Source organism: Puma concolor, chromosome D4 (genome assembly GCF_028749965.1).
Source record: "Puma concolor isolate L17-30 chromosome D4, mPumCon1.1.hap2, whole genome shotgun sequence".
In the NCBI taxonomy this organism is placed as follows: domain Eukaryota; kingdom Metazoa; phylum Chordata; class Mammalia; order Carnivora; family Felidae; genus Puma; species Puma concolor.
Genome location: NC_141679.1, coordinates 80,847,937 through 80,951,161, shown reverse-complemented (window position 1 = coordinate 80,951,161; position 103,225 = coordinate 80,847,937). Strand labels below are relative to the sequence as shown.

Below are 103,225 nucleotides of genomic sequence, written 5' to 3'. Positions count from 1 at the left end.
TATTCTAGTGTACAAGTTTAGTGTTGCTAGGTAATGGCAGGGATTCTTAGCTGGGTCATTTTGACTTGGAATGCCTTAGCTGGGTCATTTTGACTTGGGTTCTCTCAAGGACCTAAATACAAGATCATCCATCCTTGGATTTGGATCGCCGTGTTCCCTAGGGTGTGGCTTACCTGGGTGTTCTCTGGCTGTGCCTACCTCTAGCCTTGTCAGGTCATCTCCCCAGTCTACCATCTGCCTGGTTGTCTGATCAGCTAGTCTTACCTCAGCACCCCGTGAGGAAGAGAGAACCGGACAGAAGTCAGATTAGTCCTTCACTTAATGTCATACCTATTCCCATGTAGTACCTTTGAGCCTTTGTCTAGAATTTACAATGGTGTGTAAATAAAAATCAGAATGTGTGGATCAGGCTGTATAAAGTATTACAGAGTTTATAAAATGGAGAATCAATTACAAATAGCTGGAGGAGGGGTCAAAGAGAAGCTAAGACTGCAGCCTGGTTTGGTATGTCTCTCTTCTTTTTCCTACTGACCCTACCACAATCAAATCCCCATCTCTGCTAGTTATTAGATGTGTTCCCTGAGGCAAACCACTATATTTTTCTGAGCCTCAGTTTCTTCATTGGTGACCTGAAGGTTATAGCACCCTTCAGAGTGGTTGTGCAGATCAGAGACCATTTGTGTAACTTCATTATTGCAATAATGGATACACATTAGGAGCTAGTAATCGGTGGCTATTACGTTGTCATTACTTGGATAAGCTCTTTAAAAGTTGAGAACATGTCCTCTATGTCTGGCTCTCACAAAGCACCTATTAAAATTCACTGAAGTTCAATAGGTCTTGTTGAGATGGTGAATTAACATTTATGCCCTTCCTTCCTTTTAAAAAAAAATATTTACTTATTTTGAGAGAGAGAGAGAGAGAGAGTGTGCACGCTCACAGGTGAGGGAAGGGCAGAGAGTGAGGGAGAGAGAGACATGGAGCTCGATCTCATGAACCTGTTAGATCATGACCTGAGCCAACGAAATCAAGAGTTGGACACTTAACCAACTGAGCCACCCAAGTGCCCCTATGGCTTTCCTTCTTAATTACTAAACCTCCTCCTGCAAAATAAGAAAAATGCTTCAAACAGTATCTTTCATAAGGGTCAGAGTGAGGAGGACCTTTTTGAGCAACGACTTCTTATGGTTTATAAGGAAAGTAGTAGGGTACACATAATCTGCTAATGGAAATCAATGTCATAAACAAAAGAAAATTTTCTTTAAATGCCTTCTAAAAAGGTTCTGGTCCATGGAAACCTTTTTGTGCTCCTTTGCTAAGTTAGGCTATCAGACTCTCAGGATGTAGCAATTAGATAGATTCTTAAGATGTTAGTCATCTAATCCCAGACCTTTAATTGACAGTTGACAAATAAAAGAAGTGGGAAGCAAAATCTGCTGGGTTCGATGATAAAGATAACCTTTCATCCTGAGAGTCATGCTACCATTGGTGTTGTGGTCTGCCCGGCAGCGGCCAGGAAAATAAAACTGTATCAAATACAGATTGCCATGATGCTGTGCACATATTTCAAAAAAAAGATAGAAGGTCATAAATCTGTCCTAGCCAATAAGAAGAACAGTGACCATTCTCAGATTCACGCTATGTGTCAAGAACTACATACATGTTTCATATCATTCTCCCATCGGCTCTATGAAGAATTATCATTTGATTTTATAGACAATGAAAGTGGATCTTAATTTGGCCAAGATCCCATCCCTAGATAGGCAGTCAGGATTTGAGGTCGAGCCTGCCTCACTTCAAACCATCCTTTCTTTTTTTTTCAATGAAATATTTCAAACTTTTAGAAAAGTACAGTGAGTGATGTATCAAACACCAGTATAACTACTGCGAAACTCCCCTGAATTATTTGTAAAATATTGCCATACTGACTTCAGATCTTCCTTTAAAACAAAACATAAGGGATACAGTCTGTGTACCCCTTTCCTACCCCTTCCCCCATTCTCCTTCCCTTCCCAGACATTACCTTTTATCCTGATGCAGTATTTATCTCTCACAATCATGTTTATGTTATTACTACTGATGTAAATGTCTATAGGCCATAACATTGCTTTGCATTTTTTTTTAACTTATGTTCGTGTTATTATGGTCTTTGTGTCATTTTGCAGGTTGGTTTTATCAGCCAACATTGCTTTCCATTGCATGAAAATACAGTAATGTATTTACCGTTTTTCTATTGTTCTAGGTTGCTGCCAAATTTTGCTATGACAAATAATGCTACAAAGAGCATTCCCGTGCTAGTCTCTTTAGGCAAATGTGTGCACATTTTCTGGGGTATATACCTAGAGTTTCGACCTTTCCATTATCCTCTACCAGGCCTCTTGGAGCTTGTGGTGAATTGCTGAGCAATGTTGGGGTACTGGGGTCTTGGCTGTAGGATACAAGCACAGGATTGTGAAGGAACAAGGGACTTATAGAGGACTTGGTGTTGACAGCCCAAGTCACTTGGGAGAGGAATTTTAATTTGCAGCTAAAGCAGTGGCTCTTGGGCACGAGATGAAAAAGAGATTAGTTTCTCCTTTGGCCTGATCAACTGAAAAACTAATTTCAAGCTGGACTTGGAGATGTTAGTAGAAGTAACGGGAAAGGACCAAGTGAAGCAAGAACGCTTGGAAGAGGTTGTTGGTACTTTAAGTCAACAATTTTTAAACCATGTGCCCAGGGACCCCAGAGTTCCCATTAAGCCTCCTCAAGGGCCACCTGGGGGTGCACCTGGGGGAGACAGGCAGACAGCCTGCACCCCACTGTGCTTCTCTCAAAGCACCTCTACTCCAACTATTTTACACATTGGAATTTTTGTCAAGACTTTGTTTCAGTAAACTATTGTAGCTAAGTGTTATTTTTAATCCATTTAAATAGGAGCACCCAGGGGCGCCTGGGTGGCGCAGTCGGTTAAGCGTCCGACTTCAGCCAGGTCACGATCTCGCGGCCCGTGAGTTCGAGCCCCGCGTCAGGCTCTGGGCTGATGGCTTGGAGCCTGGAGCCTGTTTCCGATTCTGTGTCTCCCTCTCTCTCTGCCCCTCCCCCGTTCATGCTCTGTCTCTCTCTGTCCCCCAAAAAATAAATAAACGTTGAAAAAAAAAATTTTTTTTTAAAAATAAATAAATAAATAGGAGCACCTGGATGGCTCAGTCAGTTAAGTGCCCAGCTCTTGGTTTCAGCTCAGGTCACGATCTCAGGGCTTGTGAGTTCGAGCCCCACATCTGCTTGGAATTCTCCCTCTCTTCCTCTCTGCCCCTTCCCCACTCATGCTCACTCTCTCTCTTTCTCAAAATAAATAAATAAACTTTTAAAAATCCATTTAAATATATAGGAAGACAAGTAACTAAGGAGAGATATTTATATATGAGGTTCCCAATTAGTTGTAGTTTGTACCCCAATATTCCCTCTCACGTGGCTGTTATAAATAGACTGAGTGGGCTGCATTCTTCAGTGCTGGTAGCACTAACCCATATATATCCCATATTTCTGATGACACACCAACTTGAGGATATAAATAAGGTAAGAATAATAGTGATAGTATTGGGCTGACTATTTAGGTGGTAGGAACACCTTCATATCATGGTGACTTCCGAGAATAATAATAAGGAATTACGCTATTTGACTGGAGTGAAGAAGGGCAACATTGAGGCTGAAGAATCAAGTAGAATCCAGATCAGGAGGGGCGTTGTGAACTAAGTGAAGTCATGTGGGCTCTGTCCTGAGGGTAGAATCAACATGGCATTAGCAGGAAGGCCAGATGACCAGCAAAGTTTCTGCCAGACTTGGATTCTCCTCTTTTAGAGTTGCATATTTGTATAAAAGCTAAAAACTACCCCCGAAAGTCAACATTGTGAAGAAGAATCCACCTCTGAGCCATGTTTAAAAGGCAGTTAAAAAGTTTCAAACACACTTGAAAATCTGTGAATTGAATTTTGGTTTTAGTGGGGACCTCTGAGATCCATTATTTTAAAAAGTGTTTTCGGGGTGCCTGGGTGGCTCAGTCGGTTAAGCGTCTGACTTCGGCTCAGGTCATGATCTCGCGGTCCGTGGGTTCGAGCCCCACGTCGGGCTCTGTGCTGACAGCTCGGAGCCTGGAGCCTGCTTCGGATTCTGTGTCTCCCTCTCTCTGACCCTCCCCCGTTCATGCTCTGTCTCTCTCTGTCTCAAAAATAAATAAAGGTTAAAAAAAAATTTTTTTTTTAATTAAAAAAAAATAAAAAGTGTTTTCTTTCACAGAAATATGCCAATATGTTTGGAAATGCTTGCAAATGTTTGCAAATATCATTTATCACTATTGATTCTATAATACAAGCAAACTTCCTTGGGCTTAAAACACAGATATCTACGATGATTTGAGTATTCTTGCTTTCTCCTAAGTATCTTTTCCCGAAAATGATGGCAAAAGGACTTTGTTTGTTTTAACTTGACCCATCTTTCGTAACCCAGTTTAATCATTTCACAGATTCCCTTTTGAAATAAATGTACTAGATTGTCAGACAATCATGGAAGATTTTTTTTATCACCTCAATAACATGCAAGAAATATCTTTAGTGAAATTTGTATATCAAATTCTCTTTTGTGTGACATTTTTCTAATGAGTTTAGTACTAAAGTGTTGGTAAGGTTAAAACCTTATTTATTCAAAGCAAGGAATGCCAATGTGACCCTAAAACATCTGAATAATTGAAAAATGTCTAGAGAAATTGGTTCTGTTACTTTAGAATAAAGTACCTATTAGGTAATAAGGTAGATGAGTACAAATATAAGGAAGATTGTACATAAATTTTTTTCTAGCAAACATAAAACATACAAATCTCAAGGATAAAATTTTATTTCATTCTAAGTTAATAGACTTGTTTGTTATAGGAAGCTTTTTTTTTCTTCAGCTCTTCTAGTAAAAGTATTAAAATCTTCATTGAAAGGTATAAACATGAGTTTATTTTTAAAAAAAGATATTCTGCATCTGAATGAATGCAAATTTGGAATTTGTGTCATATGAATTAATAGATATTGGAGGATATCCATTCCCTGCTAAATAGAAAAGTATTTGATGGGTTATTTCCTAGAAAACAATGCCAGTGTCCTCAGCATGGCATTTTCATTGCCTATCACAATCTTTCCTCTACCTAATGTTCAGCATCTTCTGTAGACGGGGACAGACCAAGGAACAATTCCATAGAGCTTCTCTGAAGATCTGTCTTATCCTTAGGCCATTTCCAGCGCCAATGACACAACCACTCAGGATTTCTCTAGAAAGATTACTTCATGAGCCTTGTCTAAACCAGACCTATCCTAAAATCATCTCATTTTGAAACTGAATCCTGGTAGGTCTCTGTCAGTATCAGAGCATATAGATTTATCAGAGGCATGCTCACAGACTGATACAACTTCAGAGCAGGTGTCCTGGTCAAAAGGGATAAGGCCAAAGGCAAAGAGATCTACTGGCTTCTAGCTTTGAGCCATTCATTCTACTGTCAAATTCCCATGTTAGAATCTCCTTATTTGTATTAATCAAAATAGATCTCTAGGTGTAAATCCCTTTCTAAAAGATCTCCTACCTCTGCATCTGGGCATTAAAGGGTGTTTTTCAGTTCTGATTTTAGTTTTCCGACTTAAAAGTCCCTCTTTCTGACATTAATAATTAACCAGTAAACTAATGTACCCAAATTCTTCAATCTCAGTTTATTTAAAAGGAGAGTAGCTTCAAAAAGGTTATATCCATGGTTTACTGATACCTCCAGCCATGGGCCTTTGGGGCATACTTGTTTTTTTAATCTTCCTGGGTAAAAGTTGGGGACAGGAACAAACGTAAGTAAAAGAACCCATCTTCATTTATCAATGCATCTTAGTTGTGATGAGTGAAAAATAAATTCAGTAGATGGTGCTAATTTGAAAATAACTTTCTACTTCCTAGAGTACCTGGTGAATAGTCTCACCTCTGAATGAGAAAGTCATGGAAGCATTTTGATTTGAGGAGTGGCTTACAACACAGCAGCTTTATGGGATTGTTATTTATAAAAATCTACATAAGTGATTGTTTGAATTCCTCTTCAGAAGAGCAGAAAATAAACTCAAGATAACAAACTTTCTTGCCATTGATTGCTTATTTCTATTTGGTTCATAATTTTCTTTGTATATTCCATGTACTTATTGTACATAGTAAAGCACATGTTACTTTGAGGTCAATTCTAATACTGTGATTTGAAAACCTATTGTAACTGTTTATGTAACTAAATTTATGAATTAATTCTTCACAAATTTTGGTGTTATAGAAATATTGTGCATTTTAAAGTATTTCTTAAAAAATACTGGTTTGGGGGCGCCTGGGGGACTCATTCAGTAAAGCATCTGACTTCGGCTCAGGTCACGATCTCGAGGTTCATGCGTTCAAGCCCCATGTCGGGCTCTGTGCTGACAGCTCAGAGCCTGGAGCCTGCCTCAGATTCTGTGTCCCCCTCTCTTTTTTCCCCTCCCCTGCTCATGCTCTGTCTCACTCTGCCACTCAAAAATAAATAAATGTTAAAAAAATACTGATTTGGGGGGCACCTGGGTGGCTCAGTGAAGCGTCCAACTCTTGATTTCAACTCAGGTTATGGGTCAGGCTCTGCACTGACAGTGTGGAACCTGCTTGGGATTCTGTCTCCCTCTCTGTCCCTCTCCCGCTCGTGCTCACTCTCACTCCCTCTAAATAAATAAATAAATGAATAAATAAATAAATGATTTTGTATCTAGAAATAGCATTTTAGTACTGAAAAGGAACTGGAAAGTATCTAATTGAACCTACTTATTTCACATATAAGGATAAACCCAGACAGAGGGGAAAGTGACTTGCCAAAGATCATGCTGCTGGAGGGAGACAAAAGCAGGGCTTGTATTAAGGATTCTTTTTTTTTCCACTTTGGTTTGCTTTTTCTTTTTTTCATTTTGTCATAAATGTATACATAAATATTGAAAATATAAATATAAATGTATACTCAGGATGTCATAAATTTACAACACTCTCCCACCCCTATCTGAGTTTCTTACATGGCCACAATCTTACCCCCTTCCCTCGGTAGTTTTTATATAGTCGCTTTTGAGAGGCAAGTGGCAAAAGTTCAGGGAGATTGAGATTAAGTGACTTCAAATTAGTAGTAGAATTAGGACTAGAACCCGCGTCTCATGATTCTGAATTCTTTCTACTACACCGTACTGGCCCTTAATAAGCACCTCCTCTCTTTCTCTGAAAAAATGACAGTGTGCTGCTTACAGCATAGCGAACAATATAATTAATTTGACTGATTGATTCAACAAAATTTATTGAGCACCTACCATGTGATAGGCACTGGGGATGTAATAGGTGGTATAAAGCTTGCATTCTAGTGGGAGAAGCAAATGATGGGTGGATGAATGAACCAATGAATGAATGAATAATATTAGGTGGCTATCAGTACAAGGAAGAAAAAAATAGAGTCAGAGGATAAAGAAATGACGGGGCCTTACCCCAAAGTTGTAGAAAGTGAGAGGAAGCAAATTATGCAAATATCTGGGGAAAGAGTATTCCAGGTAGAGGCCAAAGTCATATTTTTGCCTCTCTGCAAGCTCAGTGGCCTGATCTTCTTTTCTTTTTAAAATATTTTTAATTAATTTATTTATTTTGAGAGAGACAGAGAGAGCGAGTGGGGTAGCGGCAGGGGAAGAGAGAATCCCAAGCAGGCTCTCCACTGTCAGTGGAGAGTCCAATGTGGTGCTCAAACTCACAAACCATGAGATCATGACCTGGGCCAAAACCAAGAGCCAGACACTTAACCAATTGAGCCACCCAGGCGTCCCTGGCCTGACCCCCTTAAACTGTTGAAAGAAAATAAGAAAAGTAGGATATATTTTTTTAAGAATGGTTTTTTTATGTAAATAGATTGTGGTACTGATAAGCCAATAAAGACCAGAATCTGTATGAAGGGTGATTCCAAAGCCATCTTTTAGGGACTTCTAAATACTGAATACTTTATGTTTTATCACCACCACCACCACCACATGGACAATTCAAAATTAAAACAATATTAAACTGAAAAAGATAAAACGAGAATGCTGAAATTAAAATAGCGTATTTTTCTAGATTTTTCAGATTGCGTAACTCTTGCTATCTAGTTTAGTATAGCAATTGAAATTGTTAACCCAGGAAACGGGCTGCTTGGGTTCAATTCCTAATTCTGTAACTTAACTGTGTGACCTTCGGCAAGTAAATTATCAGTTTCTTCATCTGTAAAATGGGAGTAATAATAAGATCTTCCTCACAGAGTGGTTGTAGCACAAAGTGAGTATATCTATCTACCTATCTATCTATCTAGTTGTTAAAACAGTACCTAGCACAGATTTCAGGAAATGTACCTTATTATCAGCAAAACTTAACTTTTCTCATTTCCTCCTCTTCCTGGGTAAGCATTTGAAGAATTCAGATGATGGTTGGAAATCTGGAGATCTTTTCCCTCTTTTACAATTTGTTTGCTGCCAGATGCTTTAAAAGGACTTAATTGCTTCCAAATTAATTTCATTTGTTACCAAAGACTTCCTGACTTTTTAAACGTCATATTGTTGACAGGGGCCCGCAATAATTCTGCCAGGTGCCATGGCAGGTGGCCTCCAGGCCTGTTCGGCCACTTGAATTAGTCCGTCACTGTGACCTTTTGGGTTGGAGCACACTTTTCTTTTCCTGTGTAATCACACATATGGCTCTCACTATCCAAATTAGCCACTTTCATGAAATATAACTAAGAGTTTATATTTGTAAGTGTTCTTTTAACAAACCAATGAAAATACACACATTTAAAAAATTTATTTCAAAAACCTATATAGACTCATTTGCATTCTTGTATAAACCATGTGAAAAACAATATTGGGAATAGCTTTTAACTCATTTTAGTCAAATTAAGGAAACTTAACATTTATCGAGTACTAAGCACGCTAGGTGTTTTCATATACATATTCTCATTTAGTCCTTACTGCAAGCTGGTAAAGAAGGTGATATTTTCACAGGTAAATTATTTTGGTCTTAGAAAGGGTTAGTGACTTTACCATGGTCACTCAACCAGTAGATGACAGACTGGAATTCAATCCCTGGTGCCTTTGTCGCCTTCTTCATTCAGTAAATATATTGACCTTAGGTACATATTCCAGTCAACAGCATTCAGAGTCTCTCTTTGCTGCCGCGGCTCAGGGAAAGTGTTATTAGTAACTTTCTAAATGCTAACTAAATCTCCAGCTCTGTTTCTCAAGTCTTAATTCCAAGCTTCTTCTTCTTGGAAGCCATGCCGAAATTATCATAGATCACTAATAAACTTTGATTTAAAAATACCACTTTTGAGAAAATGTGCCTATTTGAATTTCTCAAGTGAGATGAAAAAATAAGAAACACGACGAAATGCAATCACCTAAAGATAACGGCCCTTTTTTTGTCCTGTTTCAACAGGTATGTCATTTCAGCGCCAAAAATATTCCGTGTTGGAGCATCTGAAAATATTGTAATTCAAGTTTATGGATACACCGAAGCATTTGATGCAACAATCTCTCTTAAAAGTTATCCTGATAAAAAATTTAGTTACTCTTCAGGCTATGTTACTTTATCCATGGAGAATAAATTCCAAAACTCTGCAGTCTTAACAGTATGTATTTATTCTTCATTTTCTTTATACATACAGAATATTCTCAACAAAATGTGTACCAACTTTGAATGTTGTAGAGATTTGGCCATTTAAGGGGCGCCTGGGTGGCGCAGTCGGTTAAGCGTCCGACTTCAGCCAGGTCACGATCTCGCGGTCCGGGAGTTCGAGCCCCGCGTCAGGCTCTGGGCTGATGGCTCAGAGCCTGGAGCCTGTTTCCGATTCTGTGTCTCCCTCTCTCTGTGCCCCTCCCCTGTTCATGCTCTGTCTCTCTCTGTCCCAAAAATAAAATAAAAAAACGTCGAAAAAATAAAATAAAATAAAATTCTAACTAAAAATTACTTCCTGCTCAAAATGCTGTTTTAAATTCTGATATAGATTCAAAAGTAAACAACCAGAAAATCAAAGACAACTAGACATGGAAGGGGCTCTGAAGCTCATTTAGACCAGTGTTTCTTTAAAATGAGCTCCTTAAAAAATAATCTATATTTGAAATTTTAAAAGAGCTTAAGATTAGAGGGGTGCCTGGCTGGCTCGGTCAGTAGATTGTGCACTTGTGATCTTGGGGTTATGAGTTCAAGCCCCACGCTGGATGTGGAGATTACTTAAAAATAATAAAATTAAAAAAAAATAAAAATAAAAAACAAAAGAGCTTAAGATGAGAATTATATTGATATTCAGTATTTTGAATTTATTTCATAAATCTGTTTTGGTTTTATAATTATATAAAACTCATAAGCATAAGAAGATTACACTGGTCTGAGGTTTTACATATTTAAGTAACATTGTAATAAAAATAAATTTTTATTATATTATAAACAATAAAAAGTCAGCACTGAGAGTCCTCCAGAACATTTTATCCGTTATAAAATTTTTTAAGTTTATTTATTTATTTTTGAGAGACAGAGAGACAGAGAGAGTGAGAGGGGGAGGGACAGAGAGAGAGGGAAAGAGAGAATCTCAAGCAGGCTCCGCACTGTCAGCACGGAACCTGATGTGGGGCTTGAACTCACAAACCATGAGATAATGACCTGACCCAAAACAGAGTTGGATGCTTAACTGACTGAGCCACCCAGGCACCCCACATTTTATCCTTTAAATGGAGTCTGTAGGGGCGCCTGGGTGGCGCAGTCGGTTAAGCCTCCGACTTCAGCCAGGTCACGATCTCGCGGTCCGTGAGTTCGAGCCCCACGTCAGGCTCTGGGCTGATGGCTCGGAGCCTGGAGCCTGTTTCCGATTCTGTATCTCCCTCTCTCTCTGCCCCTCCCCCGTTCATGCTCTGTCTCTCTCTGTCCCAAAAATAAATAAAAAACGTTGAAAAAAAAATTTAAAAAAAAAATAAATAAATAAATAAATAAATGGAGTCTGTATATTATTCAAGTTTGAGAAACACTGATCTAAATAAATTGTAACCAAATGTAGGAAGTTTTTCATTAATGTTCTTGATTGCAAATCCCCTAATCTCTTAAATACTTCCAGTTACTAGGTTTATTAAGAATTAAAATTAATTTCCCAATTAATTTCAGTAGACACTCTTATATCTGATGTCACTGGCCACACATGTGTGGCTGTTACCTTTAAATTTAAATCAATCAAATTTAACTGCAATAAAAAATTCAATTCATCAGTCACAATAACCACATTCCAAGTGCTCAAATAGCCACATGTGACTGGCGGCTACCATATCGGACAATGTAGATATTGAACATTTCCATCATCACAGAAAGTGCTCATGACTTGAGCAGACTTAGATAGTTAATTGAAAGAGTAGATTAAGTAGGGAATCATAAAACTTGATGCATATCTTCGGCATTTAATTTTACATTGTAATGTATCTTTGTTTGCCAATTGTTTGATGTTGTGCCAAGGTCTTTTCTTTAAGCATGGGCACCCTGGTTGGAGTGTCAAATCTTATTTATTATGCATTGCACCTTTAACAAATCATCTTTGTTTACAGTTTCTGTTTCTTTAAAACGGAGAAAGAATGTAAAGACACTTGTAAAGCAATCTGAGTGCAGAGTCTTTATAGGTTTCTATTGTCTTCCAAACTTTGACAGTGATCTTACAGATTTAATTCCACGGCTGTTGGTTTTAGGGATTAACTTTTACCCCATGTTTCCAAAGCCTGAGTTTTCATAGAAACACTTTTCTTTCTTTTATTACTCTTTATGTATTATATTTGCATATCATGCAAACGTATGTAAAGTAATTACAATTACATACACCAAATGAGAAAGCAGGCAGGTCAACCTGTGGGGGCAGAAGGATAGAGAGAGTACAAAGTGTCCTGAACATCAGGCAGGATGTGGCACTGAGGGAGTGGAGAGCATGGGCTAATCCAGTGAGCTGATGAAATGAACGTTTGTTAAGAAGCTTCTATAGCAGCAGCTTTATTAAGGGTATATAAAATTTAGGAAACATGGAAACCAAAAGACTTTTAATTGCTTAAAGCTAAATCCTGACTATGATATTTGACAGTGACACACTTTGGGTAAAATTTATTCAGTATTCTGGCTCCTCTACGACTTTTAAATGGTTAAATACTCATACCCATTTTTTTGTTCTATTGAAATGACAGTAGGACTCAGAAAATCAACAGTTTTTATAACCTAAAAACTATAGTCCATCAACATTTTCTTTAACAGGTACAACCCAAACAGTTGTCTGGAGGACAGAACCCAGTTTCACATGTGTATTTGGAAGTTGTATCGAAGCATTTTTCAAGATCAAAAAAAGTGCCAATAACCTACGACAATGGATTTCTCTTCATTCATACAGACAAGCCTGTTTACACTCCACAACAGTCAGGTAGGGTATAAGATGCCTCTTCCTCTGTGGTGGAGAGGGGGGGATTAACATTATACTGTAGAGTTTTTTTTTTACACTTGAAATTAAATGGACACAAGTTTCCCACTTGATCAAAAGAGTCTCAATTCCCAATGACTTCTATATTTATAAATAGCATTTTAATCTAAAATTTATATAGAAATTACTAAATACACCATTTAAGTATAAATTTTAAATTCGTATGGAAAGTACAAAATGAACCATTATATAATCTGCCCCATTAGTTGTTTCCATGGAGAAAAAAGCTTTTTTAAAAATTGTGAAATATTGTGTTATATTTTATTTATTAAACAAGTAGAAGATGTAATTGCAAATATAATTTTGGAAATGAGAAAATAATTTATTATGGAGCCATGTTCATTTTTTAAAAAGTTCCTTTGACTTTGGAGCTATTCCTCAAATTCAGAAAACAAATCCAACCCTAGGGAATCAGATGATTCAGCAAAGAATAAATTAGATAACAGATATATGGATATTAATTTTCTGAGGGACTCTACTTAAGAAAGTTTCTTTTTTTTTTTTTTTTAACGTTTATTTATTTTTTTGGGACAGAGAGAGACAGAGCATGAACGGGGGAGGGGCAGAGAGAGAGGGAGACACAGAATCAGAAACAGGCTCCAGGCTCTGAGCCATCAGCCCAGAGCCCGACGCGGGGCTCGAACTCACGGACTGCGAGATCGTGACCTGGCTGAAGTCGGACGCTTAACCGACTGCGCCACCCAGGCGCCCCTACTTAAGAAAGTTTCTAATAGAATATTGCTTCATATTCGTGGTTCCTCTGTTAGTGGGAGAAAGGGCAGGATAGCAGGCAACATTCTATGACTGATGGATGACTGGATTTATTCCCAGTGAACCAAAAGTAAAACTCAAAAAAGTGTAGGGGTGCCTGAGTGGCTCAGTTGGTTGGGTGTCTGACTTTGGCTCAGGTCATGATCTCACAGCTCGTGAGTTCAAGCCCCGTGTCAGGCTCTGTGCTGACAGCTCGGAGCCTGGAGCCTGCTTCAGATTCTGTGTCTCCCTCTCTCTGCCCCACCCCTGCTTGCGCTCTGTCTCTCAAAACTGAATAAAGGTCACATGTCTGCAGTCAGTTGACTCCTCTGTATCTTCTTCTCACCATCATTAACTTTTGAGTACATCAAAGATAGCATTATAAGAGAGCTACATGTGGGAGGGGAGTTTATGGACTTTCAATAATGTTATTGTTGGTGAAGGACAGGGGGAAGGGTAGAGGGACCAGCCAGCTTTGTGGAAACGCTTTTCACACAGTGCATACTTGCTAAATGTTGGTTGATGTTGGTGATGACAGTAGTAGGAAGGAACAGGCCTAACCATGGCCACTGCAGCAGGAGTTCCTGTTCAGACAAGCTCAGAAAGGAAAGGCCTAGAAAGGGTGGGATATTGCTGTCAGCTTGGACAGATTGTCATTGGCAGAGTAATAGCATCTCATGACTCCAGGAAGAGGACTTAGTATGTACATAGAGCCCATAAAGCTTGGGCCCTTTAAAACATAATAATTACCTTGGGGTGCCTGGGTGGCTCAGTCGGTTAAGCGACCGACTTCAGCTCAGGTCATGATCTTGAAGTCCGTGAGATCGAGCCCCACATCTGGCTAGAAGCTCGGAGCCTGGAGCCTGCTTCGAATTCTGTGTCTCCCTCTCTCTCTGCCCCTCACCCGCTCACACTCTGTCTCTCTCTCTCTCTCTCAAAAACAAACTTTAAAACATAATCATACCTAGAAACAGACATATCTTTGCCCTTGTCCTCCTCTTATATCAAAGGCTAATTTAGGAGATTAGACACTCTGGAGCCAGATTGTCTGGGTTCAAACCCCAGCTTGGGCTGTTGTGAGCTCTATGACCCTGCACGTGTTACTCAACCTCTCTGAGCCCCACTTTCCTCATCTGTAGAATAGAGATAATACTAGAACTTACCTCACAGAATCGTTGTAAGAGATAAGTGAATTCATATGGATAAAGCACTTAAGACAATGTCTAGCTCAGAGTAAGCACTAGGGAAGTGTTTTCCATTACCATTTGATCTGTGGAATAGCACAAAGCCTCATTTACACAGAAGAAAAAAATTACTTAAAAGTCATTCTCTTAGAACTGATTAAATCTTGTTATTTCTAGCTCTCATGTCTTGATCCACACATTTAATCTGAAGATCCTTGAGGGATTTAGTGGAACCATCTTTAAGGCTAAAGGCTTAAGTCTTCAAGGCTTTGTAGGTTAAGGACTTCAGAATATTAGCCAAAATCCTTCAATTCCATACAACCTGTGTCCTGCCTTCCCCTCCAGCTTTATCACCCACCATGCTCCCCCTCATCTGTGGAAACCAGTCAAACTGACCTCTTTCTAGCTGCTTTCTCACACTACGTTCCTGCCCATATTAAAGCCTGTATATCTCTGCCTGGTACATGCATGCCCCCCGCCCCCCGCCCCCGCCTGACTTATTAACACCCACTCGATTCCCACATGTCATCCATAGAGCACAGCCTTCTCTGACCTCTATGACTGCTTCAGATCTCCCTCTTCTATGCTCTGAGAAAGCTAGGCAGTGTCTTTGTATGCTTCTTACCCTGGATTGCACATGCACTTGTGATATCACGGGTTCGCTCTCTCCTCCACTCCGTGTCTGATTTGCTTACCGCCCTATCTCCAAGTCTAGCACAGTGTCGACACATAGAAGGCATTCAATACGCTTTTTTCAAAACCTAAGAAGCCATTATCTTTGGTACTAAAGAATTATATTGATCTTGCCTCCAAATACACTGTTGCCGTGAAGACAAGATTAATTTTCTAATCTAGACTCCAACTGGGTAAAAAGTAGATATGTAGCAGTTGTAGAAATAACAATACTAAAATAAAAGTAATAAGCACTCGTTGAGTAGTTATGATGCGCCAGGCTGTGTAACAGCTTTGTCTCATTTGGCCCTCACAATACTACAGAATGGATACCAGCAGTTCTGTTTTACAGATGAGGGAACTAAGATTTAGAGGGATTAAGTCTCTCACTCCGGGACATGCTAGGAAGCGACCTTCCCAGGAATGAAACCAAAGTTTTGACCTCCAGAGTCTCCAGGGCCTGAGCTCTTAACTTTTTGTGACATACAGCATCTGGCAGCATCCCAGTGACACTCAGTCTGAACTGGGTATGTCCCTAATGCAGAAGGGAGGACGCGAGGCGGAAGGGGATGAGGGCAAGGGGGACAGCAGAGTGTGCATGGCGCGGGGTGGGGGGGCGGGGGGGGGCAGATTTACTGAACATTTTGCTTTGACCTTATTGAAACCAATTTTAGAGAGCTTAATGTGGCTTCTTTATGTAGAGCTTTGCATAATACTAACCCTTTAAAAGGATTATGGCTCCACTTCAATTTTATTTTGTGGCTAAAGTTTTGGCCATGAAATGATTTGAGCATCAGTAAATGAACATCGGGGAAATTACAATATGTCGTATGGGAAGGAACTAGATTAGCAGGTCTCAAGCAGTTAAGAGTTCAATTCTAAGCAGATGCATTTGCTTAAAAGGCAGGGAGGGATCTATTAGCTGGCGGAAACAAATAAAGAGAACTAATTGTTCCTGAGCCCTTGCCATTACACATTCAACAATGACAGAACAATGGTAGGATCTGGCTCAATGAATCTAATAATACCACACAATTCAAAGCTGCCATTAGCAACAATAAGGGATACTTTGGGGGCCTTGCTGGTTTTTATAAGTGCAAAAGTGTATAATGTTGAAATCAAACTACCTAATTTTCCACTGAAATCTTCAACTCTTATACGAGACATTATATTCCCATATAACCATATGGTAGAGATCACTATGAAATTCTTTTTTTATTTACCATGAAATTTTTGATAAACAGTGGCCTGATGTGTGTTCCCCAAAAAGTTGTAGGGATATACATTTTAACAAAATGACCTGTACTTTACTTTCACTAGGAAAAGTAGCTCTTTAAAGACATCCAAGAGAATTCTCTTTAAAAGAAAATAATCTTCAGTAATGTATATGTCTGTAAACTAACTTTTTCTTTCTTCTAAATATGGATTTTTTCTGTGTAGATTTTTGTGATTGAGTTTTTTTTTAATTATACTCATCTCTTTTAAGGATGATTATTGTAAAAAAATCAAAATACTCTTGTGTTTAATGGAGGTTTTGATAATATCAATTATTCTTACAGTAAAGGTTAGAGTTTATTCACTGAATGATGACCTGAAACCAGCCAAAAGAGAAACTGTCTTAACTTACATCGTAAGTATGTTATTTATTTAAATAATAATTTAGCTCATCTTCAGGATTAGGTATGTGGTTCCAAAACTCTGTCCTAACCCCACACTAACTCATTCAATGTTTGGTAAACGGTTATTGAACATCTTCTGTAAGTATAACATTGTAAGTCTATACCTCGACAATAGATATATGTAAAAAAAACTCATGAAAATTAACTTTCAGCAGTTATGACTTTGAGCTAAATGCTTTAAATATATCCTTCATGATTCCTTTCTTAAAAAGCATCAATCAACCACCAAGAGTTGGTTGACTATTAATTGAATATTACATCTGAGATTTTTTTATTTGTACCATTCAAGATAAAGAATTATAATCTGGGCCACTTACACTTAAGAAACTTAGAGTTTAGGGGCGCGTGGGTGGCTCAGTCAGTTCAGCATTCAACTCTGGATTTCAGCTCAGGTCATGATCTCTCGTGGTTCGTGAGATCGAGCCCCGCATCAGGCTCTGCGCTGGTAGTGGGGAGACTGCTTGGGATCCTCCCTCTCACTCTCTCTTTGCCTCTCCACAACTTGCTCTCTCTCTCTCAAAATAGGTAAACATTAAAAAAAAAAAAAAAAACACCTTAGAGTTTAGTAACATACTAACACGTGCAAAAAATAGTGTTAAAACACGAGATAAGTAAGGATCAGTAGTTATCAACCCTTTATCAGCCATAACATGCATAATAGAAGACATGCCTCCTGTGGTCTTACCAGTTTGTGTCACAGCCCTATAAAACTTTTGTGAGGAAGTAACACTCACCCATTAACAGCAGGTATATTAGTCATGGTCTTTCACAATAGGCTGCAGCCCCTTTTCTCCTACTAAAAAACCCTGTAAGATGAAAACCTTACCAGAACACAAGAAGGAGTGAACTACAGGGATAACTTGGAATGCTGTATAGCTCACAAAAATCATAAACCTTTAACAAACTTTAACCTCTGACTATGTTATAATGATTTACTTGTGAAACATCAGAGTGTGCCAAGAATGTGGCTGATAACTATTGATATAGACTGTAAACTCCAGCAGTCCAGAAAAGAGTTTAGGATGGCCAAGGGATGGGTCAAGGAAGAAGTGAGATTTGGACTAGGCCTGTCACAATTGAGCCAAATTGAGAGTGGTGGAGAAGACATGGGCAGGTTGCTAGAAAGGAACAACCGAGAACAGAATCAGAGGTGAAAGGAATTGGATAGGAAGAAAGCAATCTGATTCCAGAGCAGAGGCATCCCTGGGAAGAGAGGGGTCAATAAGATCTGAAAGTTAGAACAGGGCACCAGAGGCTTGAATAACCAGACCTGGAAGTTGAGAGTTGATGTAGCAGGTTGTAGGGAGGAACCCCTGCGGATTTACTGAAGAGACCAGGGAAAAGAATGGAGGGCAAATGTGTAGTCATGAGCACCACTATAGCAGAAGTGAAGGGATGTGCAGTAAGGGAATCCCATGCTGGGCTGCTGCAGAAACCTAGGTGCAGGGAGAGGTGTGGTAGCAGCAGCAGAAGAAATGCAGAGAGAGGCCCCTCAGACTGCCTGAATGAGGGTGAGGAGAGGAAGCCAATGAGAGTGGCATTGACAGCCACTAGGAAGCCGATGCGAATTTACCAGTTTATAATGGGTCTGTGTGGGCTGCCTTGTCCTAAAACTATGAGCCTTTTCCTCTGAAACCAAGACTTGAGTTGAGGAATAGCTATACATACTGCAGTAGATACTACAGGACAAAACCACACTGGAGTATAAACCAAACAAATTCTACAGTAGGGCCAATGGCACATGAGATCAGAGGGAAGGCTAAATGGAGGTGAGAGGGAGGGCTGAAGCGATCCTTTTCTGGAATAGAACAGGTTTCAATTAAAAGAGTAGACACAGATTTGTAAAAGTAGTGGAGAACTTCCTATGTAGGGAACAGGATGAATTTTCCAATGGCAGCAGGAGGGAGTAAGAAAGGAGATCGCAAATAAACTGGCCAAGTGGTATTGGGAGTCTGGGAGGGGACAGAGTGAGGAGAGGCAGTGTCAGCTCAAATGCCCTTTTTCTGTCAGAAAACAGAACAGGATGTGGACAGGTGCTTTTTATTTTATTTCTCCCAGTCGAGCTTCAGTGCTGAAAAATCCTGGCACAAGGGAAACTGGATGCCAGTCATCCCATGTGTGAGCTGCCCCAAGAAGAGAGGATTGAGGAATCTGATTCCAGAGCCACAGAGAATCTGTATACAGGAAGTGTCCCGAAAATAGTGCTCAAGAGAGATCACATGGAAGCACTGGGTGGGACGAACTCCAGGGATAAAGAACAGCACAGAAGATATTTAGCTGCCATCCTGATTCTTGTTCAGAATAGGCCTTTGTACCTCGAGGGAAAAACACCTTAAAATCCTGGCCGTGAATTTCACAGTCATGGCACATGGTGGTAAATTTCTGGATTAAGGTCAAAATGGACCTCTACATGTAGTCCAAAGAAAATTAAAAAAAAAAAAAACCTCCTTTCAATAATTTTCAAACCCCCACATAGAAGGAAATTTATGGGGGAAGCTTTACGAAAACTTTCAAGTTTGATTAACCATTTTGGGTGTTTAATCAAGTTCAAAATGTCCATAGGGCACAATTCTAAAATGTCTTGCTAATAAAAGCATTTTATAGCATGTTTGCTTTGGAAAACTTCACATGAACAGATATGGAATTTGGGTTGTGGTACCTATAAAACCTGTAAGTTCACATTTGGTTAGTTATAACATCAGTTATTGTTACACTTTTTTTAGTTATACAACAGAAAGTTGAGTCTCTTCCAGATAATTGAGACTAGGATATGCCGAACACCAATATAAACCTCTCTCTCTCTCTCTCACTCTCACCCTCTCTCTCCCTCCCTCTCCCTGTGGCAGGGCATGGAGGAGAGGTTAAAAAGAGGGAGCTTAAATGAACCATATTTGCCTTTCACAACATGTAAGTGATCTTCCTCCTTCGTATTTAATTTGGAGACATAGATATTCGTTAGTAAATATTTCCATAAGTCAAAGATAATATAAATAGATTGACTTGTTTTTGTGGCTTATGTGATTTGAGTTTGTTTTTTATTCAAAGGATCCTGAAGGATCAGAAGTGGACATTATGGAAGAAAATGATTATACCGGAATCATCTCTTTTCCTGACTTCAAGATTCCATCCAATCCTAAGTACTTTAAAGTATTTGTTAATATAAGTTTTCTCTAAAAAGCACATCTGGAACTTTTGGTTGTGAGGCAGATAACCAATCAAATGGAGCCACCTAGTGCTAACAAATGGTGTAAGCGTGAAAGAAAGGAGGCTGTGAAAAACAGTGCCCTTGTGATGAGCACCGGGTGATGCATGGAAGTGTTGAATCACTATATTATACACTGAAACTACTATAACGCTGCGTGTTAACTAACTGGAATTAAAATAAAATAAATAATGAAAAAGTAGAAAGACCCTAAAAAATGTTCTTCAACAAAAAGGGCACAACGTAAGTTTGAAACAAAATGTAAGTCTAATGAGAAGTGAGGCTCAGTTTCTGGCAAACAAAAACCTCCCACTTCTCATCAATCCTCTTTATATATAGAAATAAAAATTTGGGAGAGACAAAAATAGTCCCCAGGATTTTTTTTTTTTTTCATTAAAACCATCAACCCTCTACCCTTCAAGGAACCTAAGAGACTATCAGTCTAAAAGGCTGGTATGGTCCCATGCCTTGCTCTGAGAGTTATAAAAATATTGGTCCTCCGTAGTCTTTGTCTGTGTAGACTACCAGAAGACAGATTTCAAGAGGGAGAGTGTTCTCAGAGCCATTTCTTTTCTTTTTTCTTTTCTTTCTTTATTTATTTAGGCCTCATGTGAAAAGGATTTAAGGTGGCACCTAGGTGGCTCGGGCGGTTAAGCATCTAACTCTTGATTTCAGCTCAGGTCATGATCTCATGTTCATGGGTTCAAACCCCATGTGCAGAGCCTACTTGGAATTCTCTGTTTCTCCTTCTCTCTCTCTGCTTCTCCTCCCATGCTCCCTCTCTCTCTTTCTCTCTCTCAAAATAAATAAGTAAACATTTTAAAAATGGATGTAAGAACAGTTTAAACTGCTCAATGTAATAAAATGAATTCAATGTAATAAATATTTAGTGAGCATCTTCCTGATATGTGCAAAGCACATAAGGAATGAATACACAAAATGGAAATGAATAATCCACAGTCCGTGTCTTCATGGAAATTATAATAGAGTAAGACAAATAAGTGTACTTATATCTACCCTATGACCCAGCAATAGCGCTGCTAGGAATTTACCCAAGGAATACAGGAGTGCTGATGCATAGGGGCACTTGTACCCCAATGTTTATAGCAGCCCTTTCAACAGTAGCCGAATTATGGAAAGAGCCTAAATGTCCATCAACTGATGAATGGATAAATAAGTTGTGGTTTATATATACAATGGAATACTACTTGGCAATGAGAAAGAATGAAATATGTCCTTTTGTAGCAACGTGGATGGAACTGGAGAGTGTTATGCTAAGTGAAATAAGTCATACAGAGAAAGACAGATACCCTATGTTTTCACTCTTATGTGGATCCTGAGAAACTTGACAGAAGACCATGGGGGAGGGGAAGGGGGGGAAAAAAAGTTAGAGAGGGAGGGAGTCAAACCATAAGAGACTCTTAAAAACTGAGAATAAACTGAAGGTTGATGGGGGGGAGGGAGGGAGGGGAGGGTGAGTGATGGGCATTGAGGAGGGCACATGTTGGGAGGAGCACTGGGTGTTGTATGGAAACCAATTTGACAATAAATTTCATATTAAAAAAAATAAAATCAATTTGAAAGTTAAAAAAAATAAATGGCTAAATATAACTTTAAAACAAAATCTCCTTATAGTCATTTTTCTGACCTCTGGAAGGGAGTTTGCAGTTAATTTGCTGTTTGCAATTAATTCACTGAAGATGCTCTAGAAATGTGAGTGAAGTTGGGGATTTAATTTTTATAATGCATACTTCCTTGAAAATATTACATGCTCTATCACACAGAACTGATCTTATTATTTTATAACTATTATCATTTCTCCAACTTCATCTTGTGCCATTTGCTCCCTAACAGATTTTATTTATATCAGACATGGTAGCCCCTCACGATCACTACTTTTCTACCCCAGTACCTTTGCACATGGTGTTCCCTCTGCTTAGAATGTGCTTCACCTTCCTCTTCACAAGGCTGGCTTCCTCTCATTCTTTGGTACACAAAGTAAATGCTCCCTTTTCAAAGAGGCTATTCCTGGATGCACCATCTAATGTAGTCCCTCTCTCTTTCCCTTTTTTTTTTACTCTCTTATTTATTTACTTCATGGTACTTACCTCAATGTTACATTTATTTATTTGCCTCTTTATTGTCTGTTTTTGCCCACTGTTGCATCGTTAACACTTCAACATAACAGGCACTTGGCAAATATTCATTGAATCGATGATGATGATGATGATGATAGTCACAATATTAAGTATATTGATTGCATAACCAACATGCAAGATAAATAGCATTTTTCTCATTTCACAAATGAGGTTAAGCAACTTGCCCAAATCCAATTTGCCAGCAAATGGAAAAGTGGGAATTACAAATCTCTTGGACTGTAGCTCTATGAAGACAAATTCTTCCATTTTGTTCATTTTTATCTCCAGTTGTTTCTCCAGTGCTCAGTAAATATTTTTAAATACAGGTTGTTAATTAAACCCAGGTCATTTTCCTCTTTAAATGAACCATGCTTTGTCTCTAACCATAACTTCTTTTATGTGAGGTGTGCGCTGTATCATCTGGGTAAGCTCGACTTGTATCTTTCTACAAACATTGTCCTACTATAGTGCGGATTTTAGTATTATGTTAGTATAATTATGGTTTAGATTAATTAAGTTAATCCTCAAGTTTCACAAGCTCTTCAAATCAAAGCCATTGACTAGATTAAGACAAAATTCCTGAAAAAAATAACAATATATGAAGAACTAATTACCAAACAATTTCTATTGTCCTGAAAATGCTCAATTATTTGTTTGTTACTTAAAGTTCTACACAAATAAAATACATTACATAGGCTAAATGCATCTCTACTTACTTTCTCCTCTTTATTTTGTTTTAACATTTATTTTATTTTTGAGACAGAGAGAGACAGAGCATGAGCGGGGAAGGGTCAGAGAGAGAGGGAGACACAGCATCTGAGGCAGGCTCCATGCTCTGAGCTGTCAGCACAGAGCCCCACGCAGGGCTCAAACTCACAAACCGTGAGATCATGACCTGAGCCAAAGTCGGACACTTAACTGACTGAGCCACCCAGGCGCCCCATTTTCTCCTCTTTAAAACACGAATCGATTGGATTTCCTCTGGGCAAATTAAAACTACTTGATGACTTCCATAATTTTAAATATTTTGCTTCCACAGATACGGTGTGTGGACAATCCGAGCTAAATATAAAGAGGACTTTTCAACAACTGCAACCGCATATTTTGAGGTTAAAGAATATGGTAATTTGTGATAATTAAAAGCTTACCTGTAAAAAAATTAGTGTTTGTGCACTAATGCTTTCCATTAGTGAACTTACGGCAGAATCAGTCCCAGATGCAGAGGCAGCCCAGCTGGCATGGTTGTAAACAGTGGCTGGGGGGGGGGAAGGGGTGTGTGCTCATTGTTGGAAGGCCTAGGCTCTGGCTCTAGCATGCCTTTGTTACCCTCCAATAAGCTCACAAACCTCTCTGGACTTGTGTTCCTCATCAGAGAGCCAGAAGAGACCTAGTCCCCCAGGGAGCTTGACTAATGACAGTCAAAAATTATGATTTTAGGAGAAACTTAAGTAGGCTGAGATGAAGTGAGCAGAACCCAGTAAGACGAATTATTTACTCAAGTCATTGAAACGAACGAGAGCAATTGGGTTTGCATCCCCCAAGTTCAGTGCTATTTTCCTTCTGGCTCACTAATCCCTAATATATTTATCTGAAAACTTAAGATATTCTTATTTCGGAATCAATCGTATTAATGGACTAATAATTAACATATAAATGGCTTATCTTTCCATTCTTATAGTTGTTTACTAGAGTATTTATGTGCTTTGATATCAAATTTAACTTTGTTTTGCTTGAAGTCATTTTGTATTCCTCCAGGAGACTCATAATAATATGGAGAATAAATCCACAGATGTTAACGATTGGCAAACAAAACAGTGACAAAAAATAACTTGTTAAGCTGAAACAATTTCAAAGGTTCTAGCCTCTCAATAACCTATAAGCCTACCTGATCCCACTCCCTCCAAGTATGTTTGCTGCTTCTCGTGTATATCTAGAATTCATCCACCTCTTACCATCTGAGGCCATCCTCATCCATTCATCACCAGGCTCCTCCCCCCACCCCCCCACCCCCCCCAGACTACTGCAAAAGTCTCCTAATTGCTGTCCCTTCTTCCAAGCTATTCTCACTTGGTATTGGCCAAAATAATCTTGAAATGCAAATCTCATCATGTTATTTCTCTATTGAAAAGTCCCCAATAGCTCCTCGTTCCTTTGCTAATCGAAATCAAAATCCTTATTGTGAGCTGGCCCCTGCCTACCTCCTCTGCAGCCTCATTTTATACCATTCATCCTCTTATTTCCCTCCAGCAATGGTGACTTTGGACACAATGTTCCACCTGCCCAGAACACTCTTCCCCTCCCCCACTACCTAGCCAACTCCTACTCATGTTTCAAGTCTCAGCTGAAAAGCCATTTATTCAGCAAATCTGTTCCTAACTTCTCTTTCCTGGGAAGGATTCTCTGTAATGTATATTGGTTTTCATAACTGTGGTATAGGTGTTTTTCTGTGTAATTATTTGCTTACCACTGTCTTTACTGCTTGACTAATGAGCTCATTAAGGACAAGGTTTGTATCTTTCTGTTCACTGGGATATCCTTGTCAGTAGGAGCATGCCTGCCACATAGCAAATAGGTATTAGATGAAAGGATGAAATGTTTTCCTCCATGTCATATCAGAGAGAACACACCTGCCTTCATCTTTGGTGAAATAGGGAATGCACCCTAGAGCAACAAAGTGCATTCCTCTTTATTTCCATGTTGTCAGCACAGAGCCCAACGTCAGGCTCGATCCCATGAACCATGAGATCATGATCTGAGCCGAAACCGAGAGTTGAACACTTAACTGACTGAGCCACGCAGGCGCCCCAATTACTCAATTTTCTATTAACAGTTTCGCTGGTTAATAGAACTAGAATCTATGGGACCCCTGGGTGGCTCAGTTGGCTGAGCGTTGAACTCTTGATTTTAGCTCAGGTCATTATCTCATGGTCATGGGATCAAGCCCCACATTGGGCTCTGCACTGGGCATAGAGCCTACTTGGGGTTCTCTCTCTCCCTCTCTCTCTCTCTCTCTCTCTCTCTCTCTGCCCCTCCCCCACTCGAGCACTCTCTCTTTCTCTCTCCCTCAAGAAAAAATTAATAAAGAATCCATAAGCCCTGGTACACAGCTTTAGTATAAAGAGAAGGCAGTGCTCTTTTGACAGGTGAAATTCTTTTTTCTTGAGCAATCAAGATACCAGAGAGAGACAGAGAGAGGGAAAGAACTCCTTCCTGTCTACCCTAATTTTAAATTTTGCATGAATGTTCTTTCTTTTAGCTAATTATAAGCTTTCTCTTCTTGACTAAAGTCAAAGTTTTATGTTGGAATTTGGAGACTGGATGGGTTTATCTATAAGACGAAAAAGGGAACTGTTAAATCAGCCAGAACTTTCCTCTTCTATTTTAAACTTAGCAAAACTCATGGAGCATATACTATGTTTAAGACTCATGAGAAGCGTGGGAGGGGGAGAGATACAAAGATACATAGAGTATAGCCTTTTTGGTTTTCAAGGAGCTTATACTTTAGTGAATAAATGCTGTAATCAAAGTATAAGCAAAGTGCTTCTGGTACACAGAGCTGGATAAACATCTGATGGGTAGAGTAGGAGGTGTCCCAGAGATATTGCTGACAGTGATGAGAAGGAGGATGACAATGGCAAGGTGGATGTTGTATTGATGTCACAGCTTGTCTAACTATACTGGAAAGAAGGCTACTCTAATTTAAACGGTAAAATTGCCTCTTTGTTTTTATTTTCAGTGTTGCCACATTTTTCTGTCTCAATAGAACCAGAAAATAGTTTCATTGGCTATAAGGACTTCAATGATTTTGAAATTACTATCAAAGCAAGGTAAGAAAGTTTTCTTTTTTCTTTCTTTTTTTTTTTTTTTTTTCAGATTATCCAATTAAATTGAGTGCTAACTCTTGTTGGTGATAGTTGCCCAAAGTGAGAAGTGTGATTCCTCCATCCACTTTATTGAGATATTGTTGACATGTAACATTGTGCAAGTTTAAGGTGTACAATGTGTTGATCTAATTTGCATATATGTTGCAGAGATCTGTGATTTACTGGCAGTGTTTTTCGTGACTTTGGGATTGACTGAGGAAACATCGGGCTTATAGTTTATTTGTTTTGATTTTTTGCTCATTCTGATTTTAGTTTTGTTGGTTACTCAACAGCAAAAACTCCTAAAGTTTTAAGTTCAATGTGTGTGTTTAGGAACCAGTGTGACATAAGGATATTGGGGTTGAATGTGAAGACTTTATTTCTCGTCATTTTTTAATGGCTTAATCAACCAGCTAATGCCGCATGACCTCTTCAAGACCCAATGCTTTAAAACCACAACCATTTACAACACAGCTGGGCAGTTCTGCTGATCTGGGCCAGGCTGAATGTAAGCGGTGCTCACCTGTGTGCCTGGGGTCAGTTGGCAGCTCACCTGGGGGCTGGCTGGTCTAGGGAGGTCTTATTTTCATGCCTGGCAGTTGACTTAGATTGGCTGAAAGTACAAAGATAATTGGACTGTGTGTATCTTTCATCATCCAGCAGATTTGTCTGTAGTAGCAGCAATGCTCAGAGAAAGAATATAGAAGCATAAAAGTCCATCACTTCTACCACGTTCTTTTGTCCAAAGCAAGTTACAAGACCAGCCCAAAGGAAACATTTCTTTTATACCTTTTACCCACGAGGAGCTCCAAAGGTGGTAGATATATGGGGCAGTGGAGAACTGGAGTTAGTTTTGCAAGCAATCTCCCACAAAAGCTCAGGTCATTTAAAAATGACAATATAATATCATTAACCAATTTGCGTAACTATATGTGTTGGGCATCTTTCTAAGTACTCTGTATATATTAGCTTACTTAATCTTTATGAAATCTCTATGAGATAGTTACTATTTCTGTCCCCATATTACAAATGAAGAAACAGAGGTACATAACTGTTAAGTAATTTGCCCAAGATCTCACAGCTAGGAAGTCACATGGTCTGTCTGGTTTCAGGGTTCAGGCCTTTCAACACTATCCTACACTGCCTTTCTTGGTAGCATTTATTCCTAAAATAGAGTGTTACTTAGTCTAAACCAACATAAAGACTCATTTGACAGAGAATTAACAAAGTGACTTCTTGTAGTTTATTTTTTTAATGTTTTATTTATTTTTGAGGGACAGAGAGACAGGGTACGAGCTGGGAAGGGGCAGAGAGAGAGGGAAATGTGGAATCCACAGCAGGCTGCAGGCTCCGAGCTGTTAGCACAGAACCCTATGTGGGGCTTGAACCCATGAACTGCGATATCATGACCTGAGCTGATGTCGGACGCTTAACTGACTCAGCCACCCGGGCGCCCCAACAAACTGACTTCTTTTAATGGAGGAACTTACTTTATGTGTGCAGACCACGGATAAGGGAGGTTAGCTCTAGCGATAGTATTGTTTTCTACGCAGCAAGTTTCCTTTAGCCTCTCTTTAGTTCTAAACTAAAAAAAGGAAATACAAAGTTAGAATGTTAAAAAAGAACTTGTCTCCTCTAACAATGAGATTGAGCGTGCTGCTTCTAAAGGTGTAAAAGAAGGTAGGGCACAGTGCTTCACTGACACCAAAATCATCAAGGAAGCAGTGTTTCCTGATCCCGGACCTGAGGTCTTTTGATCTCCTCAAGCAAGATCCGTTTTGTTTTTCATCTAGCACAGAGTCATAAAAATCCGCACTTCGGCTTTATTATTATAGCTTTATGAGGATGAGATATAATAGGGGATGGGAGACACTTTAAAGTGTATCGAGTGCTTTATGTATTTTCGAGTTGTTATAGTTGATCTGAATTTCATTATTGTAACCATGTTAGCAAAACAATTTTATGGCATTATTGTTTGGCAGATATTTTTATAATAAAGTTGTCACTGAGGCTGAAGTTTATATCACTTTCGGAATAAGAGACGACTTAAAAGATGATCAAAAAGAAATGATGCAAAAAGCCTTGCAAAACACAATGGTAAGACGTTAAGACACGTGCGTTCCCTCGTACCTAAAGATGCATCACAAAGGCTGGAGAAAAGTCACTTCCAGATCATCTAGTCCAACCCCCCATTTTACACAGGTGTGCAAGTCGAAGCTAAAATGCTCTCTTGGCTTCCCCTGGGCCTCAGGATGAAGTCCACTTTGTGTGACATCAACCTCCCTCACCAGCCTTTCCCCTTTCCCTCTCTCCTGTTCTGGTCACTAGTTCCTGGAACTCTCACTAGTCTCTCTTGCCTCCAGGTGTTTGCAGTGCCGCTCCTGCCTGGGAATGCTCTGTCCCTTTGTGGCTTCTGCCTCTTTGTGGCCTGGCTAATCCCTTCCTACTCTTTAAATCTCAGTGTTAACACCCTTTCTCTGAGAAGTCTTCCCTGACTCCCGTCAATTAGGTTGGCTGCCCCTGCCAGCTCTCGAGCCTCCCTTACTGGAGTATGTTTTGTACTTTATTACAGTGTTCTCAACCAGAGACGTTGTTTATGCCCAAGGGCACATTTGGCAATGTCCAGAAAACATTTGTGGTTGTCACAGCTGGGAAGGAGGGGGGTACTACTGGCATTTAGTGAATACAGGCCAGCATGTTGCCAAATTCCCGCAATGTGCAGAGCAGCCCTAACAACAAGTTATCCTGTCCAAAATGTCAACAGGGCTGAGATTGAGAAGGCCTTCTTTACTGCAATGGTTTAGTTGCTTCTCTCTCATCCTCTACACTGAACCCTTTGTGGGTCTGAATTGTTCCCATTATATGCCCAAAGCCAACCTGGTTCCTGGCAAATGGAAGGTGCTCTATGAATATTTCTGAGTGAATGAACTCATTGGGAAGTTATTTGCTCATGGTCAAGAGCTAGTGGTTGCCGGAGCTCAGATTAGAGCCCTGGTCCCCTTATCCCTTGTTCAGTGTTCTTGACACTATACCTCAGATGATAAGGGCTCATGTCATTCTACTGATTCTTGTATATTCTTGTATACATTCTACTCATTCTTGTATATTCTTGTGGTTTGTATCATCTTGTGGTTTGTATTTAGCCTATGTTTTTCCAAAGAGTTCTGTTTATTCAAGTTATAAATCAGACACCTCTTTTTAATGTAAGATTTTATGCTGGACACTGAGATTTGAAGGTAAATAAGACAAAAGTCCCTGGCCTCAAGCTACTGGATTTTAGAAGAAAAATAAGGCAACATCTATTTCACTGTTGTGGTTAATAATTAAATAATATGATATGACTTAACTCTATGTCCCTTTACCCATTGGGTGTTTTTAAGTTAGTGTTTCCATGTGTACGCAGTGAAGTCCAAATTAAATATCATAGAACCCAACAAACTCTCAGGAGCAAAAGTGAACTAAAAGCAGGCCCAGAAACATGGGTGACAACTCAAAGATTAGAAGAAGGAATCTGTGTCAGCTAGTATAAAAAACAAAAAACCAACAACAACCAACCTTGTTGAACCATATAGTGTTTAAGACTCTTCCTATACGTCTACCCAAATTAAGTTAGAAAATAGTATTCTGGGCTCAACTGTAGACTCAATCATTCACTCTACTGGTGACAATAAACTACTCCTCTGATAGTTGCCTTCTATTTAGAAGCTAATAAAGGCAGATTTTGTTAATTTTTCCCTTCTCTGATGTCGGACGCTTAACTGACTGAGCCACCCAGGTGCCCCACCAAACTGAAATACCTCTTTCTGAAAATACCTCTTTCATTTTCTCTGAAATACCTCTTTCTTCTCTGAAATACCTCTTTCATTTTCCATTTTCAAAAAGTTGATCAATGGAATTGCTCAAGTCACATTTAACTCTGAAATGGCAACTAAGGAACTGTCCTATGAAAGTCTGGAAGATTTAAACGACAAGTACCTTTATATTGGTGTCACAGTCATAGAGTCTACAGGTAAGTTTTCTTTTTCCTTGAATAATATTTAGACAGCATATTAAAAGTATAAATAATTTCTAAAATTCTTTCATATTTTATTTTCTTCCATAGCTAAATATTCCTTTTCATATCATTAAAAACAGATTAGAGTAGAGCTCTGCCACTCTATCATTAGGTCTCTATCACCCCATGTGCAAAAATGGGATAGCACTGCCCAGTTGACATCTTGAGTAGCCTAGCAGGCTATGTGACTTGAACATGTAGCACCCCAATGTTCTCACCTGGTAAGAATAAAACTCTAAATGACATTAGGTATGTACAAATGTTTGATAAAATGCTATGCAAATGGAAGATACTGCATTATCCTTTAGTCTCCTTATCCGTACAACGATGGTGTTGAACTATATACAACCTAAAGCCCCTCTCAGCTGTAATATTCAGGAATTCTATCTAAAATCAGAGATAATGGTTTTAAAATGGGTACAATAATAGCATACATATAGGGTTGTGGTGAGGATCAGAGAGTCAATATATGCAAAGCACTTAAAATAATACCTGTCAGCTAGTGAATACCATATAAGGTGTTAGCCCCCCTCCTCCCCCTTCCCCTCTATCTTCTTTTCTCCTCCCTCCCTCCTTCTTCCTCTCCTGCTCCCTCTTCTCCTTTTCCTCCTCCTCCTCCTTCTTTCCACTTATTACTTTCTTAGCATCCTTAAAACTATCTTAGTGCTCTCAACCCCGACTCCAGTGGTTTGTAATAGTCATTAATTATTACTCCAAATTCGGTCAATTTGTCTTACTTCTGGTGTCTTGATTACTGATGTTCTTTATATTTTCAGGTTTGTATTAAACCCCCAAACTAACTTGAACAAGTTATGTAACAGCACTAGCCCCTCCTTTTTGTGATGAAATGAGAGTTAGACCACATGATCCCTAAGGCCCCTTCCACCTCTTTGTACTTGTCCTTGAAGGGTAGTAGAATGAAGAATGGCAATAATTATCCAGTTATTGAGTACCTTGTATTTATCAAATGTTTGATAGATGTTGGAGAATGATACTCCTTGCCCAGGATGTTACTTTTGACATTATTTTAATGTTTGTTTTTTACTTTTATTCTTTCTCAATTTATTTCAAATAAAGTCAGTTTAAGCTACATTTATGAGCTATTCAAAGAGTGTTGCTAAACATACAGGCTTACAAATATGAATGTGTGTAATCCCAGCATTCAAGTGGCTTACAAACTAGCATCGGCTGTAAGACAGGTAAACGAAGAATTCTGTTATAAGCAGGAATTCTATTTGACCTCTAGGCAAAGTTCTTAATGCTACTGACCTTCAGAGGTAGGTGAGCTCCTAGATGATTGCTGAGCAACCAAGTATAGCACCCTGAATGTAATCAGTCTTGAAGGATAAGTAGGGTTTTGAGGCAGGGATGGTAGATGGGGAGAAGTGGGACACCATCCATAGAGAGGACATGCCACAGGTAGCAGGCAAGACTTGATCTTTGAGATTATCTGGCTGATTGTCCAGTTGGCCGAAGTATAGGATATGCATATGGATGTTACGGATGTAATATTGGAAAGGACTTTGGGGATACTGGAGCTTTGTATGTTATTGGGCCCCTGCCAGTGGACTCTCAGGACTCCCTCTACCTCAGGCACTCTTTTTCTGTTTTCCTCTCCATATCTCTCCATATCCCTGTGCTCTACAGGTGAATCCCTGCAAAGCTTAGTGCCTAGTCCTTTCCCTCTCTCCATAATCCCTTGTACATATTCAACTGAAACTCAGGCCACTGACAAAAAGTGGTGGCCCTTCCTCACCTTCCTCCCCAGTCCAACCCTGTAGCTCTCCTTGTACAAGCCTTGGATATAAGGCTTTGGAAAACACCTGAGGTCTAAACTTTTCTCTGCACTACCCCCTTTGAACCAAGACTACTGATAAATGAATGAGTGCAGGAATGGAGCAAGTAAGTGACTAAGTCTGTGGAGACATACACAGGTCAAACAGATCCCCGTAGGGATTGGCATATTCTTAAAAAAGGTCAACGTGATGCATGTCATTTCTTTAGGTGGATTTTCTGAAGAGGCAGAAATTCCTGGCATCAAATATGTCCTCTCTCCCTACAAACTGAATTTGGTTGCTACTCCTCTTTTCATGAAGCCCGGGATTCCATATTCTATCAAGGTAGATGAAGGAGGGAAGGTTGCTGAATATGGTTCTCTTTTTCTGTTTACAGAGAGCATGGGGATGGCAAACAGGGGAGGGAAGCTGGAGAAGGGAATCACAGAGGGAATTCATTTGTAAAACCTGCTCCTTAAGATGCACAAGGAGGTGGGAAACTGCTGGCCAGCTTCAGCCTCAGAGTGATTTCAGCCTGTAGGGCAAGTGCCGGTATTTAGCAAGTAGTCAGGTAGCCTGTGCTAGGCATTCCCTTAAAAAGCATTGCATTAAGTTATATGTAAATAAAACACCGTAAGTTTATAGTTAAAAAAAAATGCCAACATTTGGGGCGCCTGGGTGACTCAGTAGGTTAAGTGTCTGACTTTAGCTCAGGTCATGATCTCAGAGTCCGTGAGTTCAAAACCCACGCCAGGCTCTGTACTGACAGCTCAGAGCCTGGAACCTGGAGCCTGCTTCACATTCTGTGTCTTCCTCTCTCTGCTCCTCCCCTGCTCATGTCCTCTCCCTCCCTCTCTCTCTCTCTCTCTCTCTCTCTCAATCTCTCTCAAAAATAAATAAAAAGTAAAAATTTTAAAAAAGTAAAAATAATGCTAACATTTAAAATTATTTGGTGGCATGTTCTTCAAAAGCCTTAAAACAGAAATATCACTCCTTGAAAATAAAACCCCTTTCTCTCCTCATTTTCTACTTCCCATGTGTCTTATCTGAGTTTGCATTTCTGTGCTTTTCAGTCTGCCCCTGTGGTCTTTGTATACACCTGTCTCACCTCTCTCTGTGTTATTCGCCATCCTTTCCATTTTGGCTCTTTCTGTCCTTCTCTGTTTCTCTCTTTCTCTCTCTCTCTCTCTGTTTGCTTCCTCCTTCCTTTTTACTATTTTCTCTCCTCCCTCTACTTTTCCTTTTTAAAATATTGGTAGTATAGCGTTAATGTGTTCATTTGACTTTCTAATTATATTTTATTTAGTGTTTTATATTTCACTATATATAGTACATGTTATAATTTATAATATAAAAAATATAATCATTTTTAAGATGAAAATTTTTGTTCCCTGTTCTTAGCTTAGAAAGCTAGAACAGAGTGTTTTACTTTTTTATTCTTTGAAAATGTGTTGCTATTAAAAATCAACTTTAGTATAATTAAAATGTGTTACTTAATATTCACTGTGGGTCACTGGCTTTTAAGAAAGAAAGAGTTACCAAGCTAAAGCAAGTTTTGTATGTGCTTAAAGTATCTAAATAGAATTAGGCCGTTCTATAATCTAAGGCCATGCCTCTCTCTACTGAGTTAAATGTGAATAATTTATACTTTGGTGGGGAAGAAGAAAAATTATTTCAGAATTGTTCCGCTTTAAAAAAAAAAGTGATGAGCTGCTGAAATGGATCTGGACTGTTCTGGCAAACAGGTGCAGGTTAAGAATTCATTTGACCAATTGGTAGGAGGGGTCCCGGTGACCCTGAGCGCACAAACGGTCGATGTAAACCAAGAGATGTCTAACTTGGAGTCGAAGAAAAGTGTAACACGTTCCAGTGATGGAGTAGCTTCGTTTATGGTTAATCTTCCATCTGGAGCAAGGATGTTGGAGTTTAACGTGAGCTGAATTCTCCTGTTGGACTTTCTGGGACAATGTGTGCTTTTTGACTGTGTGTTTTGGCTAGTGTGCAGAACAGATGCAGCAGATTTTAAACATGAGTCCAGAGAACAGATCCGCAATTTTGCATTCAAAGGCGGGGGGGGGGGGGGGGGGAAGGGGGGGGCGGGGGGAAGGCACTAGAGGCAATATGCTAATCCATTGCCTGGTTCTTGAGGAAGATAAATCTATCATTTTCTATTTGGGAATTAATGATTTTCTCTTACATTAGCAAGACTTTATTAGAATAGGTATAGCTTCGGAATAAGTATAGCAGTGGAAGTCAGCGGTAGAAACATTCTCTCCCTCACCCCCACTTCTTATCTTTTTTCAGGGACACAAAGGGGTCACACATGGAAGTCTCCCTTTTTCCTAGCTGCATAAGCCACTCTACTTTAGAGCTCAGTTAACAGGCTTCTCTCTCAGCAACTAATGTTTAAGTTCCCAATCCGCCCCCTCCCCATAAATGATTAGTTAATGCACATTAATGACAGTGACATGCATACATTCACTATCATCTACTAAGCCCTTAGGAAATGCTAAGAGCTTTCTGTTGAACACATTTAATACCCAGTTAGTCAGCTCTATGAATTAGAGAATATTTTTGCCATTTTGCAGCTGTGGAAATATAGGCTTCTAACCTCTCTTGTGATTAACTTATCCAGAGTTAATAAATGGTGGCTCTGGGATGCAAACCAATGCATAGCTCACTCCAGAGTGTGAGCTCATAACCCCTTTGATAGCAAAGGGGTTATTAGCCATGATATCATTTCTGCCCCATTCCATATTTATAAGTACACTTCCGTGATGCTACTTTACAATGAAACTGGGCCAGAAAGTCTGTGCGATGTTCACTCCTGTCCCCAGTCCTCAAGGCCTCCTCTTGCCACCCTTCTCTTACCCCCAATCCCTGCCAACCCATGGGAAGAGGAGTCCCCAACTTGCCAGGACATTTCAGGAAAGGTGCCAATATTTGTTCCGGAAGCATCTTTGCCTCTCCCCTTCACCAGACTTTCCCACCATGGCTCATAACCCCATATTATTCCAATTATTGTCCATAGTCTTTGTAAAGTTACTTGATATCACAGCTGTACAAACATTGGAGTAGTGGAGGGTTTTTTTTTTTTTTCCTCTTTAGCATCTGGTGTTGTGAAAGTTAGAAATTTATAAAGCAAAGAAAGAAATTTACAAGGTATGTTTCATAAAAAATATTTCATCACAGTCCACATATCTTTTTTGAAATTTCCCTTTTCAGGTCAAGACTGATGACCCAGATCTTCCAGAAGAAAATCAAGCCGGCAAAGTTTACCAAGCAATAGCATATTCATCTCTCAGCCAAAGTTATCTTTATATTGACTGGACTGGAAACTATAAACCTTTGCTTGTGGGAGAATATCTGAATATTATTGTTACCCCCAGAAGTCCATATATTAACAAAATAACTCACTATAATTACTTGGTAAGTACAGTAATGATAGATTTAAAACTATCTATTCCCCCACCTTGAACATTTCTCTTTGCTTACAGAGGAACATTAGAATGACCCCTTATAGTTGTTTTTACAAGGTACTTTCAAGGACATAATTCAATTTGATAATCAGTTTTTTCAAAAACCTTTGAGATGGGTCATGATTTTCATGACCATTTCCCAGATGAGGAAACTGAGGAACAGAGAGGTTAAAACGCTCACCATGGTCACTCAGCTTGGAAGAGGAATATTTTTTTATTTGAACTGGGAACCTCTGACTCCTTATCTGATACGCCCTTCTCCTAAGAGAGCCTGATTACTCCACAGAGACTGATTAAATTTTCACATTACCTCTGCTCTATTTCATGGCCAAAGATTACAGGCCTAAACCTATTTCAAGTATGTGCATTTCATTGGCATAAAAGGGAGACTCAAATCCTGCTCTTAAGAGTTGAGTCATATGATATCTACCCCAATTCTACCCTTTAGCAACAGCCCTATTACATCCCTTATATTAAACAAAGGTGGCCAATCAAGCCTATAGGTGAAACCTAGGACAGAAGGTGGGGGAGATCTTAAGGGCTTCCTGACATTGCCAAAGAAATGGAATGAATTATTCCAGTGGCCAGGCCAAACAGGTGGTGATAGCTTTTTCAACATTTTTGAGAAAGAAGTTTAAAAAAATAAATGAGGAACACAGATCATATTGATGGATGAAGAATTATGGGACCTGTTTAGGAACTATGTACCAAAACCACATATGCAGTCTATTTAAGTTTGAGGACAATTTAAGTTTGAGAACATTTTGGGTTCATGTGATTTGTAACTTGTTTTTTAGCCATATGCCTCCAATACAGAACCTAATCTCTGGCTTTAAAACTTAATTCCCAGGGGTGCCTGGGTGGTTCAGTTGATTAAGCATTCGACTTTGGTTCAGGTCATGATCTCACGGCTTATGGGTTCGGACCCCGCATCAGGCTCTGTGCTGACAGCTCAGAGCTTGGAGTGGGCTTGGGATTCTGTGTTTCCCTCTCTCTCTGCCCCTCCGCTGCTTGCACTCTGTCTGTCTCTCTCTCTCAAAAATAAATAACATTAAAAAATTTTTAAAAAAGGGCGCCTGAGTGGCTCAGTTGGTTAAGCATCCAATTTCGGCCTAGGTCATGATCTCACCGTTCCCGAGTTCCAGCCCAGCATCAGGCTCTGTGTTGATAGCTCAGAGCCTGGTGCCTGTTTCAAATTCTGTCTCCCTCCCTTTGCCCCTCCCCTACTTGCACTGTCTCTCTCTTTTTCTCAAAAATAAATAAACATTAAAAGAAAAAATTTTTTAATTAAAAACAAAACCTTAATTCCCAAATAAGATGCACTCTATTCATGCATCTATTTTGTTTTAATCAATAAAACAAAAGAGATTTTAGTGACAGCATGATGACTTTAAATAGATTTGGGGTCAACTCTTAGCTCTCTGATTTCCTAGTTATGTGATTTTGAGCTAAAATCAGTATGACATTTAGTTAATTCCCAAGCCCCAGTCCCTTTATCTATCTACACAGTGGGCATAATATTCCTATCCAACTGACTTGTGAGAAAGAAAAGAATTAAGTAAACGGAAAGGTTCCTGACCTTTCCTGGTTCCTGTTAACCAGGAACCTTTCTTTCTCTTTAACATACTTTCTACTCCATCTCCAAGCTCCATATTGAAAGCAAAACTTTTGTTTTTTAACATGGTCACTACTGCTGTTTATTTTTAGATTTTATCTAAGGGCAAAATTGTCCACTTTGGCACAAGAGAGAAACTTCCAGATTCATCCTATCAAAACATAAACATTCCAGTGACACAAAACATGGTTCCTTCAGCCCGTCTCCTGGTCTATTACATCGTCACAGGAGAGCAGACAGCAGAGTTGGTGTCTGATTCAGTCTGGTTAAATATCGAAGAAAAGTGTGGCAATCAGCTCCAGGTAAGCCACAAATTATGAGTCACAATCAAATTTTCTTCTGAATAAAGGAGACTATAAATATAACTACTTGTGAAGTTTTGTCTCATGCAAATAACCTTGTCTTTTCTTTTTCAAATGATCTTTTAGGTTCATCTGTCTCCAAGTGCAGATGCGTCGTATTCTCCAAGCCAACATGTATCTCTTAATATGGCAACTGAGTCAAATTCCTGGGTGGCTTTATCAGCAGTGGACAGTGCTATATATGGAGTCCAGAGAAGAGCCAAGAAACCTCTGGAAAGAGTTAAGTGGTGCATGGCCTTGGTTGCTGGGTCTTGGGGTGGCTCTGTATAATGCTTCACAAAGTGTGGCCCCAAGGGTAGGTTGTGGGGAAGAATTAGGGAAGACTGGATCTGCTCTTCTGTAAATATACTCAAAACAATGGCTCTTAGGAAGGTAAGCTATCCTCATGTTAGTCTCTAAAACATTGATTCATCCTTTTTTGTTTTTCCAAGTGTAGCATATGACCATAATGGCAATTATATTCCTGGGGCAAAAGTGCCATCAATTTGGACGATTTTGAGATTGAACCTGGAGGCGGGGGGCTTTATAAAGTGACAGCATAATGGAAGACTGGATAGGCAGCCTATGGAGACTTTTCTGTTTTTTGTTTTCTTTTTTACTCTCATTAAAATCTGGAACAAAAGAATGTGAGAATTAATTCACTTCCCCTAAGTTCCCATTTATCTCCCCTATGCCCTGCTAACTATTTTGTAGGCTTGAGTTTCTTTGAACAAAAAACAAAGATAACTATACAGTTAAAACCATTCAGAAAAGAAAAAAAAAAAACATTTGGGATCAAAATTAAAACTGGAATAAGCTTCCCCAAACAAGTTCTCACCCACTTAGAACCTAGAGCCTTCTTCCTCTAAACATAAGAGGTTGTGCTCATTTCTTTTTAGCAACTTAAAAATTAATTTGTCTGTTAATTTAGTCATTCATGCATTTATTTATTTGTTTGTTTGTTTGGATCTTATATTGACCACAGCATTCATTCTATGTCCAACACACCATGGGTTAGTTCCTAAGAATCTTCTCACCAAAGCGTAAAACTTAGTTCTTGTTTTAATATTGAATGTGTGTGTATTTATAAATATAAAAGGACACACTAAAATAATGAAGTTGGGAAATCTGGTCTTTGGCTGTTTGACAGATGAACGATGGCCTGATTTGTTCTACCCATGTGACAGCCAGTACCTTTAATTCTTCAGGGAAACAATTTATACATCTAAGTAGACTCCACATTTTGCCTTGAGTTAATTCCTAAGAATTATTAAATTAGCTAACCACCTCTGGACAGGTATTTCAAGTCTTAGAGACGAGCGACCTGGGCTGTGGGGCAGGTGGTGGCCGCAACAATGCAGATGTATTCCATCTGGCTGGACTCCTCTTTCTCACCAACGCAAATGTAGATGACACCCGAGAAGATGGTAAAATGTTCAGCTTTTTTTTTTGGTTTATTCTTCAAAATGATTACTGAAATTTACATTGATCAATTCACATTGATACCATTTTTGTAATTGTCTTCCACAAATTCTCTACACTGATCTTAGAGAGACATGACTACGTAATACCCCAGTACAAAATGTTTTACTGGCCATCAAGATAAAGTACAAAATCTTTAGTGTAGTCCTCAGGGATCTTCCACGGTCTTCTCCCCAGCTCTCTCCAATTATCTTTTGTCTTGCTCTATCTTACCTGAGGTTTAAGCTGTGCAGACCCAAGTGTAGTTCTAGGGGTGGCTCTCTGCTATTTTATTTTATACCTTTAGGCCTTTCCCCATCAGGACTGCTTTCCCTTGTATTATCCTGGAGAAGCCAATAAAAGAATCCCCTCCTCAATAAGGTTTCTTCCCCATACAGAATTGATCATTCCCTCCTCCTTTCACAGAGAGAATACTGTGGGGACTAGCTCTATTTATAAGTAACACAGTAGCAGGGCATCACTGAATATTCTTCCATTTCGTTATGTATTTTGCCTCAGCCAATGCACTGTGAGCTCTTGAAGGACAAGGACCACATCTTAATCATATTCTTTCTGTGGCTATAAAACTGTTCATAATTATATTTGACCTGTTATTCATAATAACAGAGCACAAAGAGCAAATAATAAAAGTAGCATACCCAACAAAAACTTTGCTCACTTTAAATGCTTAGATATTTCTCTGTAATCAGTGGGTCAAAGAGGTTGCAGGATTCAAAGCCAAACTTGGATCAAACAAGTCAAACTAGAGGACACTAGATCATGAGCTCCTCTAAGGTAAGATAAATGTTAAGATGTATTGTGCACGGTGCCTAGTCAAACACAGGCTCTCAGAATTTGTGGAATACATGAATGACTTATGAATGTTTTAAGTACTTAAATAATTTCATGGAATTTTCTTTTTTGTCATTTTAACTCTTTTTTCCTTCTTCTTCTTCCCCTCCTCCTTCTCCTCCTCCTCCTTCTCCTTTTCCTTCTTCCTCCTCCTCCTCCTCCTCTTCTTCTTCTTCTTCTTCTTCGTCTTCTTTTCTTCTTCTTCTTCTTCTTCTTCTTCTTCTTCTTCTTCTTCTTGTCTTCTTCTTCTTGTCTTCTTCTTCTTGTCTTCTTCTTCTTGTCTTCTTCTTTTTCTTCTCCTTCTTCTTCTTCTTCTTCTTCTCCTTCTCCTTCTCCTTCTCCTTCTCCTTCTTCTCCTCCTTCTCCTTCTCCTTCTCCTTCTTCTTCCTTTAACAGATAAGCCCTGCAAAGAAATTCTCAGGCCAAAGAGAATGCTACAAAAGAAAATACAGGAGGAAGGTACTCTAAAAGTTTGATGCAATTATAAAAAGGTTATGATCCTATTATTCAAAAGCTGGAGAGAACGAACCATTATCTAATTATTCCTAATCCAAATGGGATGGATGAAAAGAAAGATATGTACAGATGTCTTAGCTTACCTCTCTCAGAAATATTAATCCAAATAACTCTACAACTTCATTTGGCATAACCTCAGTCTGAGGAAAATAAGTATTATTTCTATCTCTAAAGTTAAAAGGTTAACTTTTTACTTGTTACAAATATTTCCTCTGCATAGACTTCATTTGGCAATTAAAATTATATTCTTCCATTTTCTTCTGACCAAAATCATGATTTGATTAACTTTGGAGTGTACCTAGAAACCTATTTCTTCTATTCCGTGTATTTAACAGCTGATAGTATTTTGGATTATTCTTTGGGAAATCAGTCTAACAGAAATTATTTTTGAACAATTATTTAAATGGAAATATGATCACTGGTGATATTAAAAGAGGAAGAATGTTGAACTGAAAGTCGGTGGCCAGAGTTCAACTAATAATCATGCTTAGGGTAAGATAAGAATTCCTGGGGCGCCTGGGTGGCGCAGTCGGTTAAGCGTCCGACTTCAGCCAGGTCACGATCTCGCGGTCCGTGAGTTCGAGCCCCGCGTCAGGCTCTGGGCTGATGGCTCAGAGCCTGGAGCCTGTTTCCGATTCTGTGTCTCCCTCTCTCTCTGCCCCTCCCCCGTTCATGCTCTGTCTCTCTCTGTCCCAAAAATAAATAAACGTGGAAAAAAAAAAATTTAAAAGAATTCCTTCCATCTATATAGGAGTTATTTTATTTAATTTTTTTTCAACGTTTATTTATTTTTGGGACAGAGAGAGACAGAGCATGAACGGGGGAGGGGCAGAGAGAGAGGGAGACACAGAATCGGAAACAGGCTCCAGGCTCTGAGCCATCAGCCCAGAGCCTGACGCGGGGCTCGAACTCACGGACCGCGAGATCGTGACCTGGCTGAAGTCGGACGCTTAACCGACTGCGCCACCCAGGCGCCCCTATAGAAGTTATTTTAATTCCAACCCTAGTTCTAAGTTCTAACAATATGAAAGACACTGAGTAGTTTGGGCACTTATGATAAAATATGAGCACTTATTGGGACGCCTGTGTGGCTCAGTTGGTTAAGTGTCCAACTTCGGCTCAGGTCACGATCTCATGGTTGGTGAGTTCAAGCCCCAAGGCGAGCTCTGTGCTCACAGCTCAGAGCCTGGAGCCTGCTTCAGATTCTGTGTCTCCCTCTCCCTCTGCACCGCCACCCCCCCACCTCATGCTCTGTCTCTCTCTCTCAAAAATAAATAAACATTAAAAAATTTTTATTCATATTCATTTTTATACATTCAAATTTATATTCGTTAAAAATATTTTTTTAAATATTAGCTCTTACGATGCCACCAGTGGAGTTCCACAAACCACATCCTATAAGAAAAGTTTTAAAAAGCAGGATATGTGGCTTAAAGAAGGAAGCACTTATACAGTGCTGATAGCCATCTTCAAATATTTGAAGGCTTCTCCATTAACTTATTTCACTCAAAGGGTGCTGAACCCAAGGTGCCAGTGTCAAAAGTCAGTATTTAGCTTAATTGCAAGAAGCTCTTTAAACATTTAATATGAATGAGAATGATCTGCCTTATGAGACCACATTCTCCCCATTCCTGGAGTACCCAGCCGAGTGTGGGGGGTCACTCACCTAGCCTTGGCTGTTGCTAGGGGTCCAGGGGTGGGGGCAGGGTCATGTGGCCGTAGACCCAAGGACCCCTCAGGATCCCTTCTGAACCTGGGATGCTACGACTCTGTGCATAATCAAGGACATTTGCATCGTTACTATTTCAGTTGCTAAATACAAACACACAGTATTGAAGAAATGTTGCTATGACGGAGCCTACCGTAATGAAGATGAGGACTGTGAGCAGCGTGCTGCCCGCATTACGATAGGTCCCAGATGCGTCAGGATCTTCAAGGAATGTTGTTTTATCGCAAAGAAGCACCGTGATGAGGATCCTCTTAAAAACATCCAGCTGGGAAGGCTGCGTGAGTTTGACATTTTCTATCAGAATTTTGCTCAGTATGGGGAATCTTGTGTGATCCTGTTCTGCTAAAAAAAGGACAGTTTTCATGTTTTATTTAAAATTGAAATTAGACTGGGGCTCCTGGGTGGCTCAGTCAGTTAAGCGGCCAACTTTGGCTCAAGTCACTATCTCACAGTTCATGAGTTTGAGCCCCACGTTGGGCTCTGTGCTGACATCTGGGAGCCTGGAGTGTGTTTTAGATTCTGGGTCTCCCTCTCTCTCTAACCCCTCCCCTGCTCATGCTCTCTCTCTCTCTCTCTCTGCCCCTCCCCTGCTCATGCTCTCTCTCTCTCTCTCCCCCTCTCTCTCAAAAATAAATAAACATAAAAAAAGAACAAAATTTTTAATTGAAATTAGGAAAAAAAAATGCCCATTAGAAGAAAATCAGTTATTGTTTTGGGGAATCAAAGGAGGCATATGTAGTAGAGAACAGAGCACACAGGGCCACAGTCAAGACCCAAGGGCAAGTGTAAGGCCAGCTCTTTCTATAAACTTGAATCATTATGTATCTCCTCTGAGCCTCAACCTCCTCATTTTTAAAGCAAGAAGTGTAGGCTGAGATGATCTCCAACATGCCTTTGAGTTCTAGAATTCTAGGGTTCTGTGATATTACAACCATTAAAAATTTTGTTGATGCCTATGTTGACCAAATATAGCAAACAATTTCTAAACCTAGCATGAGGTTAAGTGTACTTATACAAAAGATTAAATCTTCCATTTCAATAAAATATATTTTCAGGATTTAGAAAACTCTCATTGATATGTTTCCAGAACTTTCAGGACTTTCATTGCATCTATATCTAATCAAAACAAAAGGAACAAAAGCAGAATGACAGCTCCTGTTTTCAGAATCTGTTTCTCTTAACAGTGTGTCTTAAACAGCGTCCATCCAATGGATATATTTCTGCAAACGTAAATTTTTGTGGTCATTTCTTAAAAACCGTGTTATTAGATATATTTAGGTTGTTTTCAGATGTTTGCTTTTTTCAAGGAGCATTTTCACAAGCCACCTAGTACATATATTTTTCATTGTCCGGTTTTTCAACTATAATCATCTGGTTTGGCTTCCACTGCATGGAACTGAGTTTCTGCTATTGCCCCCAATCCACCCCACCTCTCTGGTGCTCCGCTCTGCCCCTCATTCTAGACAGGTTGGCCTCCCAAAACTCCTATGGGTTTTGCAACTCTGCAAAGGTCTACTTGGGTTTCTTTCCCTGCTCTGCAGCCTAAAAACTGCCTGCAGACAGTAAACCTGAACAATTTCAGGGTTCACCAACCCAGTGTCCCTTCTCTCAGGAATCATGGCCCTGGGTCACTTATGCTCTAATGTCTGAAAACTGTTGTTTTACATAACGTGCCTGGTGTTTTTAGTTCCTGGGGTTTTTTTCTTTCTTGATTTTTTTTTTTTTAAGGCAAAAGAGTAACTCTTATCAGTGCATCTTGGACAGAAGCAGAAATTCTGTCCATTTTATTAAGGGAAGTAGAAATAAATTTCCCTTAGGTAAACCTTCTTTATTTTATAATATAAACACAATTACTGTAATAGTAAAAATGCAAATAACTTTATAGATTGATGAGTATCTTCTATAATCTCAGGAACACTAAACACTTAGCAATTTAAGAAACAAATCATTGAAGATATTTTTGTGCTTTATTTGTTCTCTCAGTACTATTAGTGGAGAAATTCCAAGACCTTTAAAGTTCTATTTTGTGGGGCGCCCGGATGGCTCAGCCCATTAAACGTCCAACTTCAGCTCAGGTCACGATCTCACGGTTCATGAGTTCAAGCCTTGCATTGGGCTCTGTGCTGACAGTGCAGAGCCTGCTTGGGATTCTCTCTCTCCTCTCTCTCTCTGCGCCTACCCTGCTTGCACCCTCTCTTTCTCAAAATAAATGAATGAACTTTATTAAAAAATAAATAAAGTTCTATTTTGGGGGGCACCTGGGTGGCTCACTTGGTTAAGCGTCTGACTGGCTCAGGTCATGATCTTACGGTTTGTGGGTTCAAGCCCTGTGTTGGGCTCTGGGCTGACAGCTCAGAGCCTGGGGCCTGCTTCAGATTCTGTGTCTCCCTCTTTCTCTGTCCCTTCCCTGCTTGCTTTCTGTCTCTCTCTCTCTCTCTCTCTCTCAAAAATAAATAAGCATTAAAAAAAATTAATAAAGCTCTATTTGAAAATCACTAAACAAAATGTTTCATTGACCTTTCAGAAAGTATTTAAGTTATAGATTAATGTCTGTCCACGTTTTAAAATTTGGCTCTAAATAAAATGCATGTTGTTTTTTCATAATCACATATACTTTTTCCCCCCAGATATAAAGACCCTGTTACCAGTGAGCAAGCCAGAAATAAGGAGCTATTTTCCAGAAAGCTGGTTATGGGAAGTTCATCATGTCCCCAGAAGGTATTATACTTCTTTGACTTTCCTCTGAAAAATGTGGGAAAATGCAAATATTATGGCCAAAAATCTGGAAACTACCCATTTCCCAATAGTTTATTTAAGAGTTAAGGCAATATTACCATTTGGTTAAATTTTGTTTTATTTGCTTTACCTTTTTTTTTTTTTTTTTTTTTTTTTAACTGTGTGCTTTGCTCTAGTCATTACTTCCAGGACAAAATTAACTCTTGGTAAGGAAGGGTACTATTCTATTTAATTTCATCCCGCTTCAGTAAGCCTTTGCTCAAATGTGTGCTATATGCTGCAGTGAGCAGCCGTCATCTTGTCTTGTCTTTTCTTTTCTGTTCTTTCTTTCTTCTTTTTCTTCTTCTTCTCCCTCTTCTTTTTTTTGGGGGGGCGGGGAGAGAGCAGGGAAGAGACAGATAGAGAAAGAGAGAGAGAATCCCAAGCAGGCTCCATGCTGACAGTGCAGAGCCCGACACGGGGCTCAAACTCACAAACCCTGAGATCATGACCTGAGCTGAAATCAAGAGTCAGATGCTTAACTAACTGAGCCACCCAGGTGCCCCATTTTATTTATTTATTTATTTATTTATTTATTTATTTATTTATTTATATTTATTTTTGTGACAGAGAGAGAGAGAGAGAACAGAGGAGAGGCAGAGAGAGAATTAAGCAGGCATTTTCATCCTGAAATATCTGTATTAGAAAATAAATACTGATTAATAAGAAGAAAGATTCTCCTCTTGTTTTTCAACACACTCTTAGGGAATGCCTACTCTATCCCAGGCACTGGAAACAGTGATGAACAGTGCTGAGTCCCTGAGCATCACTGTTCCTTGGGGGCTCAAAGCATCGACTTTTCAAGCCCCAAGGCCCAACACTGGCATCAGTCTTAAAATGGGTCTCCTCGTCTCTACCCTCGTCTTCTCTAATTTTCCCTCCACAGTGTCACCCATTGCAGCTGACATTCCCCCAGGGCTAGCACTTCCTCTGGTAAGCCTTCCCACCACTCTCCCCCACCCTATCAGTGACTGGGGTAATTACCCCTCCCAATCAACCCTGTTGCCTATATCATACAGTGTTATAATGGCCTGTCTACCTGCTGTCTCCCACATGAGAAGGATTCTTTCAGGGCAAAGACTAAATTCAGATTACTGTTTTATATTCCAGACCTGGCATAGGGTCCAGCTTGTTAGAGGCACTCAAATAAATGTGTTGAATCAATGCACACTGGCTCTGAACTTTTTAAATGATTTATTGGTACAGTTATTACAATGAACTACAATGTATTTACTTAACTGTTTCTTCTACTAGACTATAAACTATTTGAGAATAGGTTTTTATCTCATAAGTGCTGCATATTCAGTATTTAGTGCTATGCCTGACTCAAAGTTGGTGGACAACAGCTGTTTGTTGGATCAAAGAAATAAATGTATAAGCTTAATCTTAATCAGAATTTTTTCATTATGGGGGCACCTGGGTGGCTCAGTCGGTGGGGCATCTGACTCTTGAGTTCAGCTCAGGTCATGCACGGTTCAGGATTGGGCCCTAGTCGAGCTCCATGTTGACACAGCAGAGCCTGTTTGGGATTCTCTCTACCTCCCGCCCCCACCCCGCCCTCTCTCCCTAAATATATATTAAAAAAAGAAATTCTTAGTTATGTTGACTTTGTTATGAGCACCGTTAAGATGCATTACCTTTCTTCCCTATTTTAGAACATAGCACATGATAAATATTTTTTCTGTATGTTTTGAGTTTGCAGTGTTTCCAAGGCATCTTTCTGAATTTGAATTCTCATACAAGTGAAATATTTAAAAACAAGCAACAAGTAGGAGAGTTAATGAATCTATTTTTCTGGTTTGATTTTTCCTTAACACCTGATGTCATTTTGCTTTATTGTGAATTTTTTCTTTCTTCTAAAATAGTAGGCAGCAAACATTCTGTTTAGCGAATGGGGGCAAATTGGGCTACTCAATGTTTCACTGTGTTTGAATATTAACACATTAATTTTCAGAAGCCAATTGCAATTTGTGCTACCTGATTCTCTAACTACCTGGGAAATTCAAGGTGTTGGCATTTCAAATAGTGGTAAGCAAACTTAAGTTGTATGCTCATTTAAGGAGTGATTTTGTTAGCAAAATGTGGTTTTTTTGTTATAATTTATAAACTCACCCAGGACTTCAGTGGTGTCATTTGTTAAATATCTTTTTAATATACTACAAAAAGACTTGGATATGCCCATATCTCTGACCATATTGACGAGCATTTTATAAATGCTAATGTCCATTTCCCATTTCCTTTGTTTTTCTCAGTGACTGGGAGCTTGAGTAGAGTTAGAAGCAAATCTATTACTTTTCCCTTGGGCTAATTCCCTTTTGTGGTGATTTAGTGGAGGTACTTTATAAATCACTTCAGGGTTGGTTTCATCTGTTTGTATTTTTTATTTCTTTAAAATCGTGGTTTCCACAATCAAAATTTTATACCTATTAAATAGAGCCAATAATGCATATCCAAAAAGAGATTTGGTACTTGAGTTGATAAACATCCTCATGCCTTAAATAGAATTAAATATTTGTTGGAGAAATGAAGTTTTCTGTTAATACCAACAATTATTGAAATAAAGATCAATGAGTGGAAAATTCAAGGACATGACAGTACAGAGAAAAATACGATACAGTATTCCTTTTTCCTTGAAGGAAAGCAATTCTTAGACGTAGTAGTACTAATAAGGCATTAATAGGAATTCCCTAATATGCCTCTACTTTGCTTTCCCTTTGGACCAAAGGTATATGTGTTGCTGATACTCTCAAGGCACAGGTGTTCAAAGATGTCTTCCTGGAAATGAATATACCATATTCTGTTGTACGAGGGGAGCAGATCCAGTTGAAAGGAACTGTTTACAACTATAGAATGTCTGGTATGCGGGTGAGTAGGTATTTATGGTATGTTCAGATAAATGGAAAAAGGAAGAATTCTCTGATTTTATATGAATTCTATTCATGGAATGATCACATACACACACAAAAACACAAAAATTCAGCTCAGTGAAGGGATGAAGAAAGGCAGACTTAAGACACGTATTCTTATAACTCCAATTTAAAGAAGAATACAAGTCTGTAAGATAATCAGTATACTGTGGAGGCTCAGAGAAAGGGCTTCACAGGCAGTTCATTTATGTCCCTGGATTCTGAGTTTCTTCATCATCTTGCATCTAACAGCCCTTTCCTTCTCTCTGTCTTTACCAGTCATGCTCATCTTTGCTTTGTAGATGTCTGGGTCCCCTCTGAAAGGTATTTCAGACATCGCACCGTTACTTTGTAGCTACAGGTCTGCACATCACTGAAACCTCCAATCCCTTGACTTCGTCACTCCTCTGTTATCCATTAGCCCTCTGCTGTCTTTACTTCGCTCCTTGTTCAGGTTAGAATCCATAAACTACCACTATAATCATAAACCACACTAGTTAAAGTCATGTTAATTCCCTTAATTCTCTCTCACTCCTGGGTACACTCCCTGAAAAACTCCAACCATGGTTGGACCCACCATTTCTCTTCCTTTTGCCAGCACACAGCTAAATAGAGAATTACACAATAGGGTGACTGATTTCATTTGAAAATCACAGTCACAAAACTTTATATGGGAACTCAGTGTGTCCAAAAATCTAACTATAGTTTTTATTTATTTTTTTAAATTTATGTATTATTTAATTTACATCCAAGTTAGTTAGCATATGGTGCAACAGTGATTACAGGAGTAGATTCCTGAATGCCCCTTACCCATTTAGCCCATCCCCCCTCCCCAAACCCCTCCAGTAACCCTGTTTGTTCTCTATATTTAAGAGTCTTTTATGTTTTGTCCCCTTCCCTGTTTTTATATCATTTTTGTTTCCTTTCTCTTATGTTCATCTGTTTTGTATTTTAAATTCCTCATATGAGTGAAGTCATATATTTGTCTTTCTCTGACTAATTTTGCTTAGCATGATACCCTCCAGTTCCATCCACATAATAACTATATTTTTTAAAAAGCTCTAATTTCATTCTCAGCGGTTTCCAAAAAGTTTGCTTACATGCTCTCTAAATGCTGAGGGGAAAGCTATGTACCCCATTGACATATTTTGAATTAGCTTCTAAAATTGTTTATCATAAGTTCAAAAAATATGCTAATCTATAACTTTTGGAATATTTAAATATTAATATTTTAATGAAATGGTTATATCAAATTTCTAAATGTATATAGCAGAATCTAAATGCCATAAAATTCCATTTTAATATACCCAAATAAACTGTAATTACCAACAGATTAAATACCAATTCCTCTGTGAACACATATTTCCATTTCACTCTCCTAATGTTGTATATGCTATGCTTGAATGTTTCCTATTGATCACCCTCATACTATGATGCAAAAAAAGTAGATATTTGAAATCAAAATATTTTTTTAAGTTTATTTATTTATTTTGAGGGAGAGAGAGCATGAGCAGGGTAGGGGCAGAGGCAGAGAAAGAGAGACAGTGAGCACAAGCTGTGCGGGAGCAGAGAGAGGGAGAGAGAGACAATCCCAAGCAGGCTCCACACTGTCAGCATGGAGCCCAATGTGGGCTAGAACTCATGAGCCATGAGATCAAGACCCAAGCCGAAACCAAGATTAACCAACTGAGCCACCCAGGTGCCACTGACATTGAAATATATTTAAATTCTATGATTATATAAGACCCCAAGTGTCAAGTAATTGCTTGAGGATTTAGTTTAAATTGTATAAGGATTTTGATACACATTTCTCCTCTGCCTTAGAATCTAAGGGATTATTTAACACTGTAAAAATATCAGGGAGAGTTTGTATCCAGACAAACATGGTCCAGGCATACTTTCCTTATCATAAAGTGTTTTAATGTAACTGTTTACTGGTGATATTTCAGTTCTGTGTTAAAATGTCTACGGTGGAGGGAATCTGTACATCCGGAAGCCAAGCCATTGGCCACCAGGGCATAAATCCCTCCAAATGTCTGTCCCAGAGAGTAGAAGGTTCCTCCAGTCATTTGGTGACCTTCAGCGTGCTTCCCCTGGAAATCGGCCTCCACAACATCAACTTTTCACTGGAGACTTCACTTGGAAAAGAAATCTTAGTAAAAACATTACGAGTGGTGGTAAGAAAAATACGCTTTTTCTGATTCTTTTTAAAAACACTTTTTTCACAGAAAGGGAATTAAGAGTACATTTAACCGTGATGAGCACTGAGTAATGTATAGAATTGTTGAATCATTATATTGTACACCTGGAACTAATATAATGATGTATGTTGATTACACTGGAATTAAAATTTTTAAAAAGAAAGGAAAAGAACAATAACAACAAAAAAACCCAACTTTTTTCAGTCTGAAAAAAAATGTTAGCAACTTATCACTAAGTGGTTCAGAAAGAACACAGAGAAGAATAATGTAAATGTAATAAAATGGTAACATTTGTGGGAAACTGGGGGGGAGGTTATCTCAGATTTTTTTTTTACTATTATCATAACTTTTCCTTAAGTCTGACATAGTGTTTTAAAATGTAAAGAAAACAATGATACTTGCTTATTGTAGAAAATATAGAATACTGAAAAACCACAGAGAAGAAAATTAAATCACTGATAACTCCCACACCCAGAGATATACAGCTTTAACAATTTGGTATATAGCCTTTCAAGCTTTTTCCCCCTAGCACATTCAGAAGGTCTTAAAATCTATGTGCCAGACATTATGCCAGGTATTGGAGATATAACAGTAGATAAGATACAGCCCATGCATTTACAGTTTAGGATTTATAGTCTACAGAAATTTCCCATTTACAAATGAGTAAACAGGGTAAAAAAGAAAACTATCATTTATTAAAGTACTATTTACCCACACAGTCTGTTGAGTATTTTCATGTTATTTTACTAAGATTAAGATTCTCACCAAGAGTCACATGGCTAGTTAATGACAGAACTGGGCCTTCTTGGGTCTTCATTCTCTGATTTCTGTTTTAAGCCATGAAATCACTTCAGTAAACATGTACTGACCTATTTTGTCCAAGGCATGCTCTATGCATCCTTGCATGGTGTTTCCATGCACAGACTCTGAAGACAGGCTCTCTGGGTTTGAATCCTGGCTCCACTGCTTACAAGCGGTGTGACATTGGATAAGTTTCTTGATTTCTCTATGTGTCATTTTCCTCATCTATCAAACGGGAGTAATAATATCATCTACTTCATAGAGTATTTTTTTAGGTTAAATGAGCTAATACATACAAAGCACTTAGATCAATTACCTGGCTTATAATAACTTCTATTTACGTATTTGCTCTATTATGAAAATAGCCAGAAAATCTTATCCTTGCATGTATGAATGTAAATATTTAAGCATATTTGGCCTTTAAAAAAATGATTTTTCAATCAGAAAGTGGTCATGTTGATCCAAGAATTCAGGTCATATAAATTTAATTATGTTGTTTTGTCATTTGAAGGGGGCATCCAAAATCCAGTGAACAAATTAAGTTACAGTTAAATGAGGAACAAGTTAACTGAGGGAGTTAAGTTTAATTATATTCTTGACTGAATGTTTTCTGCCTTTTTAGCCAGAAGGTGTCAAAAAGGAAAGTTATGCTGGTGTTACTCTGGACCCAAGGGGTATTTATGGTAGGCAAAATGATTTTGTATTTTATATGTTATCTTTTGCCCTAGAAATTCAAGTGTATAGGTAACCTGAAACACTGTTTTTTAAAATGTTAATTGTCTGGGGGTGCCTGGATGGCTCAGTTGGTTGAGCAACCGACTTCGGCTCAGGTCACGATCTCACGATCTCACAATTTGTGAGTTCGAGCCCCACGTCGGGCTCTGTGCTGGTAGTGCGGAGCCTGGATCCTGCTTCAGATTCTGTGTCTCCCTCTCTCTCTGCCCCTCTCCTGCTTGCACTCTGTCTCTCAAAAATAAACATTAAAAAAAATTTTTTAATGTTAATTGTCTGGGATCAGAAATACCACTTCTTAGTTCATTGACATTCTTGATAGCATGTGTTATACTGTAATCTGAACGTGTTTAGAACAAAGAAAAATAATTCCATTAGTTTTAGTGCAAAGCATTGAAATAGTAATAATTGCATGATTTCTCTTATATATTAGTCATTTTGTATCTATCACAATAATAATTTACAATACCTTCCTATAGAGCCATCAACCCAAAGAACACCTAAGAAAAAGTCATCTATGTGCTAATTTAACATGCATGATGTGAAAACACAAAAATGCTGATTAATCACTTAACTAACCCATTCCTCGTTGTTCCTGCTTCCCTGATTTTACCCATCAATAAAGATATTCTGAATCTTCTCACAGTTAGAATTTTGCAAACATTTGAGCATCTAATCAAGGCCTAAGTATATACATACATGAAATAAATATGTAAATATAAATACTTATATTTATAATATATATATGAAATTTAGAATGTGTTCAACTAACAATTCTTTTCAACAACAAAGAAGACAGCCTTCCATAGTCTTTAGTAAATGGTTAAAATTTACCTTATTATTGCATCGAATCATTTTCCTTTTCTTTCAGTGATATAGCAATGAGAAAAAAAGTTTACTTACACATCAAGAAAGCCATTTCCTCTGAGAAAGCAAAGAATTCAGACGTTTACATTTAAATCAGCTGAGAATCATAAGCATACTAAGGATGACTTCAACAGAGTAACAAAAAGAAAAATTCATCCTACATGCATATGCTAATTTTTTTCTTTAATTTTATCTTCCCATAGACCTTCTTCCAGCCTGTCCATTGTGAAGGATCTGTGGGTAGAGATATTACAAATCCTGAGGTTTGGGGCCTCGTGCAGTTAAATCAAGCCTCAGAGCCACTGTGTCCTTTGGCTTTCCTTCCTTTGTACCTTTAATGCCTCCTGTACCCAAAATGGCCCTGTCTTACACATCCCAGGCGTGGACATCAGGGCCACAAGATGGGAATGATCTTTTATCTGGAGATAAATCTCTCCATCAAAAATCTTGATCAAATATATAATATGTCTATGTCTCTTTCCAATCTTGGCATCTGATTTTTTCCCTTATTGTTTGAGACAATTTAGATTTAAGCAGCTTTGTTACTTTCTGGAGAGCTAAATAGGGTAAAGATGACAAGTAATTCTGTCCAGTTGAGTTTGGAGATTTTATTAAATACTTCCAATATTTATATATTGGAATTTCTATACCAGTATGATACTTTATAGAATTCCATTTTTTAAGTGTTTATTTATTTATTTATTTATTTATTTATTTATTTATTTATTTTTGAGAGAGAAAGAGAGAGAGTGTGAGCTGGGGAGGGGCAGAGAGAAAGAGAAAGAAAATCCCAAGCAGGCTCTGCACTGACAGAGGCAGGGCTCCAACTCACAAACCTTGAGATCATGACCTGGGCCGAAGTCTGACGCTTAACTGACTGAGCCACCCAGATGCCCCTAAAATTCCATTAAAAAATAAAAAGGCTAAGATGTATTTGGAAAAGTAAATGGACAATAACATCACTGAAAATTTGAAAAACTATATGTCAGTGAGGGAGAAGGAAGTGTCAGAGCAAATTGTAAAGTAATTAAAATTGCATGACATCAGCTTAAAATGAGAACTAAATTTGGAAACTCAGTCCCACGAGCCCTCATCTTGACTTCCTGCTTTCTCTCCCCAATGAGCCCTTTGCCTCCAAATCCTTTCTTCCCTCGGCTGCAGGGAGCCCGTCTCGCCCTCCTCTCTTCCTGGCACACCACATCGTTGGCGGTCAGGGCAGGCCCCTCTCGTGTTTTCTCCCTGCATTGCTGACCCCTGCTCTTAGTTCCATTCTCTTCCTGGCATGCACTCAAATCCTCGTCTACATCCTATTCTATGTCGCAAGTTTGTAAATTCAACACTCTGTCTTAAAGAAATAGTCACTGCTTCTTACATAGTGTCTCGGAGTCTATTCCACCACAGTCTTTCTTAGAGACAGATTTTCCACCACCATAAACCATGCTGAACATCCTTACACTTCTCCCTTTACAAATCCGCATCAGCCTCTAGCTGGACTGTATATCCAGAAGTGTGACCCCTGGGTCAAAGGGCATACATATCCTGAATATTATTTACGGCTGTCATATCGGTCTTCAGAACCACTGTGCTGCTTTCAGATCCACCAGCATTGCATAAAGCTTGTCATCTGCCTATATCCTTACCAACACTTGGTATTATTACCTGCATCTATAAAATGTGCCGCTTGGGCATACAATATCTCGTTGTTTTAATGTGGAGTCTTCTGATTACAAATGATTTTTAACCTTTCTCCATATGTTTATGGGCCATTTGCGCTTCCTATTCTGTGAATTACCTATTCTTATCTTTTGCCCTATTTCCTATTTGCCATTTGGGTTTTCTTGTCTATTGATTTTTGTCTCTGATGTGCTTGCTTTGGTAGCACATATACTAAGATTTTTGTCCCTGGTGTACTTTTTTGAGCAATAATTTTAACAGGAATCCTTTACTCTGATACGGTCAAATTCATTATAATTTTACCTTAAGGCTGTTATATATTTGGGGGGTAATCTTTAAGAAGTCTTTCCCCACCCTTAGTTCACAAAGATAATGTTGTATCCTATTGGTTTTACAGATTTAACTCGTAAATGTTTTAATCTCTCTGGCATCTACCTTTTTTTTTTTTTTTACAATTTTTCTAATGTTTATTTAGTTTTGAGAGAGACAGAGCACAAGTGGGGGAGGTGCAGAGAGAAAAGGAGACACAGAATCCAAAGCAGCTCCAGGCTCTGAGCTGTCAGCACAGAGCCTGACGCAGGGCTCAAACTCAGGAACTGTGATCCCTATCTGAGCTGAAGTAGGATGCTTAACCGACTGTGCCTCCCAGGGGCCCCACCTCTGGCATCCAGCTTCTTATGTGATGTCTTGATGAGTCTTCTATCATGCTTTCTGACAAAGAGTAAAATTGACTTCTCTTAGTTTTAGTTTTCTCTTCTGTACCTTTTCCATCTGGGAGCACAGTTGCTAATGAGAATTGAGATAGTCAAGGGTGGGCATCAGTGGAAAAATAGTGGGGGATCGAATCTAGATAATTTCAGAGAGCCTACTGTCATTAAGTACAATGTATTGAGCATGAACTGTTTGCCAGGCTCTTTGTCTGTATTACTTTCGCCCTCATAAAAACCCTTGGAGGAAAATGTGATTGCCTCTGTTGAACTGAGGAGCACAGTGAGGCATAGAAAGCTGAAGTGTCCTGCCCAGTGTCACGTATAGAGTGAGCTCCTTCTGAACCCCATGCTCTTTCAACCACACCACAAACCTCTTAAATGTCTTCACTGAGTTTTATTTCAATATTATATCCTCGGCATTTATTAAAGGTTAGTGAAGAAAGAAGTTACCTGAGGAACATTCCTGTCTCTTCTGCAAAGTCCTCTGGCTTGTCCATTGAATGGCAAAAGGTCACTATTGTCTGTTAACATCTGCCCTGTGCCAGGGACTGTGCTAAATGCTGGGATTACAACATTTAATAAGAGATGGTTCCTGTCCTCAGAGCTTTCTTGGAAAGACGATAGTGTGTGTGTGTGTGGGGGGGGGGGGTCTCTTTGTGGTGACTGCTGTGGGCTCTGCAGTAAAACTTCCTGAGCTCAGATCCAAGCCCCATCTGCACAGCTCTGTGACCTTGAGCAAGTTGCTTTCCAAACCTCAGTTTCCTCATCTATAAAATAAAAATAATGACAATAGACTTGGCATACAGGATTGTTGTAAGATCCAGTATAACAATGCATTTAAGAGCTCGGCAGAGTGCTTGTTCTACCAATAGAATGATAAATGTCATTTTTGTGAAATAAACCAACGATTAAAGTAGAAAAATGCTCTGATACAGGTATGCTAAAACTCTGTTATTGCTCATAGAGCAAAAGTGTCTAAGTTAAATCAAGCGAGATTGGAAAGAATTTCAGGGCATGTTTCCCAAAGGAGATAATCTCATGTACCCTTGACTAAGGAATTACTTTAGTTATTTTTAGCTTTCAGTTCTGAGAATAATTTTCTCTCTTTGGACAAAACGGCGTGCTCCTTTTTTCTGGTGGATAAAATTTATATATCCTATTTATTTCCTATCTTGTAATGACCAGGAAGCTTACAGTTAAATTGAATGCTCTATTTAAAGAGATTATATAAGCCTAGGGTTTGATAAAAATCCTTGATTATTTTTAATTTCCTTTTTAGACTTTAATGTTATTATAAAAGAGTCTTTTAAAACAATTCCTTGGAAGCTGGTATATTATAAATAATCTGCTACTGGTGCTCCCTCAAGAATTCTGTGTAAATCCAATAATTTTTTTAAATGTTTATTTATTTATTTTGAGAGAGAGAGGGAGGGAGGGGCAGAGAGAGAGCCCAATGCAGAACTCAATGTCATGAACCATGGGATCACGAACTAAGCCAAAATCAAGAGTCAGATGCTTAACTAGCTGATCCGCCCAACCACCCCAATCTAATTTTTTTTTTTTTTAATTTTCAGGTGTCGTTAGTAGACGAAAAGAGTTCCCATACAGGATACCGTTAGATTTGGTCCCCAAAACAAAAGTCAAAAGGATCGTGAGCGTAAAAGGTAAATTGACATATGCCATTTTTATTTCTCATTTCACTTTATGCTTCGCACTACCATCAAATATCCTCGTGATTATTCTGTTTCTCCTCCTCTCTCCTCAGCAGCATATACAAATCCATCTCTACCCCTTCCACCTTCAAACCTCCAACCACTTTTCCAACCATCTTCTTCCACTGGCCTGATTTAAATAGAGGTTCATGCTCCCATGATGGAGGGTGGGGGGCTGTCATTGACCCAAAGACTTCTCTAAAACTTTCCATGATCTTAGTGACCACTCTTGCACCAGACAAGGCTCTTCGACATACACGTGGCCTCACCAGGGGTGCACTGCTCTACTGAAACACAACATCAGTCCCAAAGGGGTTCTCTTCCTTCTGGTACATTGGCGGAAGGGGAAGCTTTGGTGGGCTTTCCCTCATCCCTAGCCTTTATAAGTCAATAACATATCATTAAAATAATAGAATGTCCTGACTACATTTTAGCTCAGAGAGAGCCCTGGACTCACAGAATGTTAGTACTGGAGAAAACTTTTAAGTTTATTTATTTATTTTGAGAGAGAGAGAGTGTGCAAGTGAGTGTGAGGGTGGGAAGGGCAGAGAGAGAGAGAGAGAGAGAGAGAGAGAGAATCCCAAGCAGGCTCCACGCTATCAGCACCGACACAGGGCTCAATCTCACAAAACTTGAGATCATGACCTGAGCTGAAATCAAGAGTCAGATGTTTAGGGGCACATGGGTGGCTCAGTCGGTTAAGCTTCCAACTTCGGCTCAGGTCATGATCTTGTAGTACATGAGTTCAAGCCCCGCATCGGGCTCTGTGCTGACAGCTCAGAGCCTAGAGCCTGCTTTGGATTCTGTCTGTCTGTATGTCTGTCTTTCTCTCTCTTTATTTATCTCAAAAATAAATAAACATTAAAAGAAAAAAAAAGTCAGATGTTTAACAGACTGAGCTACCCAGGCACCCCAGGGAACAACTTTTCTAATCATGTGCGATCCTATTGGATGTGTAAATACTGGTTTGCCCAACATTGCATGGTGAGTTATGGACAAAGCCCTCACAGTCCAGGCTTTTGCTTTCCTTTGTGGGAGCAATTGATTAATAGGGTCTACAAGCTGTAGATGTCTAAAGCTATCAGGTTGAACGACAACTAATTTTCCATGTCCTCTATGCAGTAATCTGCCCACTACATTATACCATCTTACCACCATATTTGAGTGGTTATTTTTAAGACTATTCTTCATGTTTCTTTCTTTTTTGTTTTAATTTTTTAAATGTATTTTATTTTAAAGAGAGAGCAGGGGAGGGGCAGAGAGAGAATCTTAAGCAGGCTCTATGTTCAGTGCAGAGCCCCAGGTGGGGCTCAATCCCATGACCCTGGGATCATGACCTGAGACAAAATCAAGAGTCGGACACTCAGTCACCTGAGCCACCCGGGTGCTCCTTGGTGTTTCTTTTAAATCCATATTCCTGACCAGATCTTTTTTGTCTCTCCCCAGCTAAGAAGGAATTCAATTGCTTAGATAAAAAGGAAAGAACAGAGAGAGTTGCTCTTCTCTGTATTTAAAAAAAAATTTTTTTTTAATTTTAGTGTTTATTTTTGAGAGAGAGAGAGAGACAGAGTGTGTGGGGGGGAGGGGGAGAGAAAGAGAGAGGGAGACACAGATCCTAAAGCAGGCTCCAGGCTCTGAACTGTCAGCACAGAGCTCGACATGGGGCTCAAATTCATGAATCATGAAATCATGACCTGAGCCGAAGTTGGACGCTTAACCTACTGAGCCACCCAGACACCCCAAGTCTGCTCTCTGTTTAAAATACACCATTACTCAGAAGTTGATAGCAATTGATTTCGTCTACCTTGAGTTTTTGTTTGTTTGTCTATTACAGGACTGCTTATAGGAGAGGTCATGTCTACAGTTCTGAGTCAGGAAGGCATTGACATTCTTACCCACCTCCCCAAGGGGAATGCAGAAGCAGAACTGATGAGCATTGTCCCAGTATTCTATGTTTTTCACTACCTGGAAGCAGGAAACAATTGGAACATTTTTTCTACTAATTCACTTATTCAAAAACAGAACCTGAGGAAAAAATTAAAAGAAGGTAAAAAAAAAAATCCATTTTACACATTATACCTAAAGATCTTGTGGTTCTTAAACCAATGGTGCCATTAAACCAATATATAATTTTATGAATTATACAAACACATGATTGTAAAAGCATTTCTACAAAAAGAGAATCGTGAGGTAGATGCAACTACATAAATAAACACTATTTTCTGTAGCATTTTGGCTTAACTTACCAAAATGCCTGGACGAGAGACAAGACATCTGCCTTCCAACCTCTACAGAGCACTTCCTTACTTCTTGAATGACCTCAGAATGTTCTACTTGATAATTCCCCATTCAAGCAGTTCACATACTTCTTTTGAGAAATTTAACGTTGGCCACAGAGCACATGCGTGCTGCCCAACACCGAAGGAAGTTTACCATTCCCAGGAGCTAATAAAGCACTCTGTGAGTAGAGATAGAGGTCAGTGAAGCACTGTGTTCTTTCTCTGGTGCCTCGTAGGGATGGTGAGCATCATGTCCTACAGAAATGCTGACTCTTCTTACAGCATGTGGAAGGGTGGCAGTGCTAGCACTTGGTGAGTATAAAGGTTTTGATTTGCATTTTCATAAAATGGTTGCCTAACTAACTAAAGAATAACAGTCTTAATGGAAAGTTCATTCATCCAGTTGCTCAGGCTAAAAGTCTAGTAATTTTTCATTGCCCTCTTTCTCTTACAAGCCACATCCGATCCAGCAAATACTTTTGGCTGTACCTTCAAAACATATCCTGAAGTTGGCTGCTTCTCACCAACCCCATCACACCATCCTGGTCCAAGCCACTCTTGTTTGTTTGTTTGTTTGTTTCTTTCTTTCTTTCTTTTTCTAACTTTATTTAAATCCAAGTTAGTTAACATATAGTGTAATAATGGTTTCAGGAGTAGAATTTAGTGATTCATCACTTATGTACGACCCCCAGTGCTCATCCCAACAAGTGCCCTCCTTAATGCCCATCCCCTCACCCACCTCCCCTCCAACAACCCTCAGTTTGTTCTCTGTATTCAAGTGTCTCTCATGGTTTGCCTCCCTCTCTGTTTTTATCTGAATTTTCCTTCCCTTCCCCTATGTTCATCTGTTGTGTTTCTTAAATTCCACATATGAGTGAAATCATACAATATTTATTCTTCTCTGACTGACTTAATTTGCTTAGCATGATACACTCTAGTTCCATCCATGTTGTTGCAAATGGCAAGATTTCATTCTTTTTGATGACCAAGTAATATATCATTTCTTACCTGGGTTATTGCACTAGCCTCCCCTTGTCTTTTGTCTTCAGCCCTTGCCCTTCTTTGTCTATGCTGAACACAGCTGCTGGAGTGACCCTGTTAAAACATAAGTTAGGTCACATCACTCGAAATGGTTCAGGAGCTTCCCAACTTACCGTGGGTAAAAACCAGACTTCTTACTGTGAACTACCCTACCTGGTCTGGCCTCACCTCACCTCTCCAACTGCATCCCTCACTTCTCTCTTTTATTCCACGCAAGCCCTACTGGCCTCTTTGATGTTCCTTGAACCTAGAGGGATGCTTCCACTTTAGGGCCTCTGCACTGACTGTTCCCTCTGTCTGAGATGCTCCTCCCCAGGCATCAGTGCCTAGTTCCCTTACCTCCCTCAGGTCTTTACCAAAAGTCACCTTCTCAGCGAGGCCTCTGCTAATCATTCTAATCTCATTCTCATCCCAACATTTCATCCCAAGCTTTCCTTTTCTCCTTAAAATTTGTCACTAACATTCTTACTTATCTCACGTGTAGTCTATCTTGCCACTAGAATGTACTCTCCACATGGGCAGTTCCAAGTGTTCTTTGTGCCTGGTACATGCCTGACACATAGCAGGTGCTCACGAAGTGCTTATTTAGTGAAGCATGATAACCTCCTTATTTCTGATGATTTGAAGGAAAGACCATTGAAATTAATTGAAAGGCTATAAGGCAATCTGCTTTCAAAAAAATGCTATCATGTGCTGACGAAATATTTAATGAAAACATGGTGTTCCAGGTGCCTTGTAGATTCAACTGTGTGAAACACTTTTAAGGATCTGACAATCTACGGGGCGCCTGGGTGGCTCAGTCTGTCGAGTGTCCAACTTTTGCTCAGGTCATGATCTCACGGTTCATGGGTTCTGTGCTGACAGCTTGGAGCCTGGAGCCTGCTTCCAATTCTGTGTCTCCTTCCCTCTCTGCCCCTCCCCTGCTCACACTCTGTCCTCTCTCTCTCAAAAATAAATAAACATTAAAAAATTAAAAAAAAAGAACTTTACAATCTGGAATAACTGACTTTTATATTATGCCCTTTTAACTACTGACAGTCCCCAGGATTTCATTCTTGACCCTCTTATTTTCTGTAGTTTCTCATTGTGCAATCTCATCCTAACCCATGATTTCCATAATTTCTACACAGGTGATTCCCTAATTAATGTCTCAAGGCCTAACTTTTTTCCTAAGCTCCAGATCCATATTTCTAGGGATCTGGGAATCAAAGCCCTTCAAACATAATCCATGCCAAATTCATTCTTTTGTTTTTGTTTCCTTAATATGTGGGCAGCAATACTCTATACTAAAGCTTGAATCTTCCCTTTCCTTTTTGTTCTATATCCAATCAGTGATCAAGTCCCATGGATTGTACCTTAGAAGTGGGTCTAACCATGTGTGGGTGGCACATTTTAAAATTTTTTTTTTCAACGTTTATTTATTTTCGGGACAGAGAGAGACAGAGCATGAATGGGGGAGGGGCAGAGAGAGAGGGAGACACAGAATCGGAAACAGGCTCCAGGCTCTGAGCCATCAGCCCAGAGCCTGACGCGGGGCTCGAACTCACGGACCGCGAGATCGTGACCTGGCTGAAGTCGGACGCTTAACCGACTGCGCCACCCAGGCGCCCCTGGGTGGCACATTTTAAAAGACACATAGACCCCTGGAACATGCTGACTGGAGGATACCAACCAGGATGCAAGGGGTTGGTGTTGGTGAGACTGGAAACCAGCACAGCAGCAGCTGGGGACTAAATGCCTGGAGAACAGAAAATCCCCTTTCCCCCCAGAAGATACAATAACCTCTCAGTAGACACCTCTCAGTAAATACCTCTCAAGAGTTCTAGGCAAGCCTGAGTTCAGCCAGAAACACAGAAATATTTGGGTACTTTCCCAGACCCAACTCTACAAGTTCCTTGAGAGAAACATACACACAGAAGAAAATGGTCAGTACCTGAATACTTTCAAAATATTTTTTTGAGAAATATAAGGAAGATACAAAAAAAAGTACGTAGAATAATGCATCATTCCTTGTAGAAAGAAAAATGAAAATAAATTTCTTAAGTGAGGGTGAAAGTCAAGTGGGCTGACTTTCAAAAGCACCTGAGGGGCCGAAGAGTGGGCAGCTCTTGGCAGCTCGGAGAGAGAGAACGGGAGCGGGAGGAGGGAGGAGAGGCGTTGTGGGCTTATGAATCAGATACTCTTACGTATTCTTTGAGAGATCTTAGTAAAGACTGACGTTGCTTCAAAAAGCAAAAACAAAACAAAACAAAAAAACCAACTCACCTCAGTAATCATGATAGCTCAAGCTTCCTTGTGAGGTGGTGAGTTCTGCATCAGTGGCATGGCTCAAGGAGAAGCGAGGCAAACACTCCCATGAATGTTGGGGAGGAAAATTCAGGCTTTGGACAAGACTTTAGATTAGACAGCTTTACCCATTTTACAACCTAGAGTTTTAGGATTTTGCTCCTCAATGTCTCAAGTTCATGTGTCCACGCCCTGACTCAAAACTATTTGCTTCACCACTATTGTCTTTAACTTTAGAGTAATTTTGTTTTTAATCATCAGGCACCACTTTTTAGTTTGTGTGCTGGTCAACAATACTGCAATCACAAAAGATGTGCTGTTCACATTTGTCGACTGAATGCTTTTGGAGATCTTCCTAAAATCTTCTCTTCCTCTGTGCAATGGTGACAACTTACTTCAGAACTGTATGATTAAAAATATTATTTTCTTTTAAAGAATAAATATTGTATTAACTAAAACACACTATAAATTGGGAGCCCATAGGGATTGAACATCTAAATATTCGTCATGTGATTTTGTCTTAAAGGTTAACAGCCTTTGCTTTAAGAGTGCTTGGACAACTAAATAAATACATAGAACAGAACCAAAATTCAATTTGTAATACTTTATTGTGGCTGGTGGAGAATTGTCAACTAGAAAATGGATCTTTCAAGGAGAATTCAGACTATCAACCAATAAAATTACAGGTAAGGAAACCAAGTATACAGATTAGCAACAGTTTAATTTACAAGTTTGAGTTTTGTTCTCATCCTATTTTAGGAGTTTCAAGAAGAGAAAACATACGTAACCCTTTAAGAAACTCCTGTCATGTACAAGCAAAGAATATGAAAGTTCAGAAAATTCAGTATAGGTCACATGAGTGATGTCTTTGACATCATCTTGTGTAACAGGCATTGGTGGCTCACGGGGTGTAAGTGCTAGAGATCTCAGAACAGGTAAAATGTACTAATATGTCCCCACACCCTTGGTAGAGAACCTGTATGTGAAGTTCAGAGCCCTCTTACAGGTCAAGGCTGCAAGATGTTGTCATGAAAGGCGAGACTCTATTTACATCCTGTTAGTAAGAGAGATTGGGGTCAGTTTGTTAAACTGCAACAAAGTGTTGTTTAAGGTTAGAATCTACTTATAAACTTGAATTACAAAGCAATTATAGTATCTCTCCAAAATGTCATTACAGTATCTTCTGCTCCTTAGAATGTTCCTTTAAGATTCAACAGCCTTTATTTTATTTTGTTTTATTTTATTTTATTTTATTTTATTTTATTTTATTTTATTTTATTTTATTTTATTTTATTTTTTGCCTGCCCTAACCCAATCCCTCCCTGGCTAACATGGGGCTCATAATGGTACTCTGCTGCACCAATAGCAGATTAGGACTCCCACAAGAAATGGAGGGCAACTGACACCATGCAGGTGCTATTTGAAGAGTAAAATACTACAACAATGTTTTACTTAAGATGCCCACCTATCCATCCATCCATCCATCCATCCATCCATCCATCTATCCTTATTTATTCAACAACCATTCACTGAGCACCTAATACAGGCAAGGGTCTATTTTGAGCACAATCTGGGAGGAGGTGTGGGAAGGATGGCCTGCCACAGAGAAGCTCACACACTGGTAAGGAAAGTAGGCTCTACATACTCACAACACTAATCTACATATAACTGTGTGTGTTCATTTATTCATACGAGAAACACTTACTGAATGGGAACTAAGGGCTGCATGGTAGAGACACAACAGTGAACTAAACTAATGTGGTCGCTGAGGCCATAAAGCTTATGGTCTAGCAGAGAAGTCAGACACAAGCAAGTTATTTCAAGTGTGCGATACATGTTAAGAAAAGGGAAATACAGTTTCACTGAAAGCAGGGGATCTAATCTGGTATGGGGGAATTGAAGAAAATGACTTGGCCAGGACCCTGGGAAATACGTAGGAGGGAGGCAGGAAGAATGTTCCATCTGACGCAAACAGTGTGCCTGGCATTTTGAGGTGGAGAGGGAGGGAGGTTCACTCAAATAACTGGGGCTGAGAGAGCTAGGGGGTGAGTGGCGTGAAATAACGCTGGAGAGGTAAATAGAGGGCACTTTAGAAGGTCTTATAAGCATCGCATTGGAATGTTACTGCCCTAAGAGGAAATAGCATGGGAGAACAGAGGCTGGATAGTGCTGCAGAGAGGAGATGGCATTTTCACAGGGTCTTTTTTTTTTAATAGTTTTTAAAATTTTCCTAATGTTTATTTATTTTTGAGACAGAGAGAGAGAAACAGAGTGTAAGCAGGGGAAGGGCAGATTAGGGAGACACAGAATCTGAAGCAGGCTCCAGGCTCTGAGCTGTCCGCACACAGCTAGACATGGGGCTCGAACTCACCAACCATGAAATCATGACCTGAGCCGAAGCCGATGCTTACTTGACTGAGCCACCCAGGCGCCCCATTAACTTTTTTTCAATGTTTATTGTTTTGAGAGAGAGAGAGACACACACACAGAGTGCGAGCGGGGCGGGGAGGGGGCAGAAAGAGAGAGACACAGAATCCGAAGCAGGCTCCAGGCTCTGAGCTGGAGCTCAGCACAGAGCCCAACGCTGGGCTCAAACCCATGAATCGCAAGATCATGACCTGAGCTCAAGTCGGTCACTCAAGCAACCAAGCCACCCAGGTGTCCCTCACAGAGTTTTGAAGGAGGGGGAGAGTTTGTGGTGAAGAGGTATGAATTGGAGCTTCAGAGGGGGGAGATGAGGAGGAGAAAGTCACGTGAACATATGCAAGTAAGAAAGACCCAGATCTTGCTGAGAAATGGCAAGCAGTCCTGCAGGACTGATGATGAAGGGAGAGGGCGAGATTAGGCTCAAAACGGAGATTAGACCCAGGTCATTTTACTGTGAGGACGCCATTTCATTCTGTTTTTAAAACATTGCTTACTTGTAGGGTACCTTGCCTGTCGAAGCCCGGGAGAACACCTTATATCTGACAGCCTTTGCTGTGATTGGAATTAGAAAGGCTTTTGATATGTGCTCCCTGGTGGTAAGTAAGAGTTTCCTTTCTCCAACACCCATCCTCTGTTTCCTAACCATTTAGTGGGAGGGGCCACCTTGAAAATAAATTTAGTTTCAGGATCAAAGGATTTCAGAATTATGATAGGTATTAGAGACCCTGGGTAAGGTGAATTCAGTTGTCCAGTGTCACAGGCCAGCAAACTGTGGAGCTGACAGTAGAACCAGTAACTTTTGGCTGACACGGGAAAATGGCGGCGTCTCCTCTGCCTCCTGCCTGCATCTCTGGTAATGTTCTGATGCGGATGTGACTGCTGCCCTACACCCAAGGCATCTCGTATTGTGGAACCTCTGAGAACACACGATAGCCTGTCTGCTTCTTTGGGCTGTGCCATGTCATTTGCTTGGAAGTTGTGGGGAGAGAGGAGAGGGTTCGCCTGCGTGGATCAATGTGAAGGACTCCAAGGGAGCAGGAGCTTCCCTGATCAGGGGAGAGAGCATCTCACACTGAGGTCAAATGTGCCTGCTTACAGATCGGAAGCGAGTGAGACATGTCCTTCAAACCAGCGTAGAGAACAGACATGGAAAATCCCAAAGGGGGTTATAGGGTCTCAGCCACAGAACAAAATAATGTTTGTAGTTTTTTCCAAGAGAATTGTTATTTATACTTAACGAGGCAAAACAGTCAACAAGGACAAGTTCCCAGGGGCCTAGAGGACAAGCTGACACCCACTGGTGCGTAAGGGAGGGGCAGTGGAGCTGGGACGGGAGGAGCCAGGAGAGCTGACCACAACATCACTCCGGCTTCCTCCTCACGCACTTAAGTCGGGACCGAGTAATAGAGATGATGTTCCCAGGAATTCTTAGGATCAAAAAGCACTTTGGTAGCTTTTGGTTCTTTTCCTGCTATTTATGGTTTTCTTTAGTAAAACTCTGTTTGAAAATGTGAGTCTGTCCCAGCTCTGCCGAGGCGGAGTGGTGAAAGTCTAGGCCTGGCTTCTCCTTCCCAGGGGCTGCATCTGCTGCGGGAAGCAGAAACTAACGGCGAAAACGTCTCCAGAGATGCCCTTTGCCAGGGGCAAAAGGCCTAACCCAGTTTGGACGAGCACGTTTTCCCTTCTGAGATTAGGCTCTGCTCCTTCTCCCAGAGGGATTTGTTCCAGTGAGACACCATCCACTTCTATGAGGACAGTCTTCTTTCCACCCTTCGCCTTGCCTGCCCCAGGATGGTGCCCTCCCGGGGGTGGTTCGCATCAGTTGACAGGTTGAGACAAACTTAGGTACCCTCCGCTCTTGTTTCCAGAAAATCAACACGGCTATCACTAAAGCTGACACCTTTCTGCTTGAAAATACCCTCTCAGCCCAGAGCACCTTTACACTGGCCATTGCTGCTTACGCTCTTTCCCTGGGAGATAAAACCCACCCGCAGTTTCGTTCAATTGTCTCAGCCCTGAAGAAGAAAGCTTTGGTTAAAGGTATGACTTATTTCACACAATTTTTTCAGCAAGCGTTTAAGCATGCTAATTCTGTGAAGGAGGTTAGGGCAGGCAAAGTTGAGTAAGGCACGGTGTCTGCCCTCGAGAAACCAACCGTCACAATACGATATTTTAAGTGCTGTTATTCATTCACGCAGCTTATGTACTGAGTACCTCCTATGTACCAGATACTGTTCCAGGTTCTGGGGATAAAGCAACAGACCAAAATAAAACAAAACAAAGCAAAAAAAAAAAAAAAAAATCCAGGTCCTTGTGAAACTTACATTCTAGTTATGGAGAGACAGACAAACATGGTAAGTAAAATACTGCATACAGTGAATAGGTTGGATGATTGATAGGAAGCAAAATAAAGCAGGGAAAGGAGACAAGGAGAAGGGGTAGGTTGTAATTTTAGATACAGTGGTCAGGCTTGAGCCTCACTGAGAAGGTGGTACTTGAGTAGAGACCTGAAGGAGGTGAGGAAGCAAGCTGGTGGATATCTTGAGGAATGTTCCTGATGGAGAAGCCGCATGTGCAAATGCCTGAGGCAGGAGGCTGCCTGGAGCTCCATGAATGACAAGGAAGGTCATATACAGCCTTGGAGGGCATCACAGGAGCTCTGCGAGACCCCTGTATACAGTTGTGCAATGTAGACAGCCCCCACCCAAGCCAGTGAACTGAGGCTGAAATCCAGCCCGTGCATCCCCCTAGCCATGCATCCTAGTTTGGGTCTGCTTCTGCCCAGAGCAAAAGGTGCCTGTGTCTCATTCACATCAAGGTACTGGGTGGGTGGAGGGGAGGGGGGCAGTGGAAGCACTAAACCTTTAACTTCTGCTTTGAGTGAAAAGGGAAGGCATTGGAGGATTTTTTATCAGAGGTGTACTGATTACCAGTTTATTGCACTTTCCACTCTGGCTTATATTGTACTGAGTTGGCTATATATGTATTTCATTTTGAAACATAAAGATACCACTTCCTATAGGTCAAGAGTAAAGAAATGGAAAGAGGGTAGCAGTGATCATTGGCCAGTGTGCCCGTACCAGCATGGATATGGTTGGGTACTTCTGAGCCCTCTTCTGGCTGAGGTTTTCTGAAAGCTTAATAAATCTAACACGAGGTGTGTCACTATTTACAAGATTTTATTTCTGTCATCGTTTAAAAATGACTGAATCATAAAATATACCTCGAAACCACTTGTACAGTGCTTTTAAAATAACACAAAAGAAATGTCTTGGGTCTTGTAAGATAGGGATCATAAAATCATAGAATTGAAGAGCTACAAGAGATCTTAATAATTCAAATAATGTTTGAGCTGCAAGTATCTTTAAAAACCAAATCTTGGGGCGCCTGGGTGGCGCAGTCGGTTAAGCGTCCGACTTCAGCCAGGTCACGATCTCGCGGTCCGGGAGTTCGAGCCCCGCGTCAGGCTCTGGGCTGATGGCTCAGAGCCTGGAGCCTGTTTCTGATTCTGTGTCTCCCTCTCTCTCTGCCCCTCCCCCGTTCATGCTCTGTCTCTTTCTGTCCCAAAAAAATAAATAAACGTTAAAAAAAAAAAAAAAATCTTTTATTCTGAATACAGCAAATCTGAGTCTCTGAGAGGGAGGGGAAGCATTACCCAAAGTCATGTAAATAATGTAATTATGAATTGTAAACAGATACATCAAAATTTTGACTAATCTTCAAAAATAATTTCCAAATATGCCTCACTGTTTTTTAAAATATAATTTGCGCAAAAAAGGACTTAAAGTGACAGTTTAAATTACTACAGTAATAACAAATATAATTTAGAACCTAATTTATGAAAAGTGCTACATATATGAAATTATCTTTAGTGCTTTAAACTCGAAGAGATTAAAAAAGAATGAACTAAGATTTTGGGTGTGATCTCAATTTCTAGGTTGTAGATTTTTTTTCTGTCAGGGAGAAAAGTTCTCCAATTTATCTCACCGTGTCAATAATAACAATAAAGCTTTCTATGTGTATGGTGCTCTCTGGTTGATAAAAGTTACATTTGGTATCTCATCTGAGTTTCACTGCAAGGAAATAAGTACTACGTACACTTTAAGGTATTAGAAAATGAGTCCCACAGAACAAAACAGAATTCTTCCAAAATGACATGGTCATTTCCTAGTAGAGCAGAGACTAGAACCTGGGTGTACCGGTTACCAGTTGGTTACACTTCTCCCTTTACAGTACTGCTTCTCCCCAGTACATGCGGACTTTGCATGATGACCTTTTTGAGTAAAGACAGAGAGCACTGTATTAAGAGATCTTATTATGTACTGGTCACCTTGAAGAAGTTCTTCTTACAAAAGAGTAAGAAACTTCTAGAAATCAGAAGGCCACTACCAGTAAAAACGTCTAGAAACCTGCTAGAAGTATATCAAATTCACATGTATTTTTTTAAATGTATTTATTTATTTTGAGAGAGGGAGAGAGAGCGAGAGAGCACAAGCATGAGTAGGAGAGGGGCAGAGAGAGAGGGAGAGAGAGAATCCCAAGCAGGCTCCACACTGTCAGCACAGAGCCCGACGTGGGGCTTCATCTCACAAACTGTGAGATCATGACCTGAGCTAAAATCAAGAGTCAGACACTTAACTAACTGAGCCACCCAGGCGCCCCTCAAATTCACATTTTTAATCACATTAATGAATGTGATTTGTTGATGTTCAGGCGATCCAGTCATTTATCGCTTTTGGAAAGATGATCTTCAACAGGAAAGCACATCCACACCTAACCCCAGTACAGCACACGTGGTAGAAACCACTGCCTACGCTTTACTCACCAGTCTGAGCTTGAAAGACATAAATTACGTTAACCCAATCATCAGATGGCTATCTGAAGAGCAGAGGTACGGAGGCGGCTTTTATTCAACCCAGGTAACATTTCTCTGTCTGGTTTTACTCTCCTGAAGACATTTGCCCTCCTCCTGCACGACATGTGCCACATTCATTCTGTCGCCCATGCTTTCGTCCTCCCGCCAAGATCTGAATAAATGACTAGAGTCAAAAGACCCTTAGAGATTATCTGCAGTGACACCCTTCTCCTACAGCGGAGGAAGTCAGCCCCAAGAGGTTCGTTCATGGAGTTAGTGGCACAGCCAAAATCAAAACTCCCATTTCCTGACTCTAAATCCAGTACTTCCTCTATGATTCTTAATGATCACGAAGGGCTAGTAAGGTTATCAGTGATTCCATCACATCCTATGTAATGAACAGAGGCCACCGTGTGGACCAAAGTACTGATATTCCCTCCCCCCCCAAAATGAGTAAAAAGTGAGAGAAATACTGACTGTTACGGTTTGCCTAGCTACCAGTGTAAACTCATTTATGTATGTATGTTTTGTAGTTATTATGTAGTTGTATAATATGCTCTGTTTTCAAAGATGAGCTCAAACGTTAGCATCTTCTCTGTTCCTTGAATGTTTGGATGATCGTAGAATGTGTTTCTATGTGTTTATAAAATTTAGAGCTAGAGGGGTCCTTTAAGGTTACTTTAGTGATTATCTAATCTGAGGAGGCAAATGAATTTCATCTTGGAGACAAGTGTAGGCTTAGCAGGGAAGAGTGTCCCATTGATTATCATGCCATGTCACAGGCAGATGGGGTAGCCACGTGTTTGACGCCTCTGATCTAGTCAGTCACATTTCCCAATCTTGCACATGAGGAAGATGAGACCTAGAAAAATAAAGTTCACCCATTCATTCCTTCAACAAATACTTGTTCAGTAGCTACTAAATGTAATGGATGCCAAGAAATCTTACATTACACTGGTAGAAGCAGAAAATGAAAACGGAATAATAGAGAGGGAGAACGTATTTATGGCCCCACTGTGGAGTTATCTAAGGTGAGACTTAAGGATAAAAAGGAGACAGTCACGCAAGGATTAGGAGGCATTCTGCAAAGAGTGACTGGCCTGAGGTCATGCACCCAGGACACCTGGAGAGCCTGGAACTGAGGCCACACTTCCTTCCTCTCCCTGCCAACAGCAGCATCCTTACTGGGGAGGGAGAGACCTCCACCTAGGAGCCCTTCACCAATTTCACTCAGTCAGCTGGAGTTTCCCCACTGGTCAGTGCATCCTCACTCTCTCATAAGAAAGCGGATTTGTAAATACAGGGAAGGTATAAATGAGCTAAACCTGTTTTTGTGCCTTGCTGATTGCTGACAGGATACGATTAATGCCATCGAGGGCCTGACGGAATATTCACTCCTGATAAAACAACTCCACTTGAACATGGACATCAATGTCTCTTACAAGCATAAAGGTGACCTCCACCGTTATAAGATGACAGAGACGAATTTCCTTGGGAGGCCAATAGAGGTAAATTAAGGACTTTTTATAAAATTTTATAACTGGGTGGGCCCTTTGAAGTCATGTGTTCCCCTCTTACTTTACAAATGTATCTATTTACTACTTAAAAATACATTGAGTACCTGCTATGTCCCGGGCACTGGGAATTCAAAAGCAAAGTGTATGAAGAAACTGGGTACTCGGGGAGACTGCTGTTTTAACAGACAGAAAAAAAATAAGAGCCTTGGTAGGGACATGGAAGGACAGAGCAGGGTCTCCTGACCCAAGGTGAGAGGTAGGAATTTGTCAAGTGCGTCCAGATGCGCAGGTTAAATCTGGGAGAATCAGGATGAGTTAGCAAGGTAAAGAAAAGGGGGAAAACATTCTAGTCAAAGAGAACAGTATGCACAAAGGTGCAGTGGTGGGAGTGAGAGGGAAGACACGTGTGGACATCCACCAGTGGTTCCACGTGGGCCTGTCATACATACAAAGTATGGCCAAACTGAGGGATTGGCCTTTGGGTCCCCTGACAGCTTACCCCATGTACCCCTGCTGGATTTTTTTTTTTTTTTTATGAAAACCTCAATGGCCTGTGAAAATTTCCCAAAGTAAAGGACACGTTGGAAGAACTAGTTTCTGTGTCAATAAGAGTAGCTGCTAGTAAATGGCTGCTAACATATATTTTTCTAATTACCACATTTCAGATTATTTTAGGTCATATTTAAATACACAGATGACTGGAAATAGTTTTTAACTGTCTACATGCTCTACAAATCCATGTTTGGGAGAAGTAAGTAGACATGAGAAATAAAATTGAACACGAAAATTAAAAACAATTGGCCCACAGATAAAAAAAAAAGATAGGTATGGATATGGATATATAGACAGAGATATAGACATATTCCAACATTTGAAAGTCCAGAGACCTCAAATAAAAATCTGCCTCCAAACTCTTAAAAAACCGGACGATCAGGCAACAGGGTGTTGGCCACAGCAAGCACTCTTCAGTCGGTCCCAGTTTCTGGCAGTCACGTGACATGTGTGTGTGTGTGTGTGTGTGTGTGTGTGTGTGTGTGTGCGCGCGCGCGCGCGCGTGCGCGTGTGTGTGCACGCGCGCCCTTTGTGTGCCCTTGCTTGGTGCCTGGGCCTCTGCAGGCACGTGTGCTTATGGCCCCCAGGGTTGGTAATGTGTCTCCTTTCTCTGGGAGCGTGTAGACTTCACCAGAGGTTCACATTCCAAGCCGATGGTCTAAGATCTCATGAGGAGCTCTTGACCTGAGCGGCAAGGTAGGCCCACCGGAGATGTAACTGCAGTTAATTCTTCTCTACAGGGCTAATGCTGTAAGGGCCTCTTGCCATTTTTAAATAACTAAAACTCAGCCCATGACGCTGTCTTTGTATAAAACTCAGGCTATGAGTATCTAGTCTGGAATATCTCTATGCCAGCATTTCCTGAAATGCATTACCTAACAAAGGTTTGGTGGTCAAGTTAGTGTGGGACACTCTAGTTTAAATGAAGTTAATCAAGTTTGTTCATAGAGGATTCCTACCCTACCCTTCATATGTATATGAGTAATTGTGGTGACCCTGGGGAGAATGGGCAATGGAGGGACATGGGGACAGGGGCAGGGCAACAGTATTCATTTCCCAAACCTATCTGTCACTCAAGTTCATAGAACCCATTCCTCATGCAGCATCTTGATGCACTGGCTTTTCAGTAAATGCTATCTTCCATCAGGGAGAACAAGAGAATTGGCCTTGTTATCTACATTTACTAAAATCTAGAGGAAGGGCTGACAACTCTTCACGCACACCGAATCCCCTTTGCACTAGTGTGCTAAGTGAGGGAAGGGGCAGCCCGCAGCCTTGGAGCGAGCAAGAAACCAACTCTTTGGGCCTCTTGCTCAGAATGGCCTCTCCCACGCCTTCCACACATCAGGGGGCATTTGTACAATAGAGCTTCTCCGGAGGGGAGGCTTTCTTAACCCAGTCCTGACCTTCACTCTCCTCCTGGAAGGACGGAAGAAGAGTGTCAGCACCTAAGGATCTGGCAGGCTTAAGTGAGGTGCCGGATGGGGCAACGGGGTTTGAATAAAAGACCAGTGGAAGTGGAGGAGATGAGCCTCCTCCTGAAGCACTGAAAGGGATTTATTCCGTTGGCAAAAGGAGATGAAGATCCAGTTCTATCATAACCATATATAAATGAAAACATAACCCAAAGTGGCTTCTGCTGTGTTGGTTTTGCGGGCTTGCTCAGGAGAGCTCAAGACGTGGTATTCATACGGACAAGGGAAAAGGAATTTCCAGCACTTCTAGCGTCTGTGTGCACAGGATCTCCACTGTCTTACCCATTGAATCTCACAGAAGCCCAGAGAGAGGAAGCTGGCAGGTGTCAGGCTACTTTTCATTGTTCTGTCCTCCCTCCCTGTTGAAGAAGAAAACAAAGCACAGTTTCTCATCCACCTTTCCAGGTGCCCCTCGATGATGACCTCGTCGTCAGTACTGGGTATAGCAATGGTGTGGCTACAGTGCACGTAAGTATTTCACTGAGAGCCGATTTCAACCATATGTCTGCTTGTACTAAGTAACATGAAAGAAAGTTAGGGACTTTGCCACAAAGTTACAGAGATCTAGGCTTGGGCAACCAGGACTAAAGTAGGATTCATTTACTCATTCTTTTTAGCTGTCTCAGTAGCAATCCTCACAATTTCTTTTTGCAGATGGCTACGTTAATCCTTGTACGTATATAGTCTTTGTATTTGTGGAAATTATATATATATAATTATACATATATATATAATTTTATGGTTCTGTAGTTGTATGTGCGTATGACGCATGTGTGTGATTATACACACATACATATCCCTGCTTTCTGTGGTTAGTAACATAGTCACATAGCAATTCTCCAGCATCATTGCAGATTGATGAATATATGTAAGGACTTAAGTTTCTATTATTTTAACTGTAGACTGCATGCACATACACAAACAGCTTAAAGAAATGTGTGACTGACTGCCGAATGGCTAAGATGAACTACATATTCTAAGCATCAATTAACACTCTACTGATGATTTCAGTTACGCTCTTATCTTTGGCATGTCCATTCCGTCTAAGACTTTATGAGATTGCATGGTTGGGTTGGTGGGGGAGACAGACTGTGCATTTCTCTGTCACTTCTAGTTGCTCTCAGTATATCTACTTCTGGAAGCACCTCTGTCCTTCCCTGCACACCTGTAATTTGTCATTTACTACGGTGGCATGGGGGTTAGGAGAAAACCATACTTCCTGGCCTTGAAGTGTTTTGCATGAAATTAGAATAAACAGGTTCCAGGACAAGAGGCTTAGGAACTTTTCTATAGTAAACTACACAGATTTGACCACATGGGATTTGGCAAGATTCTGCCTGGCTAGATGTCATCTTTTTTTTTAATTTGCCTACTTGGGCTTCTCAGGTATGTTTCAAATTATAGAGTTCGCTGAAAGTCCAGCTGTTGGGAAATGAGTCTTTGCTGCACCCCATTTGTACTGGATTGTGGAATCAATACTTTGGGCATTTCACCTGCAGCAACAGTACAGCCATGATGCCTTCCCCACTGTCCTGTTTTTTGTTTTTTATTCTTGAGTTAGTTAACATACAGTGTAGTCTTGGCTTCAGGAGTAGAACCCAGTGATCCCACTTACATACGACACAAGTGTCCTCCTTAATGCCCATCACCCGTTTAGCCCATCCCCATCAACCCTCAGTTTGTTCTCTGTATTTAAGAGTCTCTCTTATGGTTTGCCTCCCTCTCTGTTTTTATCTTATTTTTCCTTCCCTTTCCCCCACGGTCATCTGTTAAGTTTCTCAAATTCCACATATGAGTGAAGTCATGTGTTATATGTCTTTCTCTGATTTATTTCACTTAGCATAATATCCTCCAGTTCCATCCATGTTGTTGCAAATGGCAAGATTTCATTCTTTTTCATCACCAAGTAGTATTCCATTATATATATTGTGTGTGTGTGTGTGTGTGTGTGTGTGTGTGTGTGTGTGTGTGTGTATACATACCACATCTTCTTTATCAGTTGATAGACATTTGGGCCCTTTCCGTACTTTGGCTATTGTTGATAGTGCTTCTATAAACATTGGGGTGCATATGCCCCTTTGAATCAGCACTCCTGTATCCTTTGGCTGAATTCCTAGTAGTGCAATTGCTGGGGCATAGGGTAGTTCTCGTTTTAATTTTTGGAAGAACCTCTACACTGTTTTCCAGAGTGGCTGCCCTGCCCTGTTTTAAATAGACTATTGTTCACACGTCCCAACATAGGTAACAACTGTGGTTCAGAAAACCAGTACTTCTGAGGAAATCTGCAGCTTTCATTTGAAAATTGAAGCCCAAGACATAGAAGGTAAAACAGAACGATACACGCTGTAATTGTGTGCCTTTTTTTTCCTACCTGTGGCCTTCACATCCCTCTCCTGGTAGGTTGGTTCTCTCCTCCACTCCAAAAGCAAGCCCCCTTGCACCCTGAAGTACCCCTCTAACCTTGGCTCTGGGGTCAGGGTACATGCTCTCCTCTGCCCTGATAGCTTCCATTTGCGGCTCAAAGGCCTGTTCCTCCAGGAAACTTTCCGGCCACCAGTGAATCCAAGCATCGGCCCTTTCTCCCTCCAACCTTCTGAAAACACGTTACCTTCAATAACTCCTTCCTTAAATCATAACTTCTTTGAAAGCAGGGAACTGTTACAGCTATTGGTATTGTCAGCAGCCATGAATTGCCATTAAACTCATCAGCAGCGCCAGCTTCCAAATCAAAACTCATGTTTAAATGTGTTCAGGGACCTTTTCGTTAATTATTCTGTTGCGACAGGGCACAAAACAGCTAAGAATGGTTTACTCTCATTTTTTGTTTGCTTGTTTTTTGTATGCGCAGCTTCCAGCTACAGACGCTACAGCGACTCAGATTACAAACGCATAGTAGCATGTGCCAGGTAAGCCTGTTTCCACAGAGGGGAGCACAGACTCAGGGCCTCACTTGTGCCGTGGTATTATCTCTTTACATCTTTTGGAGTTTTAAGATGGCCGGAAGATGCAAAATTGTGCGCTTGTTAAAATGCAGAACATAATGGGTATTCTTAGCTACTTTGTAGAACAGCTTCATTTTTGCTCATAGTTTTCCCTCCCACATTTGGCCTTCTTCTAATTCAAACAGTATAATATCGATTTTTTTCTGTCTTCCAGAAAGGTAGAGAGGAGATAGAAGGATGAGGAAAAGAAAAAGCAAAAGATTTTCTTATAAGTAGCTTCTACTCTCTTACTTAGATCCCATTCCCCCAGAAAATTCTCTAGCCATTATCAGCCAGTGGTTCTCAACTCAGGCTGCACATGGAAGTCAGCTGGAGAGCTTTTAGAACTATCCAAAACTTGGGGCGCCTGGGTGGCTTGGTTGGTTAAGCGTCCGACTTCGGCTCAGGTCATGATCTCACGGTCTGTGAGTTCGAGCCCCGCGTCGGGCTCTGGGCTGACGGCTCAGAGCCTGGAGCCTGCTTCAGATTCTGTGTCTCCCTCTCTCTCTGTCCCTCCCCTGTTCATGCTCTGTCTCTCTCTGTCTCAAAAATAAATAAACGTTAAAAAAAAAATTAAAAAAAAAAAAAAAAGAACTATCCAAAACTCTAGCCTCACCCCAGAGGTTATCCTGATGGCAGCCAGCATCGAGAGCCACCAGCCCTCCGCAGGCTAACTCCAGAGCCCCGAACTGGCCACTGTAACAGTTTCCTGTTGCTCCTTGGTAACAATTTACCAGAAACTTACTGGTTACAAAGCCCAGATTTATTCTCTTACAATTCTGGAGGTCAGAAGTCCTGCTTGAAATCAATGGGCTGCCTTCCTCCTAGAGGCTCTAGGGGAGAATCCACTTCCTTGCCTCTTCCAGATGCTGGAGGCAACCATCTCCCCTGCTTCTTTCCCTTATAAAGACCCTAGTGATTACACTGGGCCCCCCCAGATAATCCAGAATAATCTCTTGATTGCAAGACCCTTAAATTAATCACATCTGCAAGTCCCTTTTGCTGCATAAGGTAACGTATTCACAGGTTCAGGGAATTAGGACGTGGACATCTTCAGGGGCCATTATTCTGCTCACCACATCCACCATCCTAAAACACTTCTAAAAGTGTAGGCTTTTGAAAATATGTGTACGTATCTTAGTGCTCACATAGAGTGAAGCAGTCAGTGGCAAAGCCATGTTAGAGCGCAGGCTTCTGCCTTCTTCCTTTCATTGCCCCTCAGCACTTGCTGTTGGGCTCTGTTTCCTTATTCTTCATATTCTCAATAACTGATTTCTGTGGTTGGTACTCTGCTGATTTTACTGATCATCACATGTGATGTCAAAGCACTCAGTATGGATAACTCAGAAATTCCATCGAGTTGTGTCATAGATTTGAGATGAAAAGGATTTTAGGGATGATATTGTAATCCCTTATTTTAGAAATAAAGAGGGGCGCCTGGGTGGCTCTGTCCATTAAGCCTCCGACTCTTGGTTTCGACTCAGGTCATGATCTCACAGTTTGTGAGTTTGAGCCCTGCATCAGGCTCTGCACTGACAGTGCTGGGCCTGCTTGGGATTCTCTCTCTCTCTCTCTCTCTCTCCCTCTCTCCCTCTCTCTCTGCCCCTCCCCTGCTCATGCTCTCTTTCTCTCCAAATAAATAAATTAACTTAAAAAAAGTTTAGAAATAAAGAGACAGAGACACAAAGAAGTGAGGTAACCCGCCAAGTTGTCACAGAGTTGGTGGCAAAGCCAGGGCCTCAAGCCGCAGACCCTGACATCCAGTCCAGGATCTGAGCCACCTCCTCCAATCAGTATAACCTGAGCCCACTGACCTCAAGGAACAGCACACTGCTTCCCACTGCCTCCTTCCCAGCCATTGCCAATGCTTGCCCAATCTCTCTCTCTTCAGGATTCCCTCACTGGCCAGTCTGCTCACGATATCTCCTTCCATCCCTGTCCAGTCTCTGCCCTCTGTTCCCTCTCAAACATCCTTCCTCATTCCCTCATGTCTTTCTGCTAAGAAGGTTCCCCTTTCCCTTCCTCCTAACTGCCATTTCTGCTCTTGGGTACCTCTCTTCTGGGGGAGTTGCCTTTATATTCACAATACTTGTCACAGGGAGAGGTGAGCAAACTTGTTCAGGGCAAAGCGAGAGTCACGGTGTGGGACCCTATAGTGGGCGCAAAGGAGGGCTCTCTGATAGTGGAGGAGGCCACCTGGGGGGGTAGCCTCTGCTGCAAAGTCCTCATGTGACCTGTAGCAAACCAGCTCACTTCTCTGGGCCTCTTCTGTAGGGCAAGGATACTGAACTATCTCAACCCCAAGTGTTTTCGAGTTCTTATGTTCCACAGCTGTGCAATACCTACAAAGGCTCTTATCAAAACCTCATTCATTAGAGGGGCACCTGTGTGGCTCAGTCCCTTAAGCTTCCGACTCTTGATTTCAGCTCAGGTCGTGATCTCACAGTTTGTGGGTTCAAGCCCCACATCAGGCTCTGCACTGATACTGTGGAGCCTGCTTGGGACTCTCTCTCTCTCCCTCTCTCTCTCTCTGTCCCTCTCCCCTGCTCGTGCTTTCTCTGTCACTTTCAAAAATTTAAACTTAAAAAAAAAAACAAACTCATTCATTTGAATTCATTGACAGGAGGCCTAATTCCAGATTGCTAATATACAAAAGAAGGCAAATGGAGATGTAATATTCAATTTTCTATTTTTTGACTTTTACAAATTCCGAACAGAATGTTCAAAAAAGCCAGGTGGAATATGCTTTGGCTCTGTAAAGCTGAAGTTAGTTTGGATCAAGTCCAAAAGTAACTGTGTAGTACTTATTTATGTGAAAAATTCTCTGCCATCCAATATTCTCTCTCCTGATTAAAAACAAAAAACAAAACAAAACAAAAACAAAAAAAAAAAAACACACCAGCATACAGTTTCTGTATTCAGGGGGTCTCTTTCCTGTATTTAGCTTCTTACAACCTCTCTGTTGTATCCATAAGAGAAGAAAAAAAGGATTTCTCTTCTCTCCTCTCTGAACAAAATGCCTTTGGGGGAGATTGCTGTCTTTGGCAGCAGGCAAGGGGCTTCTTGAAAGGAAGGTTTCTGTTCCATGGTTGAAACAGTCACCATGGCAACCAGTCATCAAGGCTCCAGCAACTTTTCATAGACATTCTCCATTCAGGAGGCCCTTTTCCATTCTGTTGACAGAGTATTCGCATCTGTGAGCAAGAGGTCTCTGCTTCTGGTGATACTCCCCCGCCCAGTTACGGGGAGATGTCCAGATACCATTTTACAGTTCCACATTGTCTTACAGTCTGTTGTTAATTGTTAATTTGGTGAAGAATGGGGTTAAATTTCTGTAACCAGAGAGTTTATAATATCTTTTACGGTAACTATTACATGCAAGACATCTAATGGGGTCTGCCCTGATTAGGTGCAATTGGGGGAAAGAGATCCCTTGCCACCTCTATCTCAAATAAAACCTCCCATTTAATTAAAACTCATTCCTTCAGGTGAGATCAATTTATCTGCCCCCCTACGACACTGTCTCCCCCGTTTCTTCCTTTAATCCTGATTGATCTTTAAGCTCCACTCTCAAAAGTCTGGCTACCTGTCAAGCATCTTGAGGTGAAGCTGGGACCTGAAACTCAACCTTTGCAGAACCACACTCTGCCCCTGTCCCTGGGCCCCAGTCCCAGACCTGCCAACTTGCCCCTTTTAAATCTTCTAATTCTGCTTAATGGTAGCATCAACCTCTGCCACTCAAAACGAAGCTTTGGAATTATAAAGATAAAACTAACACACAAGTTCATTCTTCTTCACAGTTTATTTTGCAAATAAGAAAATGAGCTCTAGAAAGGGAGAACAATTTGTGGAAATGTCTCAGCAGAACTGGGTGAATCCCAAGTTTCCTGATTCCCCAGTTCAGTGTTTTTTTTCTCTCTCTCTCTTATCAGAAAAACAAAAAAAACTTAAACACTAAATCTCCCATTTTACCCCCTTTGCCTTTTTCCTTAGCTTCCTCCCAAACACAATTCCTAGCAAAGGATAGTCCTCAAACACTTTTTTAAAATAAATTATCTATTGGGGCACCTGAGTGGCTCAGTTGGTTAAGCACCTGACTTCAGCTCAGGTCATGATCTCGTGGTTTATGGGTTCGAGCCACGCATCAGGCTGTATGCTGACAGCTCAGAGCCTGGAGCCTGCTTCAGATTCTGTGTCTCCCTCTCTCTGCCCCTCCCATGCTTGTGCGCTCTCTCTCTCTCTCTCTCTCTTAAAAATGAATACACATTAAAAATTTTTTTAAAGAATAAATTATCTATTGTGGAAAATTTAGAAAACACAGAAAAGCATGGGTAAGAAAAAGAGATCATCACTTATGAATCACACCATCCAGAGAAAGTAGCTGCTAACATTTTAGGTATTTCCTTCCGGTCTTTTCCTAAACATGCTTATTGAGTCTTTTTCCAATATAGAACTAATTTTCTTTTTCAAATGTGCTCTGTTAGAAAAAAAGAACTAGAATAGAAATCAAGAGGTTTATGCAGCTCTGGGGTGAACTAGTCATGTGACCTTGAACAAGTACCTTACTCTCCTCCTCAGTTTCCTCAACTAGTTAATTAAAGAGCTTGGACTGAATGACTTCTATGATGTTTTCCAGCTCCAGAATGGTGGTCCATTTAAAGTATTTGCCAAGTGAGCAAGAGTTAGAATAGATGATTCAAAAGTCTCTTGCAACTCTAAAATTTAGAGATTGCAATGCATGTATTATAGAGAGGCAAGGAAGTGGAGGCCCAAATTAAAAATTAAAGCCTACTAAGAAATAAGACCTTTTCTTGAAGAATCTTGTCCACGTATCTATTGCATTTCCTAATCTCTAATTTGTTTTAGCTACAAGCCCAGCAAAGAAGAATCATCATCGGGATCTTCCCATGCAGTGATGGATATCTCTTTGCCTACTGGAATCGGTGCAAACCAGGAAGACTTAAAAGCTGTAAATGTTGTCTTTTACATATGGTTATGGATGTGTGGTTTTCTTTACTGCATTATTTTACAGATAAAGCTATTTTCTTTCCTTTTAATATATCACTTTCATGGAACCACCTAGAATATTCTTTCCAAACCAACAATCTACCTAAGCTTTGATTTTCCGAAGTAAAGTGGGGACATATGTGTGCATGGTCTGAACAAAATGTGAGTGCATATGATAACATGTCCAGACTTCTTCAAGAAGAGGAGCTGCTTTTCAGCTTTTTTGAATAGTGGATTACATCCCCATGTCTAACATCCCAATACTGGATGAAAGCATTTAAACAAAAAGATCAGCTTTGAGAAAAAAATTTTTTTAAAGGTCATGAAATTAAATTCAAGCCTTCCCTTTCCTCTCTTAGCTTGTGGAAAGGGTAGACCAACTATTAGCTGATTACCAAATCAAAGATGGACATATTATCCTGCAACTGAATTCGGTAAGTTCCACCTCCCACCGTTCTCCGTTCCCAATCACTATCCAAAATCTACAGGCTAAAAATGCTGAGTCTCTTCTCTCCCATTAATTTCCTCAAACCTTGAATTTGTCGGACAGATTCCTTCTGATGAGTTCCTTTGTGTTCGGTTCCGGATATTTGAGCTGTTTCAAGTTGGGTTTCTGAATCCTGCTACTTTCACGGTGTATGAATACCACAGACCAGGTAATCAGCTTGACTCGAAGATTTCTGCAGAGGATGACTTTGCCTTCCTTACACTACTCACCGCATCTCTCGTTTTTGGAGAAGCCCACTTCCCCCGCCCCCCTATTTCTTTCATCCTCCAAGAATCACCTTGTCCACTGATATTCTCATCACATTTTGCCTAGGGCTCCGTTGTAGCAGTTGTCACATTGCTTTGTTGTTATCTGTTTGCATGTCTTTCTCCCCAAACCCAGATGGAAGGCTTTGGTCCTTGTGCCCCCAGCATCTAACTCAGTGTTCAGTATATGACACATATTGATAAATGTTGAGTGAATGACCCCCACTTTTGATCACTCAGCCTCTAATACTAAGTGATTGGAGAGCTCTTTGGGTCATAGGGCAGACAAGTCCACATTAAGCAGTTCTACTTATCCCAAAAAAAAAAAAAAAAATTCTTAAAATGAACCAAACTCTCATATCCATTCATTCTAGTTGTGTCTTCTGGAATCACATGGAACATACTAAGCCCCACTTCCCCTGTTCTTCTCCAGCCTAAACAATTACAGCTCTTTGGATTGACTCTCGTGTAACACAATTTATTTCCTCTCATTTATGGAAGCACCAAATATTTTAATTCTAAGAAATAAATATGGAACAGTAAGTTTCAAGCATAGAAAGGGAAGTCTTTGAGGGAGGGTGGAAGGGGCCCATGCCAGGAGAGGCAATTCACAATTTAACCTCCCTGCACCTAAGTTACAAAATCGAAAGGTTTGGGATACGTGATCTCCAAGTTCCCATGGGAGACTCACTGATCCATGAATGTATTGAGAGTTAATCAAGCCACTTCTCCTAACTATGTTTTCATTGCCACAGATAAGCAGTGCACCATGTTCTATAACCCATTCGATGCCAGACTGCAGAAAGTCTGTGAAGGAGTAACATGCAAATGCATAGAAGGTAAACTTCATTTAACATGTTTAGGCTGCATGCTTGTTTAAAGCAGCCACTCATAATCCAGGGCTAATCTGGGGGAAGCTATTTGACAAACTCATTCCTCAGAACTAGACATATAATCTCAGCTGATTGAAAGCTGATTCCTTTAATATGATAGAACTACTTCTCAACAACTCGTGAACATCCTGATAGCTTCTACTATACAGAGCGGGAGAAATACCATCTAGACAATTGTTGGATATCAGAGGGATAGCATGATGCGAAATTTTTACTTTTCACATGGTCTTTTTAATGTAATAGGACCACAGCCTAAGAGAACAGAGGCTCAAGACTGAGCCACTAGCTCCTCTTTCTTTTTTTTTTCCCTTGTCCTTCCCACTTTGTGACATCTCTGTTTATTGTTCGGTTACCTTCAGTCTTCTGTAAACCTAAGACAGTCTTCTTGGTCAAGAAAAAGACCCAGAACCCAACAACAGTCAACAACCGATTCCATGTGGGTCTGAGCTGGTTTGGGGTTTATTTTGTTTTTCAGAAACCTTAACATCTATACATTTCTTAGGTACCTACTATACCATTTTATAACCATAAATCAGTCCAGGTATCATCTTGGTTCCTTCAAGGCAGGAAGGGAATGGGAAAATTTTCCTCCTTTCTTCCGTGAAAACATATACATTTCTAAGGAACTGAATGTGGAGTGACTGCCCATTCTAAGCCTTCATGTTCAAGATTTTGTTTGTGCTTGTGTCTGTTTTGTTTTTGCTTTGCATAATGTTTTACTTTGTGGAAGAGGAGAAAGTGGACAGGTTGTAGGTGTCTGGTATTTGTAAGGTTATACTGGATTGTCTCAGGACTCATGAGAACTGTGTTTAATGCAAAGGGAGTGGCTGCTTCTTTACGTTAACCTAACTTTTAGAACTTTTCGCAAAATCCAGCTGACTGCGGGCAGATGCAGACAGAATTGGATCTGACAATCTCTGCAGATACTAGAAAAGAAACAGCATGTAAACCAGACATTGCCTATGGTAAGTTCAAAGGTTCAATGTAGAGTTCCATTAAACATGAGATGTTATGAATACGTGATCAGTTAGAAAGATCAACAACCTTTCACAATGATTATATCTGTGAGTACTGTACTCCATGTGTTCCCTTGAAGGAAAATGCCATCGATTTTTGGCATTAACATGCAAAATCATTCATCCTTCAAGAAAGAAATGTAACTTTCATTTAAAATGATTGGAGTGAGGGGCGCCTGGGTGGCGCAGTCGGTTGGGCGTCCGACTTCAGCCAGGTCACGGTCTCGCGGTCCGTGAGTTCGAGCCCCGCGTCGGGCTCTGGGCTGATGGCTCAGAGCCTGGAGCCTGTTTCCGATTCTGTGTCTCCCTCTCTCTCTGCCCCTCCCCCGTTCATGCTCTGTCTCTCTCTGTCCCAAAAATAAATAAACGTTGAAAAAAAATAAAAAAAAAATAAATTAATTAATTAATTAAATGATTGGAGTGATGTACACTCCTGGCCAAGACACTTTACTCCGATAGATCACATTGAATTAAACATATTGAATTAAACTGAACTAAAATATAGTTAAAGAAAACTTTTGAGAAGCCAGGAAGATGTAAGATTTCACTAGCATATTCTTCCAGTCAATAGAGCAGAGGGAGAGACAAAGGTGGTTCGGGGGCTTGGAGTTTTTTCAAACTCCCTTTAAAGACAAGGTAAAAATATCGGTACTAAATCATTTTAAATGTATGCAGAACTGCAATCTTTCACTTCAAAAGGAGCATCTCCTTCTGGTAACCCGGAGCACAGAGCTAAATCTGATGCCCAGTATGGTTGTAGTCTTGTTTTCTATCCATAGTTTCTAATGTTTATTTATTTCTGGTGTGTGTGTGTGTGTGTGTGTGTGTGTGTGTGTGTGTGTGTGTGTGTTTTGAGAGAGAAAGAGCATTTTGTACACTATCTCAAACCATGTGTGTGTGTAAGTAGGGTGTTATTTATAAATGAAAGATAAGTATATCTAATTCAGCACTTTGTGTTTACCAACTGTTTTCGTATATGGCTCCTCAGTGGGGCCCCCTAAGACTTCTTTGAGGTAACAGAGAATTATCTATATTTTGCCAGTGAAGAAACTGAGGCTCAGGGAGACTCAGTAATTTGTTCAAATTTATGCAAGAAGTCGGTAGGAAAATGAGGATGCATCCTGGTCTCCAGTATCATTTCTGTTATATTATACTGACCTCTCTTAGTGGAAATGCAGCCATCTCAGGATGAATTGGGTACGGTTTATAGTCTTTCTTTTTTTAGAATTCATCTTGATTTTTCAAAAAAGCTAAAAAAGCTGCCTAACTCAGCCAAGACCCACTGCAGGTTTTAAAACACATTAAGATTTGAATACTATATTGTTTGATAAATAAAAATTTCACCAAATTATTTCTTCCCTCCATTTTAGAACTATTTTAACTCTTGAATATCAAAAACCTGTTTTAACACATAGAATAAATGCAATCTGGATGTAGTTTATTATTCTCACGAAAAGGCTTATCTGGCTTTTTCGAAGACTATGGGTTGATATTAGAATAATAAAATAAAAACGAAATAAAATATTTCCCTCTCTCCACCTATGTCCAGAGCAGGTACGTTGCCCATATGCACCATAGAGACATAAATCTGAAATTCGGGACATTTTAAAATCTGTTTTAAACTACTAATTCACTCAGCTTTTGTTCTGGCACAATGAGTTCATTCATCTAGCTCGCTAGCTAGAATCCCCAAAATGGGCAAACCTTTCAGATCATTCACTTCAACCCCACCCAAAGCAAAAATGAGATCTTTTCTTAGGCCACATAGATGGGATAGATCTCTTTAAGCTTCCCATTCCAAAAGTGAGATCAAATACCATGGATTAAAAGGTAACGCCTGAAGGAAGAGAAACCAGGATAGAGAATGTCTCGTGTCAGATAGCTGTCAATCCAAGCAAAGATGAGTCAGAAAACAGAATCCTGTCAAAACCCAAAGATCAAAGCCAGTGGAGGTAGGCAAGGGATCAAGGCAAGGAGACAGGAGGCCCACAGGGCAGGCCTGAATGGTAGATAAACCCTCTGTGGGCCTATGGAGAAGGATCTCCTCCACGTTCCCCATGGGCGTGACCCCACTAATCTTAAAGGATCAGAATCTGAACACTCCATCTAACAAAGGCATATTTTTGTCTGTTTAGTGTGCTTCTGTCCTTTAATTTAATATTGCTCTTATCCCAATCAGCCCATTCTGTAACAGTGGCGAGGGCAAATGGTTCTAAGTAGAATAGAACCATGAGTCATTATCAGAATCTAGGAAGGCCTTTTGGAAGAAATGAGATTTACCTCAGGGTGCCCGTAAAAGCTTGCTATGCTTCCCTTCTCATTTGTTTGAGAAACTCTGGCTTCGACTGGACACGGCATTAGTGATATTAAGCACGAATTCTTTGTTTCTTCTACCAGCTTATAAAGTTCGTATCACATCCATCACCAAAGAAAATGTCTTTGTTAAGTACACGGCAACCCTCCTGGATATCTACAAAGCTGGTGAGAATTCATTCATTTATTCTTTCACTCCACCAATATTTAGTACTTACTATGGGTCATTTTATTAGACACAGAGAAAACAACTTGAATAACACAACCAGTTCCTGCCTTCATAAACCTTATATTCCATAATATAAGGAGACACGTGTTTTTAAAAAGGAAATGAAAAAAACAAATTAAACAATTATTAATCATAGCCAGCACTATATTTGAGATATGGAATTAGTGTGGGAAGCTTCTGTATTGTGATAACAGACGGCATCGTTTAGGGGTGTAGCCATTAAAGGGACGGGGCAGAGAGGGAACCAAATATGCAAAGGCCCTGAGACAGCAAGCAACTAGGCACCATCAGGGAACTGATGAACCCCAGGGGGTGACTGGGCTATAATGAGACAGTGAGAGCCTAGCATGAGAAGAGGCTGAGAGATAGACAGGAGCTGGGTCATACAGGGATTTATAAGGCATGGCAAGAAATTTGGATTTTATTCTAGAAGTCCAAAGGGAAGCTAATAAAAAGTTTGAGGTAGGCAAATAGCATGATCTGATTTATGATTTTAAAAGATCACTCTGGGGGTGCCTGGGTGGCTCAGTTGGTTGAGCATCCGACTTCGGCTCAGGTCATGATCTCACTGTTTGTGAGTTCAAGCCCGTGTCAGGTTCTGTGCTGACAACTCAGAGCCTGGAGCCTGTTTCAGATTCTGCGTCTCTGGCTCTCTCTGCCCCTCCCTTGCTTATACTCTGTTTCTGGCTCTCTCTCTCTCTCTCTCTCAAAAATAAATAAACATTTAAAAAATTGAAGAAAAAAAAAGAAAAGGAAAGATAACTCTGGCTTTCTTCTGTTGGAAGGAACACAAATAGAAAGAGGGAAACCAGTTAAGGACATCTGTGAAGTGCAAAGGCTTGGCTTAGAGGCCCAGTGAAGATAAATGAAGAGTTTCAATAACCAATAGAATAAAATGAACTTGTATGTAAAATAACACATAAAACATTTAAAAATATGTTCCCTTTTATTCTCTAATTAAACTAAGCTATAAATGTTATAATGCTGCTTGTCAGATTACATAAATTACCACACAAATGATTCATTAAATCATTCTTTTTTAAATGTTTATTTATTTATTTTGAGAGAGAAAGTGAGAGTATGTGCACACGCACAAGCTGAGGAGGAGCAGAGAGAGGGAGAGAGAGAATCCCAAGCAGGCTCTGTGCTATCAGCTCAGAACCTGATGTGGGGCTCAACCTCAGGACCGTGAGATCATGACCTGAGCCGAAATCAAGAGTTGGACACTTAACCAACTGAGCCACACAGGCGCCCCCATTAAGTCATTCTAATAATTCCAAATAAGTTTTTTATTTTTAGAAATTGTCAGTTTTATTTTGCTTGCCTCACTACAGAATTGCCCATCTGAGCTTTGATTTGACAATGAGGAACCACCTCAAACATTTCCAATTACATCTTTATTGCATTGATAGTCTTTACACAACCTATAATCTCAAGAAGTAATTTCTCCTATAGTGACAGTATTGTTCATGGTAATGAAGTCTCTCTCAGCTCAAGCTAAATTGGTAGTAATTACATTCAAAGTGTTTCTAGTCCTTTGGATACTGTCTGATATTTTTACATATTCAACATATCTCTATTATCAGCTAAATCATAAAAACAATTTATTGAAATGCCATATTTAGCTTTCCCAATTTTCTTAATTTTTATTCCCCTTCAACCCTCAGTTTTCCAAATGTCAAAGGCAAAAAATGTAGACTTCATAAATTTTTTAAAAAACTGAAAAGTTTGTCATATTTTTAACTCTTGTCACTAAAACAAAAATATTTTCATAAATTCACTTTTCCCTTACGTTGACTTTATTTTGCTTTATATCAAATTTATGATCATTCTTGATTTTATAACAGCTCTTGTTCCACTTTTGTAGTTTCCTTTACTTATTTTTATATGGTTTTATCATTCTGTAATCTGTGAGCTTATCAAAACTGAAATATCTTTTCTTGAACAGCTAAAGATGGTATTGACAAAATTGCTAGAGTATCATAAGCAAATCACCAAAAAGTATATCTATCCACTTTCTAAATATTTGCTCCTATAACACAATTGTGTACATAATTATGTATCAAAGTGAATCTATCAAACTCATAATTTCCAAACTGCCTTCACGATTCTAGCACTACCAGCTGCCCATCAAAATCCCAATATTTTTCCAATTTTGATTGTTGCAATTGTTTTCATTATTACAATTTTTAAAGCTTTCTTATTACTTACTTCTGTCTAGTGTGTATTAGATATGTGGTAGTAAACACTAAATTTATTAAGACAATATTTAAAGTGATCTTTTGCTTGGCTCGTATCTTTATATTGTCCAGAGACACTTGATATCTACTTGATACATAATTCAGTCAAAGCCAAATTGAACAGCTGGGAACTTCCAAATTTTTGCTGAAGCCCAGACTCCTCTTTGGCATTGCATCTGCACCAGTAAGGAGTTCACATGAATATTCCTCATTGACTCCATTCTCTCAAACAGTTGTTCAGTTATTCCTTCCAGTACCTTGATATCAATAAAACCCATTAAGCAGTCTTCAAAGTCGGCAGGGTTTTTTTTACATTATTTTAAACACTTTTGATGTTAAGTACTTGATTTTCTCAATAATTATTGAAATTTAAGGGGCGCCTGGGTGGCTCAGTCAGTTAAGCGTCTGACTCTTGATTTCAGCTCAGGTCATGATCTCATGTTTCATGGGATCAAGCCCCACATCGGGCTCTGTGCTGACAGTGCAAAGTCTGCTTGGGATTCTCCCTCTCTCTCTGCCCCTCCCCCACTCTCATGTGCTCTCTAAATTAATTAATTAATTAATTAATAAACAAGTAACATTTAAAAAAAGAGTTTAATAAAAAAATATTGGAATTTAATTTTATCACCTTATTTAGATTTTCCAAAAAGCTGTGCTCTCATTTCAGTAGATATAAATTTTACAGTAAGTAGGACCATAAATCTAAATTGCAATATGTTTATATTGATTTTCTTTCTCTTTTGATATTCTATCAAGAGTTTTGAGTCTGAAAATGCTTGATCATTGTTAGCCATAGACTAGAGTTGGATTCTAATAATACTTTCAAAATATTTATTTGGTGGATCAATACTCTGATAAAATGCTTTTCTGGTTTTTATTGTTTCAAATGTTTCACTGTATGAAATTGATTTAGCATGTTATTCTGTTTTTTTCTCATTGATGATCACAAAGTTTGTTTATTTGAACCATGATCGTCATTCTGACAAAACAGGTGTTTAGCACTTCGATCATTTCACACCCCAACTTTTGAGCACCAATTGCATCCAGCTTTCACATTATAAGCAATAATAAGCCACTCCTATTTTTACTGAAATAATCAAGTGCTTTTCATTCCAGAAATGCAAGTTATTTGTTTTATTTTGCACCGATTCTTGCACAGAATCAAAAGACATTCCAGACTGTTCTCAATTTTGTGCAGTATCAGATGATTCCCAAGCTATAGTTCTTTTAAATTTTTTTAATGTTTATTTATTCTTATTTATTTAAATTTTTTTTTGTTTTTTACATTTATTTTTGAGAGAGACAGAGACACAGCATAAGCGGGGAGAGGCAGAGAAAGAGGGAGACACAGAATCCAAAGTAGGCTCCAGGCTCTGAGCTGTCAGCACAGAGCAGAGCCCAATGCAGGGCTCAAACTCATGGACCACAAGACCATGACCTGAGCCGAAGTCAGACACAATACCAACTGAGCCACCCAGGTGCCCCTAATGTTTATTTTTGAGAGGCAGAGAGCAATGAGAGAGAGAGGGAGACACAGAATCCGAAACAGCTCCAGGCTCTAAGCTGTCAGCACAGAGCCTGATGAGACCATAACCTGAGCCAAAGTCAGGCATTTAACTAACTGAGCCACCCAGGTGCCCCCCAAGCTGTAGTTCTTTTTAATATCATTTCTTTTCTGTTCTCCTGTCCATTCAGAAGATTCACATTTATGACATTTAAAAGGAAATGTTAAGAAAATTTTGCATAATTTATTATCTCTTCTTTCTGGGTGTTTATTTTTTAATATATACAAATTTTAAATGTCTATAAATATCAAAACATCACACATTTACCACTTACCCAAGAATTGCTGCACACTAACAATAAGCCAAACTAAGACCTAAACTATTTAAAACAGAGAGCAATTATACAGTTCAAGGATAATGACCAGTTGGTGTTTCCCCTAAAACACAGGGTGCTTGGAGTGAAGATATAAATGGAAAAAAAAAAAAAAAAAAAAGATCAGTGATTGTTGAGCCAAGGTTAATTATTCCCTCTTTCTGAATATGCTTGAAATTTTCCATAACCAGAGGCTTTTAAAAATAATGATAAGGCCGTGACAGGGGCTGAGTTGGTAAACAGTGCTGGGAATATTGTTTAGATATTGCTGCCAGGGGAAGTCATGTATGTTTTAATGGTCATCAGGATAGCTGATGTGTGCACACTAGTTAAAGAACACTAATTAAAGTTTGCTATTGATGTAGTTACTATTATGTACATTATGTATTATGATGTATGTGCTATTATGTACAGGATAACTCTGTCAGAGTTTAATAACTGATCATCAGTCCTGAATCTATAGCAATGAATCAGGCCCAGTCCCTGCTTCAAGAAGCTTCCAGTCTAGCTGAAGATACATGTGGGGTGAAATACTGTGATAGAAGCTCAAGTATAATGGGAGTAAGGGAGACACAGAGAGATATTTATGAGAAAGAGCCTCTGGGAGTGTTTACTGGAAACCTTGAGAATTGATGATGTGTTTGAGGATGGGTAGAAATTTAACAGGACAACATGGGGAGGAATGCATTCCAGGTAGGAGAGATAGCTTCTTGCCAATCTCTGAGTTCTTTGGGAATCCCAAGTTATCCTCCTTAAAATTTTCCAAGTCCTTCACACGTCTTACATTTTTCTACAAAGTTGTCCATTGCCAGCTACCAAATACTTTTTTGGTATTTTGGGGATTAATATTGTTTAACTATAGAGACGTTCTTTTAATTCCTGTTTCTACAGGAGTTACAATAACAAGCACTTATATAGCACTTGTGTTCTAATCACTTTTCATATATATGTTAACCCATTTAATCTCACATCAGTTTCCCAAGGTGGGTTTTATTGTCACTCCCATCTTTCAGATGAGGGATCTGAGCCTCATTTGTCCGGGTCCACACAGCCAACAAGTAGCAGAGCTGAGGTTTGTCCCAGAGAGCCTGATTCCAGATTCCAGAGTCTTAACCATATAGACATTGTCACTTTACAATTGCCACTCGAGATAAACATATACTCTTGAGTAAATAGCTACAAGGTACTGGAATTGCGACAGTTTATAATCGTGACGTTATAACATGAATGTGATAACCTTACATGTGTGTGCCTCTCAGGAGAAGCTGTTGCCCAGAAAGACTCTGACGTCACCTTCATTAAAAAGGCAACATGTGCTAACGCTGATCTGGAAAAAGGAAAACAATATTTGATTATGGGTAAAGAAGCCCTCCAGATAAAATACAATTTCAGTTTCAAGTAAGTCGTTTTGGAGTCCCTCTGATCTTTCCTTCAAAACTAGGTGTAATTTATTCTTAAATACACTATATGTTTCTCATGTGTCCTGCTGTTAACCAACAAACCATTAGGAGCATAAATAAAATAATGTGAATTTACACTTGACCTTAGCCAAAAGGCCAAGAAGCAATGAAACAATGAGAATTGGAAACAAAGAACTACTTATAACCATCAGGGTAGCTGAGAACTCACCGATGGATAAACCAAGTGAGCACCTGGGTGTGTAGGTGTTTCTGAAGGCGCCCCTCCGACCCCCTCTCCGCCACATCTGCCCCCTCAATAAGTTCTCAGACTGTTCTGTTTGTAAAGAGGGAGATGTTTAAATATGCATCTTATGATCTCTTCTTAAAAAAATAGATCTTGAAACAGATGCCATTCCCACCTTTAATCGTGGGGCCCCAAGCAGCTTCACGAGATTTGAGGGTTTGTGGCCCTTCCCAGGGGGAGGCCGGCCCAACAGAGTCCGGCTGACACATGGGGTGAGCAGCCTGAGTGCCTTTGAATTGGGCTCTTCGCTATTCATTTTCCTTTTTTCTCGGCAGGTACCTCTACCCTTTGGATTCGTCCACCTGGATTGAATATTGGCCTACAAACGCAATGTGCCCATCATGCCAGGCATTCTTGGCTAATTTAGATGAGTTTGCTGAAGACATTTTTCTAAATGGCTGCGAAAACCCCTGAGGAAGTTCAACTATGTAGGGTTTTCACTGTGGACTCCTGTTGTGGAAGTGTCTTCCTTTTCTTTTGTTTCTTCTTCTTCTTCTTCTTCTTCTTCTTCTTCTTCTTCTTCTTTTTAACATTCACAGCTGGTCTTATTTGGAAAGCTCACTTTACTTAGAATTAGTGGCACTTTTCCCTCTCTCTCTGCCCCTCCCCCGTTCATGCTCTGTCTCTCTCTGTCCCAAAAATAAATTAAAAAAAAAAAAAAACGTTGAAAAAAAAGAATTAGTGGCACTTTGCTTTTAGTAGAGGATGATTTTAAGAGCTGTAACTTTCTGAAATAACACGGCCTTAGGGGGCATGGAGACAGACACCCGTTCCAAGGTTATCGGACACCAGAAGCAATAAAAATTGGACCGCCTCCTAAAACCTACCGCTCAGGAATGTCTGCCGGGGACCAAAGAATAGCCCCCATTGAAATGGAGTATCTTACAATAACATGGCCTTTGCTTGAAAGAAAATACCGAGGGGCAGAGAGCTGGTCATTAAAACCTGACTTTGCTTTCAAAATGTGGGAAAAAGCGAAGAGGCCTATTATTTTATGCGAGGCCGGCCGGACCCACACAGATGGGCAAGTTGAGAGGCAGAGACCTGAGAAGGCCCAGCCTCAGAGTCCTCAGCAAACTGAGAAGGTGGGAGCATTTGCCCCTGTGGCTCCCCTTCCCCCCGTGGGGGTCCCACGACTCCCTCCGCTCCCTCCCAGCACCTGTCCGCTTCCCCCAGGGTCTCCCTCAGCAATAATCACCCTGGGAGGCAGCCCGCAGTGCAGCACCTGGTGAGGAGAAGCCAAGTGGTGATCAGGAGACCTTCCTGCTGGGCCCTAACCAGGTCTTGGAGCCGTGTTTGAGCTTTTCTAAAAGAGGGTCTATAACAGGATGTTCATTTCTTTTTTTTTCTTTTTTAATGTCTAGTTTTTGAGAGAGAAAGAGAGAGACAGAGCACAAGCAGGGGAGGGGTAGAGACGGAGGGAGACACAGAATCCGAAGCAGGCTCCAGATTCCGAGCTGTCAGCACAGAGCCCGACACGGGGCTCAAACCCATGATCTGAGAGATCATGACCTGAGCCAAAGTGGCCCGCTTAACCGACTGAGCCACCCAGGTACCCCTAAGTGACCTTTAGATCTTAGGAAAGAATTTTCCCAATAGATTCCCATTTAATGTCTCAATAATCTCACAAGGTACAGGGATTATTATTATCCCCAATTTATGGAAGAGGAAATGGAAGCTCAGAAAAGTGAAGCAATTTTCCCAGCCTGGTAAGGGGCAGCAGTGGAGACCAAGCCCCAAGGCTTTCCCTCTGTCCAGACACATCCCTCTTCCACATCATGACCATCACATTGCTTGTCAGGTTTAATTTTCTAAGACCAAGGTAGGATGCAGTTGGAGTTTCTTAGGTATAGTTTAACGAACTCCATTGAAATCTCACCAGGAAACAGGAAGATAAACTCTGGCTGTAACAGTAACAGTGACTGTAATACATTCCCTTTTTGTAAAATCTGCATTTTACCAGTTAGGCAGAACTACACGAGGCTTGCAGTGTGCCTTGTAAGTAATACTAAGATTTTCCACTTCCAGGAGCTGAGAATTTATTTTCGTTAATGTCAAGGCTCACATTGTGGGCACTCCCTTGGCAAAAACAACCATGCCCCGACTCTCTGCCAGCAAGGGATGAGGCCCCCCTCCGGAGCTGACCTGAAGCGTCTCCTGTCCCCCTCCTGCCGAATGCAGGATGTATGGAGCCGACCGCTGCAGTGCTGGGAGGCACGGGTCTCTCTCTTCCCCAAGCACTGTGGCAAATAGGTTGGGCCACAGTGGCCTAATTAACCCACGATACCTCAGAGCTTTCAAACATCAAATCAAAACTTTCTGAGTTAGCCCGGCACCCTTTAGAAATCCACCAGCATACTTCTTTAGTGAGGCTTTCACAACCCCCCAAACAGGCTGTGGTCCCTGCTCCACCCTGAGCAGCTCTTCCAAGGCACTTGCAACTATGTCTCCAAGCAGGTATATTGTTTATTCAGCGTGGAGCTTCCTAGCTCCACCGTCAGCTCTCTGTGGGCAAGTCTGGATCTGTTCTGTTCACCCCTGTCTCTGGTGCCTGGCACAATGCTGGACGTGTCACAGGGACTCATTAAGTGTCTGCGGATTCCCGCTGAGTATGGGGCATCAGAAAGCCCAAATTCTAGTCTTGGCTTTGCCCCTGCAGGGACTTGGGACAAACCTTCTCATCTCTTTGGTGGTCTGTAAACAAGGGAGTGGAACATTCAAACGCCTTTCTACAGCTCTAAGAAGGTATCTCATAATCTTATGTTGGGAAACAGAAAACAAAACCACATGGCATGTAAGCAAGGCATGTATTTCTTTCTGGAAGTAGGAAGGGAGCTCAGAGAAGTGAGTGTGTGAGCTAGAGGGCTTTCCGCGGACCTCCTAAAGACCGGGCGGGATTTGGGTAGGGAGAGGGAGGCAGAAGGATCTTTCTGGTTGAAGGGAAAAGCATAAGGCAGGTTTCCACTGGAGGCAGTAAGAAGATTTAGATGCTACAAACGAACGCTATTCATTTTAATGGCTAGATGTTTATTTTTTTTTTTTTTTAAGTTTTTACTTTAATTCCAGTTAGTTAGCATACAGGGTTATATTAGTTTTGGGTAGGTGATATAGCGATTCAGCTATATGTTTGTGTTAACATATATTAGAAAAAATACAACTAGCACCTCAAAACCACGATATACAATTTTTTTCAAAAATAAATGTATCTGTCAAAAAATAAGTCTATTTAAGGAAAAGTTTTAAGTAAACAAAAGTATAGTTTGTTCTTGGGAAAATCATGAGGTTGGCATGCACAAGATTGACGTTTAGGAAACTCTGTCTTAAGAAACTATGTGGAATTGACAGTGTGCCAAGCTTGAGACAGGCAGCCTCACTCCATTTTCCTCAGTGAGGAATCCTGAGCCAAAGTCATGTCCAGTCTTACCTCCCAGCCCCGATGATGCTAATTTATTCAGCAACATCCAGCAAACATGCCCTGATTGGTAATTGTAGTCTAAGCCCAACTCTAGGCGCTTGGTACCCAGATCCCCACCCTGATGGAACTTCGATCCCGGATGGAGACACACATCATGAACAGTAAAGACAATACCTGGGCACCTGGCCCTGACTGTCTGAAGGGGATAAGAACTAGGAGGAAAAGAAAAGGAGAACAGAGTAAGGGAGCTGAGGAGTAGCTGAGGAGGGGTTTCCGTTATCAATAGAGTGGTCTGGTCAGAGTGGGCTTCAAAGTGAGACGTGAGCAGAGGCTTGGAGGTGACGGGAGAGGGAGCCAGGTGGCCACCTAGGGGAAGAGCGTTCTGGGCAGAGGGAGCACTGAGTACCCAGGCCCAAAGCAGGAGCAGGCCTGGTGTCTTACAGGAAGAGCAAAGAGGCTGGTGTAATAGAAGGAGAGTGAGGCATAGGGGAGGTGGGTGGAGATGAGGCCAGAGACCACAGAGAGACCAGATCAGGCCTGTCACGGACAGGGTATTTGCTTTCCGCTTTACTCAGAGGGACAGGGGAGCCATTGCGAGGTTTTGAGCAGAGGAGTGCAGCAGGAGGCCGCTGTCGTAAAACAGACAAGAGATGTTGCGTCAACCAATCGAACGAGGCAGAGGTCATTGGCTCTGCAATGAAAGAGAACACACAGCACGGGAACCATAGAGCTTCTCAGAAAAGCATGTTAGATAGGACTTATTACAGGATTTGGGCTTGTGGTGAATTATTTTAGGGAGGGTTTAAGGAAGGAAGGCTTTGCTCCGGATTGGACGCTGTCAGGAAGCAGGAGTAATCTGCTTTACTTCCATAAGCCTCTGTCTTCACATCTGAAAAATGGGAGCACTCAGATTTCTTATCTAAGTGGAAGGAAAAGAAGTAGCAGTCACTCACATTAGCCAGGAAAGGGGGAGGTGTTTGCTCATTTTTGTGGTTTGGATACTCTTCCCATTTTCTGCTCTAACATGATTATGGCAAAGTTTAGGCTTTTTCTTTTTTTTTTTTTCTTTTTTCCCATGTTGATCCATTTTGTGTGATGTTTGTGTTCTGCGACATCAGACACAGACAACAGGATGGCCTGACTCTGAATACCAGGTCAACTCCTACGGTCACCAAGCCCAGCTACCAATCCAGCACCCAGCTGTCTTCTCTCGCATAGACTCTTCTTCCTAGAAAATGCACATTCACAAACAGTGCCCAGATCTGCGTCCGATTCCAGGAGCCCCTGTGAAAGTCCACGCGTGGGCCCGACGCCTGCCTCAGGAGCCGGGATTTCAGCTGCCCGATGGGAGAGGCTCTCAGAGACATAAGGCAGCTCCGTGTCATGTTTGCATAGGTTTCTCTGCTCCTGAAAACAAACTGATTCTGCACGCTTGGTGTCATGTGAGAAATGAGTCACCAGGGACATGATCTTTAACTCTGATGGGGAGATTGAAATGTGGCTTTATGGTTCTGAATCAGAAAGGAATTGAGGAGGAAGGAAGGAAAGAATGAAAGAGAGAGGGTGGAGAAATGCAGGAAGGGGAAGGGAAGGAGGGAGGGAGGGGTTTGTTTTAAGACAAGATGAGAACTCCATTTCTAAGAACCTTCTGGATTCTTCTCAGCTGGCAGGGTCCCCACCCTGACAGACATGTTGGCAGAAGCAGATCTGTTCCTTGGAACACAATGTCCACCCCTTCACTGTTTCCATCATTATAATCAGATATGTGTGCATAACACACACAGAGACTCACGAATTATATGATCTGAAATGTCCAAGCCAGGAAGGACCTAGAGCCCATCGCATCCAATTCCTTCATTTTCACCTGGGAAAACAGGCCCAGAGGAGCAGCCTGCTGGTGGTCAGAAGGCTGTTAAGTGGAAGGCCTGGGACACCAGCCCCGGTCATCCAACTCTTAGCCCAGCATTCTTTCCGCCACGCAAATGAGGGGCGGTTACAGAGAAATTGATTTGGGCTCCCTCCAGAGAAGCATTTTCTTCCAACCAGAGCCCTTCAAAGACAGAGTAGGCTCTGGTGGAGGGACCAAGTGTCCCATTACCAGCCCCTTCCGGGAGTGTTACAGGAACCATTCGGTGTGGGAGGTCTGCCCCGAGGATGCCCACTGTGCCTTCGGCTCAAAGAGGTCATTAGTAGAAACGAAAGCATCTGCTTTACTTCCGTAAGCCTCTGTCTTCACATCTGAAAAGCAGGAGCACTAAGAATTCACCCTCGGGAGGATTTCTGCGAGACTTCAGCGGGAGAGCACACAGAAAGTGATGCGCACAGGGCCTGGCATGACGAATGTAACTTGGGGTGGCTAAGAACACATCCCTGGCACGCCACGGATGGTGACGTTAACACGTTTCTTGCCCGGCGCCACACTGATTGCATTTCGTGGAGCACCTATCGACATTTCACGGCCCTGGGATGATTGCCACCATTCTTACTTTTAGGAAGGAAACAGCCGAGGGTCTGGGAGGCTGCGTTGCCCTAGGTCACACACCTTCACAAGTGGTCGGGCATCTTTTGGGCCCCAGGGCCCAGGCTCTTAGCCACCGAGGTACACTCTTCCCTCCTGTTAGGGCCTGGTGTCCCCTCCCACCAGCTGGGCCTCACCAGCCAGCACAGATCAGAGCCCCCTGTGGGGCCCAGGGCTAACAGTTTCAACAGAGGAGATGTGAGAAGTCAGAACTATCCTAGAAAGAGGGTTTTCTGTTTGGCTGGAGTTGGGGTGGTCAGGTGTGTGTGTGTAACAGACAGAGACAGGACCTGTTACTAAGGGGAAGTAACTATGGTGAAGAAGTAGAACTGCTGTTGTTTGTGACCTCGGGAATGTTCCTGAACATTCTTCTGTGAAGACAGAGTAGCATTGTCAGCCTCGGAGGGTTTCGAGGATTAGAAATAGTACCTCAGTGCCAGCCCGGGGAACACAGTCTGTGGTGGCCAATGGCAGCCAGCCGGCTCTGGGGTTTCTACCCCTCGTAACTCTCTGTGCCTCAGTTCTCTCTTTTGGAAACGAGGTGAGCCCTTCTCCTGGCTCAATCTACAGGGTGGTTGCAGGATGAAATCAGATCAAACACATGAAAGAATTTATAAGCTGTAGGATTTTGAATAAATATGGAAATAGCATTAATAATCAAAAGCATCTTTGTGCTAAGATGCCAGAGGCAGAGGCTGCCTGACGTGCTTTTAAAAGACTGGGAAGGGGTGTGCTGTCTTAAAAAGCCGTCTCCCCCAGGGCCTCAAATTTTCCTGTTTGGGCTTTATTCCTTTGATCCGAGAGGCTGTCTTAGGTCAGCATCCCCATCACCCTGTGGAAATGCAGATTCTCGGGCCTCACCTCAGGCCTACTGAACAGAAACTCTGAGTGGAGCCAAGAAATCTGTATTTTAAAAAGATCTCCAGGAAAAGCAGAGGCACATTAAAGTTTAAGAGGAATTGTTTTGGAGCTCGTGGAAATGCAGGCTCTGATTCTGTAGGTCTGGAATGGCCCTGAGATTCTGAGTTTCCCAGATGATGCCTACAGTGCTGGTTCTCAGACATAGCAAGGTTCTAGAAGTGTCCCATAAAGTCAGGATTTTTGCATGAACGGAAGCAGCCCCTTAACAGCCAACACTTTAGTTAAGAGTAATGGTGCCTGGGTCTTTCAGGAATGGGTTGCAGGAAAGGCTGAGGGATTCTGGCAGCCAGAGAAACACGAGGCAACGAGAGATCTTAAGAAAAAAAGAGAAGGTGGGGGTCATTAAGGGAAATGTAGGCTACCCTTGTGGAATGTGTTCAGGGCAGATCAGAGCATTCATTAAATCCATTCGCTCACTAAGTGCTGTCTATATGTTAGGCACTGTCTGTGCTTTTTGCATTCATCAACTCACTTAATCCGCTAGAAACCCAACGAGGCCGGTACTTTCATTATTACCATTTTACAGAGGGGTAAACTGAGGAACAGAGAAATTAAGAAATTTGCCCATGATCACTCAGCTCGTAGGTGGTGGAGGCGGGATTTAGAACTGAGGCAGCCTCACCCATTAGCACTAGACTCTTCTGCCTCAAATATAGCGTCTGCCATCAGGAAGCTCACAGTCGTCCCGTGAGGAATAAGAGCTAGGAGGAGTAATGGCCAACACTTGGATGACGCCGACAATGTGCCAGGCACAGTTCTGAACACTTTACACACATCTGCTATTTTAGCCCTTGCAGCAATTTTAGGAGACAGGGCAGGGCACTGCTGAATGGGCCCGGCTGTGTGCAGAAATGTGCAAAGCAGGTGCACAGACGCCGAAAGTTCCAGACTCCAGGTTCTAAGAAGAAGAGCTCCAATCCAGGAATAACCTTTGCAAAGGGGCCTCCAGTATACTGGGTGCAAGCCCCATTGTGTGTGCTTGGCTTCCACACCCTCTCCGCTTCCCGACCTGGCCTCCAGAACTAGGCCCTGCTGTACCAAAAGGCAGGTGTAACTGCCAGCTACTCCGCTCAGCCTGGCTCCTGCAGCTGCACCCAAGTTCATGCAGCGGGTGAGGCCCCCTGCGTGTGCGGCTCCAGGCAGGTCTGTAGAGCCAGGCTGTTGACCCTCCTGGAATGGGTGGCCCGCTGAATGGTCGGTCCCTGCTGCCGCTGAGGCCTGACCCACCCGTCCATCCCTGCCATCCCAACTTGTGTCTCACGCCCTCCGTCCCTCCCTCCCCCACACACCAAAAATCACTACCTTGGCACGTGGGATTCAAAAAGTTGCCTAACAAATGAAAACTGACCTTACATCTTTGCAAACCACTTCTGGCAATACATTTTATGAGCCAAAATATGTTTCTATCCCTTGATCCAGGAATCCTCCTCCTCTTGGATTATTTATAATAAAATAAATTTCCAAAAGTGGGTAGGGAGAGGGGGAGTTCATACACAAAGATCTCCTGTGCGGGATTAATTATTCATTTGATAAATATTTATTGAGTTCCTCCTGTGTGCCAGACACAGTTCTAGATGGTGGAACCAAGATAAACAAGGTCCCTGCTCTCCTAGGAATGACATTTTAACTGTGGAAAAAGACAATAAATACCTACATAAATGAGAAAAATAATCTATTTACAAAATTCTCTGCAGAGAATTAAAATAAAGGTCTGTGGTAGAGAATAACTCGGTGGCTGCTTTTGATTAGGCGGCCAGGGATGGTCTCTTAAATGTCACTAGATAAGATGACCTTTAAGCTGAGATTCTCAGGACAGGAAGGGGCAGCCATCTGAAGGTTCAGAAGAGAGTATTCCAGAAAAGGAGGCCAGTGTTCCAGGGAACTGCAAGAAAGCTGATCAAAGAAAGCAAGTGATCCAAAATGAGTTCGGAGGAGGGGAAAGGGCCAGATCAACAGGATGTTGCAAGCACGGGTGAGGTGTTTGAACTTTGTTCAGTAGATAATAAATACTAAGCAAGGGCATGAGACCAGATTGTGGATGAGAAAGGGGCAGTTAGGAGCTCTTGCCGCTGTTCCCGTGAAAAGGGATCGTAGCTTGAACCGGCATGGTGGAAACGGAGAAGAAGAGAAGTTGATGGATTTGCGATATTTTTGGAGGCAGGGCTAGAAGGGTTTGTAGAAGGAATTGGGATGGGGTGATGAAGGCAGAGAAGTCAGGATTACTCATGGATCCTCGACTTGAGCTGCCACAGGTACCAATTATACCGTTGGGAAGACGGGAGAAGATCAAAATTTGGGAAATGAGAAGGGAAGACGTTATGGGTTGAACTGTGTCCCCCTCAAAAAGCTATGTTGAGGGGCACCTGGGTGGCTCATTTGGTTGAGTGTCTGACTTCTGGTCAGGTCATGATCTCATGGTTCGCGAGTTTGAGCCCCACATCGGGCTCTCTGCTGTCAGTGTGGAGCCCGCTTCGGATCCTCTGTCCCCCACCTCTCTGTCCCTCCCCTGCTCGCTCACTCTCTCTCTCAAAAATGAATAAACATTAAAAAAAAGAGAGAGAGAGAGATGTTGAAATCCTAACCCCCAGCACCACAGAACGTTACCTTATTTGGAAATCGGGTTATTGCAGATGTAACTAGTCAGGGTAAGATGAGGTCCTGCTGGAGTAGGGTAGGCCCTTTCTCCAACATGCCTGGCCTCCTTATAAGAAGAGAGAAATTCAGACACAGAGACAGAGACACACAGAAAGGAGAAGAGCATGCAGAGACCCTGACACTTGAGGAGAGCCAGCCACATGAGGAGGGGGCAGAGATTGGAGTGAGGCATCTATAAGTCAAGGGATGTCATGAACTGCCAGCTGGTCATCAGTGGACAGGAAAAGGCAAAGCAAAGGTCCCCCCTCAGAGCCCTCGGGAGGAACCAATCCCGCCGAGACCTTGATTTCAGACTTCTCATCTCCGGAACTGCAGGAGAACACATTTTTGTTGTCTTAAGCCATCCAGTTTGTGATACTTGGCTATGGCCCTAGGAAACCATACAGAAGAGAAGTAGGATTTCTGCTTGTTATGTTTACACGAGAAGCCTTTTAGACGCCCACGTGGAGTCACTCAGTAGCCATGGGATATACGCGTCTAAGGCTGTGGTCTGTAAAGTAAGGCACCGGCCTTTATACTTTATAGGATATAGCTATATATATATATATATATATATATATATATATATATATATGTACTTTATACGATAGAGCTACATGACATACAAAGTGATGTCCTAGAAAGGGAGAAACGATTATATAAATGATGGCATACACATTCTATGAAATGGTAGGTCGCCTCTGAAAGAGAATCATTCTAAAGATAGGTAGGAACCTGGAAAATGCTTATGATACTGTTACGCACACAGAGCCGGCGACTGCCATTACGTAACGGCCATCTGCGTGCGGATGAGAAGTGTCGAATTGTCTGATTCAGAGTGTCTACCACAGGCCAAGCATTGTGGCAGCATCAAAGGTTAGACTTGGCAAGGGGCGCCTAGGTGGCTCATTTGGTTAAGCATCAGACTTCAGCTCAGGGCATGATCTTGAAGTCCGTGAGTTCGAGCCCCACATCGGACTCTGTGCTGACAGCTCGGAGCCTGGAGCCCGCTTCAGATTCTGGGTCTCCCTCTCTCTCTGCCCCTCCCCCGCTCATGCTCTGTCTCTCTCTGTCTCAAAAAATAAATAAACGTTAAAAAATTTAAAAAAAAAAAAAAAAAGGATAGATTTGGTGAAACCTCCAGTAAGCCACTCTCTGTGAGCACACCTATGCTGGAACTCTCACCACACACCGAGTGTCCTGATGGCTTATCCGTGTCCCGTCATCGCTATGTGAGCTCCTTGAGGACCGGGGCTCCTCTCTGTATCCCGAAGCACAAGACCTGGCACAGGGCAGATATAAACTGAAGGCTGTTACATTTACTAGAACAGGAGAATCAGAATTTGATTGTCATACAGGAACGTGCAGCAAAGGAAAATAGATACCGAGTCTGTTGGCCTGTGGACATGAGGCTCCTTAAAATCTCCCTCAAGGTAGGGATCTGAAGCCTGAAGCCCAGCTCAACGTTTAGTGCCTGTTAAGTGACTTTATCTAGGGGGAGCACGGCGACTTAACTGCTTTGGAAGAAGTGATAGAAGCAAACGCTGGTGAGTAGAAAAATATAACCGAAGAAGACATCCCACTTTACAATAGCAAAGAGAATCAATCCATTGAGTAAGTAAGACTCACAGTGTATAATCATAAATCAACTTAATTTCATTTCCCAGCCCCCCAAAGGAGGGTCGCCCTTTCTCTGCCCTTCAATGAGACTTCAAGCATCCTCCAACCTGTCTGCCACTCCCAGGAAATGAAAAGTCCAGTGACCACTTCAATCACCAAACAAACGCTATTCCTAAATGAGATGCTCAGTCCCAGACAAAAGCAAAATCCCAAATTTGATTTAAAATTCTGCCTTTTAGGGGCGCCTGGGTGGCTCAGTCGGTTAAGCGTCCGACTTCGGCTCAGGTCATGATCTCGAGGTCCGTGAGTTCGAGTCCCGCATCGGGCTCTGTGCTGACAGCTTGGAGCTTGGAGTCTGGAGTCTGCTTCGGATTCTGTGTCTCCTTCTCTCTCTGCCCCTCCCCTGCTCATGCTCTGTCTCTGTATCTCTCTCTCTCTCTCAAAA

The 103,225-nt window shown here is 40.8% G+C and overlaps 1 protein-coding gene across 1 annotated transcript; it reads left to right on the top strand.

Moving 5' to 3' along the window:
* Nucleotides 1-5,727: 5,727 nt before the first annotated feature.
* Nucleotides 5,728-92,119, top strand: LOC112865031 (complement C5). The gene is made up of 41 exons (XM_025931246.2): nt 5,728-5,846; nt 9,484-9,676; nt 12,319-12,481; nt 16,704-16,774; nt 19,869-19,960; nt 23,203-23,285; nt 25,900-25,990; nt 28,009-28,123; nt 29,909-30,035; nt 32,085-32,200; nt 33,601-33,786; nt 35,081-35,284; nt 37,042-37,251; nt 37,378-37,530; nt 38,588-38,717; nt 40,000-40,062; nt 41,929-42,126; nt 44,476-44,566; nt 46,578-46,651; nt 47,349-47,488; nt 49,479-49,706; nt 51,154-51,214; nt 56,089-56,178; nt 58,061-58,273; nt 58,742-58,817; nt 62,359-62,518; nt 64,760-64,855; nt 66,128-66,299; nt 68,973-69,178; nt 70,470-70,622; nt 73,064-73,126; nt 74,900-74,981; nt 75,507-75,564; nt 80,506-80,608; nt 81,006-81,080; nt 81,197-81,302; nt 82,155-82,238; nt 83,168-83,257; nt 85,706-85,789; nt 91,228-91,366; nt 91,948-92,119. Exons 1-41 carry the CDS (start codon nt 5,782-5,784, stop codon nt 92,084-92,086), a joined length of 5,043 nt encoding a protein of 1,680 aa, XP_025787031.2. The 5' UTR covers nt 5,728-5,781; the 3' UTR covers nt 92,087-92,119.
* Nucleotides 92,120-103,225: the final 11,106 nt, after the last annotated feature.

Coding starts and splice junctions, on each gene's coding strand:
- LOC112865031 (XM_025931246.2), top strand. CDS start 5,782: ATGGGCCTTTGGGGCATACTTGTTTTTTTAATCTTCCTGGGTAAAAGT. Junction 40,063..41,928: donor AAAGAAAATACAGGAGGAAG/GTACTCTAAAAG, acceptor TTACTATTTCAG/TTGCTAAATACAAACACACA. Junction 80,609..81,005: donor ACCAGGAAGACTTAAAAGCT/GTAAATGTTGTC, acceptor TTCCTCTCTTAG/CTTGTGGAAAGGGTAGACCA.